The sequence below is a fragment of the Manis pentadactyla genome, chromosome 12 (genome assembly GCF_030020395.1).
Source record: "Manis pentadactyla isolate mManPen7 chromosome 12, mManPen7.hap1, whole genome shotgun sequence".
Taxonomy (NCBI): domain Eukaryota; kingdom Metazoa; phylum Chordata; class Mammalia; order Pholidota; family Manidae; genus Manis; species Manis pentadactyla.
In genome coordinates this window covers 11,851,944-11,993,203 of record NC_080030.1, presented here as the reverse complement: position 1 = coordinate 11,993,203, position 141,260 = coordinate 11,851,944, and the positions used below count along the sequence as shown (strand labels likewise).

At 47.5% G+C, this 141,260-nt stretch overlaps 6 protein-coding genes and 1 long non-coding RNA gene across 16 annotated transcripts; 3 read left to right on the top strand and 4 right to left on the bottom strand.

Annotated features, from left to right (window-relative positions):
- Positions 1 to 1,448: 1,448 nt before the first annotated feature.
- On the top strand, positions 1,449 to 10,765 carry ILVBL (ilvB acetolactate synthase like). Of its 5 annotated transcripts, none has more exons than XM_036895564.2 (16): positions 1,449 to 1,661; positions 2,211 to 2,350; positions 3,333 to 3,534; positions 3,658 to 3,785; positions 3,871 to 4,009; positions 4,113 to 4,224; positions 6,639 to 6,738; positions 6,852 to 6,949; positions 7,060 to 7,196; positions 8,107 to 8,241; positions 9,260 to 9,374; positions 9,461 to 9,630; positions 9,707 to 9,777; positions 9,858 to 9,929; positions 10,096 to 10,201; positions 10,326 to 10,765. In XM_036895564.2, the coding sequence occupies exons 2-16, from the start codon at positions 2,216 to 2,218 to the stop codon at positions 10,502 to 10,504; spliced, it is 1,899 nt and encodes a 632-aa protein (XP_036751459.2). In that variant the 5' UTR covers positions 1,449 to 1,661; positions 2,211 to 2,215; the 3' UTR covers positions 10,505 to 10,765. The 5 variants fall into 5 exon arrangements, 4 of the variants coding, with proteins under 4 accessions (XP_036751459.2, XP_036751462.2, XP_057346005.1 ...); XM_036895567.2 differs by lacking the exon at positions 1,449 to 1,661 and adding an exon at positions 1,679 to 1,837; XM_057490022.1 differs by lacking the exon at positions 1,449 to 1,661 and adding an exon at positions 1,679 to 1,916.
- An 8-nt stretch (positions 10,766 to 10,773) lies between these two features.
- Positions 10,774 to 17,884, bottom strand: SYDE1 (synapse defective Rho GTPase homolog 1). Its single transcript, XM_036895562.2, has 8 exons — positions 17,662 to 17,884; positions 15,889 to 16,230; positions 15,140 to 15,784; positions 14,770 to 14,984; positions 14,016 to 14,142; positions 13,647 to 13,807; positions 12,517 to 12,742; positions 10,774 to 12,138 (listed from the first exon to the last, which is right to left on the bottom strand). The coding sequence occupies exons 1-8, from the start codon at positions 17,747 to 17,749 to the stop codon at positions 11,732 to 11,734; spliced, it is 2,211 nt and encodes a 736-aa protein (XP_036751457.2). The 5' UTR covers positions 17,750 to 17,884; the 3' UTR covers positions 10,774 to 11,731.
- LOC130680048 (uncharacterized) lies at positions 17,832 to 18,867 on the top strand. The gene is made up of 2 exons (XR_008993065.1): positions 17,832 to 17,956; positions 18,745 to 18,867. It is a non-coding gene; the product is annotated as an uncharacterized LOC130680048 (long non-coding RNA).
- Positions 18,868 to 26,226: 7,359 nt separating this feature from the next.
- On the bottom strand, positions 26,227 to 27,176 carry LOC118917583 (olfactory receptor 1I1). The gene is given in 5 exon segments (XM_036895561.2): positions 26,227 to 26,322; positions 26,324 to 26,461; positions 26,463 to 26,876; positions 26,878 to 27,002; positions 27,005 to 27,176. Coding segments are annotated over 5 exon segments (945 nt in total).
- Positions 27,177 to 46,894: 19,718 nt separating this feature from the next.
- CASP14 (caspase 14) lies at positions 46,895 to 52,453 on the bottom strand. Of its 4 annotated transcripts, XM_036895633.2 has the most exons (8): positions 52,266 to 52,425; positions 51,990 to 52,164; positions 50,611 to 50,682; positions 50,092 to 50,241; positions 49,769 to 49,994; positions 49,514 to 49,627; positions 49,268 to 49,371; positions 46,895 to 48,746 (listed from the first exon to the last, which is right to left on the bottom strand). In XM_036895633.2, exons 3-8 carry the CDS (start codon positions 50,635 to 50,637, stop codon positions 48,642 to 48,644), a joined length of 726 nt encoding a protein of 241 aa, XP_036751528.1. In that variant the 5' UTR covers positions 50,638 to 50,682; positions 51,990 to 52,164; positions 52,266 to 52,425; the 3' UTR covers positions 46,895 to 48,641. The 4 variants fall into 4 exon arrangements, with proteins under 4 accessions (XP_036751528.1, XP_036751527.1, XP_036751526.1 ...); XM_036895632.2 differs by lacking the exon at positions 51,990 to 52,164 and having other exon boundaries at positions 52,266 to 52,453; XM_036895631.2 differs by having other exon boundaries at positions 51,990 to 52,427.
- A 10,513-nt stretch (positions 52,454 to 62,966) lies between these two features.
- On the top strand, positions 62,967 to 120,384 carry SLC1A6 (solute carrier family 1 member 6). 3 transcript variants are annotated; one of them, XM_057490027.1, is made up of 10 exons: positions 62,967 to 63,194; positions 105,901 to 106,112; positions 106,877 to 107,014; positions 108,685 to 108,889; positions 109,657 to 109,699; positions 110,236 to 110,579; positions 113,173 to 113,406; positions 114,553 to 114,747; positions 118,094 to 118,228; positions 118,983 to 120,384. In XM_057490027.1, the coding sequence occupies exons 2-10, from the start codon at positions 105,908 to 105,910 to the stop codon at positions 119,176 to 119,178; spliced, it is 1,695 nt and encodes a 564-aa protein (XP_057346010.1). In that variant the 5' UTR covers positions 62,967 to 63,194; positions 105,901 to 105,907; the 3' UTR covers positions 119,179 to 120,384. The 3 variants fall into 3 exon arrangements, with proteins under 3 accessions (XP_057346010.1, XP_036751507.2, XP_036751506.2); XM_036895612.2 differs by lacking the exon at positions 62,967 to 63,194 and adding an exon at positions 74,086 to 74,214; XM_036895611.2 differs by lacking the exon at positions 62,967 to 63,194 and adding an exon at positions 101,089 to 101,397.
- On the bottom strand, positions 73,908 to 80,543 carry TEKTL1 (tektin like 1). The gene is given in 10 exon segments (XM_057489563.1): positions 73,908 to 74,245; positions 74,248 to 74,284; positions 74,540 to 74,629; positions 74,853 to 74,952; positions 75,085 to 75,244; positions 75,607 to 75,805; positions 77,882 to 77,896; positions 78,721 to 78,810; positions 79,991 to 80,302; positions 80,304 to 80,543. Coding segments are annotated over 10 exon segments (1,422 nt in total). The 3' UTR covers positions 73,908 to 74,066.
- Positions 120,385 to 141,260: the final 20,876 nt, after the last annotated feature.

Sequence of the window (141,260 nt, the reverse complement as noted above, 5' to 3'; positions counted from 1 at the left end):
GGGAGCTCCATACCAGAACCATTCCCCCTTTGATGATCTTGAAGATCTTTTTTTTTTTTTTTTTTTTTTTTTTTTTAGATAATTATTTTTTATTGAAGGGTAGTTGACACACAGTATTACATTACATTAGTTTCAGGTGTACAACACAGTGATTCAACATTTATATACATGATAATTCTAAGTACCATCTATCACCATACCAAGTTGTTACAATATTTTGACTATATTCCTTATGCTATACATTACATCCCGGTTGCTTATTTATTTTACAATTGGAAGTGTGTACTTTTTCTTGGTTGTGGTTGTTAGGGCATCTCTCATATTTATTGATCAAATGGTTGTTAACAACAATAAAATTCTGTATAGGGGAGTCAATGCTCAATGCACAATCATTAATCCACCCCAAGCCTAATTTTCGTCAGTCTCCAATCTTCTGAAGCATAACAAACAAGTTCTTACATGGAGAACAAATTCTTACATAGTGAATAAGTTACATGGTGAACAGTACAAGGGCAGTCATCACAGAAACTTTTGGTTTTGCTCATGCATTATGAACTATAAACAGTCAGTTCAAATATGAATACACATTTGATTTTTATACTTGATTTATATGTGGATACCACATTTCTCTCTTTATTATTTTTAATAAGATGCTGAAGTGGTAGGTAGATACAACATAAAGGTAGAAAACATAGTTTAGTGTTGTAAGAGAGCAAATGTAGATGATCAGGTGTGTGCCTGTAGACTATGTGTTAATCCAAGCTAGACAAGGGCAATAAAACATCCACATATGCAGAAGATTTCTCTCAGAACAGGGGGGGTGAGGTTCTAAGCCTCACCTCTGTTGATCCCCAATTTCTCACCTGATGACCCCCCTGCGACTGTGCCTGTCTTAGGTTGTTCCTCCCTTGAGGAATCTTACCCGTCTCTGGCTAACCAGTCATCTTCCCTTGAAGATCTTGAAGAGATCATTTTCCAGAGTGGATACTTTCCAGAGCTGTAATGGGGCGAATTGCACCGACAGTGCACCGCAAAGGTATGGGAAGGGGCGGGGCCCCTGGGGGAGGGGTCAACAGGGAGGCGGGCCTACCAGAAAGAGGGCGGGGCCCCACGTCTTTGCAGGTACACGGTGGGATGGGAGGCGGGGCCTGGCGCTGGAGCGAGGGGCGGGGCTAGTCTGGGACGAGTTCCCAATAGGGGGAGGGCTCGTAACCGTCCACATATCTCCAACCTGAAGGAGCGAATGGCCTGGAAAGCTGGTTGGGCTGGGGCGGCCCTGAATTTATGGGCCTGCAATGTGGGGCCAAAGGAAGGCCGCAGGAGGCGGGCCCGGAAGGGTGTTGACCTATAGAAGACGCTGGGGGGTGCGGCCTCCTGTAAAGACAGGGGTGAGGGCGGCGGTGCGAGCCAATGAGAGGCGAGGGAAGGCGGGGCCTGTGCACGAGGGGGCTAGTAGAGACGGGGCTCTTACAGGAGGGGCCTGCGTCCCGGAGCGTGGATACGGCTCTGCTCACGCGCATCGGGACGGCTGCAGCGCACTGCTGATCCCGGCGGGCGCAAGCGAGGCCGTTTCAGGCTGCGGGCCCAGCCCCCGCAAGCCGCTCACCCGGGTCACGTGATACGAAGGGCGCTGAATTCCTCTGGAGTCGGCGCCATTTCCTGTAGGTGACTGCTGAAGAGCCCCGGGGGTCGGAGGAGCATCTTGACACGATATGACCTTGACCCGCGGCCTTGGGTCGGGGGTCAGGCTCAGGCTCGTGCGCTCGCCGAGGGGTGGAACCCGGCACGAGCAAAGGGCCCTGCACTCACACCTGGGGGCGTGGCCGCATCCCTCCTAGTAACGTAGCCGTGGGGTGTGCTCAAGGGACCCTGCTATGAAGGGAGGCGGGGCTTCCCACTGATGTACTGAGCAGCAGGTAAGTGGGAAAGTAACGATTTGAGGCGGTTGTGGCCGCACTGGCTTGTGGTGGCTTAGTTGGGTTAATGGTGGCAACATGACGGTCGGGTGAGTGTTTGCTGGCCCCACAGGGGCGTGGCCTGGTCCTGGGGTGTGTGGCCTAGTTCCCGAGGGGTGAGCCTAGGTGCGGAAGGGGCGTGGGCTCAAGGAACTTGGGCGGAGGGGCGTGGCCCCAGACTTGGTATAAAGGAGGCGTGCCTTCCGGATAAGAGAGCGGTGTGCCCAGGTCCTGGCACCGTCCTTTCTCTCTCAGGTGCCATGGAGACTCCCGCTGCTGCCGCCCCTGGCGGGAGCTTCTTCCCCTCCTTCCTGCTCCTGGCCTTAGGGACGCTCGCGGCCACCCTGTTGGGCGCCGCGCACCACCTGGGGCTCATCTATCAGCTGCGGCACAAGGTGCGGGGCCCAGACGGCAGGCGGGCTGGGGGAAGCCAAGGAAGAAACGAGCTGCCAGCGTTCCTTCTAGCTCGCCCATTTGGCAGGCGGGAAAACCGTGGCCCGACTAATCCAGAGGGCTTGGTCCGGAGATTTCTGGCCAGGGCCCTGGATCCATTGCCACGCTGACGCTGCATACAAGGGACCCTGGACTTTGCTACCCATTAGAGATCATAGGGAAGTTACTCCTCCCGGGCGGGCCCTCAACGGCCTGCCCACCTCCTCCAGGTTACCTGGGTCCTTCTCACAGAGCAGTGCTACCTAAACACGGTGGTGGTGGGGTCAGAGTGCACCGAAGGCAGGCACCAAGGGGCTGCCTGTTCTCCTAGTCTAGAGCAGTCTTGATCCTCCCCAGACCTTCTCCTAACCCGGATCAATGTCACTAGCCATGGGGACTTGAAGGCAAAGGCTTCAGCATGATCTGTGCCAGCAGGCTGCTTCTGTGCCAGGCACTTGATGGCTGACAGCGTGTCAGCTGGACCTGGCCCACCAGTGGGAGGGAGTCTGGATGGCTGGAGTCAGCAGTCATGCTACCCGGCCTGGAGGGCAGGCAGTTCTGAGTCCCAGCAGATGACCCCCGGCCAAACTCGGGGTTCTCTGGGTCTGCCTTCCCTTTCCTCTCTGCCTGGCTGCCCCACTATCCTCGAGGTGGACAGTGTATGGAATGGGCACTTCACAGTGTCGGTTCTGTGAGACTTTGAACTTTGCCTGAGCAAGTGCTGGTCCCCTTAGCTATAAAAGTATATAATGATGAGAGACCATTAAGGTCGTGTGTCCTGTTGTGGGTCTGGTGTATAATATGTGTGTCTAACTGACAAGTTTCCCTGACCTATGACCCTGCTCCTGCCCCCCTTCCGAGGGGAGTGGGATTGCCCTTTCCCCACCTGCTGGCCCTCTTGCCTTGGGCCTTGATGGCTTTGCTCTTCCCTACCCTTGTTCCCAGGTGGACAAGGCAAGCAACCAGCATGGTGGGGAGAACGTGGCAGCTGTGCTGAGGGCCCACGGTGTGCGGTTCCTCTTCACCCTGGTTGGTGGGCACATATCCCCATTGCTGGTGGCCTGCGAGAAGCTGGGCATCCATGTCGTGGACACACGCCATGAAGTCACAGCCGTCTTTGCCGCTGATGCAGTTGCCCGCCTGTCCGGTGAGGGCAGGGAGGAGAGGGCTGTGGGCTGGTGAGGCCCGTATGGGGGGGTCTTTAAGGGGCAGGGTTTTTCCAGAGGTGACCAGGAGAAAGGGCATGACTGTGACAGGGTCTGTGTTCCAGGGACGGTGGGTGTGGCGGCAGTGACGGCAGGCCCTGGCCTCACCAACACGGTGACTGCAGTGAAGAACGCCCAGATAGCTCAGTCCCCAGTCCTCCTTCTGGGTGGGGCCGCCAGCACCCTGCTGCAGGTGCCCTGCCTTTGGGGAGGGGTGGGGGCCCCAGGGAGGCTGGATGGACTCATGTGTTGACTCCCTGGACTTCTGTCCCCACCAGAACCGGGGTGCACTCCAAGCCATTGATCACATGTCCCTGTTCCGTCCACTCTGCAAGTTCTGTGCTTCAGTGCGGATGGTGCGAGACATCGTGCCCACCCTGAGGGCTGCGATGGCTGCTGCCCAGTCAGGCACTCCAGGTAGGTAGGTAGGTGGGGGTGGGTGGGTGCTGGGCAGTGTCAGACTCTAAAGGCTTGGGGCCTGTGGTGGTATGGCAGACTCAGCACTGCCCCTGTCCTGCAGGCCCAGTGTTTGTGGAGCTGCCCATTGATGTGCTGTACCCCTACTTCATGGTCCAGAAGGAGATGGTGCCGGCCAAGCCACCCAAGGGCCTTATGGGTCATGTGGTTGCCTGGTGAGTAGCTCCACATCCACTATGCCCTCCCCAGACCCCTGCCATCTTCTGCAACTTCCTGCCAGCACCCTTCCCTCTTCACTTGTTTGCTTTGCACATGAGTTGAGAGGGAACAGCCATAGGAAGAGCATTCCAGGTAGAGTGAATAGCACGTGCAAAAGCCTGAACGCAGGAATGAGCTTGATGGGTTGGGAAGGCGAGGTGGCCCCACCGGACAGCAGTAGGTGAGCAAAGGGGAGGGGGCAAGGCCTGAACGCTGAGTAGCCAGTAGGGGGCTCTCAGGAGGACCTGGGGGTTTGTTTTTGATTTGAGATCCATTGAGAAGCCTTGTAGGGCCTTAAGTAGAGGCTGGGATACTCTGATTCAGGTTTATATTATGGTCCCATCAGCTGCTGCTGGGGAAGGGACCGTGGGGTTGGTTGGAAGCTGGGAAGCCAGGGAGGAGGTATGGTCACCAGGATGAGAGGTGATAGTAGCCTGGATCTGGGTTTGGCTGTGGGATGCAGGCACGTGGATGGATCACGTATGCCTGCCTGTACCTCCATTATGTCAGGATCGGAGGTACTGGGTCCCTGCAGGCCCCTAACATGGGCACAGCCCTCTCTGGGGCCACTGTGGGACTTGGAGTGGTGAGTGACCAGATTCTTGGGAGAGAACAGAACAGTGGGTCTGGCCTGGGATAAGCGTGAAGGTTTTCCTGGAAGAGCTGTATGTTGGAGGAGTCTTCTTTCAGTTTTAGGTAAAGGCAGAACCCCAGCCGAGGGATGCAAAAAGGATCTGTTTTGGGTTATCACTGAGGCTGGGCCTGGCTGAATGGCACTGAGTGGCAGGGGGTGGGAGGAATTGATTCTCTTCCCCCTTTTCTTCCATCCCCTCTTCCCGCAAAGTTTTTAGTGATTGTCACTATGGGCCAGGACCCAGGATGGGCATGGACAAGACAGGTCCCTATGCCCTGGGCTTGTGAGAAGCACCTTGAGGGCCAGCTCAAGGAGCAGTGGCTTTGCTCCCATAGTAAAACCATGGGAGTAGCGCTTTTATAGCAACCCTTGGTGTTAAGGTGCTCAGGTATTAATATGCCTGTATTCTAGGTGAGGTTACTGACTTGCGTGAAGTCATCCACTAGGATTCATCCTGGAGGGACCTACATTGCTTTACCCACAGAGCGACCTGCCATCCATAATGAATGAAATAAAAGTCCAACGAGATGGGTCTAAATCTGAGGACCACTGCCAACTTGCTATGTTAATAACCTTAAGCAAACCATTAGACCTTTCTTTTTTTACCCCCCGTTTTATTGAGATGTAGCTGACATATGGGACTGTAGTAAACCTACTGATTTGACTTACATACATTATGATTGAACCTTTCTTGATTTCAGTTTCCTCATCTGCTAGATGGATGCAGAATGCTGAGTGTAAAGGAATTAACCATTATTATCTTAAATAACAGTAAGGCTGAGTCCAGTGTCATGTCAGGTGTAAGGCAAGGAGTCTCTGATCCTTTCTTCTACATGGTTAGGGAACCAGAAATACAGAAAAGGGGGATTCAGGGGTTTTGAACACATAGGAGGTGACTGGTGCCCATGTTAGGTGGACTGAGTTTTTGAGTGCTTTTGTTCTGTGGCTGTGATAGCCTCTTGTTCCGTGGCCTCCCAGGACCCCCTGTCCACATTCTCCTTGGACTCCGGTGGCTCCTCCTTGGCCTCCTGCAAGACTGGCTCTTCACTGGACTTTCCTTTCCATATTGGTCCTTCTGTGGCCTCTTCTCATTCTCTGCAATCTTGACTCTTTTAAAGAGAAACAGAAACTGCCGGCTCCAGCTGCTTCCTGCCAACACCCATGCGTCTGTTTTTGGCTGGACTGGGTGTTCTTTGAGGGAAGGGCTGAATGAAACTTGTCTTGTGTCTCCCGGGCCTTGCACAGGGCTGAGACCAGTAAGTAAGGAGACAGAAGGGAGATGTTGGAAGCTAGAGCAGGAGCCAGAGGACTGACGATGTTAAGCATTGATCGAGAATTTTGCAAAATACTCTGTATCCTTAATGGCTAGATCAATGAACCTTGGGAGGAAGGTGTCCTTTTACAGTTTCTAGAGAAGGATGCTCAGAAAGTTTAAGTTACTTGCCCAAAGTCACATAGCTAGGAAGCAGCAGAGCCGCATCTGTCTCACCCTGCAGCCATGGCCTTGTTCCTGCCACTGCACACCTGTACCACTTGTTTCCATGGGTCTTTGTCAGGTTGGGATGGTTACCAGAAGCTTCTGAGGGGAAACAAGTTGCCGGAGCCTCGGCCACTGGGGCTTGCCTGGCCTGTGACCGCTTCTGTGCCTGGTGCTTCCCTCTCGACTCCTCTCCTTCAGTTCCTGGAGCCCCAGAAATTATTCCTGGTAACCGCCCACCCTTTCTTTTTCCTTTGCAGGTACTTAGAGAATCACCTGGCCAACCTCTTTGCAGGAGCCTGGGAGCCTCAGCCCAAGGGCCCCCTGCCTCTGGACGTCCCCACGGCGTCCCCACAGCAGGTGGATCCCCTCTCTTCTTCAGCCAAGGACCCCCACCTGGCAGGACATCCCCTCCTTAAGTCGGTACTGGGGCCTTGATCTCGAGGGCTGATGGCAACCTGCGTCTCATTCAGGTGCAGCGCTGTGTGGAGATACTGAGCCGGGCCAAAAGGCCCCTTATTCTGCTGGGGAGCCAGGCCCTGCTGCCCCCAACACCCGCCGAAAAGCTTCGGTGAGAAGCCTTAGCCCGGCCTTACTGTCATGTTTTCCCTGCCCCTTGGTGCCTGTGGGGTGGAGGCAGGTCCCTGGCCGTGCTCACCTCTGTTCTGCCTGGACCCCCAGGGCTGCCATGGAGACCCTGGGCATCCCCTGCTTCCTTGGGGGGATGGCGCGGGGGCTGCTGGGCCGCGGCCACCCCCTCCACATCCGGCAGAACCGCGGTGTTGCCCTGAAGAAGGCCGACGTTGTGGTCCTGGCAGGTGGGCCTCAGCCTCCCCGCCCCTCCTTCCTCTCCCCCATTCAGGCCCCTCCTCACCTGGTGACCCAGCCCCTCCCAGTCAGGTACACGCTGGCCTCACCCTGGTGCCTTCAGAGGGTTTTGAACGACCCTGAACCTGAAATTCAGGCAGACTTGCCAGGTTGCCGCTGTGGGCTGTGGCCCAGCTTTGTGCTCTCCGCCCCTTGTGCACAGAGAGCAGCACGTGCAGTGCTTCACGTCCAGCGTTTGCATTTGTGTGCCTTATATGCAGCATTTGTGCAGCATATCCATACGCGGCATGCCTATCTTCACCTAAAGGGCTTTCAACCCTGCCAGACACATAGTAGGTGTGTCAGTTCCCTACTGCTGTGTACTAACCGTCCTTAAACTTAGGCTTAAAATGCCCTTATGATCTCTCAAGGCCCACCTACCGGTGAGGGGGTAGTTTTTCTGGTCTGGGCAGGGCTCTTTCACGAGGCTGTTGTTGGGGAGGCAGGAAGGCAGCTGTGCTGGCGGTTGGCTGGTTCTAGGCTGGGCCAGCACAGCCTTGGCTGGGGTAACTAGTTCTCTCCTTCCTCCCTTATCTCTGCCTCCACGGTCTCATCACCCAGCAGGCCAGCCTGGGCTTGTTCACTCAGTAGCGATGAGAAACATGCAGGGCCGGGGGAACAGGGTCATCTAAGAGAGGGTGGAAGCGTGGTGTCAGGAGTGCCCCCATCACTTCTGCCGGAGGCCAGCCCCAGTTTGTGGAGTGGGGGCCGCAGAGTCATCGCTGGTGACAGTGGTAGAGGGAGAGGTGAAGAGTGGGGACGTTTTTTTATTCAGTCTGCCACGGTGGGTTAAGTAAGGTAGAGGGCACCCTCCCAACGACACTGACCTTCCATCACCTGAGACCCTGTCCCCCACCCCAGGAACTGTGTGTGACTTCCGCCTGTCCTATGGCCGTGTCCTCAGCCACAGCAGCAAGATCATCATTGTCAACCGTAACCGGAAAGAGATGCTGGTCAATTCAGACATGTTCTGGAAGCCCCAGGAGGCTGTGCAGGGTGAGCCTCCGCTGTGCCCCCTACGCCCCGCCGACATGCTGCTTGTCCGGGTCCCCATCCTCCTGGCCTCTGCCGCAGCTGCTTGAGCTGGGTGCTTTGTGATCCAGACCCAGACCCTGCCCCAGGGGACCCCCAGTCAGCCAGAGACATATATTTGGCTCTCAGACTGATGGGTGCTTCTGGATGAACAACTGGTAGGGTGTGGAAAGGCAGGGCCTGGGGATGTGCCTCTGATCATGTCCTCTGGTGGCAAACCCTCCCACGGCGCCTGCAGCCTGTGGGACGGAGCTCACTCCTTGGCCCTGAGGACTGTCATCCGGTCACAGTCCTCCCACCCCTGTCAGTCCCCCTCCCACAGCCTTGCGGTGCTCTGCTCTGCCGGTCGTTCCAAGGACACTGAGTCTGTGTGGCATCGTAGGTGACAGGAGACTTTTCTGTCAAGCAGAGAAGTGGCACCATTGCATTCATGTTTGGGAAGGCCGCAGGTTCAGGGGTCTGGGCCGAGGCAGGGGGTCTGTTAGTCAGGGCCAGGGTGGAGTTGACAAGGCCTGGAGTAGGGAGAGCCAGGGCCGAGAAACTCAGCTTCCCAGAGCCCCCGTGTGATCATTTCTAAAATGAAGAGGATGAAAAGTACATTGTCACTGGCTCTTTGATTTGTCCACAGGCACTTCGTTTGCCTGGGTTTGGAGAAGTGCTTGGTAGATGGAGGTATTTTAGTGACATGTTTCAGAGGTAGAATGGACAGCCCTGTATGACCTGGGACGTGAGGGGCAGACAATGAGAAGGCCCGCTTGCATTAATAACCACTCTGTGCTCCCCGAGTCTTGTTACTTTGGCCCTGCCCTCCCTCTCGTCCTGCCTGGTTCCAGCAGGCTCTGGGTTTTGTCCTGAGCACGCCCCTGGCCTGTCTCTGTGCCTCCTCAGATGCTGCTGTTGGCTTCCTGCTGTCTTTGAGTCTCTGGCGCTGAAGGGCAGGAGGAGGCCACCTCACCACAGCTGTGCTCCCTTCCTTCCCCAGGAGACGTGGGCTCCTTCGTGGTGAAGCTGGTGGAGGGCCTTAAGGGCCAGACGTGGGCCTCAGACTGGCTAGAGGAGCTTCGGCAAGCTGACCGGCAGAAGGAGCAGGCCTTCCGGTGGGGACTGGGTGGAGGGAACACGGGACGTGGGTTCTCGGCAGGCTCTGCTGCTCGCCCTGCTGACGTGCAGTGCTCCGTCTCAGGGAGAAGGCGTTGATGCCTGTAGCCCAGCACTTGAACCCGGTGTGGGTATTGCAGCAGGTGGAGGAAACTCTGCCTGACAACTCAATTCTGGTGGTCGACGGTGGGGACTTTGTGGGCACTGCTGCCCACCTGGTGCAGCCCCGCGGCCCCCTGCGCTGGCTTGATCCTGGTAAGGAAGGGTCTGTGTCTGGGGCAGCATGCACTGTCTGGGCCCCTTCACAGCTACCTGCTCTTGGTTCTCCTAGGGGCCTTTGGGACTTTGGGGGTTGGTGCAGGATTTGCACTGGGGGCCAAACTGTGCCGGCCAGATGCTGAGGTGAGTCAGGGTGCTGGAGGCAGGAGGCTTGATGCTTTCCGGTCCGTGAGTCAAACCAATGAACGTCGGTACCCCCCCAGGTCTGGTGTCTTTTTGGGGATGGAGCCTTTGGCTACAGTCTCATCGAATTTGACACCTTCGTCAGACACAAGGTGACCATGCTGCCCCAGTCAGAACCTGGGGTTCTGGGAGATATCGCAGGGGGTGGGCCGGGGAGGGAGCTGCTTATGTCCTGTGTAAGTCCTGTCCCTGTGTGTCCTTTGGCTGGCCAAGCCTGGAAACTGAAGGCCGTGGCTTGGCCTCATCTTCCCTCTGCAGATCCCTGTGATAGCCTTGATAGGGAATGATGCTGGCTGGACCCAGATTTCTCGGGAGCAGGTGCCCTATCTGGGCAGCAATGTGGCCTGTGGCCTGGCTTTCACTGGTGAGGAGTCTGGCAGGGTGGGGGTGGGGAATCTCTTTCAGGCGAGGCTGGGCATGTGTTCTCGTGGGCTGGCTGCTCATGGGCTGGGTCCCTTACCACCATCTGACTTCACCTTCTCTTGTAGATTATCACAAGGCGGCCATGGGACTGGGGGCCCAGGGCTTGCTGCTCTCACGGGATAATAAAGATCAGGTGGTCAGGGTGCTGCGTGATGCCCAGCAACAGTGTCAAGATGGCCACCCGGTTGTGGTCAACATCCTCATTGGGAGGACTGACTTCCGGGATGGCTCCATTGCCGTGTAGGGCCGTGTGGGTGGGTCAGTACTGTCAGCTCCCGTCCTGATCCTGCACTGGGCCTAGCTGGCTTGGGTCTCATCCTGCTCTGCCTCGGGCCTATCCCATGAGGACAAGGGGGAGCTGGAGGAGACAGAGCTCAGAGAGGCTCCCTGGCCGCATGGGGGCGCCCTTGGGCCTCTCTCTCTCTGTGGACTCAGCTGTGCTTTCTTCCCACCTTCCCTGTGCACTGAATAAACCACCTCTGGTCCGCATGGGCCCAAGTACTTATCCCGGAATCTGTGCATATTGATTTATTGTCCCAAAGATGGAAGTGAATAAAAGGGGGAGACAGGAGGGGACCCTACTCTCCCACGGGAACTCTGGGGCCTATGGGGCACCAGTACTGGGGATTTCTGGGTTCCTGGGCACTGTGGACACTTTCCCCTCTGTGGTCCCTCAAAGAGCCGCACATGCCCACTCCAGACATGTCCATGCACACTAGTCCTCACACACGGACACTCATGCATGGAGGCAATAAATACGTTCCGTACCAAAGTGCCCCCAGCCTGACACTTCAGGTGGGGCCCCTCCTAAAGGGAGGTCATATAAGTGCTGTTTCTTCGTGGGTGGGGAGGAAGAATTGGGAAGGGCAAGGGTCAGACTCTGCAATCTCCATTTGCGGGCTTGGGCCGATCACGGGGTTTTCCCTGGAAAAGAGGGTGGGGGAAACTAGCAGTTTTTCTGTTAAGTCCCAGGCTGCTCCTATCCATTGATGCCCAGGATAGGGGCTTCCTCCCACCGCACCCCAAGCAGCATCCCTTAATAGGCCTCGGGAGAGAAGCAGAGTGCAGTGCTCAAAGCTAATACTGATTTGGTTGGCAGCAGCAAGAGGACTGACTCGGGGTGTCTCACCGTCCCAGGGTGATGCTCACAGTAACTGGCGGTTCCCTCGCTAAGGGGAGGCAAGAGAGGCCAGCCCAGCAAGCGGGAGAACTGGCCTTTGGCAGAAAGAGGAGACGCCCTTGGCACTCAAGAAAGATGGCCACGATAGCTGGCCGCAAAAATCGCTTCCTCTGCCTTTGCAACCAGTGCCCAAATACTGAGCGCTGGAAACAAGGACCCATTCGCAGCAACTGGTCGCTGGTTGCTAGGCAACCCTTAGCAACCAGGAGCGAGGTCTGAGCAACAGGTCAGCGCATTGCCTTAGCAACCATGAGCCCGGTCCTTAGTAACCGAGATCCTGCCCCGCCAGGCTCAGAGACACACGTTGATCTGCTTGGAGAGCTCTCTCTCCAGGTCCAGAATGAGGGCGTCAAAGTCTTTGAGGTTCAGATGCGGATTGAAGGGTGCCTCGAAGTCGTCTTCGAAATCTGCGGCGCCCGCGGACTCGACCGCCTCCTCGTCCTCGTCTTCGCTGTAGCTGCCTGTCACGTGGTCATAGTCCGGCCCGGAAAGGAAGTCCCGCCCACAGGGCAGGAAGTCCCGGCCACAAACGCTCCAGTCACCGGCATAGCGGTTGCTCGGGGGGCTCTCGGGACCGCCCCGGCCGCGGGGCCGAGTCACCACTTCGGGCCCCGCTAGCGGCAAGTGCAGCGGCGGCTGTCGTTTGGGCCGTAGGTACGGGGTGACTTCTGGAGTCTCCGGAGAAGACCTGCGGGGATCTGCAGAGGGAGAAGGAGGGCTTGTGGTGACGTCACGCACAGTCCCCGCAGCAAGATCTCTGATTGGCTGTTTGAGGTAAACAGGCCCCGATTGGCCTGTCGAAGGGCCAAGGCCTTCGAACGGATCAGGATTTTTCTGGCTGAGCTAAACTGGTTGTTTAGGCAATCGGCCCTCTGATTGGCATATTAAGAGGCACGGCCTCTGGCCAAAGCAAGTGTGGATTGGCTGAATCTGAACTGGTTTCCGAGGCAACCAGGTACGCTTATTCTGCTGGGGGCGTGACTTGCCTGAAGTCCGAGACTCTGATTGGCTTCCCAAGAAAGCATCGCGACGGCGGCCTGGCCCGTATTGGCTACGTGGGCTGGGGGCGGGCTCACCTGGCCAAGCCTGCAGTAGGTAGTGCAGCACCTCGATGTGGCGCTTAAAGTCCACAGCATGGGCGACTCCCGAGCCAGAGCTGCGGATGCGGGGCCTTGCGGACGCCTGGCGAGCCGGCAGCAGCACGGGACCGAAGCACACGGCCAGGTTCTGCGGGGTCATGCGGTTGTGGACGTGGAAGGAGGAGACAAGGCGCAGGTGGTCCAGGAGAAGCGTCAGCGTGGCCTGAGAGAAGGTGGGCAAAGCCGGTCCCCTTAACACTTGAGCGGAGACTCAGACGGCCCCACACTGGTGAAACTGAGGTTCAATATCTCACAGTTGGAAAATAGCATCAGACTCAGAGACTCCAAGAAGGAACTAGTGGTTACCAAAGGGGAGGGGAGTGGGAAGGAGGGTGGGGCCGGGGGAGAAGGCGATTGAGGGGTATATGTTTAGAACACATGGTGTGGAGGATCACGGGGAAAACAGCGTAGCACAGAGAAGGCAAATAGTGAATCTGTGGCATTTTACTGCACTGATGGACAGTGACTACATTGAGGTATGGGTGGGGACTTGATAATATGGGTAAATGTAGTAACCATATTGTTTTTTCATGTGAAACCTTCATAAGAGTGTATATCAATACCTTAATAAAAAATAAAAAAAGATCTCATAGTTGGGAGATGGCCTGGCCAAGATTTAATCATCAGGTACTAGTGTTATGATTCCATTTTCCTGGAGGGGAGACTGGGGACAAAGGTAGCAGCTTTGGAATGGGAGAGCTTGGGCTTGAACCCATCCTATGTGTGTTAGGGCTGGCATTAATCCCATTTTACAGATGAGGGATTGAGGCCCAGAGGAGGTCTGGACTTCTCCAGGATCTCACAGTCAGGAACCTCCCTTATGGTAGGTTGACGGACCTGTGTTCAGAGTCTGCATTTTTGATACATCCTGGCTGTGCAACCATGGACAACTCAACTCAACTGCTCTGGGCCTCAGTTTACATAGTTATGAAGTGGGGACACTAATGGCATCTACCTCCTGGAAGCATTGTGATACTACTACAAGCTCATGCCCATTATGAGCCCAGGTGTGGATGAAGTGCCCTACTGGTGTCAGCCCGCTCTGAGTCCTACCCATTCCAACTCACCCTCTCCACATCGGGCAGGCAGCTGAGGAGCCCACGGGTGCCCTCGGTGCTGTGGGGAGCCTTGCTTGAGGGCTCTTGGGCCATGGCCTCCAGCACCACCTGGTAGAGGGGCTGGGTGATGAGTGGGGTGGGCAGCTCCCGAAGGTAATCCTTGAGGATGCCTGCAGACACAGGGCACTCCAGTCAGGGCACCCCTGGCTTCTAGGGCTGGCAGGGTCAACTGGGGTTGGGAGGGGCGACAAGGAGGACAGGTGTGGGAAGGTGAGCAAAAGGCCAGACAGAAGGGGGGAGGTCCCAGAAGGACCACAGGGATTCCCTTGAGGTACCGGTTCAATGAGCAGTGGGAAGAGGGCAGAAGGGCATGCTGACCAGTGATGACATTGATATCGGGGTACAGTTCCTCGGAGAGGCAGACCGCGGCACTGTCCCGCTCAAAGGCATCCCGAAGTTCTTTTTTCACAGCTGCTGAGCCGCACAGACGGTACAGTCCCACTACCTGGGAATTTGGAGCAGAGGGGGCATGTGTTCCTGCTGGGGCCACAGACTGATCAGGGTGGGAGCTGGAGGTCTGGGCCAGGGTGACAGTGGGCTGAGACTGGGGGCTGGCTGGCTTCGCTGGCTAAGCGCTGTCCTGCTCCTCTGACACCTGTCACGGGGTCCCCACCTGGCTTCCTGGATGACCTGACCTTGGAAACTCTACTCGTCCTGGCCCCCACTTCCTTTGACTCAGGAAACTGACTCCTCCTCAGCTCACTGCCACCTCCTCCAGGAAGCCTTCCTCAAAGACTGCAGTCAGCTGGTCAGGTCCTGCCTTAAGCTCTCCCAGTTTCCTCACTCTTGTCCTAGCCACACTGTTACACTTGTGAGTTATTGGAGTCATGTCTTTTCCCCATCAGACTTGGCTCCAGAAGAGCTGGGACCCTGCGTTACTAAGTGGATGGATGACCCATGGGTTCTGAGATGGGTGCTGCAGTCCACGGAGTCTTCCCGTCCTTGTCTAGGCTGGGATTGGAGCTAGGAGGGCCCCAGGGGGGATGGGGTAGTGAGGGCAGGCATGTCCTCTGTAGGCTGGGTGTCCAGAAGGAAGTCTGAGGTCTGAGGGCCCGCTTGGCAAGGGCCTCACCCGCAGCCCTCGGCGCTCAATCTGCTCAACACACTTCTGGATGATGAGGGGCACCTGGCCCGGGGGCTGTTCCCGCTCCACCAGCAGTGGCAGGGGCAGCCCGAAGACGTGGGGTTCAGCTGTGCCCGGTGCTTCGTGCTGCTCTGACAGGGTCAGCTTGGCATACAGCAAGCCCTGGGGCTCCAGGCGCACGGCCAGCTGCTGGGCCTGGCATCCTGGAGATACAAGGGGGTCTGAGTGGGGTCTGGGCCCCTATTCCAAGCCACACCCCCACCCTGGGCTGAGGACCGTGGACACTATGGGGACAGAGGTCAGCCCTGATTTGAATCCTGTGCCCTCCTGCTCCTCCCCTTGCAGTCATGCATCCTACCTCGGAAGACTGTGGGCAGCAGAATGGTGCCCTGGGCACAGGGCCGGTGCCGCCGCACACCAGAGTCCCATGCCAGGACCAGGGCCCGCAGCAGCCGGGCAGCTTCAAGTTCCAGGTGGAAGGTGTGGTCCAGCTGCAGGAAGTCTGGACCTCCGCGCAGGGGCCCTGTTCGGGCCCGGGCCACCCCATCCACCTGCAGTAGGCAGCAGAGGTCTCTTGGGGTGGCCCCGGGCGCCGGCCGCAGTCCCCCAAGTCCGTATAGGTGCAGGCTGAGGCGGCCCCAAAGTGCGGCTGGGGGCGCCCGGCCTGACGGGCCCACCTCATAGGGCTGGAAGGCGGTGGGTGATGGGGGTCCCACTGGGCGCTCAGGTGAGTCACCGTCACTGAGGTAACCCGCCCGCAGGCCCCGGGCACCACCTGCCACTGCCGCCCGCCCGGGGGTCCCCACGCTGCTGTCTAAGTGGTAGCGGCTGATGACGGAGCCTGCAGGGGCCGCCCTTTCACGCTCTCGGCCGGCCCGGGGGCCCCGCAGGCTCAGGCGGCGCCGCAGCTCCGGTAGTTTCTTCATTTTCATGGAGAGGCGCCTGGCTGGGCCGGGGGACTTGGTGCGGGAGGCTTTGGGTGGGGGGCTGGCGGGGGCTGCACCTACAGGAACAGCAGACCCCAGGTTTCAGAAACCTGGGCTTGGGATGGGGGCAGGGCTTGTGGTCATCTTGAGGGGCCGGGGTGTGAGGCGGGTGCTAGCTCACCTTGTGCACTGGGGCCCTCGGGATCAGCTGAGCCTGGCTGTGGCTCCGGGGACTTAGGCCCCAGGGGCCTGGGGTCTTCCTCAGGGATGGGGTTGTACCAGATCTCGCCGGCAGGCTCCCCACCGCCAGGTGCTCCGGGCCCCAGAGTGACCTCCTCTGGGGGCTTAGCCCCTCCCAGCACCCATCGGCGGCTGCTGGGCTCCAGGCTCTGCAGGTAGGCCCCCCGAGCAGGGCTCCGAGATGCCTCAGGGCTGGGGGGCCCCTCCGTTGCAGTCTGGGATGCTTCTGAGGCCTGGGGCTCTAGCTCCAGAGGGCTGGGCTCCGGGCATTGGGCTGGGCGGCCTGGCAGAGAGCATGGGGAGTAAGAACCAAACCCTGCCAACCCCAGGACAGCCCCAGCCCAGGGCTCCTCCCCTGGCAGGGGCTGCGGCTGGAGGGCTCTCAGCACCAGAACTTGCTCCACACGTTTGTTTGAGGTGGGCTCCAGCCTGCTAGCCGTTTCATCAGTTGCCAGGCTAGAGCCCACCCTTCTCAGGCATTGGTGTCCCAAGGGACTCTGGCCTTGCACCCTCTAGCCTCACAGTGGCTTTAGACAAATTGCTTCCCATCTCTGAGCCTCAGCATCCTGTGAAATGGGGGGATTCAGTGTCCCCCTGCAGGGCATGGGGAGAGCTTCTTAGGCGCTGTGTCGTGGCCAAGCACGTAGCCCTCAGTGGATGCAGGCTTCCTCGCTGCTCTGCTCCGCAGACAGGAGCAGGAGCGACCTGCAGGTCGTGCTGTGGCACTGCCACCCCAACCCCGCCCTCCAGACAGCCCAGGCCAGACGTTCCTGCCAGTGCCTTGAGGTTCCCCCCTCGCTGTCCTCTCCAGTTTGACATCCGGGGCTGTTTCCTGTGTGTGTTTGTGTCCGGGCACCCCTGTCCCTTCTCTCTGGCCAGGGAATTTTGGGAATCTTTGTGAAGGGCTGGGGGTGGGGTGGGGGGCGGTCAGATCCACGGAGTCGACTGTCATCCCTCCTTTAACTCCTTCCCTCCCGGGACTCCTTGTCCCAGCAGCTCCCATTTCTTTAAGGTCTCGTCCTGCCTGCCCAAGACTCCCTACTCTGGTCAACGCTGATTTCCCCCCTCCCCTCCTTCCCAGCACCCTGCCTCTGGGGTCTCTCTGTGTAGCAGAGTCCAAAGAGCTGTTTAGGTTACTTCCCCAGCCTTGGGCAAATTACCCAACTACTCGGTGCCTCAGTTTCCCCATCTGTATTAAAGGGACAGTTTCCTGGGGCTGTCTAAGGCGGGTGCAGCGGAGGCACTGGTTATTGGGTGGGAGGGGGCTTGGGGTGGCTTCTAGGATTGATGCACCGCCACGTTGCCCCCTCTGCAGGAGAACGCCCCCCATCTCCCATCCCAGGGCTCAGGCTGTTCCCCGCCTGGCGCGATTGGGCCCTGTTTCCCGACCTCCCACCTCCTCCTCCCCTCCACCCTCCCGGCGCTCTGTCTCGGCCCCACTTCCTGTCAGGGTGAGGCCCCCTCCTGGGCCTCCCGAGGAGCCCGCAGCGCTAGCAGCCCGGGCCAGGCGCACATAACGGTCCGCGCCCCCTCTCTCCCCGCCCCTCCCTTCCAGGACCCCTGCCCGTCCGCAGCCGCCTTGCCGGACCTCCGGGGGCTCCGCGGGGCTCTTCTTGTCTTCCCCACCCCGGGCGCCCCTCCTTGGGGCCCCGGGACCCCCCTCCCAGGCCGCACGGGGCTCGGCGCCCCTTCCTCCGCCTCCGCCGGGGCTCACCGCGCTCCTTGGCGTCCGACTTTTTCCGGGGAAGTTTCTCCCGGCCCCGCAGGCGGGAAAAGGTTTTCCTAAGTAGCGGCTCGGCCATGCTGGGGCCCGAGCCGGGCCGAGTGCGCGCCCCGGGCTCCGGCCGCGCCGCCCCGCCCCGCCCCTCCCGGGCCTCCCGGGCCTCTCCGCCCGCGCCCCGCTCCCCGCTGCAGCAGGAAGCGCATTCCGGGAATGCTTGGCCCAAACTTTTTTTTTTCTCCCCTTCCCGCGGCCTGAGCGAGCGATGCTGGGAGATGTAGTCGCCCCGGTGGGTATTTGGGGGAATGGGGGCTCAGCTTTGCATGTCGTGGCGCAGCCCCGGGTCCCCCTTGGCGATGGTGATGCAGCAAGTTCTCTGGAATTTAACCCCAAAACGCATCCTGCGTGTGTCCCCATCTCCATCTACTGCCCCAGCCTGGCTCAAGCCCTGGCATCACCGGTTTTCATGGCACCCGTTCTTCCTTAGTCTCCGGGAGGCCGTCCCGTGCCTTCCTCTCCCTGATCCCCCAGTTGTCCAGCTCCAGTTACTGCTGCTGTGTAACCACTCCAAAACATAGTGGAGTAAAATGGTCATTTTATGATGCTCACAGATGCTGTGGCTCAGGAATTGGGCAGGGCAGACATTGATTGTCTCTACCATTCTGCTGGAGAGACTTTGGGGTTTAGGGGTGGCTCAGCTAATGGGGGGCCAGAATCATCTGGAGGCATGTTCACTCACAGGATTGGCAGCTGTAGGCTGGGACACCCACATGGGCTTCCTCATGTGGCCTGGGCTTCCTCCAGAGCAGGTCACTAGTGGGGTGGTTTGGCTTCCTGCACAGCCACCCGGGGATCCAAAAGCAAACAAGGCAGAATCTGTGTAACGAACATCCTCTGACCCAGCCTCAGGTGTCACACTGTGTCACTCTGGCACCATGTTCAAGGGGAAGGGACATAGACCTCATCTCTATCAGTGAGGGTGTGTCAAGGTGACCTTGAGCAAGGGGATGTGGGATGGGAAATATTGTGGCCATCCTGTAAAATTTAACCCACTTCATTCCTACTTTCCATTTTCAGAGTGGACTTACAGAGCTGAGATCAGATCATGGCGCACCCTTGCTGAACAGTCTTCCCATAACTGCTCACCCTGCCTAGAATAAAAGCCTGGTTCCCACGACTAAAATCCAGGCCCAAATAAGGCTTCTGGCCTCATTGTCTTTGTTGCCCCCATTGCTCACTGTAACCTTCTCTCTGGCCCTCTTTCGCGTCAAACTGTTTCTGTCCCAGACCCTTTGCACATGCCACTCCCTCCGCTTGGGAAGCCCTTGTTCTTCTGAAACTGCCTCTTTCTCATCCTGTAGTTCCAACAGCTCTTCCTTGGGAAGCCCTCCCTGAACGCACACCACTGTCCAGTCATTAATACATCATTGTGCCTCATTTCTTTGAGCATTTGCCATAGCTTGAACATAATAGCTCAGGTGGCTTTTTAAATTTTCTTTCTAGTTTATCTGCCTCCTTGTCTAGGCTGGGACTCCCCCAGATGCTTGTGTCACTTGCTGCTGAATGTTCAGGTAAGAGGTGAGATGCCAGGTGATGGGGGCCTGGAGAGGAGGGGGTGGCCAAGAGGCCTGGACAGAGGAGGTTGTGTGTTTGCATATTGTGTGGCTCCAACTATTCTTTCTGTTCCTTTCTCTTCTCTTCTTCTAGGACATCCATTATGAGTATGTTGGTATATTTAATAGTGTCCCACAAGTCTGTTAGGCTCTGTTCAGTTTGGGAGGAGTCAGGCTGGAGATGGCTGGGGTGCATCCTATCAGATCCCTGCCCAGATGTCTTCGAGGTAACTGTTGACAGTGGAGAGAGAGGTCAGGGCCAAGACAGTCCCTCATAACACGTCCAAGGCTGGGTGTGCAGGACTAGGGTCCCAGTGGTACTTCAGAGCCTCAGAGAAGCTGGAGGCTCCTGGGGTGAGAACAGCCCCTGGCCCCACCCCTATCATATCAAATGATTAAAAAACACTTGCCACGTCAATGTAATTTTTTTTGGCAAACCCTTTTGAGAGGGTTTTTGTACTTTTCCTGTTGCATTTATTTGACTACATGTAGCTTATTTAATTCACAGTTGGATATGCTTCTCAGAAATCAGCAATTCTTAACAAGTGAGAACAAATGATCTATAAACTACATAAGGAAATGGTTATGAATGCTAAGTTTTGTACTTTATGAAGTTTGTATGATTATTCATCTAGATTTTAGTAGTTGCTGTTTGGATTTTTGGATCCTGTCTTTGTGTGTGTGTATGTATTTTCTATCCTCATTGGCTGTAGGCCGGATTTGCTGGGCTTATGATGGGCAAATCAGCGTCCAGGTGGGGATCTGTTGAAAGAAGAAAGGCCAGCAGAGGGAGCTAGTCAGGTCTGAGCAGAGCTCTGCACCTCCGTGGCAGATGATGGGGGTTGGTGGGTAAGTACCCCAGCTCCCTCACTCTTTGTGTGGGATATCTGGGGGGGGGTGTTCTACACTGGTCCCCACAGGATTGATCCAAGCTGCCCACAGTGGTAAACTTGCATATCAAATCACTTCACTAACTTCCTTCCCTTCCCTGTGTCCTCTCTGCACTCCAGCATTTCCTGGATCCCTTCCCAAATAAACTACTTGTAATTGAGTCTTCAAGTGTTCATTTCTGGGGGACCCCAAACACTGACATTCTCTCTAGGGCTGAGTTTCCTTATCCATTCAAATGGAAGAATAACCACTTCCCCTGTAACCAAGGGGGTGGGGGTGGGGAGTGAGGGGGTAGGGCATGTGTCTGTGGGCTAAATCCCCTGTCTGCCACCTCCCTCAGGTCACTGGCCAGGCAGCCAGCGGACCAGCATGTCTTGTCCAGTCTCCCGGTGGTCCTTGGAAAAGCCCAGCCAGGCAGCTGTGGAGCTGAAGCTGAGGAGTAGCAGGGCCCTCAGTTGTCCTCAAAATGTCCTTTTATCAGCGGCAGGCCTGCTAGGCTCTCCTGCTGGCCAGGTCCCCGCACAGGCCCCAGGACACACTCAGCAGCTGGCCCCCTGCAGCCATGCCGAGAGCTGTCCTGGTGCACAGCGTATAGGACCTCGGGGTGCTCGTGTGTCCGCCAGGGCTTCATAGATGCTGGTTGTCCCAGGGTAACGGGAAGCAGCCTGGTGGGGGGGGGGGGGCTGGTCAGGTGGGGACAAGTGGCCTGGGGGAGCAGGGCCAGGCGGAGATGCTGTGCTGCTCCTTACCCCTTCCCTCCACACTCTCAGATCTCTGGGCTCTCCTGCGCATTCCAAAGTAAGATCTGGCGCTTGACTGGCTCCTGGGAGGGAGCCCCTGAGCCCTTGGGGTATCCTACCTGCAGAGAATCTTCTTTGTATACCTGGGGGCAGGCTAGCAAATGTGATTCCTAGTAGGGACCTTGGGCCATCCTGCGTCAGTTTGACCTTTGGTGTAACCAAAGCCACCCACGTGGACCTGCCACGTCTGTGCGACCATTATGGACTGACTTGTGTCCCGTCAGACTCATGAGTTGAAGTCCTAACCCCCAGAACCTCAGAATGTGACATATTTGGAACAGGGACATAACACGTGTGATTAAATCAAAATGAGGCCTTCAGGGTGGATCCTAACCCAGCGTAACTGGTGTCTTCATGAGAAGGGGAAATTTGGACACCGACATGTGTGCCCATAGGGAGGAGACTATGTGAAGACACAGAGAGGAAACAGCCATCTACACAGGAGGAAGCCAGCCCTGCTGACAGCCCTTCTCAGACTTGCAGCCTCCAGAACCGTGAGAAAATAAATTTCTGTTGTTCAAGCCACCCTGTCTGTGGCATTTGTTACGGCAGCCCGAGGATATGAATACAGTGGCCACCCTCCGGGAAGGCCCTGGACACCAAGACTGACATGAGCTCCCCCGGTTGGAGGTCCACCATGTGTGTTGTCACGCATCATGGCTGGGAGAATTCGGGGCTGTCCACACGACCCCACAGTTGGGGTGGGGGGCCGCCAGCAGCCTGTGCCTGCTCTCTCTTGGACCCCACCCCATGCACCTTTGACGTTTGGTGATTTTAATCTGTATTCTTTCCCTGTAATAAGTGAATATAACAAGTGTGCTGAGGTCTGTGAGTCCTTCTAGGGAATCACTGACCCTGAGGGTGGTTTGGGGGACCTCCCACTGCACAGGTTCACAGAGATAAGTCCCTGGTAAATGTACCCTTGGAATCAGGGGCTCCCCTTCTAAGACCTTTGGTTAAAGCCTTACTGAGTGCCCCCTGCGGCCTTGCCAGAACAGCTTTCTGGCCACACCCCCAGCTGACCCACCTTCTGCCGCCCAGAACCCCACCTCTGGCAGGTTAAACTGGTGGAAGCTGCAGTGTGACCTTGGGCAAGTCACCCACCTGGAAGTCCATCCAGCATCACAGTGGAGGGAGGGCCCAGGTTTGGGGCCCCCCTCGGCCCCAATCCAGCATGTTTACCTGGGGACAGTCATTTTCCCTCTCTGAGCCTCAGTGTCTGAGTCTTTAAGATTGCTTTGAATCACTCCATAAAATCCCATATAGAGAGAAAGAAGTATTTTGTACCTTAATACCGACCAGGGTTGTCCTGCTCTTTCAGATCTAGGTAAGTTGGCGCAAACCCCTTCCAATGCTCTCACTGGGATTTTGGAGAATTTCTAGATGATTATTTTCTCACAGTCTCCTGTTATTGCTGAATAAATAGTTCCACTGTGAGCTCACTCTTCCTGGTCTATAGGAGGAGGCTTTGGTTCCTTGTAGAAGTGGGGTTTGCACTGAAATCTCAAAGCGGTGGAGACATTAACTCTGGGAGGGAGTGGGGAGGAAAGAGCAACATATGCAAAGGTCCTGTGGCACCATCTTCATTACCCATTTGTATTCTGATGCTGGGGATGCAGCCCACTTCACCTCTCACCTGATGGTCCCTTTTGTTCCCCCTGATGCTTATCACTTCCATCCATCTATACTTGAGCTTTCACACTAGAACCTATGAGCCAGCTCTGGCTCTTGAGCTATGAGGAATGGTTTTTACATTTAAAAAACGTATGAAAACAAGCCAAAAGACTGCACTTAGTGAATCAAATTTCACACTACTTTTGATACTTTTGTTTGATTCAAAACTTTCAAACCTAGTGTCCACGAGGGAAGCCTAGTGGTAACCCCAGGATTACCATATCCAGCAATATGTAATTTTAGAACACCCACACTATATGTCAGATTTTAGACAGGATTTTCTGGTTCATAAATTATTGAGGATTTTTCTGCAGTCCTGGAGCCTAGCGAGTTTATGCAGAAGGTTGAACTTTCCTGCTGATTTCCTCTTTGCGGGTGATAGTTGAGATATTTGGGAACCCCCATTGCCAGGGAGCCACATTTGAGGAGGCAAGAATGTAGGAGGGTTTCTGGAGGGTGGAAAAAGTGTGAACAAATAGCAGTCCCTAAAACCCAAACAGCCAGATTTCATTTCTCCATTATAGTTTACTTTCTTTAGAAAAAGAAAACTATGTGCTATACCTTATCACTACAATTTAGAGAAGTGTGCACAGAAGGTAGATATTAGTTGAGAATCTTTCTGAATCATTTTGAGGATGCAAATGCTTTTTCTAATGCAACGGTAAAAAAGAGACTCTTTTGTGACAAGTAAAAAGAGATAAAATTCAAGTTTCAGTGTCTATAAATAAAGGTTCATGGGCGCTCAGCCCACCGCCATTCCTGGCTGTGTTGTCTATGGTGGCTTCTGCCCTGTAACAGCTGAGCTGAGTCATTGCATGGAGACTCTGTGACCCATAAAGCTGAGAATATTCACTATCTGGTCCTTTTGAGAAAAAGTTTTCTGATCCGAAATCCATGGCATGGCTCATCAGTGGATTCATCCTGATGAGACCCTCCTCATACCCTGCCACACCCTTATCAGGGTGCCCTCTGCCCTGTGGCTCCATCCCAGCGGTGGGCGCTGGCAGCCTCTGCCCTCCTCAGCTTCCTGCACGCCCCTCTCACTCTGGGCTGGGGACACATCAGTCCCTGCGGCTTCTCTGAACAACGCAGGCTCCGTCCCACCACAGGGACTTTGCACATGCTGTTACCTCCCAGGGGATGATTATACCTGAGATGGGTGGACCTGGGCCAGTTTGCAGCCCGAATAAAGGTTTCTGAAAAACAGAAGCTTTAAACCCAAATCCATTTTGTGAAGGGGCACTATGGCCACCTGGTGGCCATCCCCTCTCACTGTGGCTGCCATTCTTTCAAAGCGGCTGGGAGACTTGGGGCTGTCCTTTCAGGATGGAGCCCATGGCAGGGAAAAATGGAACAGATTTGGTTCTCCTGTATCTCTGAACTGAAGGCCTATCTGGGTCCCGAATCTCTACAGCCCTCCTCCCATCTCTCCCTGGGCTTCTCACAATTTAAGGCTCATATAAATCCCTTGGATTGTTAAAATGATGATTTAGTGATTTGGTCTCTGAGTCTTCATTTCTAGCAAACTCCCCATGCATGATGTTGATGCTTCTGATTCGTGGACCTACTTGAGTCTCATTCTCGACTGTTCCTATAGAAAAGAGGTTGGCAAACTCTTCCTGTAAAGGGCCAGATAGTAAATATTTTAGACTTTGCACATCGTAGAATCATCTTTGTCGAATGTCCTGTAGCTCGGAAGCAGTCATAGATGATACGTGAACCAACAAGAGTGGCTATGTTCCCCTAAGCATTTATTTATGGGTGCTTAAAATGAGACTTTTATGTAATTTTGACCTGGCGTGGAAAATTGTCTTCTTCTAATTTTTCCCAACAGCTTAAAAAATGTAAAAGCCATTCTTAGCTCCCAGGTAGTACAGAAACAGGCTGGATTTGGCCCAAGGGCCATAGTTTACAGATCCCTGCTCTAAGCACCAAATTCTAGACAATATTATGTGTTGTTAAGACTTAGGGCTCTGGGTTGGGTCCTGTGTTTGAACCTCAGGTACCATGTATTAGCAGTTTCTCTTTTCAAGCCTCCGTTCCCTCATCCTGTTCATTAAAATGTAGTAAGATTATGCATATAGAGGGCTTAGCACCCTGCTGGGCACATAATTAATCTCTGGTGTCGCTATCATTAGTGTCATCACCTTGAGACCCAGAAAACTAATCTATGCAGTAAAAGTACATCCATCTTTTTTCTCTAGTTGCAGCCTAGACTCTTTTAACCAGAACACAAGGTAAGTCCTGGACTTGGGAGGATGTGCCTGGGCGCAGTCTCTGGGTGATGCTGGCCATCCCTAAACTGACTGCATGAGTTTTCTAGGGACGCCATAACAACGCCCCATGAACAGGGCACCTTGCCCAACAGAAATCTATGATCTCACAGATCTGGTGGCCAGAAGTCTAAGATCATGGGGTCAGCGGGCTTGGTTCCTTCTAGGGGCAGTGGTGGGAGGGGGGACAACCTGTGCCATGTGGTTGCTGGCGACCTCTGGCCTCCCTTGGCTGGTAGGAGCATGACCCGATCATCTTCACCTTCACCTGGCCTGCTCCCTGTGTGCGTGTCTGTGTGCAAATTCTCCCTTTTTATAAAGACACCAGTCCTATTGAAGGACTCACCTGAAGGGCTTCATTTTAGTTCTGTGAAGACCCCATTTCAGGTAAGGTTATGTTCGGAGGTACTGGGGGTTAGGACTTTAACACATCTTTTTGGGGGGGACACAATTCTATGCCTAACGCTAACTCTCTGTGCATTCCCGGACCACCCCATCCATTTGTGGCTGATCGCCCCTGTAGCATTGCACCTGTACTGGGTTTGGAGTCGGGTGATGGACGTCGGGAGTAACCCAAGAACTCTGGAGCTAGTCCAGGGTTTGTGTCTTCAGACTGAGGTCCATGTGCTTCCCTGCATTGGGGCTGCCTGCAGAGCTTGTTAAAAGGGCAGATTCCAGGGTCCCCTGCCAGCCTGCTGAATTACAGTCCCCTCGAGCCATGTGTCATTGCCTCTCTGAGCCGATGTGCAGAGTTGGGGCAAGTGGGAGGCCTGTTGGTGACAAGGACCCCTGTGCAAAGTCCTGACCACAAGAGGTGGCCACGAGCCCTCCTGTGAGACCAAGGCTGATGGGTGCAAAGCAGGCAGGCTAATCTCAGCAGAAGCTTACAGAATTCTTCTGGGTCACTTAGGACACATGGTGGTGTAATTGGCCAGCGCACATTATCTTTATCAATAATGAAAGGAGTATAGCCAGTCTTTCGTTCAACTAGTATTTCCATGTAGCAATCCTCTAAGCCTGACACCCCAGAAAAGGTCAACCTGAGTACTTTGAAGTTCTCCCTGCCTCTCTGATGTTCAAAGGAAAGACAAATCATGGAAAAATGCACCCCTCTCCCTTTGGATTCCTGTAACCCTTCATTCATCTCTGTGATGCATTTACTGCATTGCACTGTAATGAGTTATTTACATGTCTCCACCCCCCACTAGACTCAGGACACCTCAAGGGCAGGGATGGGATGTGGCTCTTTGTCTCTGGCACCCTGCAGTGGTCATGGAGTGTGGGTAGGCACCCAACCACTGTTCTGCTCTAGGACTGAGGGGAGGCTGCTTTGCAGATGAGCTTCCTCAGGGCTGCCTTCATGTCCTTGTTCCTGAGACTGTAGATAAAGGGGTTCAGCATAGGGAATGACCACCCTACACATCAAGGCGGCCACCTTGTCCTTCTGGGAAGAGGTGGGAGATGCGGGCTGCAAGTACGTGGCGAAGATGATGCCATAGAACAGTGACACCACAGTGAGGTGTGAACCACAGGTGGAGGAAGGAGGCTTTCCACTTGCCTTGAGCAGAAGGGATCTTAAGGACCACCCAGAAAATGCAAATGTAGGAGAGGAGGATGCAGGAGAGGGGGCTGATGCTCATGATGATGCCGAAAACAAAGATGACGAGTCTGTTGGTGTGTGTGTCCCAGCAGGCCTGCTTCAGCAGGGGCATGAGGTCACAGAAGAAGTGGGCAATTTGGGGGCTGGCACAGAAGGTCAGTTGAGCGATGAGGCAGGTGTGCACCAGCGACTGGAGGTTGGTGATCAGCCACGGCACCCCCAGCAGCAGCCCTCAGGCACAGGAGCTCATGATGACAGAGTAGCGCAAAGGGTGAACGATGGCCACAAACTGGTCAACGGCCATGATGGCCAGGAGGAAGCTGTCCATGGTCCCGAACAGGTGGAAGGCATACATACATCTGGACAAGGCAGCCTGCAAAGGAGATGGTTCGGTTCTGGGTGTGGAGGTTCACCAGCATCTTGGGGATGGTGGTGGAAGACAAGAAGACATCAACAAGGGACAGGCTGGAGAGGAAGAAGTACAGGGCGTGTGCAGGCGGGGCTCTGAGCCGACGGCCAGGATGATGAGCAGGTTCCCAAACACGGTGACCAGGTACACAGAGAGGAAAACCCCAAAGAATAGGGGCTGACGCTCTGGCTTCCCTGAGAGTCCCAGGAGGAGGAATTTGGAGACTGCTGTTCTGTTTTCTAGTTCCATGGACAGCCTGTGTCTACCATGAAAGGAAAGAAAGGAGGGAGGGAAGCAACATAAAGCTGAGCGTCAGAGATGGAGTTTCAGTCCCAGCTTCCCGTGGAGATCTGCAGGGTCTGTGAGAATCCATGAATCCTTTCAGGAAATCTCTTTGTGTTATGCTACCTGCAGGGGTTTCTGTTTGCAATGAAGGCAACCATCCACGCCTGAGATAATCTGTGTCTCAAAGACCGAACTTACTTGTTTTGAGACAAGTTGGTTATTGCTCATAAATGCCTTTGTTTCTCTTCAGGGGAGCAAAGTTTCTTAGAAAACAAGACCGAGCAGAATCAAGTCTACGCTGAAACCAGGCACAGGAAAAGGCAGCCTGATCATTCTCTTCTCTTCTCTTCTCTTCTTTTCTCTTCCTTTCTGCTTCCTCCCTTACCTCTCCTCCCTCCTCTTCATCAACAAGACAGGATTTTAGCATCAATTTTGGGTTAACAGCTAGAGATATAAAAAAAGGATAATCCTCCTCTGTTTCTGATGAACCCCAAATTTATTAAGGGCACTTTATGACCTGCTATAGGCAATCCCTACAGCAGACACCTCTTTCATTTTTGTGATGGGGATCAGTGCTTGAAAAATCCTGCAAAAAGTTGGGATTGTATTATTTAAATGTGCACAAGCATGCTTTCACATTTTAACTTAAGTATGTAAATCGGTTCACTGGGCTTTGATGAGAAACAAGTCTTTTTGGTGAGCATGAATGTATTAGTGGTGGATTCGTATCAACTTTCTTGCCTAAGCCACACACACAGGCTTCTATCTCTGCTTCAGTTTGCTTTATTAATGTGGACCAAGAAATTAGGGATCCTTGCAAAACAATCTGGGTGCAGAATCCTTTCCGTGTTTGCAGTTTTACACCCCAATTGTTTTCCATGATGTTGCTTACATCTAATTTGATAGCAACTCTGTGTGTGTGTGTGTGTGTGTGTATTTTAGTGATTTCTTTTTATTGTCTTTCCAAAGCATTCAACTTGGATTGGATTTCTTGAACTTCTCTCACTTTCCTTCCCTCCCACCCACCTCCCCCGACCCCCACCCCCGTCCCTCCCTTTCCTTCCCTTCCCTCTCTTGTAGTTCTTTTATTTACACAGCATTTAACTAAATAATGCAATTTCAGCAGCAACTAAAATCAGAACCATCAGATTGGGATTACTTAAAATGACTCAATTCAATTTCATGAGAGCAGAAATGCTTCAGTGAGGTAGTAAACAGCCTTCTGGCCATGGGCATGTAGCATGCTGGCGCTCCGGATATTTTCAGGGGAAAATAGAGACCATGGATGAACCCAGAAAGCTGGTGAAGTAGAGGCTTTAAAGACCTTTCACAGTAAAAAAGAGTAGCTAGAACTTTAGTGCTGACGGCATTCTGAAAGTATATTTTGCCGTCAGTGATAGCTTTGCAATACAGGAAATTACATATGTTCTTAGGTTCTAGACAGAATGTCACACTACCACCTGAAACAATTTTGCACCCTTAGTAAAACACACGATGTTCTATCATTGCTAAACAGCTGTTAAAGTGTTTATTCAAAATAAAAACGTGCAGACACAGCCTGGATTGTTCAAAGCTGGACCATTTCATAAAAATGACAAAGGTGTGCTCAAATCCCTCCTTGATGGAAAGCAATGTGTGCTATGTGCTAATTCCCGTAGCTAATACGATGACAAGAAAAGTGAGCTTATAAAATAACATTCTGAAATGAACTGATATGAAAATAATGACCCAAGTGATACATATGTGAGTGCAAGATGCAAAGACATGCAAAGACGTAGGCATGTTCTGATCACATGCCCACTCACCCATTTTTAACTGTTAATGGGTGTGACCCCGGTTCTATTTCCCCTTTTGTTTAGAAAGGAATTTGTAGTTCATTTTCATGTGCAGAGTCAGAGGCAACTTTTGAACTCCTCTGTGCTTTGGCCTCAGCAGTCTGGGACTTAGGAAGCCCAAAGCCCAGAGACGGCAGATCCTTATTGCATCCTGTCCATACAAGACCACCGAAGCCTGGTTGCTTTTGCCTCTCCAAGTCTCAGCTTCCCAGCGAATGCATTGATTCCTCCTTTCACTGAATGAGCATCAACGAGCATTTATAGAGAATGGGTTTGGTGCCCAGGTGCTGTCCATGTCTCTTATGATACATTGATAATTCAACAGCAAAAAAACAGCATGCCATGAATCATCAAGTCTTGGTAAAACCTCAGTATCGTCTCTTTCCAATAAAGAGAGGATTTTCCTTTGCAAAAGTCATTTCTTACCTGGTTAGATTCCCCATGTCTTATAACCAACTGCCGACAAGAACACATCCGTATGACCTTACGGTGTTGAGGCTTCTTAGGAGCCAGGTACATTGAGTGTAGTTTCTCCACGAGCCACTGGAGGGAGACGGTGTTGACCCCCATCTGAGGGAGAAGGAGCTGGGGGGCCGAGAGGTGCCAGAGCATTCAGCTTGCAAGGGTTTGATCTTTCATTTGAGCCTAGGTTTGTTTTTATTCTCTGACACTCCACTGCCTCTCTGAGTGCGTTGGCAGCGGAGGCGTTTGAAAGCTCAGCTCAGCGCTGTTAGCACATGCTAGAGAAAACTGTTCAATTACAAGCATCTTCCATTGGCATCCCCCTGCCTGCCAGGGAACACTGATCTCTGGAAAGATTTAAGGTCTGATGAGGTGGGATCAGGATTCAGGTGGGAGAATTTGGTGGATAGATAGGTCCGCACAAGAAAGCTTACAGGTGACCCCAAGATGCTGCAAAAACAAGAGGGTCATGGACAGTTGACCCTTGAACCACACGGCTTTGAAAGGCATGGGTCCACTTATATGTGAATCTTTTTCAGTAAATATATTGGAAATTATTTTTTTTTGGAGATCTGCGACAATTCGGAAAACGATTTTTTTCCTCTAGCTTACTTTATTGTAAGAATACAGTATAGAGTACATGGAACATGCAAAATACGTGTTCCTTGACTGTTTATGTTATTCCGGCCAACAGTAGTCTATTAATAGTTACGTTTTTTGGAGGGAGTCAAAAGTTATATGTGCAGAGGAAGGTCAGCACCCCAAGCCCCCAGGTTTTTCAATTGTCAACTGTACTCACCGGCTCTGAGGGGCAGGACCCTTGGAGGTGGAAGACCAGTCAAAGGGGGTCTTTTGGGAAACTGAACAGCCGAATCTCCTTGTTAACTTCATGAGATCTCCAGCAAAGCCTTCTATTACTTTTCCCAGGTATTCTAGAGTTGGGCTTGAGGTTTTTGTAAGGTGATGGGTCAGGTTTCGCTGCGTTGCTTGTGCTGCTGTGAGTCCCTTCCTGGCCACACATTCGCAACAGTCTCTGTTGTTGACCTGAGGTCCTTGGTTGCGCTAGAGCAATGGTTCTGAACCTTGAGCATGCACCAGTGTTTCCTAGAGGACTGGTTAAAACAGATAGCATCTGGGTGGGGCTTGTCAAGAATCAGCACTTCCAGAAAATTCCCAAGGGATGTTGATGCTTCTGGCCTGGGCACCACATATTAGAGAACTGCCATATTGGAGAAAGCCGTTTTTCAATGTTTCTCCTATTTGGGCAAGTGTCCCCCAACCACAGCCCCTAGATGCTTTTTCTCCCCATGACCTGCTACAGAGGGTCTGTCCTCTGTGTCTTTTGTCCACTCAGGGGGTGTAGAATTGGCCTCAGTTACTTTTTTTCTCTCTCTGCACATCCAGGAGGAAAAGAGTCCTCTTTCTGGTTCCATCCAGCTCACGTCCCTTCTCCATCTCTCACTGACATACCAACATTGGTATAACCAGGAGGGTGGACTTGGCAAACCTCCTTCTCCACTGGCTTTCAGGGGACCCTGAGGCCAGCACTAAGCCCCCAGGAAAGGCATGGGGAGACCACTCAGCGTGATTGCTGGGGTGGGTCTGATGCCTGTGGCCGGGAAGAACTCCTATGTTTGCCCCGCTGTGGTAGGCGAGCAGGGGGCCAGGGAAAAAGAAGGATATTTATAGCTTGGGGCTCTTAGGGACTCCAGCCCCATGGCTCCTTATTAAAGAAGAAGATGCTAATTGTTTTGTTTCTATTACTGCCACTTGTGCTCTATTCTCTGGGGTACGTGCGCATCCAGAGCAATGTTTGTACATGTGCACAAAGAGGCAGAAACCAGGATACCGGTCATGGTATCAAAAGTGTGTGGACTCGTACGTTGAGATGACTTAGGTGGTTCAAACGTAAACATGTAGAGTTTAAATTGTATATACGTGTTTTTTATTGAGATAGAATTGACATATAACATTGTGTTGATTTGATACATTAATATATTGATCTAGTATTTCTACCATAGTGTTAGCTAACACCTCTATCACATCAAATTATTATTATTTCTCTTTTGTGGTGAAAACACTGACGATCTGGTCTCTTAGCAACTTTGAAGTAGAAAATAATTGTTGGCTGTAATAACTACACTGCACATTAGGTCTCCAGGATTTATTCATCTTCTACTTACAAATTTGTAGCCTTTGAAACAACTGCCCATTTCCTCCACCCGCAAGCTGTGGGAACCACAGTCTACTCTCTGTTTCTACAAGTTCAGCTCTGTAAGATGCCACATATAAGTGAGAGCTACTGTATTTGTCTTTCTCTGTCTGGCTTATCTCATTGAACATTATGTTCTCAAGGTCCATCCACGTTGTCCCGAATGGCAGGATTTCCTTCTTTCTCATGGCTAGATAATATTTTTGTGCTTATCTCCTATTTATGAAAACAGATACTGACTTACCATGAGAGCTAACCATTTCCTTTCTTAAATAACAAATTCCCTGATACATAATTCACATACCAGAAATGCATCCTTGGAAAGTACAGGATTAAATTAATGGTCTTTTTTTTTTTTTTAATTATTTTTTTATTGAAGGGTAGTTGACGCACAGTATTACATTACATTAGTTTCAAGTGTACAACACAGTGGTAGAACATTTATATACATAATTCGAGGTTCCAGCTATCACCCTACCAAGCTGTTACATTATCTTGACTATATTCCTTATGCTATACATTACATCCCGGTTACTTATTTATTTTACCATTGGAAGTCTGTCCTTTTTTTTTTTTTTTTTTTGTGAGGGCATCTCTCATATTTATTGATCAAATGATTGTTAACGACAATAAAATTCTGTATAGGGGAGTCAATGCTCAATGCACAATCATTAATCCACCCCAAGCCTAATTTTCGTCAGTCTCCAATCTTCTGAGGCATAACAAACAAGTTCTTACATGGAGAACAAATTCTTACATAATGAATAAGTTACATAGTGAACAGTACAAGGGCAGTCATCACAGAAACTTTCAGTTTTGCTCATGCATTATGAACTATAAACAGTCAGTTCAAATATGAATACTCATTTGGTTTTTATACTTGATTTATGTGTGGATACTACATTTCTCTCTTTATTATTATTATTTTTAATAAAATGCTGAAGTGGTAGGTAGATACAAGATAAAGGTAGAAAACATAGTTTAGTGTTGTAAGAGAGCAAATGTAGATGATCAGGTGTGTGCCTGTAGACTGTGTGTTAATCCAAGCTAGACAAGGGCAATAAAACATCCACGTATGCAGAAGATTTCTCTCAGAACAGGGGGGGTGAGGTTCTAAGCCTCACCTCTGTTGATCCCCAATTTCTCACCTGATGGCCCCCCTGCGACTGTGCCTGTCTTAGGTTGTTCCTCCCTTGAGGAATCTTACCCGTCTCTGGCTAACCAGTCATCTTCCGGGGCCATACAGGGAAATGTGAAGTTGGTAAGTGAGAGAGAAGCCTTATTGTTTGAAAAGGTTAGCTTTTTACATCTTTGCATATTTATGCCCTGTGGCTTCTATGCCCAGCATTTGTCTTGAGGTATCTTTACCACTTGGAAGAATTATGATACTCGATAAATTTGATACGAGGCACGAATTCTATTTAAGGGTTGTAATTAGGAAGGAAGAAGAAAAGCTGTAGAAGTAGCAGGCGGAAGAAAACATGGGAAGATTGATTATTTCTTTGGCATATCTTCTTGTAGAGTAACTTCAGCATGTATAGGTTTTAAGCTACTACTTAAATTGCGCACACACATTAACATAATAGGAGTATAGTTACATAACCAAAGCATACCTGTAATTACCAGCCATCTCCAGTGAAACCAAGAAAACCAGTTAGGCACCTTAGGCATTTGTGAAAACTTATCTATGACATGGTGGATATTGTCCAACTGAACTTGAACAGTCTGAGAGAAATCAGACAAATTAAAACAACCCATTCCTGGGGACTGTTCACATGCCATATGTTCTTTTAACAGTAAATAGTCTGTAGTTGTAAGACTTTGGAGCACTACAATTTGCACTTCTCCAAATTCTTGGTTGAGTTCCAACAGTATAGATCCAGTCAAATTTGTTGTTTTACTGTATGCACAGGCCAGCTTAGATATCTCCTTCCTCATTCCCATGGCAAGTCCAGGAACTGGTGGGATGAGTGCATCTACAGCTGTAGCAGTGCGTGGATCTTTGTTGGGGTTTTTTGATGATCATCTTCTGGCATGAGTCTTCCAGAGAGTGCTGACGTTGGAAGTTCTTTTTCATATCGTATCTTAGTTCATTTTTGGGGTAGCCCAATTAGGCTTTGATCCTCTGTATAAACACAAACAGACCCTTTGCCTACACTTTTATATGCCCTTTATACCCTTGTGTAGAACTCGTTGGAGGTTACCACATAGGAACTGCCCTTTTTTTTTTTTTTCTTTGTTTTTGGTATCACTAATCTACACTTACATGACGAATATTATGCTTACTAGGCTCTCCCCTATACCAGGTCTCCCCTATAAACCCCTTTACAGTCATTGTCCATCAGCATAGCAAAATGTTGTAGAATCACTACTTGCCTTCTCTGTGTTGTACAGCCCTCCCTTTTCTCCTACCCCCCCTTGCATGTTAATCTTAATACCCCCCTACTTCTCCCCCCCTTATCCCTCCCTACCCACCCATCCTCCCCAGTCCCTTTCCCTTTGGTACCTGTTAGTCCATTGTTGAGTTCTGTGATTCTGGTGCTGTTTTGTTCCTTCAGTTTTTCCTTTGTTCTTATATTCCACAGATAAGTGAAATCATTTGGTATTTCTCTTTCTCCACTTGGCTTGTTTCACTGAGCATAATACCCTCCAGCTCCATCCATGTTGCTGCAAATGATTGGATTTGCCCTTTTCTTATGGCTGAGTAGTATTCCATTGTGTATATGTACCAGATCTTCTTTATCCATTCATCTATTGATGGACATTTAGGTTGCTTCCAATTCTTGGCTATTGTAAATAGTGCTGCAATAAACATAGGGGGGCATCTGTCTTTCTCAAACTTGATTGCTGCGTTCTTAGGGTAAATTCCTAGGAGTGCAATTCCTGGGTCAAATGGTAGGTCTGTTTTGAGCATTTTGATGTACCTCCATACTGCTTTCCACAATGGTTGAACTAACTTACATTCCCACCAGCAGTGTAGGAGGGTTCCCCTTTCTCCACAGTCTCGCCAACATTTGTTGTTGTTTGTCTTTTGGATGGCAGCCATCCTTACTGGTGTGAGGTGATACCTCATTGTAGTTTTAATTTGCATTTCTCTGATAATTAGTGATGTGGAGCATCTTTTCATGTGTCTGTTGGCCATCTGTATTTCTTTTTTGGAGAACTGTGTGTTCAGTTCCTCTGCCCATTTTTTAATTGGGTTATTTGTTTTTTGTTTGTTGAGGCGTGTGAGCTCCTTATATATTCTGGACGTCAAGCCTTTATCGGATGTGTCATTTTCAAATATATTCTCCCATACTGTAGGGATCCTTTTTGTTCTATTGATGGTGTCTTTTGCTGTACAGAAGCTTTTCAGCTTAATATAGTCCCACTTACTCATTTTTGCTGTTGTTTTCCTTGCCCGGGGAGATATGTTCAAGAAGAGGTCACTCATGTTTATGTCTAAGAGGTTTTTCCCTATGTTTTCTTCCAAGAGTTTAATGGTTTCATGGCTTACATTCAGGTCTTTGATCCATTTTGAGTTTACTTTTGTATATGGGGTTAGACAATAGTCCAGTTTCATTCTCCTACACGTAGCTGTCCAGTTTTGCCAGCACCACCTGTTGAAGAGACTGTCATTTCGCCATTGTATGTCCATGGCTCCTTTATCAAATATTAATTGACCATATATGTCTGGGTTAATGTCTGGATTTTCTAGTCTGTTCCATTGGTCTGTGGCTCTCCTCTTGTGCCAGTACCAAATTGTCTTGATTACTATGGCTTTATAGTAGAGCTTGAAGTTGGGGAGTGAGATCCCCCCTACTTTATTCTTCTTTCTCAGGATTGCTTTGGCTATTCGGGGTCTTTTGTGTTTCCATATGAATTTTTGAATTATTTGTTCCAGTTCATTGAAGAATGTTGCTGGTAGTTTCATAGGGATTGCATCAAATCTGTATATTGCTTTGGGCAGGATGGCCATTTTGACGATATTAATTCTTCCTAGCCACGAGCATGGGATGAGTTTCCATCTGTTAGTGTCCCCTTTAATTTCTCTTAAGAGTGACTTGTAGTTTTCAGAGTATAAGTCTTTCACTTCTTTGGTTAGGTTTATTCCTAGGTATTTTATTTTTTTTGATGCAATTGTGAATGGAGTTGTTTTCCTGATTTCTCTTTCTGTTGGTTCATTGTTAGTATACAGGAAAGCCACAGATTTCTGTGTGTTGATTTTGTATCCTGCAACTTTGCTGTATTCCGATATCAGTTCTAGTAGTTTTGGGGTGGAGTCTTTAGGGTTTTTTATGTACAGTATCATGTCATCTGCAAATAGTGACAGTTTAACTTCTTCTTTACCAATCTGGATTCCTTGTATTTCTTTATTTTGTCTGATTGCCGTGGCTAGGACCTCCAGTACTATGTTAAATAACAGTGGAGAGAGTGGGCATCCCTGTCTAGTTCCTGATCTCAGAGGAAATGCTTTCAGCTTCTCGCTGTTCAATATAATGTTGGCTGTGGGTTTATCATAGATGGCCTTTATTATGTTGAGGTACTTGCCCTCTATTCCCATTTTGCTGAGAGTTTTTAACATGAATGGATGTTGAACTTTGTCAAATGCTTTTTCAGCATCTATGGAGATGATCATGTGGTTTTTGTCTTTCTTTTTGTTGATGTGGTGGATGATGTTGATGGACTTTCGAATGTTGTACCATCCTTGCATCCCTGGGATAAATCCCACTTGGTCATGGTGTATGATCCTTTTGATGTATTTTTGAATTCGGTTTGCTAATATTTTGTTGAGTATTTTTGCATCTACGTTCATCAGGGATATTGGTCTGTAGTTTTCTTTTTTGGTGGGGTCTTTGCCTGGTTTTGGTATTAGGGTGATGTTAGCTTCATAGAATGAGTTTGGGAGTATCCCCTCCTCCTCTATTTTTTGGAAAACTCTAAGGAGAATGGGTATTATGTCTTCCCTGTATGTCTGATAAAATTCCGAGGTAAATCCATCTGGCCCGGGAGTTTTGTTCTTTGGTAGTTTTTTGATTACCGCTTCAATTTCGTTGCTGGTAATTGGTCTGTTTATATTTTCTGTTTCTTCCTGCGTCAATCTTGGAAGGTTATATTTTTCTAGGAAGTTGTCCATTTCTCCTAGGTTTCCCAGCTTGTTAGCATATAGGTTTTCATAGTATTCTCCAATAATTCTTTGCATTTCTGTGGGGTCCGTCGTGATTTTTCCTTTCTCGTTTCTGATACTGTTGATTTGTGTTGACTCTCTTTTCTTCTTAATAAGTCTGGCTAGAGGCTTATCTATTTTGTTTATTTTCTCAAAGAACCAGCTCTTGGTTTCATTGATTTTTGCTATTGTTTTATTCTTCTCAATTTTATTTATTTCTTCTCTGATCTTTATTATGTCCCTCCTTCTGCTGACCTTAGGCCTCATCTGTTCTTCTTTTTCCAATTTCGATAATTGTGACATTAGACCATTCATTTGGGATTGCTCTTCCTTTTTTAAATATGCTTGGATTGCTATATACTTTCCTCTTAAGACTGCTTTTGCTGCGTCCCACAGAAGTTGGGGCTTAGTGTTGTTGTTCTCATTTGTTTCCATATATTGCTGGATCTCCATTTTGATTTGGTCATTGATCCATTGATTATTTAGGAGCGTGTTGTTAAGCCTCCATGTGTTTGTGAGCCTCTTTGCTTTCTTTGTACAGTTTATTTCTAGTTTTATGCCTTTGTGGTCTGAAAAGTTGGTTGGTAGGATTTCAATCTTTTGGAATTTTCTGAGGCTCTTTTTGTGGCCTAGTATGTGGTCTATTCTGGAGAATGTTCCATGTGCACTTGAGAAGAATGTATATCCCGCTACTTTTGGATGTAGAGTTCTATAGATGTCTATTAGGTCCATCTGTTCTAGTGTGTTGTTCAGTGCTTCCGTGTCCTTACTTATTTTCTGCCCGGTGGATCTATCCTTTGGGGTGAGTGGTGTGTTGAAGTCTCCTAGAATGAATGCATTGCAGTCTATATCCCCCTTTAGTTCTGTTAGTATTTGTTTCACATATGCTGGTGCTCCTGTGTTGGGTGCATATATATTTAGAATGGTTATATCCTCTTGTTTGACTGAGCCCTTTATCATTATGTAGTGTCCTTCTTTATCTCTTGTTACTTTCTTTGTTTTGAAGTCTATTTTGTCTGATATTAGTACTGCAACCCCTGCTTTCTTCTCACTGTTGTTTGCTTGAAATATGTTTTTCCATCCCTTGACTTTTAGTCTGTACATGTCTTTGGGTTTGAGGTGAGTTTCTTGTAAGCAGCATATAGCTGGATCTTGCTTTTTTATCCATTCTGTTACTCTGTGTCTTTTGATTGGTGCATTCAACCCATTAACATTTAGGGTGACTATTGAAAGATATGTACTTATTGCCATTGCAGGCTTTAAATTCGTGGTTACCAAAGGTTCAAGGTTAGCCTCTTTAGTATCTTACTGTCTAACTTAGCTCGCTTATTGAGCTGTTATATACACTGTCTGGAGATTCTTTTCTTCTCTCCCTTCTTGTTCCTCCTCCTCGATTCTTCATATGTTGGGTGTTTTGTGCTGTGCTCTTTCTAGGAGTGCTCCCATCTAGAGCAGTCCCTGTAAGATGTTCTGTAGTGGTGGTTTGTGGAAAGCAAATTCCCTCAGCTTTTGTTTGTCTGGGAATTGTTTAATCCCACCGTCATATTTGAATGATAGTCGTGCTGGATACAGTATCCTTGGTTCAAGGCCCTTCTGTTTCATTGTATTAAATATATCATGCCATTCTCTTCTGGCATGTAAAGTTTCTGTTGAGAAATCTGACGTTAGCCTGATGGGTTTCCCTTTATAGGTGACCTTTTTCTCTCTAGCTGCCTTTAACACTCTTTCCTTGTCCTTGATCTTTGCCATTTTAATTATTATGTGTCTTGGTGTTGTCCTTCTTGGATCCTTTCTGTTGGGGGTTCTGTGTATTTCCGTGGTCTGTTCGATTACTTCCTCCCCCAGTGTGGGGAAGTTTTCAGCAATTATTTCTTCTAAGATACTTTCCATCTCTTTTCCTCTCTCTTCTTCTTCTGGGACCCCTATAATACGGATATTGTTCCTTTTGGATTGGTCACACAGTTCTCTTAACATTGTTTCATTCCTGGAGATCCTTTTGTCTCTCTCTGTGTCAGCTTCTATGCGTTCCTGTTCTCTGATTTCAATTCCATCAATGGCCTCTTGCATTCTATCCATTCTGCTTATAAACCCTTCCAGAGTTTGTTTCATTTCTGCGATCTCCTTTCTGGCATCTGTGATCTCCTTCCGGACTTCATCCCATTTCTCTTGCGTATTTCTCTGCATCTCTGTCAGCATGTTTATGATTCTTATTTTGAATTCTTTTTCAGTGAGACTGGTTAGGTCTGTCTCCTTCTCTGGTGTTGTCTCTGTGATCTTTGTCTGCCTGTAGCTTTGCCTTTTCATGGTGATAGGAATAGTCTGCAGAACTGGGACGAGTGACGGCTGGAAGGACTTCCTTTCTTGTTGGTTTGTGGCCCTCCTCTCCTGGGAGAACAGCGGCCTCTAGTGGCTTGTGCTGCGCAGCTGCACGCAGACAGGGTTTCTGCTTCCTGCCCGGCTGCTATGGAGTTAATCTCCGCTGTTGCTGTGGGCGTGGCCTGGCTCGGGCAGCTGCTCCAAAATGGTGGAGTCGCGTTGGAGCAGGAGCTGCTGGGAGGCTATTTATCTCCGTAAGGGGCCTGCCTGCTCCCTGCAGCCCAGGGGTTAGGGTGCCCAGAGATCCCGGATTCCCTACCTCTGGATTAAGTGACCTGCCCTGCCCCTTTAAGACTTCCAAAAAGCACCCGCCAAAACAAAACAACGACCACAAAAAAAAAAAATAAGAAAAAAAAATTTTTTTAATTAAAAAAAAAAAAAAAGTTTTTAATTAAAAAAAAAAAAAATAAGGGGGTGGTCGTTCGTTTTTCTTTATTCTCCGGTGCCAGCCTCAGGCCTCTGCTCACCGGTCTTTCTGCCCTGTTTCCCTAGTATTGGGGTCCCTATCCCTTTAAGACTTCCAAAAAGCGCTCGCCTAAACAAAACAGCAAAAAAGCAAAAAAAAAATGGTCGCGCGCTTTTCTTATGTCCTCTGTCGCCCAGCCTCCAGTGCCTGCTCACTGTTCTTGCTGCCCTGTTTTCCTAGTATCGAGCGCCCTGCACTCTGGCCCGGATGGCTGGGGCTGGGTGTTCGGCAGCCCTGGGCTCCGTCTCCCTCCCGCTCTGCCTGCTCTTCTCCCGCCGGGAGCTGGGGGGAGGGGCGCTCGGCTCCCGCGGGGCCGGGGCTTGTATCTTACCCCCTTCGCGAGGCGCTGGGTTCTCTCAGGTGCGGATGTGGTCTGGATATTGTCCTGTGTCCTCTGGTCTTTATTCTAGGAAGGGTTGTCTTTGTTATATTTTCATAGATATATGTTATTTTGGGAGGAAATTTCCGCTGCTCTACTCACGCCGCCATCTTCCGCCCCTCATCAAATTAATGGTCTTTGGTGTAGCCAAAAAGTTGTGCAGCCTTCACTGTTATTCAATTCCAGAACTTGTCCATCACTCCAAAACATAATGCCATCCCCCGTTTCTCCCTCCCGGTAACCCTGGTCACCACTCCTTTGCTTTCTGTATCTATGTTTTGTCTTTTCTGAACATGTCACACATATGGAATCGTACACTATGGGGCTTTTTCCATTTAGCATAATACTTCCAAGGTTCATCCATGCTGTAGCCTGCATTAGCCCTTTCTTCCTTTCTAATGGCAAAATTATTGCATTGTGTGGATAACCATTGGATTTTAAATAAAAAATAGAGTTGTCCTAAAGAAAAATATCAATAAAGTAGTAATACAGGGATATGTAGATTCAGGAGGATAGCACGCAAAAAAAATCAAGGTTTGGGAAACTGTAATAGAGAAACCCCATTTGGATATGTGCACAATGAGCATAAACAACCAGGGGTGCATTGTGGGATTAATATATTATTCAGTATTTTAAAATCATGTGTACAATCTCATATAATAAAGTTCTTTTCCTGGCAGCTTATTCAGAACCTCCAGACCTCCAATGCGTGGAAAAACAGAACAGTCAGACCTCCCTTACGTTTTTCTATTGTAGACAAATATCCTTTAGGGATGGTCCAGCCCAGGGGACTGGAGGCTGCCTGGGAACTGAACTCACATTTGGAAAGTGACTGTGTGCTAAGCCCCCACTCGAACCCCTGCATAGATGTTAAAATTTACTTGTTCAATAAGTATGAGGAGTGCTTTTTCAGCATTACTCTTGTGCTGTGATGCCTTGAATCCCCTGGCTGGCCTTTCAGATCCTCAGCATTCCATCGCATTCCCTCCAAATCTGCGGGTCAAAGGCAGGGGGGAGTCCACAGTGGGTCTTCTCAGTGTGCAAGCACTCTTTAATCCTGTGGTTTGGATGGGAGGATCATTCATTCAGTCTTCCCACCACTGGTTTTATCCTATTCTACAGAATGATCAGTGGGAAAATGTGGGAAGTGGCCAGGAAATTCTTAATATCTGTTCTCTAGTCTCTCCCAACCCTCCCCTCAACAACAAGCCATTCCAAAGGAATAGATAGGTTGCCTTAAAGAGTTAAACCCGCCTGGGATGGTGTATAGTGGTTGAATGGTAATTCATCTTGACACAACAGCAGTCTAACCCCAAGAACCAGGGGGCAACATCTAAATTCTTCACTGGTTGAGTATAATGTCAAAATTTAACATGATGTCCCTTACATGTGGAATCCAAAAGCAAAAAACAAAACGACCCCCACCCCACCCCCCAAAAAAACACCAAAATGCGAAAGTCATAGAAAAAGCAATTGGACTGGTGATTTCCAGAGGTTACATAAGGGCAGGAAGAATTGGAGGAGGTTTTCCAAAGGTATAAATTTCCAGTTATAACATAAATAAGTACTAGGGATGTAATGTACATGATGACTCTAGTTAACATTGCTGTATGTATACTTGACAGTTGTTAACTGTCATTTTTTTTCTTTTTCTTTTGGCATCTATGTGAGATGATGGATTTTAACTAAAGTTATTGCAGTACTTTCACAATGTAAGTCAAATCATTATGCTGTACACCTTAAACTTATCCAGTGCTGTACATTAATTATATCCCCAATAAAATTGGAAAGAATGTTAAAATGAAAAAAATTGTTTGTACAAATACTGAGGAAAAAATGTGTCACGTGCCCATCTTGCAGCATGCCTCAGAAATTATGTTCATTTAAATAGCAACAGAGTAAAATAGAGGAATGCATTTACATAGAATACTGCCCACTTCTCCTACTTTATAATCAGTGAGGCTTACACCCTGTACAATCAGGGTTGACTCAGGGAAACAACTACCGAAGTTATTCTGATTTGTTCTGAATAAAGGATTTTGGAATATTTTAAGATTTTACAGAAAACAGGCAAAAATAATACAGAGAGTTCCTGTTCTATTTCTTTAATGTTAACATCTCATGTAACCAGGATATACTTGTGAAAACTAACAGTGACACAGGAATACTAACTAAACTTCATTTGAAGTTCATCAATTTACCCACAAATGTCCTTTTTCCATTCCAGAATCCAGTGCAGGATATCACATTGCATTTAGTAATCTTGTTACCTTGTCTCTGATTAATGATAATTTCTCTGTCTTGTCTTATTCTTCATAACCTTGACAGTTTTGAAGAGAAGTGGTGAGGTATTTTGTAGAATGTCCTATAACTTAGGTTTGTCTGATGTTTTCTCATTGTTAGAAATGGGATTATGGAATTTTGGGAAGAAAACAGCCCATTGATTTACTTTTCAAAGATGAAATTCTAGATCTCATTTAAATTTCTACCAGTTTGTACAATATTGATTTCCTTCTGTCCCAAGCTCCAATCCAGGGTTCCACATTGCATTTAACTGTCACATGTTTAGTAACCTTTAATTTGTGAGTTTCTCGGGTTTTGCTTTTTTTTCATGACCATGACAGTCTCGAGGAGGACTGGCCATGCAGCCTTTAGAATGTCAACCCATCCAGGCCTGTCTGATAGTCTTCTCATGATTACATGGGGTTGCGGTTAGGGCTTTTGGAAAGAATAGCCCAGAGGTGAAGTGCTCCTTTTATCATGTCACGTCTGAGGGTACGTGAACCACAGAACATCCCTAGTGATGTCCATCTCCTCCACCTAGTTAAGGTAGTTGACTTCAGTGCAAAGCCCCCAGGGTATTTTTGAAAACAGCTTTATGCAAGTCACATGCCATGCAACTCACTCAAGTCAGACAGATAAAGACTGATACCATATGCTTTTGCTTGTATGTGGAATCTAAAACACAAAAGAAATGAGCAAGCAAAATAGAAATAGAATCTTAAATACAGAGACGGGGTTGGTGGTTACTATAGGGGAGGGAGTAGGTGAAGGGGATAAAGAGGTGCAAACTTCAAATCAGAACACTTATTAGTCATGGGGATGAAAGAGCAGCATAGGGAAGATAGCCAACAATATTTTCATTTCATTGTATGTGAGCACTTCACCATGTACATAATTGTCAAAATATACACCTGAAACCAATATATACTGTATATCAACTATATTTCAATTAAAAAAAACTTTAAAAGTGTACAACTCATTGTGTTTTTTTGATATAGTACATTACTAATTTTAAAAAATTGTAAAATATACGTAAATAAAATTTGCCATTTTGACCATTTTTAAGCTTATGATCCAGTGGAATGATGATATTGCACAACCAAACCAACATTGCTATTTCTCCCCAGACAGAAACTCTGTGATCATGACTGTGGAGAAGGCAGAAACAAGAAACCTGTGATATTTTGAGTTTAATCCTTAGAGGACTTGCAGTCCTGGAGAGGAGCCAGAAAACATCCTGCTCAGACCCTGAGAGCATCTGCAGGGCTCAGGTCCACTAACCAAGAGACGGAAACGCTTGTACCTGCCCATGTCCTTGGGAGCATCGGCTTGGCTAAAGACTGATTGCTATAAAACCCTAAAATTTTTTCCTTTCAGTGCTGTAGTCTCTCTGACTCAGCCCTTCACTCCCTCTGTAGTGAAGTCTTCTATGAAATCTTTCTGTCACCAGTCTTGACTCCTGCATTCCCTTGGATTTCTTGACCTAACAGTGATTACAGATTATTACGGATGTCCTCATCCTCCCTGCCTCCAGCCCCCATTAACCTCTGATCTACTTTCTGTGTCTATGAATTTGCTTATTCTGGATACCTCCTATTTGTCCTTTGATGTCTGGCTCATTTCACTGAGCATAATGCTTGCAAGGTTCATCCATGGTGTAGAAGCACTCAAGGTACCGTATCAGAGAGAACTGAATATGGGAATTGATTAAACAGGTCGTGGAGAATGAAAAGCAAGATGGCAATACTCAAGGCAAAACAGAGGTAGTTCCTGTGGGAATCAGCTAGCCAAACTAAGTCTTGGGAACAAAATGAATATTCGAGGTTATCAGATTCCAGAAGCTTCCAGGAGGGTACCACATGGGTCTGGTGCCCATACCTTTGAGGAAAGGCTGCTGATGTATTTGAGGGGGCAGGGTGAGGGTGGTTATACATGGGTGGAAACTGGGGTGATCATGTATAGCTGGCCCCCAAAAGGAGGAAGATTCAAGTTACACACCCCCTTCTCCTCCTGTCTCTCTCTTGTGTCTCATACTGTCAGAACCCAACAGGAAACCTGGGCTTAAGGAGCCAGACTTGAGGCCATGGGTGTGGACCATGGACAAGGAGAGACAGCAGGAGGGTGATTGTTTAATTAATTGGCTGAGATGAGGGTGACCTCATTTTCCATAACTGATCATCTGTAAGAACAACTTCATAAACAACTGACATATTTTATCCCCAAATAACCCAAGTGATCAGAATGAAGATGAACCAGTTTGTGTTCCAAGTTCTTACAGTTAGATGTCTCATCACTTTTCTTGTGTCTTACGCTGAACTGGGGGCCTTTGAAATGGCCGAAGTCATCAATTCCTTATGTCTCCCTTATAAGTGGATTCACTGTTTGGAATTTTAAAAATATTAAAAATTTTTCCACCTTTATTGAGGCATAATTGACATATTACCTTGGATTAGTTTAAGGTATATAATGTGATGATTTGAAACACATATGTATTGTGAAATGACTGGATAAACTTTTCACATAGTTCAACGTAAGCTACTCATAGTTACGGAAAGTGGATTTGTTTTTATCTTCTGGATTCTGTCAGTTGCCTATTTGGCTGCTGGGAACCTCAGAACATCTTTTGTTATCATGTGTGCTTTTAACCCGGCTCCCCTACATAGGCCTTCAACCCTGTGTATCAGTCAGCACAGGTTGTGTTATGCAGCAGTAACAAATTATCCCCAAACTCACTGGCTTATGACAACAGTGGTCTAGTATTGGAGGAGGGAAGCTAGATTTTAAGTGAATAATAGCATAACCGAAGACATAATTTTAAAGTGTGACTTGTGGTTTGAAGAAAAAGTCTACACAGAATTGTAAATGTTGATCTTCTCAGGGGTTATGGCAAAGAGACATCCATGAAGAAATGATACTTGAGATTAATATGAAGGATTAAGAGGTGGCTGGGAGTAGTGATGTAGGTAGAGGGTCCTAAGATGAAAAAAAAGCTTATTTTGGGGAAAAAAGGGGCAGAGACTGGGGGAGAAAGAGACAAGGGGATAGGGACAGAGAAGAGAACTTGGGACCTAGAAGTCAAATTAGATTTTCCTTACCCACAGAGCATGATCACCGAAAGATATTGAAAAGATGCGTAGCAGGTCAGATTTTCATTTTAGAACAACCATTCTAGCTGCTGCTGGAGAATGGCTGGTGAGTAGATGGTGGACAGACGTGGGTTTGCTGTGGAGCTGACACAGCATAAGCTGGAGGGACCTCCGTTTTGTGGGGCCCTCCATGGCCTGGGAATGCGTGCATGTGGTTATGCTGATTCTGTGTGGGTGTTTTGAATTTCTCCTCAGAGGCCCTCCTCCTGAATCAATCATATGGGCCCTGCATAATCTGGATCTGCCCCTGATACTTATTCATACATTTTCAGGATAAACTTTGAAATCCTTACTAAATACTTGGGGGGGAAGTCCTTCTCAAGGGTCTCAAAAGACAAAGCTGCAGATTCCACCTGTTGATCAAGTATGGTTCTTGCCAATTAGCAGCTCTGGCTGATGTCAGCAGAATGGGGACGTGTCAGAAGGACATGAGGGTGCAGGTCGGCACACTCCTCTAAAAGCCCAGATAAAAAGTATTTTCAGCTCTGCAGGCCATATGCTGTCTGTTGCAACCACTCAAGTCTTCCACTGCAAGTAAAAGGAGCCATTGACAATGTGTAAATGGGTAAGTATGACTGTGTCTGAATAAAGCTTTATTTATAAAAACAGGCTGCATGCTGAGTTTGGTGAGCAGGCCATAGCTTACTGACTTTCAGAGACAGTGAAATCCTTGGGGGTTTGGACCACAGGTTTGCGCATGGGTGGGTATATAGGACTCAGTATATGCATCACCCAGATCTGCTGGGCCCGGTGTGCTCGTCCCTGCCTCCAACACTTGTTCTCCATTCCCATGGATAAAGCCCTGACTCCTACAATGGCTATGGCTGCCCCATAGAATGAGGAACCCTGGGTTTACTACTTAGGAACTTGGTGACCTTGGACAAGTCACTCTTCAATGAAGGTGTTCAACTGGATCAGGAAGGACATGCCCATGCTTCCTGAGGTGCTGAGTAAAGTAAGACTTTGAGGTGACACCCGAGTTCAGTAAGAAAGAAGGTGTGATTGATTAGTCACAACTGCCAAGGGCATCTGGCTAGAGCGAGGTAGCATGCTTGCTCAGTATTTGTGATCCTGTAACTAGCTGATCTCCAATGTCCCAAATGGTTCTGAAAAGCTGCAGTTCTGTGTCTGGATACTTCCTTAGAAACATTCTGGAGATGGAAGATCATGTAAATATAGCCACTTGGCATAGTACTGTGGCTTGTAATATTACAAATTACCAACACACCTGCTTTTATGAAAAAGATGGGAGGAGGCTCCTGATTCTATGTTAGACGCACCTGGGAGGCAGCTGGCCATTGGGAAAGAGAAACCAAGCCCGTAACACCTTTCACATCGGCCTCACAGCTTTAAGCACAGAGTGAAGATTGCAGCACATTCTTTTAAGGTTTGACAACTGTTTATTGAACACCCATTAGCTAATCAAAGACTTGTTCCCTGTCTTCAAGAAACTGTGATCCTCGGTGTCTCATCCTGGGTGAGATAGAGCAGCATCAACTGGAAAGAACTGGGTAAATGGGGAGAGCAACGGCTCAGGAAGCGTGGCTGCGTAACAGGACATTGGCTTTGCTGGAAGGGTGAGTTAATGGCTGGAGAGATGGGAGATGAGTTCACTGATTGCTGGTAGGAAGTGGAACGGTAAGGGTGTGAGAGGTTGGCTTTGGTCTTTAAATAATGGGGCACCGTTTTGTCTTCCTGAGGTTTCCAAGACCAAGAACTGTAGGTGGTACAGAGGGTGGACAAAAGGTGAGGTGGGCAGGCCGAGAGCCAAGGAAGCAAGCGGGTGCCAAGAGGCAGACATGAAGGGTTGAACCTCAAGTACGACAGGTAAGGGGAGAAAAGACAGGTACGAGAGCCTTTTTCAGACTCAGGTGGAGCTGGACATGGTGGCGCATGAAGGATGCATGTAGAGGGGAGTCAGAATTCCACACCTGGGCTCTGAGGCTGAGGGTGTGGGGAACACTGGGAGCTGGGACTGGGGAGAAAACACTCATCTTTAGCCATGAATTTTCAATGATGGTGGGTATGCCCATGGGTTATTTCAGCGGGAACGGTCAGGGCTGGAGATGGGGAGACATGCATCACCCACCTGGAAGGCAGTGCCTCTGCTTCCGGTTCTAGCCAAGCGCCAGAATCCCATGGAGGTAACCTTGACTACTGGTTATCGAGGATTTTTAGAAGTCTTCCCAGGACCTCCTACCTCCAGGCAGGGAGAACATTTTTTTATGCATTTCGTCTGACTAGAAAAGTTTTCTGATGGTTCAAGGCCTAACAGGCAGGCAGTGGCAAGCGGGGTAGGCTGGAAGCCAGACCTTGGCCCTCACACTGATTTACTGTGTGGCATTTGACGAGCCACTTAACCTCTCTGGGCTTCTATCATGCTGTCTGAAAAATAACAGAGTGACCCCAGGGGATTTGTCATAGCTCCAACACAGTCTGATTCAGAGCAGTTGAAATTTGAAGCCATGAAATGGATGAATAGATGGATTTTCTTGGAAAGGTCAGAGTTCAGGGCTTGTGGTGGTGGTGGGGGCATTAGTTAGGAGGGACAGATAGCAGAAAAGGAGGACGTAGCTTTATTAGCCAGAGTGAGCCCATGAGTTAGGAAGAAAGTGGTGTCAAGGCACAAGCTTGCTAAGCCAAGGAAGAGGAGGGAGATGAGAGGAAATCTCTAGGAGATGGGAATGGGTGAGGTTCTCAGGAGGAGGTTTTTGACTCCATGTGAGATTCGGAGCCAGGAAAGGTGTGATTAGGACGGGGCAGTGGTGGGTTGGCATCGGCTGATCAGTGGGAATCTCGAGCTTTGTCCAGGTGCATTTGTGTGGGTGTGATTCGTGGGACAAAGAAGCCCTTCGGTTTCAGCCGAGAACAGGAGCAGAAGCCCGCGTAAGGGAATGTGTCCATAGGTCGCATTCACAGAGGCAGAGATGCCAGCCTGTTCTTAATGGTACTGCTGTGACCCGCGCTCAGTGTCAGCTGTCTTGCTCTAAGGACACAGGTGGATTGAAGGAGGACCAGCAGAAGGGGTATGATAAAGGAGGGGCTGGGTGCCATTTGACCTTGGGAAGAGAAGATTTTGGGGAGCGGGGAGAGCTGCCTCTACATATCTGTAAGGCATCTCCTTCTACTGCAGATAGAGCTGTTTCCGCAGGGTGCTTTCGATTTCGGGGTTCACCTTCCTTGCCTTTCCTTCCTGAATCACCTCAGCCTCCGCCATCAACCGGGTCACCTGCAGCAAGAGGTGCGGTCAGCCTGGGCCTAGGCCCCTGGGGGAGCCAGCCGGATGGGTTTATGGGGGGAGGATTAGGGAAGGGGGCAGGTGGTTCTTCGGGTCCTAAAACGGAGGCCATTATTGTCTTACCCGACACCGTAATTTCTGTGGAACCACTGGTTGGACATTCTTGTTATTTTATTTTATTTTCTAATCCACCATAAAAGCACATCACCATTAGAAAAAGTGCCTACATTGGTTAAAACCTGATGGTTTTGTTTGCAGAAACGTATCTGTATTTCTTCTAAATTATCTCACCTATTGCGGGCTTTGAAATTCTCTGTGTCCTGGAAAGTCATTGCTTGGGGGACGAGCATTCTAGTGTCTGTGTTCAGACCCAGGCTGGATTTGGGGCTGGCAGGCGGGGCAGGGAGGCGAGAAATGGGGGAAAAGCAGAAAGGTTTGGGAGAGGCTCAGCCTACTCCGCTTGCTTCCTGCTCGGGCTGGGTGGGGCGTCCGGGTAACCCGTCCCAGCTCACCTCAGTCAGAAGCTCCAGGATGGATCCCTTCTTCTCTGTGAGCACTTTAACCAGGGTCTGGATGAAGCAGGAGCCCTTCTCCTCATTCCTGTAGGCGAGGTACCCTGGGGATCCCAAGGGCGTGAGCTCAGGGGTGCTCCAGCGGGGGTGGGGCTCTGGGGGCGCAAGGTCCCGGGGGAGGACGGGCCCCGAGCAGCGTCCCCGGCCGGGCATCGTGGACACGACAGAGGAGCAGGGAGCTCGTACCTTCGACGGTGGAGTAGACGTGGAGGGTGTCCGTGTACGTAGGGATGGTTTGGGTTTTGTCTTTAATCATCGCAATACTGTCTCCACCTACGACCTCACCGGAGTCCTTTCTTTCTGAAACACCGAGAAGAGGAAAAGAGAGTCAGAGAGGAGGTTGGGGAAAGGAGGAGGTCCTGCACGGCGAGGCCCGGCTGGAGCCCTGCGCCGGAGGTGGGCCCGGTGAGGCGCACAGGCTCCTCTTAGCTCTGTCCCCACCTCCTCGACAGGCCTGCACGATGTACACCTTAGGCTTTGCCCTCAGGGCCCGGCAGTTCTTGTTGTTCAGAACATTGAAGAGGTTCTCCAGCTTCACCATCTTCCCATCTTCCCCCTTGAGGAGCCCTTCTTGGCCGTGTGCCATGAGCACCACGAAGGCACAGCTGATGAAGTCCTCCCGGGCATCCATGTCCCGCTGGAATTTATCCAGTTCTTCCTGGAATTGCTGCAGCAAGGGGAACGGCCAGTCTCAGGAGGGGTCCTAGCGCCCAGGTGGTGGCCCAGCCCCCTCCCACGCTAACCTGCGGCCGGCAGCACCGTACCTCGGCGGTGGGATCTTTCTTGACCGTGCTTTCAAATTTCAGCTGATGGAACATCCGTTTCAGGGCTGCCAGGTCTTCCTCTGAACCTTCCCGGGCTTTGGTAACACACAGTGTCAGGGCCAGACGGGCGCCTGACATGTCATACCTTTCCTGGGCCAAGACATGACAAAAAATCATCAGAGGTCAAGGAGAAGCAGGAGATACAGTGAGGGTTGCCAGGTCAAATGCAGGATGCTCAGTTACAGTCAAATTTCAGATGGAAAAAAATACATATTTTTAGTATAAGTGTGTGCCAGATGTTGCATGGGGTGTACTTACACTAAAGAGGTTGTTGTTGACGTGAATTCAGATTTGACTGGGCATCCTTTATTTTTTGTTTGCTGAAGTTGGCTACGCAGCCTGGGGTCTGGCTCTGTTGGCCCTTTATTCCCCCTCCACTGTCTCTGAAACACGGAAGCCCTCCCTCCCCCTGGCCCCAGACGCCCCCAGCACTCCCGCCCCGACCTGCACTCAGCCCACCTCCTTCAAAGGCTGAGGATTGCTCATGTTTCTTCTGATCCTGAGTTCAGCTCTCAGCACTCTCAGCCGATCCTGGGGAGGTCAAGAGAAGGTAAGTTGAAGCTCTCCGAAGGAAGGCAGAGGGGCTCGGGGGACAGGCTAGTTCGAATGTCTGAATTTTTTAGACTGAATAGGGACCCAGTAGTGGGGACTAGGTTCATGCTCAGACCTGAGCAAGATAAGACAGTCCATGAAGGGTGTCCCCTGTCATGCGACTCCTGTGGTGTTCTCCATGCCAGGGTGTCCCCAGAACTCCTGCTAGGCCCACCCTACAATGCCATCCATCTAGAACCTTCCTTATCCCTCCCTGAGGACACTCATCAACCAGCCTGTGACAGACTGGACTTCCCCTTGGTGGCTCTGGATTGATGAGGGAGCACGTGGGCCCATGTACTCCTTTCTGCTCCCCAGGAGCTGACCGGCTGGGGAGGCACCATCAAGGATGTGCTTGGGGTTGGGTTTAAAATGAGAAAGTCATCAAGGTAAGGAATGCTGCTTTGGAACTATCCCAGTGGGTCTCTAACCAGGGCAGATCCAAGCACCTGCCTCCCTCTGCCTTGAGCCTGAACATCTGTCCATGTTCTTCCTTCTTATCTGTATCCTGATCTGCTCTCCAGCTGAACACAATGACTCTCTGCCACACCCTTGGAGTTGTTCCATCTCCTCACTATTTCCTACATTTCCTCTGCAGCTTGGAATGCTTCTTTCCCCACTCATCCACTTTATCCATCCATCCATCCATCATCCATCCATCCGTCCATCCATCCACTTATCCATCCAACCACCAGTGGGTAGGTAGATAAATCTATCCAGAAAACATTTTCAGGGTGCTTATTGTGTACTGGGCACTGGGAATACACTATATAAGGCAGACATTCTCTGTTCATGAGGATGTAGCTCTAGTCTATGACAGAAATGAACACCAAATCTCTCTGTATCTCTGTTACACACACACGCGCGCGCGCGCACGCGAGCGTGCACATGCACGCACACACGCACTGGAGCCTCTGCTGTGAACCAAGAAGAAACAATCACTGTGAGAGAAAGTGGAGGAAGCATGAGCCCTGGAGCCAGATAAGCCAGAATCAAGTCCTGCCTCTGCCCCTTCCCGACAGTGTGACCCCGAGCACCTCACTCCTCTCTGAGGCTCAGTATTCCCATCTAATAAGGACCTTGCAAGAGCTCTGGATGCTTTAAGCAATGGTACACTTTATGATGACCCCTGTAACCCACTGGAAGCCGCTGCTACCTTCTCCAGACTCCCAACAGCTCTGCCTGTTACTACCTGTGTCACAGCAGTTTTTTCTATTCTTATTCTAGCGGCTGAATTGGCAACTCACTTTTTAGGGCTGGAAGCCTGGTTTCTTGGTCTCTGTCTCCAGCAGGGTCACCAGTATGGGAATGGGCACAGAGGTGGCGCCAGGGAGAATTTGTTGAGTCAACAAAAGATAAACAAATGAACATATGAAAGGCAGGATGGATGGGTGGATGGAAGTTTCTTCGGTTCTTCCCAAACTGGCCAGAACATTTATTCACGCAGCGGAAGGGAGAGAATGAGAATGACAGGGTGAGTGAGAGAGAGAGAGGAGAGGCCTAACATCTCCCAAATCACTTACTGCCTCCAGATGCTGCTGCTCCTTAAAGCGGGGCCAGGGCTTGCCACCCTTCGAGCTGCCGGCAGGGCTGGGCACCGGGGAGGACTCAGGCCCAGCTGCTGCCCTGGGAGACGGGCCGACAGCGCGGGACCTTCCCGAGTCCCTCCCGAGAGGCCTGTCAGTGAACTGGGCGGCACAGGCCCTTTATTGCCAGCGAGTTTGCTGTCACTCAGGAAACCTCGTGACAGAAGGGACACACCCTTGGCACGGCCTTGGTGAGAAAATGGAGCCGAGCGCCGGTGGGATGAATCATGGCACAGCTCAGCCAACACCCACCGGCTGAGGAGGCTGCGGCAGAGCCCTCAGCTCTGCCGGGGCTGTCAGGCCAGCCCAGCCACCAAGCGCCAGGTCCAGCTTACCTGGCTCTCACCTGTCCGTTCTTATGCCCACTTCCACCCCTTCTGCCTCCAGCTGTGCAGATACTACCAGCCTCACTTGTTTACTATCTCATCGCGTGGTCGGCGGCCCCACAAGATCGGCATCATTACTTCCACTTTGCGGATGAGGAAACGAGAGCCTCCTAGAGGCGGCTGACCAGGTCATCGTGACCAGTCACTGGCATTCGTCCGGCCCGGCTGCTTCAACTGTTGCTTCATAACTGACTCAGCTTCTGTCTTCTCTTCCTCACGGCCTTTCTCCTCTATTCTTTTTTCAGCCTTTGTTTCATTCTGCTTTGCTTCCCTTTACGTTATATTATTTTATACGAACAGCTTTAAAGAGCTATCATTCACATACCATACAATTTCCCCATGTAAAGTGCACAAGTCAGTGGTTTGTATTATATTCACAGAGCTGTGCAGTCATCACCACGGTCAGTTTTAGAATGTTTTCATCATCTCAAAAAGAAACCCCGTGCCCTTTAGTCATTACCCCGACCCCCACTCCCTCATACCTGGTGGCCTTAGGTAACCACTAATCTACTCTCTGCGTCTATAGATTGCCCTGCTCTGGACAGTTCACACGGATGGAATAATGTCATATGTGGTCTTTTGTGTTTGACTTCTTTCACTTAGCATATTTTTAAGGTTTACCCAATCTGTCGTGTATTGATCCATCATCTATCTAATCTATCAATGACCTGTCTAAGGATCTATCCATATCTACCTAATCATCTATTATCTATATACCATCTATCATCTATCTATCTATCTATCTATCTATCTATCTATCTATCTATCTATCTATCATCATCATCTATCATCTATCATTTATCTATATCTATCTATCTCTATTTATTTATATCTTTATATTATATTGTATCCATATATTTCCTACTCCCCCAAAACCAATTTTTGCCCTTTTGGAGGTAAAATACTGCTCTTACTGAGGATACATGCTTTATGGTAATTCTGTCATTGATGGGCATCTGGGGAGTTCCTAGTTTTTTTGGAGGTTAGGAGCTGTGGAGCACATCTAGTCCATGCTTTTCAATGAGTAAGTGCACACATTTTTATCGGGTATACATTTAGAAGTGGAAGTTGCTGGACGATCAGGAATGTATAAGATGGCTTTAGCAACCATTGCGGAACCGTTTTCCAAAGGGTTGTACTACTTGGACCTTCCCACAAGCAGAGCACAAGGGCTCCAGACCCATGCTCTCCATCTTCTTCATTTTAGTCATTCAGAAAAAGCCACATCATTGGTTTTATAAACTGCACAATATCCCGTAGAATGGATACACACAGTAGCTTGTTTGGTGATGCCCCTGCTGATGGACATTTCAAGCATTTCCTTTTTTTTTTTGCCATGACAAATAATTCTGCCATGAGCAGCCATTTACATTTCTCTGTAGGCACAAGAATGTGCCTTTTCCAGAGGAGAGGTTCAAGGGGCACAGGCGTCAAATTTTTAAATGAATTCTCACTGCCACTTGCTTTCTCCCAAAACTTTCACACTTCGCTTTCCATGTCAAACAATAGATGAAAGTGTGCCCGTTTCTCAGATCACCAGCAACACAGGATATTCCCCCTAAATCTCAGTTTCCTCATGTGATGGAGACCTACCTTCTAGGGCTGCTGGGGAAGATCAGAGATGTCTTGTATGTGAAGCACCCAGCACTGCTAGTTCCTGGCATATAGGAGAATGCTATTTTTTTCTTTTCCATCTCTCCCTCTTCCTTGTCCAACTTCTCCTTCCCCTCCATTTAATTCGCCCAACACACATTTATCGGGCATTGTGTCTGATGCTGGGTCAGCACTGGTAAATCAAACTGAGGTAGCCTCCATCTCTGTGAAGATAATGATCTCATCTTCTTATCACCAGCAGCATTCACAGATCTTGCAAAGTGTCTCATTATTCCTAGCATTGTAACAAGTATTAAGTACAGAACATGTCCCAACTGTGAGTTTTCTGTGCAGATGTAGAGCTTGGTGGCTGTTGGGCTATGTATGCAAAACATGCAGGTGTCTTCACAATGACCCAGGAAATGTGTGACTGCTCCCCAAGGGGGTAGAGCAGACAACACATCAGGAATGAACGGGATCATCTACAGAGACTGGGAGGCGTGCCATCACCTCGTTCTGCTATGGTGTGAAAAGCACACCGCGTTTGTTGCAAGAGAAAAAAAAACAAGAGAAAGACCTAATCAGATCGGACCCAGCATTCTATGCAGAACATTTTACCCAACTATGCTTCTGCCGCCTTCTTCATTCTTGAAATCTCATTCTTTCAGAGTCTGGTCCGTTAAGAAGACTGGATCTTAGGGGAAGGAATTAAGAATGTGGGTGTTTGCAATGGTGTGCTGGAAAATGTCTGACAACTGGCTTGCTCTCAACAAACCCGTAACAAAAAGCAAAAAAAAAAAAAAGGCCTGATCTGTAGTGTTTGCTCATTTCCATGGTGTAAATACTTCCATGATGACTGATTTCAGTTGCCAGCATTCAGTGCTGCACTGAATTTGGAGTTGGGAAGACCTGGCTGCAGCACACCACTGAGTGTCTCAGAGGCAGTCCTTCAGAGGGTCCAGCCCCAAACTCCCTGGACTGAAAGGGTATTTCCTTCTGCAGGGAAGCAGGTGGCTCCAGACATCCCAATTCCTGGGGGCAGGGCCATGTCTCAACATTTCACTCAGAGCTATAGTAGGTGCACAAGAAAGAAGAGCTGGGTAGGTGAATGCCCCCGGATGCCCAATTTTCTCCTGAAATGATGAGTGGCAGAGATGATTCCTCATCAATTCCTCCTCAGCCCATCAATGATGAGACTTCAGAAAGTCCTGGTTCCTCTAATGAGACGTGTATTTCCACAATGTCAGTGTGTAAGAGAAGGATGTTTCACTGTGGGCTGCATTAACTACTAATTCATTAACCAGTTAAATTGATCAATTATAGTATTTAGAGTTACTTGACAATTAGCCAGAGAAAGACAACCTGGTATAAAGACTCCATGGAGGGGTGCATGCCCAGGGGTCATAGGGTGGCAGGTTGGAGTCCCAGCAGACCTGGCATTTCATCCAAGACCCGAGGAATGAGTAGGGGCTTTCTAGGTGGGCATAAGGGAGAAGCAGCCCAGGCAGAGGTATCCTGGCATGGGTAAGAGAAGAGGTGAATGGGGAGCTTGGTGGATTCAAGGTACCATGCCTGATTCCCTGTGACTGGAGAACCAAGTAGAAGGGTCGGCAGTGGTAAGACGTGAGTCCAGGTGGTAAGAGGTGAGTCCATGATGGGGTTTGAAGCCGCTCTAGGCCATCTGGATTTGTTGGGGTTGTAGGGAGACTATGCATCCTAGTTTTTCCAGGGCTTATGGGTTTTCTGGGATGTGGGGATTTCAGTGTTAAAAACCCAGAAAAGTCCCATAGGCAAAGCAAAATGAGTTGGCGCCCTATCCAGTAGGCACCGGGAAAGACTGAAGAATTGCGAACTGAGAGTAATATAACTCCTTTTTTAATTAATTAATTAATTAATTAATTTGTTTTTATTGAAGTATAATTGATATACAATTTATTAATTTTTATTGAAGTATAGTTGATATACAATGTTATATGAGTTTCAAGGATATGAGAAGAACTCTGGGTTGTTAAAAGATCAATCAGAGCTCAGGTAAAATGAAGCTTCTGCGGGCAGCTGTGTCTGAACCCTCCTGCACCAGGTCAGACCCCAACGCCCGGGGCGCCGTCCACTTCTCTGGGTAGTCACGTTGCTCTTACAATGTTGGTTTGATGTCTGCCTTCCCCAAAGGGCAGCTGGCTGTGTGGTGTTTACTCAGAACCCAGCATGACTCATGAAAACCGGTCAATAAATATCTGTGAATTGGGAGCAAATGCCTAGCATTGTCAGAATGGACACTTATGTTCCTTAACCCTACGGGTATAAACTAGGAATAATACCACCTCCCTCATCAAGACTGTAGTATGAAAACATCTAACACAAGCGTTGGAGGGTGGGCTCAAGAACAGATGCTCAAGAAATCGGAGGGGAGTGTGCATCAGAAAGGCGAAGCAGGACAGGGTAAGTCACCACGGCTGGAACAACTGTTAATTAATCAGCCGATTAAATTGGTGAACTGTATTTATTTTTACTAATTTAATAGTTGCCCAATTTTATTATTCAATGACGTTTTATTGTTTTATTTTATCATCTTCATGGGGTGCTCATGGCCTGGAGACAGAGTTTAGGGTCATCACCCCTGAGCTGGTGGAGCCGCAGGCTGTGGGAGCTCTGAGGAGACCCCCTATATGGTCCAAGCACAGAAAGGGGTCTGGGCTGCCCTGGAACTCCATCCCCATTCGGACTTGGCTGCAGGCAAATCACAAGCCTTCTGAGCCAAATCGCCCCACCTGTTAATTCCTACTTGAAGAACTGTACTGAGGATAACATGAAATAATTTTTGTACAGTGGCCTGGCATCACCACCTGACCATCTGGCAGGCTCTGGGTCAGACCCTGTTCTTGGCGCTGTGGACAAAGGTCTTCACAGGCTTAGGTACTAGGATGGTGCTTCTCCTCTGTGGCTGTATGTTGCAATTACTTGGGGAGCTCTTAAAAATACAGATGCCTGGGTACTCCAGAAGATTCTGATTTAAGTGATCAAGGTGGGGCCCTGACATTGGCATTTTAAGAAAAGGGACCTGGGTGAATTGAATGTGTTTATTTAGCTGCATGTTGGAACCATAAAAACCAGGGAGTTTTATAAAATACTGATCCCACCCCCAGAGATCTGATTTGGTGGTGACCCAACCAACTTAGTGGGGCCCATGCTATATACAGAATGTAAAATTTACCACCATAACCATTTTCATGGGTACAATTCAGCAGCATTGAGTGCATTCACAAAGTCGTGCAACTGTCATCTCTATCTAGTCCCAGTACATTTTTATCACCCCACATGGAAACCTCATACCTGGTAAGCAGCCCAGTGTCCCAGCCCTTGTAATCATTAACTCTGGTTTAATTCTGTCTCTATCAATTTGCTTGTTTTTATTCACAATAGCCAAAAGAGGGAAGCACCCCAAACGTCTATCAGCAGATGAATGCATAAACAAAGTATGGTATATCCATACAACGGGATAGTATCCAGACACGAAAAAGAATGAAGCTCTGCTCTAGAATACAGCATGGATGGTCTTTGAATGCATCATGCTCACGTGAAAGGTGTCAGGTGCAAAAGACCACATGGTATTTGGTGCCACGGGATTTTTAAAAACTCCAGAAGACCGCAAACCATTGCCTTGTGCTATGCTGGGTTTTAATCGTGAAAAGACTGGGGTCTAGGCCTGGGTTTGACGTTGTTCACAATGGAAGCAATGGCGTACTAGACCTGAAAAGGACTTATTTCTCAGGCAGAAGTGGGGGAGGATGCCCAGACCCCAGGCTGCTCTGTCTCTTGGACTGTTTCGCAGGCAAGTGAGGGTATATGTTTCCTTGAACATGCACGCCCATCCTGGGCACCATTTTTCTGTGAGTTCATAGGCATGGTGGCTATGTCCTGCCCTCACTCACAGCCAGAGGATGATCATGAACCCAAATCACTCGTATTTATTCCCTGGGGCTTATGTATGAACAAATCTTTGCAGCAGTAGAGCCCTATCTGCTTGGTGCCTTTATTTCTGTCTGTGTCACTAGCCTGTGGTTCTATTTGAACTTCGGGTCATGACCTCTTGGGCCATTTGCACCTGTGCTGTGAGCTGCAGCTGCAAGATCACATCATCGTGATGACATGAGGCGGTGTTGCTCAAAGACATGGCAACTTCTCATCATCCCAGTTCTCCTTGAGGGGTAAACAACCCCCAGGCACTGGAGAGGACGAGACAGTATCTTGTCAAGCAGGATTTTGTCAGCCACAGCTGAGGAAGACGCCCATGTGCCCTACACGCTCCTTTCTTTCCTGAACCTATCAGTTTTGCAAGTCACTGAGCTTGCAATACAGTGAGGATTACGCAGGTGAGCTGCTGTCCTTTTTTAGGCATCCACTCTGAGCATTTGAAGAATGAGAGCTCCAATCTTGACCAGGATTGTGAAATTGTATGGAGGGTTGGAAAATTTAAGTAAATTGGGCTAAGAAGGCAGCTCTCTCAGACTCCTGAGTCCTCTTCTTTCCCTTCCTTTGTGACCCAAGTGTAAGGTCAAATGCAAGAGAAATCAAAGGAGGGCTTGACTATCCCCCCAGGCCCAGCCTGAGAAGGTCATGCGAGCTCAGCAGAATAAATGAGCTCACCCAAACTGTGCAGGATCACCTGAACCAGGTCTGGCAACAAAAACAGTTCTTTCTCTGACCTTGGCTGAGGGCGTCCACTCTGCATGGCTGAGTTCTCTGGCTTGGTCTACCCCTTGGGTATCTACGTGTCTCAGTTGCTTCCATCCATAGCAATTTGCTGTAGATGTGGGTGTATTGCGTGCATGAGTATATGTGCATGTGCATGTGTGTGTGTGAGGGGTGCAGGCGGAAGGGATGCAAATAAGTGAGTAGTGTTTACTCTCTAGCAAGCAGACAATTGAGCAGAAGTTCCAATAGCCTAATGGTAAAAGATATAGGCTTCTGAATCAGACTGTCTGGGTTGGAAGGAAGCATGAGTTCAGGGACTTGAATAATGTAACCTCTTGGTGACTCAGTTTCCTTGTTTGTGAAGAAGAGATGGTAATGGCCACCTTACTTGAGTGTTGTAAGGAGCTAGTATACCCACAGCACTTAGGAAAGTTTCGCTATTTAGAAAGTACTCAAGTTTACTTCCTAAATAACTCATGAATTAATCTTTTTCTCTTCAACATAACTTCCTAGTGGAGATGGCCAACATCCGTGACTTGTATGGCAGCTGCTGCCTCTGAATTGATCTCCAGTAGCTGGCTGTGTGACTGGGACAAGGCCCTGCCACGTCCCAGGACACCTGCTTTTTTACTGTGCACAAGGAGATCACCTGTGGTGAGCTGGTTGGTGTTTTGGAAGCTGCATGGCACGTGTGCCGTGCGTCTTTTTCAGGATGAGGGTGGAGGAAAGGAGAAGGGAGGGAGGTGGCCATAAACTGATAGTATCAGTGGGCTGAGCCCCATCTCCCGGGGAGGGACCTGCACACCACAGTGGGATGCAATGACTTATTGGCAATTAATAAGGCACAGGATGAAGACAAAGTATAATTATAGTGTGTTAGTGCCATGAACGAAGCAGAAATGGCCATTGTGGCCATTCTGGCAATGAAGGGTCACAAACATGTTTTTTGTGTCCAAAAATGGGTGAGGAAAGAGACAGGAGGAATGAGTTAAAGAAAATCCCAGCGAGGATGTGAAAACGCACTCTGGCAGAAAATGACTTCTGGAAAAGAGATTAGGATAGAATTGGCTTCACAGAGGGTCCTGATGCTCTGGGCTACATACCAACAGACAAGACGTCTTGAATCTCCACGAGGTCTCCTGGAGCTGTCAAGGCCTTCTGGGTCCTTTCCACCTCAAGTGGAGAATGTCCATGAAAAATCCAATCTTCCCAAGGCTCATCTCATAAAGGTCTCTTGATTGTGGACAAGAGACAGAGCCATTTCTGCCGGGGAATATGCTTACACAAAAAGTGGTTGTTTTTTTCTCCACATGGGGGGAACATTTTTAGGTAGAATTTTAGGTAACTTTTTTTTTTTTGTATTAGCTGTGGTCTGTCATATGTGGACTTTTTAGGTAACATTTTAAGTAAAATTTCTTTTCCCTTCCTTCCTCTCTCCCTTCCTTCTCTCCTTCCTGCTGCATTTATTAACTGTCTCCTGTATCTCAGGCATGGCGAATATAATGGAGACAAATTAGTTATGGTCCATGCTGTCACAGACCTTACTTTTACTGGGTGGAGACAGAAATTAGTAAAATGAACACACTAATGAAAATATTAGTAAAACGAACACACTAGTGAATATATAATCAAAAGCTAAGATAAGTATGCTGAAGGAGTGAAGTACGATTCTAACAGAACCCAAAGAAACCAACCAGGCCCACTAAGGGATCTGGGAAGACTTCCCTGAGGAAGAGGCATGCTTGAGTGAGCATCTCCTAGATGGAGGTGGAGGTGTGGGAGGGGATGGAATGAGAAGGACTGGCTCAGGTAGAGATTTGATGGGGAGGACAAAAGGGCCTGGGCTGGTGAAGAAGCCAAGGAGGGTGATGAAGGAGTGGCCCAAGGCGCAGATTGGGAGGGAGGCAGAGCCGACCCTGTAGACTTCTGTCCTGAAGAGGCTGTTTCCTCCCAGTGGAACAGAACCAGACCTCCCCACCTTGACCTCCAGTTGCTGCAGGGGGCAGTGTCAAGACTCAGAGATAGATGTAGCTCCAAGATCCCTCAAACCGAACTCAGAGCAAGAGGGTGCTGCTATTTCCAGGTCGTCTTGACACTCAGAGCTTATCCCAGAAAATAGGGATCATTAAGTTCCATGCTAATTCTCAGCAAATAAGGATATGATGATTTGCAGGACCTGGAAGAGCTGAATCAGCAGGTGACTCAAGTCATGAGCTGGAGAAGGTGAGGGCAGACAGCTGCTTAGTAGCGCACGTCTCTGGAGGAAAGAGACAAAGAGGGTTCTGGGTTTTTGCTAACACAAGGTGGGAACTAAAAGGAAGCCCATTAAAAAAATATGATTTAGAAAATTAGTTTGGCTGCTGTAACTGGCTTAAGAAATAGAAGGTCATTTTTTCTTTCATGTATAAATAGAGATATATGGTTCAAAGCTGGAATGGAAGCTCACCCATCACCAGGGAGCCAAACTCCTTTTTTTGTTGATGTTGCTCTGCTTCCCTCAATATGCAGCTTTCATCTTATGGCCCCAAAATGGCTGCTCCAGCTCCCATCATCACATCTTATATTTCAATTGGCAGGAAAAAGGAAAGGGAGAGAGGAGAGCATGCCTCTCTCCTTGAAGGCAATGACGGGTGACACATTTCACTTCTATTCACATCTCCCTGCCCAGCACATAGCTTCATAGCTACACTTAGCCTTGCTGGCTTCTCCATGCCCTCCTGACCCATATTCAGCTCACGTCTTCATTCTCAAGGATCTAATGATATCTTGCTTCCTCCATGTCAAAGCCACAGCCTCATGATTTACTTCCTTAAACTGAAGCTATGGAGAATGAAAGGGGGGAAGTCAGGGACCTCAATTCCAGCCCTAACCAGAGACAAGCACAAAGTGAGACCTAAATCTGTTTGTTTCTCTTTTCTGGGTCCTAGCATTTCCATTTGTAAGATGAGGTCATTGTACCTTTTTCAATGTATTAGCTCACCTAGGTTCTAGAAACTTCCTCACCATCTTCTGCAGAATTCCATGGACTAACATCTTTGTTAGGGCTGAGATGCTTGCCCCAACACCACCCATGGTTATTCTGAGCCCCAGATCACCCAATTGTCCATTTCATCTTTCAAGCATTCCCTCAATGGCCGCAGCCTCAAAGTCAACCTTTGTTGGTGGATGGAGAAGATCACAAAAGCTTCGTCTCTCTCCAAACCCAAACTCCATCTAATTGTAGAGTAATATAAACCTGAACTGGGCATGTGGCCACTGAGCTAAAGGTCTTCCAGGGTCTTTTGCAGCTAAGCGTGTCCACATGAGTAAGTACTGGCCAACAGGAACAAGCAGAACTTGTATGTACAACTGTCAGGTCATATGCTTAAATGAGAGGGACATGTCTTTCCTTCTTACTTCCTCCTTCCTGCTGGTCACAGGTATGAGGAAGGGTACGAGGTGGAATGCAAGGTGAAAGCCTTACATAGCAAGGTGATCATGGAACCCCCAACCCTCACTCCAAACCGGGACTGCCTATCTGGGATTTTACCTGGCAACTCTGTTGTACTGGGTCTCTGCATATGAAAACACAAATCTATATCCTAATTAATACAGACTTTGGTATTAGGAGAAGGATGTTACCCCCATAGAATCCCAAATATATGACATTGGCTTAGTACAGTGATTCTCAATCAGGGAAAATTCTGCAGTTCACCCCACTACCACTCCCCAGGATATTTGGCAAAGTCTGGAAACATTTTAGGTTGTCTTGAGTTGCAGAAATCTGTTACTGGCATCTCCTGAGCCAAGGATGCTTTTAAATGTCTTCTATTACACAGGACAGCCCCCCATCCCCCAGGGCAAAGAATGATCTGACCCCAAATGTCAGCAATGCTACAGCTGAGAAACCCTGGCTTAGTGGGAAGTGGTAAGGATACATGCATGCATTTGGGGAAGCTGGTTGCTCATGTTCTGCTATGATAAAACATTAGGTAAAGCTGCTCATTACCATGTGGGCAGAGCTGGTTGGTAGCTCTAGAGGAAATGGTTTTAAAAATTTAGAATGTCAGAGTGTTGTTGACTCCTTCTTGCTGCTGTCAGCAAAGTCCCATAAAAGCAAAAGGTTGGACACAGAGCACAGCCAGACAGCATGCAAGCAGAAACAGAAGGAGCAGACTTGCTGAGTGAAAGAAGCCAGGTGCAGAAGGCCACACAGGTATCATTCTTTTTATATGAAATAGCCATAGAGACAGAAAGCAGATTAGTGGTTGCCATGGTCTGGGGCAAGGGGGGCCAATAGGAATGACTACTTCCTGGGTATGGGGTTTTATTTTAGGGTGATGATGTTTTGGGATTACATAGTGATGGTTGGTTGTATGTAGGACATAAAGCTCCAGTGAAGAGGAGTTTGATGAGGGAGAGAGAGAGAGAAGCAGGGGCCATCCAGAATTTTTAGGCATATTGAGTATATTTATTTGTTTAGGAAGAATCACTAATATATATTGGCATGGAAATGGCTAAATAATGACATAAAACAAAGTTAAGGTATTATAGGCATATTGGGTCTGTTTAGTTGAACTTGTCAGCTCATCATTCCTCACAGATAGAATGACCAGAAATCAATTGGCTGGAAGTCTATTAAATTTTTTGAGAGAATTTTATTATTGAAGAAACCGGAAGCATGGTTTGTGCCAAAAAGCCTGTGATTGTTCAAACCCCAAAACATCACAGGCTTTATGTTGATACTAGCAGGAAGAGAGCTTTGAAATTTGCACACTCCCTCCCCAAGGTCCTACCTCTCACGCCCACTTATGATGTATTTTTGGAGAAAGAGAGACAAGCAAGTCCCTTACAAGGGCCAAGCAAGAAGTTATGGAGGACAGTGGGCAAAGAAGTTACTCTAGAAGAGAAGAATGAAGTGGGAAAGTGAAGCTTTCCTGTTACTATTAGTTTATTCAGATTCCCATTATGGCTGAACACATCATATCACAGTCAGGAGGAGCACCTTGCATCCTGTGCAATGGTCTGTCACTTCTGAGATTGTGTTTACAGAAAGACTCACTTCTGTTTTGTTCTCTCTCTCTGGCTCATCTTCCTTGCCTTGGTTTTCACACTTCAATGATGTGAGCTGCCACGTTGGAGTGGCCCATGGGGTCAATAGCCTGTAAGGAACTGAATCCTACCATAGCCTTGTGAATAAGCCTGGAAGCAGATCCTCCCCACACAGAGCTTTCAGATGAGACCACAGCCCCAGCTGACATCTTGACTTCAGCTTTGTAAGAGACCCTGAGACAAAAAACTGAGACATAGTAAATGTTGTTTCAAGCTGCTGAGAATTTTGGTAATTTGTTACATAGCAATAGATAATAACCATATGTTGCTGACTCCTTAACAGAAAACCATGTACTGTTGATTTCTTGCAATGCTGACCCCTACATATAACCACAAGGAAGAACTACTGTTTTTCTCACCAATTAAAATACTGAACAAAATAACCAAATTTTTGTGGTTTTTAAAAACCATCTGTCAAACCTTTTTTTTTTTTTGGTATCATTAATCTACAATTACATGAGGAACATTATGTTTACTAGACACCTCCCATCACCAAGTCCCCCCCACATGCCCCATTACAGTCTCTGTCCATGAGTGTAGTAAGATGCTATAGAGTCACTACTTGTCTTCTCTGTGTTGTACAGCCCTCCCCGTGCCCCCCCTACATTATACCTGCTAATTGTAATGCCCCCTTTCTCCCCACCCCTTATCCCTTCCCTTCCCACCCACCCTCCCCAGTCCCTTTCCCTTTGGTAACTGTTAGTCCATTCTTGGGTTCTGTGAGTCTGCTGCTGTTTTGCTCCTTCAGTTTTTTCTTTGTTCTTAAATTCAACATATGAGTGAAATCATTTGGTACTTGTCTTTCTCTGTGTGGCTTATTTCACTGAGCATAATACCCTCTAGCTCCATCCATGTTGTTGCAAATGGTAGGATTTGTTTTCTTCTTATGGCTAAATAATATTCCATTGTGTATATGTACCACATCTTTATCCATTCAGCTATTGATGGACACTTAGGTTGCTTCCAATTCTTGGCTATTGTAAATAGTGCTGCGATAAACATAGGGGTGCATATGTCTTTTTCAAACTGGAGTGCTGCATTCTTAGGGTAAATTCCTAGAAGTGGAATTCCTGGGTCAAATGGTATTTCTATTTTGAGCTTTTTGAGGAACCTCCATACTGCTTTCCACAATGGTTGAACTAATTTACATTCCCACCAGCATGGTAGGAGGGTTCCCCTTTCTCCACAACCTCACCAACATTTGTTGTTGTTTGTGTCAAATCTTTATAAGAAGATATATCAAATCTTAATTCTGAGAGCCAGTTCTCTGAAGGTGAGACTCCCTTGCAAGTTAAAACAAAATGTTCTCAGTTCTCAAGTTTACTCCTGCATTTTCATTTTACCATTTTTTCAAAGTTGGGAAACACATATAACATTGCGTAAGTTAAGGGGCACAGCATACTGATTTGATTTATTTATGTTGCAATATGTTTGCTACTTTAGTGTTAGCTAACCCCTCTGTTTCATCACATAATTATCATTTCTTCTAGGGGTGGAAACAAATAAGATCTATAGATCTATCCTCTTAGCAAGTTTAGTATTTGTAACACCGTTTTGTTGTCTCTAGTTACCGTGCTGTGTATCAGATCTCCAAGACTTATTTACTAGTTACAAATATGATGCCCTCACACATTCCAAATTTTTCTTGAACAAAAGGATCTTACTCTATTCCCGGAGAAGGACGTCTTTAATCATTTGCATAGAAGGATTTGCCATTTGCTAGCAACCAGGTACTGCTCAGTGTTAACTCTGCTCCCTTTCACAGTGGGGGTTTTAAATCACCACTCTTGTTTGAATCCCAGGACTGTTTATTTGATGTATGGAGCAGATAACTTACTTTCTGGTTTACTGATCACAAGACCAGGAGTCACTGCATTTGAATTTGGTGGAGAGGAAACTTCTCATCTCCCAGGGGTCCTACAGTTTGATGCAGAAGTATTTATGATGGGACTTTAGGGTGTCACCCTAAATGGAAGTGGAGGAGATGTTGGTCAAAGGATACAAGCTTTCAGTTATAAGATGAGCAAGTTCTGGAGATCCAAGGCACAGCATGGTGATTATAAGTTAACAATACTCTGTTGGATACTTGAAATTTGCTAAAAAGGTAGATCTTAAGTGTTCTGACTGCACACACACACACACACACACACACACACACACACACACACAAAAGGAAGTGGTGACAATGTGAGGTGACAGATATGTCAATTAGATTGTGGCGATCATTTTATAATGTACACATATATCAAACACTAAGTTGTACTTATTAAACATATACAGTTTTTATTGTTGATTATACCTCAATAAAGCTGTTACAAATTTCTTATTTTTACTTTGAATATGACTGTGAGAACCATTTAGTTTAGTCTGGAGTTCCTCTGCCTTAACACAATTGACTATTTTTGACCATGGTGGGGGTCTGCCCTGTGCACTGTGGGACATTTAGTGGCATCCCTGGTCTCTACCCACTGAACGCCAGTAACACCCCTCGTTGTGACAACCCAAACTACCTCCAGACATTGCCAAATAACCCCTGGGGCACGGGGGCAGAATTGTTCCTGATTGAGAACCTCTGTTTCATCCAACTTGTGTTGGGATTAAACTACTGTTTCCATCCTGTGCAAGTCTTCCCAGGACAGCATCCCTCGCCAAGTTCTAGCCTGAGGTTGATCACTTCTGCGTCAGGGAGCTCACTCACAGTATCCCCCCACCCTTCCCACGGTAGACATCTCTGAGAAGCAGCAAGATCTTTCTTAGGCGAGAATGGGAATGACTGCAGAGGGATATGGGGGCCTCCTCTTGAGGTGATGAACATGTTTTGGAGGTAGAGACAGGTGGTGTTCGCACAACATTGAGAATTTCCTAATTCCAATTAAATTGTTCACTTTAGAACAGCTAACTTTCTGTTATGTGAATGTCAGCTCAAAAAAAAGAGCATGAGTTCTATCATTTCTGGAGATCTCCCTAAATACCAACATTGGGGTAAAATGTCACATAGTACTGTCTCAATGAATCCTCACAGAAACCTGATGAGAAAAGTACTTCTATTATTTCCAGGTTTACAGGGGAGATAATGGAAGCTCAGAGAGGTTAAGCAAGTTGCCTGAGGTGACGCAGGAAGGGCCAAGCCCAGGTCTACCTCTCTCCCCAAATGATGTTGTACTGCTCCCCCTGCCAGTCTTTTATTTTTCCAGGAAAACTGGAAAGATAAAAAGGAAGCTATCCCACTCGTGGTGAGCTGGTTGACTGCCAACGACCCTTTCCACTTCTGAAACTGAAAATTAAATGACCCCAGGCCCCTGCAAACACTCTGTGAACTTCAAGTTAGTCCGTTTATTTGTAACAAATATTTGTTATCCTGTAATAAATATTTACCCCGTGTTTGCCATGTGCCAGGTACTGGGGATGTCAGGGGGAACAACACAGATACGACCCCCCCCACTGCAGCAGACCCTGTTGGTGTCCCCCAGCTAAGTGCCCTTGGCACCGTTCCCGTGCATATTACACGGGCCTTCTCAATGGCTAGCCCCTGCACCTCCCTGCCCGAGCGCCCTCTGGCCCTTGAAAAGCTTGGCTCGTGCAAAGGGCGGGCCGGAAGTGGTAGGGAGTTACCTCCCGTGTCCCCAGCAGCCCTTAATCGATGATTGACTAGACTCATGAAGCACCCCAGCTCCCTGGCGCCTTGCGTGGCATAGCTCTGAGATGTCCGCTCTCTCTGAGCTCTGAGAGGTCTCCAGCAGGACTGAACCTCTCAGTTGCCCGTGGACGTAACTTGTTTAACACCCTTTACTGGCTGCCTTCTCTTCCCTGCAGCCCTGCCCTGCTCCTATCCCGGGGCTTCCTGGGGGGCCTGATACATTTCTCACACTTGAATTCCTGTTTTGGGGTCTGCTTCTAAAGCACTCCAACTAAGGCATTTCCCTCAGGGACTTTACAGTCACTAGGCTGTTGCACACAGAGGGAGTGGGAATCACAAAGGACGGTGTTGGGCACTATGGGTATGTATGACTGGGGGTTTGCCCTAGTGTATAGGGTCAGGAAACTTGATGGTGCTGGACAGGAAGAGGGATAGGGAGAGAATTTTCTGTTTTTTTTTCCTTAGGGCAGCTTGCAAGTAGTGTCTTAGAAACATCTTTATGCAGGTGTGAGTAAATAATTCACTACGTGCCTTGCGGAATGCAAATAACTTCCATTCACTGATATAACACTCTGGGAGAGAATTTTCTAAGCAGAGAGAGTCATGTGTGTAAGCACACAGAAGACAAAAGAAATTTTGAAATGTGTAAGACACCGTAGCAGGCTGAAGGCTTCCCTCTCACCCCCCAAAGAGGTCCATGCCCAGATCCCTAAAACCTGTGAATATGTTACTTTCCAGGGCAAAAGGGACAGTGCAGATGTCATTAAGCATCTTGGGATGGGGAGATAATCCTGGATTATCCAGGTGAGTCCAATATAATCACAAGGTTCCTTAAAAGAGTCAAGGAAGAGGGTCAGAGTCAGAAAAAGGCAGTGCGATGATGTAAGGAGGAGTCAGCGAGAGGTTTGAAGATGCTCCTCCTCGCTTCGTGGATGGAAGAAGAGGCCATGAGCCAAGGAATGCAGGCAGCATCCAGAAGCTGGGAAAGGGGGGAAAATGCGTTCTCCCCAGAGCCCCTGGAGGAACCCTGGCCATGCACACGTCTTGGTTTTGGCCCGGTGAAATCCGGCTTGGACTTCTGACTTCCAGAACTGTAAGATCTGGATGTGCAGTGTTTTAAGCCACTAAATTTGTAGTGGCTTGATACAGCAGCACTAGGAAGTACATCCAGAAAGTGCTCACAGTGTTGGAAGTGGGGGGAAGTTTGCCTGAGGTGGTGGGAGAGCAGGAGAGGGGAGCAGGCAGTGAGGTCAGATGGATGGGCTCTGAATGTTTGTGCTCCCTCAGATTAATACGATGAAATCCTAACCCCCAGGATGACGGGAGAAGGAGTTGGGGGTCTTTGGGAGGTGATGAGGTCATGAGGGTGGAACCTTCATGAATGGGATTAGTGCCCTGATAAAAGGGACCCCACAAAGCTCCCTGGCCCCTCCTACCATGTGAGAACACAGTGAGAAGACACCATCTATAATCCAGAAAGAGGTTCTTAACCAGAATGTGACCATGCTGGCACCCTGATCTTATGCTTCCCAGCCTCCAGAACTGTGAGAAATAAGTGTTTGTTATTTGTAAGCCACCCAGCCCATGATATTTTGTTACAGCAGCTCGAATGGACTAAGACAGTAGGGCTGTGGGGGTAGCGGGGGCGGTGGTGCAGAGATCCATTCTGGACAAGAGCGCCCCCGCTGGCTGTGTTTGCGCATTACAGGGAAAGACAGCCACAGGGGGACCCCTTTAAGAGGTGGCTAGGACCAACTGAAAGGTGGGGGTGGGAAGGGGGGTGCAGGGTTGGAGGAAAACAGATTTTAAATTATTAGGAGTAAAATCAATAGGGTGTTTGACTGCAAACAAAGTCTTCTAGTGCTCAGAGCGGCTGGCTTCTCTGATGCTCTGATGTTGATTCAGGGGTTAAATCAATGAGAAGGATATGTTCTATAACCCAAGGGAGAGAAGTTGCAGGCTAAAGTATGGCTTTCCTGGGCCTGAGGCCCTTTCACTTTTGTGACCCCTTCATCCTTAAAATCATTGTTTTAAAACTGATTGGTATACCTGACATGGGGTCCCTAGTGTAGTCAAAATCATAGCGAATAGAAAACAGCATGGTGGTTGCCAGGGGCTGGGAGAGGAGAGAACAGGGCGTTATTGTTGCCCGGGGACAGAATTTCAGTTGCACTAGGGAAAATGAGTTTTAGGAATGGACGGTGGGGATGGTTGCATGACTTTGTGAATGTACTTAATGCCATTGAACTGAGCCCTTAAAGATGGTTAAGATTTTAAATTTAACATTCAGTGTATTTTGCCACAATAAAAAGAAGTGGAAAAAAACTGCATTGGCGTAGAGATGAATTAATCTAGGTTGGATTATGAAATTTTAGTTTAAATCTTTGCAGTCGTATATAATTATTTCATATGACATATGATAAAAATATTGTACATAGTATAAAAGCTGTATGTTACATATTTATAGATTTCTTCTGATGTTAAAGGAAATTAAAATGAGAACATTTTTGTGGGCCCCTCTATTTTTTTTTTTAACCTGGCCTCCTTGCTGTTCTCTGAACATGCTAACACACACCTGCTTCTGGGGCTTTGCAGTAACCGTTCCCTCAGCCTAGAATATTCTTCTGCAGATATTTTTATGGCCAGATGTCTCACTCCAAGTTTCTGTTCAAATGTCACATCATCTGAGAAACCTTTTTCAGACTCAATATCTAAACTAGCACCCTCCCCCTCCCCTCCCCCCCACACTAATTCTATTTTCTTACTTCTCCTTTCCTTGATTTATAACTCTTATCACTCTTGAAATATATATCGTTTATTGCTTGTCTCTTCCCCACTAACATGTAAGCTCTTTGATGGCAGGGGTTTTGTTACTATATTTGTAGTAATTAGAATAGCGTTCACATGTATAAGGTGCTCAAAGTTTATTGAACAAATGAATGAGAAGTGCACGTTTTAAAGTAACGCGGACATTACCTTCGAAGGCTAACTCAATGAGCTCTCCTTTCAGAAGATATCATCAATCTCTCACCTTTCACCACCTCCGCGACGGTTTATTGTCATATACATCTTTCTGACACTTCTGCAGGTGACTCCTAATTGCTTCCCCCGTTTCGGCAGCGAGCAGCCTGCATCTTTTAGGCAGGTAATCAGATCTCTCATACTGCTGTTTAAAACTTGATTGTTTCGTGTCATTTTTAAAGTAGAATTCACACTCTTTACTATGGTCTGCAGCACTACAAGATGTATCTATCTGCTACCTAATTTGCTAACTTCTTTCTTTGTTTTTTTTTTAACACTTTCTTGCTCAAACTGCTTTAATATCTCCCAGACGTGCGCAGTGCCTCTCCACCGTAGGGCCTGTGTGTAGTTACTCCTCTGCCCTCACCAGTCTTCTTCAGCACCCTCACGTGTCTGTCTCTTTTATACGCAGGTCTCATCTTAAATTTCCTTTCTCAGAAAGGTCGTCACTGTCCACCAATCCAAAATAGCCTCTCCATTCACTCTTAATTTTGGTTTATGATAAGTTATAAAGAAAATGATCTTGATTATTAATTTTCTTTTCTTTCCTCTTGATTTTTTTTAATTTAAGTATCATTGATATACAATCTTATGATGGTTTCAAATATACAACACAGGGGGTTCAACAGTTACCCATATTGTTAAATCCTCACCCCCTCTAGTGCGGTTACTATCTCTTAATGTAGTACCATGTTACAGAAACATTGATGATATTCTCCATGCTGTGTGTATTACCATCCCCATGACCAACTTATATTGTGATTGCAAATTATTGTGTGGGCCCCTCTATTAGTGTCAGCCATGATCAGTGCAGACATTGGTCCCGGGAAATTGGGAGCAGGGAGGGAATGCATTTCAAATAATGGTGTGCATCAGACTTCCCTGGGAAGCTTATTAGAATGCATATCTCTAAGCCATGCCCTCTGAGGTTCAGACTCTGCAGATTTAGAGTGTGGTCCAGGAATATGCATTACTGACGGGCCCTGTATATGTTCTCATGCACTGGGCCCTGCACCATTCTTTGGGGCAGTGGAGTACCTTACGTAGGGGCACCTCCACACTTTTTAAAGTCCAGACTTAATCCCTTGTTTGCTGGGTTGCATTTCAAGTCTTGCTGGTGCTCAGAGCCTATTTCTTCATCTCTCCACGGGGATGATGACACCCATGGGATCATTGAGAGGCTCATTGGGTGCTCACAAAGCAACCCGGGGCAGCAGCTGAAATCTCAGCTCGGAGACAATTGAGGGGATGTGCAATCTCTGTTGGGAACACTGGGTGTGCTGAGGTGACATCTGGGGCAGTGTCAGCAGGGATAAATCGGCAGGCTGCACCCCAAAGGTTAAGGCATTGACTCAAGGGGAGCATCTGCAACCCATCGCAAGGTGTTTGGACGTGATGCGTGAGCAAAGACGCCAGCAAAGGGACAATCCCCAGCCCAGGAAGGACCTGCAAGAGGCTCAAAAGTCAGAAGGTGGTGGCAGCTCTGTGCTCCCAGAAGATGCATGGGCCAAGCCAATGGGATCCCTTTCTCTTTCATTTTGACCAAGAGGGACACTGGCCAATGGAGAGAGAGGGGTAGGGCCATTTATTCCCCCAGCATCTGGGTGGCAGCTCTGCAAGCAGTACCTCAGATAGGGGCACCTGTCCCTACAGATCTACCTCATCCCTTCAGACTTACACATGGCAAAGACAACTCCCCACAATTCCTAGCAGCACCTTGATTCTGTGCTATCCCATGCAGTTTCCCTACGTCCTGCCTACATCTTTTCAAATACAGGTAATTCTCATTATTCATGGCAGTTATGTTCTATAAAGTCTCCCAAATACTGAACCATTGCTCCCAGAGGAAATACAGAAATGAGTTCTTGGGAGCCTCTGGTCATATTTTTGTCAATGGATGAATACATAACCTTGTTTTATGTGTGTTTCTATTTAAATATATATTGTCCAATAAAATATATATTAATGTGAGTCATTAATGTTGAACTTGGCCAATAGCATTGCAATGCATGCCCAAACTTGTGTAAAACACACATTATCTGGGTAAGGCATATTGTAGTCTTCCAGAGGTTAGGAGTGTCAGCACTTCAGCACTATGCTGAGGGGCCATTTTAAACAGCAAAAACTAACCAAAGGCACAAAAATATGAAAAATGTGGCACTAGGTAGACCCTGAAAAGGACACTTGTTTAAATAGGAGAGCTGAAACAAGAAGGCAGGATGTCTCTGTTCAGCCTCAGCTGGGAATGGTAGGCCCCTAAATTCTTTCACAGCTCTGTGCCTATCTGCAAATGACAGTAAGAGCACCACAATATTAATCTCGGTGGTGGAGGTGGGGGTTATGAACACATTTCAGTGAGTTAGGCAATTTCACAAATACAAAAATCTCTGAATCATGAGGATCGACTGTCATCTCTTTGTAAAACTTTTTTTCAATTTCATGTGCTCTGTGTCCAGTTGGTATCCTGATTGGTACAGGGAGGAAAAGAACATTCCCAGGGAAGTCTGAGCCCCAGGGAGCCCCTGGTGACCCCCCAGGCTGCAAAGTCCCTTTTGAGATAAGGGAGCTGACTGTGATGCCCAGTGGTTCTGGGTCAGATATGGCTGATTTGAATCCCACCAGCTCTGCTCCTTCTCATTTCTGTGCTCCTGGGCAGGAGGCTCCCTTTTTTTGTGTGTAATTCTTGTATAATTTCCCTGTCAAATGGGCATACTTTATCCCATCTCTACTTGGTTTTTATGGGGACCTATGGAGATCATGCTGCACTTCCATACCTGTGAGTAATTTATGATTGGAAGTTTGCACTTCAGTTTTCCCCTTCACCAATATCGCCCACCCCCCAACTGCCTCCCCTGCGATAACCAGGCCATGGTGTGTGTTTAGGAGTCCGTTTCTGTTTTGCCTGTTTGTTTTTTAGATTCTGTATATAAGGGAAAGCATAAGGTATTTGTCTTTCTCTGCGCAGCTTATTCACTGAGCATGATACCCTTTAGGTTCATCCGCGTTGTCCCAGATGGCAAGATTTCATTCTTTTTTTATGGAAGCCTGGATTTGAACCTCAGAAACCCAGCGCCCAAATCCATCCTGTGAATTTCCAAGCTGCACCGCCCATAACGCGTTGTAAGGTTAGTGCTTGAGATACAAACAGTAGGCGCCTAATAAATGGTAATTATTATAATTTTTTAAAATGATAATTCTGCTGGAGGGAGCTCAGAGGGAGGTGGGTGAGGGGAGGGCGGAGCCATGGGCAGAGTCTGGTTCCGCGCGGGGCCAGCCGGCAGGGCAGGGGTGCGCCTGTCACCGCGCGGCGGCGCTGGACTAGGCAGGGGGCGGCGGACGCGGGTCCCAGCCGCTGACTAGGCGCCACGCGGGCTCGTAGCACACGCGCAGGTGGCGCTGGCGGAGACGCAGGCGCAACACGTTGCTGTCCACGTCCTGCCCGATCTTCTTGCAGTTGACGCTGCAGGTGAGATTCTTGTGCATGGCGGGCAGCTCCGTTCCATGTGAGAGATGTGACTCTCAAGCTCGTCGGCGCTCTGGGGAGGGGGAGGGACCGTGCTGGGGGTCAGGTGGTTTGGAGCGCTGGCCCAGCGCCAGTGGTGGGGGCTTAGGGGGCGGGGGGGGCGACACACCTGGACCAGGTGTTAAAGGAACACCCCTGGAGAGAGGGCGGGCCTCCGAAAGGGAGCCACACACCTAGGTCAGGTGGGCTTGCGAAAGGCGCACCCCTGGAGAGAGGCCGGGCCTCGGAAGGGGGAGCTACACACCTGGGCTTAGGTGCGTGAGGGAGCGCCCCGCCCGGGAGAGAGCAGAGCTGAGAGGCAGGCCTCACGCAGGGGCTGGGGGCGACGCACCTGGGCCAGATGCTCTTGAAAATGAACCTGCGACAGGGCAGGCTTGAGGGAAAGGATGCAACTGGGGAGCGAGGGGCGGGAGGACCTAGGATGTGGGAAAGCATCTGCTCAAGGTGCGCTCGGAAGCAGCCTCTTCAAACGTGGGCTGAGAGAAGGAGCTGGATGGCGACGGGGTGTGGGGGGAGGCGGGCAGAGGTTGAGGGACTTCTCTGAGACCCCCACCCCCGCAGGCCCTTCCCCCAGGCCACACCTTCATGAGGCCGCGGGTGATGTGCATCTCCTGGCTGTATTTCGTGCACTGGCGGATGGTTTCCCTCAACAGTCCTGCGGTCATATTCATTCTTTCCCGGGGGTGGGGGTGGGGAGGTAGAAAGCTCAGGGGGCTCCCGCGGGCCTCCGGACCCCTTCCTCCCGCGCGCCCCTCTCCAGTCTCCGCCCTCGTCCCCAGCCACCTGGCAGCAGCGCCCACTCCGCGCACCTGCAGCTCCGAGGTCTCGCGCATCTTCTGTGCCAGGGAAGCGCACACGCGATCGCTTCTCTGCTGCTGCTGTTTGCAGATGTTCTCGTTCTTGGCCATTTCTAGCAAGGTGTTCTTGGACTCCATCAGAAGTCGCTTGGCTTCGTACAGCGCCGTGGCGCACCCTGCGGGCGGGCGCGTGGGGCGTGGGGCGCCAAGGCCTCCCATTCCCATCCCTGGCTTTCTGAGCTCCCCACTCTCAATTCTAAGGCGGTGGTGGGGCCCTGGGCAAGGGGATTTATTGAGGGACTGGGAGGAAGTCCCGGGCAGAGGCGAGGCTGCTAGTGGAGTTACAGGCAGTGGTCTCTGGAAACGAGTGTGCGAGTATGGGAAGGGGTTGAAGCCGAAGAGCCGATCGAGCCCGTGGCTCCCCTGGAGGCTGGCTCTCAGGCCTCGCCCCTGCTCCAGGGGGTCAGTTCTCCAGGGAAAGCATCAGCGGAGAAGTACGGGAGAGGAGGGCACGGAGGCCCTTTCTGTGGGGGCCTACCTGGGGTGGAGGTGCGCACAGGGTCTGGAGGTGGCGTTTTCTGGCCCTAAGCGCTCAGGGTGGGGACGCGCTGGAGGTTCACCCAGGAGTGCCGGCCGGCCTGCTTCAGAACCTTGTCTAGCGGCTGGTTCATTAGGTCCGCAGCTTGGAGCCTCTCGTTAAAGCAGAAGCCCAGAGCGTCCCGGCAGGAGGCCAGGGCCTGGAGGAGGCGGGTGGAAGGAGAAAAACGCAGAGGAGAAGGGGGAGTGTGAGCTGAGAGGTTAGGGTAGGTGGGTGAAGTGATTTCTCTGCTGCGGACTGCAAAGCATTTCTGTCTCCAAACAACCTCTCCAGCTCTCGTTGCAACCAGAAAGGGGCGATTTCCAAGCCCAGGCTCCGATGCCCCGCTCCCTATCCTCTGTCTGGAAGCCTTTAATGACCCCCTGGGTCGGGAGAGGGGGAGCAGTAGGGGATGGTGGCTGCGTCCCGCCCCGGTCCTGGGTGTCAGTTTCTTAGGTTCTGTGCCTGGCTTTGCTCTGGCACGCCCAAGAAAGCTTCCCCCACCCCCCCATCAATTTCCCCATCTGCAAAGTGGAGGGGTAGCCTGGTTCTACCTACATCTCCCTCTCAGTCTTCCTGTATCATCTCTTGGCAGCACAACTGCATTCAGGGCTTATCCCACCCCTTCCGCTAGCTTTGGGGTCTCCTGTCCTCTGCTCTAGTATCAGGAGCTCCCTGCTGTCATCAGAGCCTCCTACACCCCTAGGATCTATCTCGTCTGGACCCCTATCTCCATCTACACCCTGCTTCTACCATGATAAAAGGAAGCATAATGAATTCCTTTAATACTTGAGTTATTTGAAAGTTATATTGTAACAGAAGTCTTTTCAAGTAATGACTCTATAGCATCTTACTATGCTGATGGACAGGGACTGCAATGGGGTGTAGGGGGGACTTGATAATATGGGCGAATGTTGAAACCACAATGTTGTTGATGTGAAACCTTCATAAGATTGTATATCAATGATACCCTAATTTAAAAAAAAAACAAAAAACATTAGTCTTTTCACATATGTATATACCCATATAACACACATCTCATCAAAATAAGGAATATTTCCATCACCCCAGGAATTTCTCTGGTGCCCCTTTCCCCTCCCCACTAAGCTGCTTTTTAGATGGGTTTTGCCTGTTCTTTAAGGGGTCTGTAAACTACAGCCTATGGACAGGTTGCCTCTCTGTAACTAAAACTTTATTGGAACCCGGCCCCACTCATTCATGGACCAATTGTCTCTGGCTGTTTTTGTGCTATATGAGCCCTAACTGAATAGTTTTGACAGAGACTGTTCCACACACAAAGCCTAAAATATTTATTATCTTTTGCTTTAAGAAAAAACTTTTGAAATCTAGAACTTCATATATACAGAGTCATACAGGGTGTGTGCTTTATGGCTAGCTTCTTTTGCTGAATATCCTATCTTTGTGATTCATCCATATGGGTAAAAAAGAATGGATTTAAAAAGTCTCCCATTCACTAATTCAAATATTCAGCAAGCCCTTCCTGCATACCAGGCAGTGTGCTGGGGAGGAGGGATGCAGTGGGGAAAACTGAACCAGGTCCCGCCTGAAAAAGTCACAGAGTCAGCATGTGCGGAGTAGATCGGCTAGTGAATGGATCACAGACATGGGGATCATCTGGGCAGGGTGCATGGGATCGAGAGAGGTGTTTTGCTTTTTTTTTAAACATGGTATACATATTCAGTTGACCCTTGATCAACATGGATTTGAAGTACATCTACTTACATGTGGATTTTTTTCAATAAATATACTTGAAAGTGTTTTGGAGATTTGCAGCAGTTTGAAAAAGCATTATTTTTTCTCTAGCTTAACTTCATTTTAAGAATAGGTATATAATACCCATAACATACAAAATATGTGTTAATTGACTGTTTATGTTATTGGCAAGGCTTCCTGTCAACAGTAGGCTATTAATAGTTAAGTTTTTTGGGAGTCAAGAGTCATACATGGATTTTTGACTGTGCAGGGGTCAGTGCCCCAGCCTCTGCATTGTTCATAGGTCTACTATAATATACATAATATATTAACATTATAAATTATTACTAATACATTAATGTACTAATAATATATAGTAATAAAAATATATTAATATTTTATACAGATATCTTGATATATTGATATATAATAAGTAATATAAAATATGAGACAACACATAGTGGAATATTACTTGGCCTTGAAAAAGAAGGAGTTATTGCCATTTGTGACAACACAGATGAACCTGGAGGATGTCATGCTAAATGAAATAAGCCAGATGCAGGAAGATCTCACTCATGTGGAATCTAAAATAGTCAAATTCATTGAAGCAGAAAGTAGAATGATGGCTGCCAGGGGCTTTGGGGAGGGAGAAGTGGGGAGATGTTCATCAAGGGGTACAAAGTTTCAGTTATGCTAGATAAGATTAAGTTCTGGAGACCTCATGTACCACAGTGTGACTCTATTTAATAACACTGTATTTTATCATTGAAATTGGCTAAGAGGGTGGATCTTAAGTGTCCTCACCACACACAGAAAGGTAACCACGGGATGTGATGGATATGTTAATTACCTTGATTATGGTGATTATTTCACATTGTATATGTACAGCAAATCATCAGGTTGTACACCTTAAATATATGCAATTTAAAAATGTCAATTATACCTCAATAAAGATGGGAATAGAAGATACCTGAGCTGAAACCACAGCCCCACCACTGCCTAGCACAGTGCCTTGGGTGAGGTTGTGTTTCTCTGAGCCTCAATTTCCCCATCTCTAATGAAGGGACCATCATCTCTCTTTTACAGGAGTGTTTTAAAGGAGTTAATGACTGCAAAGGGAACAACACAGAGGGTGTATTCATTGTTATTTTGACGGCCAACTCCATCTCAGAGCGCCAGTTTTCCTATTTCACAAATGGAAATACGGAGTGTCAGGTCTGGGTGGGGGTGGGCATGTGGGTGGCGGGGTTTTCTGTGGCTACAGTTCCCAAGGGCGGAGCAGTTTGCCTACCAGGCAGCCATGGATTCCCCTGTCACCCCCTTAACTGGGCCCCAGGTATTTCCAAAGTTGAGCAGGGCCGCAGATTTTTCCATATCTTTCTCCATCTTCCTCTTTATGCTCTTTAACTCATGCTTCTCCTGGGTAAGCTTGCTGTCAACTCTGTCAGGGATCTGCAAGACAAGGAGAGAAGCTCTCACACCCTTGGGAGAGGGCTGGAGGGAGAATACTTCTTCCAGGCTCATGGAGGGGTTTCCAATTTCATAAACTCTGGGTTTGGAGAATACAGTTGGGGGCACTCTCACCTTTTGGGGATCCCACTCCCTGAGAAGGCTTTATCCTTTCAGGGGGCTCTCACTAGGGGTGTCTTACCCTCTAGAGAATGGGCTGGGAGCCTCTTTCTGTTACAGGAAGGGGTCCAGTGAGCTGGGAGGAAGGTGACTTAACTTCCTTAGGGGAAGGTTGTTCTCACTCTCTGGGGCTGGAGGGTGCCCCTTCCTTGGGGATGGTATTACCCGCCTTCCTGGCTTGATGTAGAGGCATCTCAACATAGGGGTGGTCAGGATTTGCCTTTTGGGGTCTTACTATCTGGATTTGGGGACTGGGAGTAGGAAACCCATCCTGTGGGTGGGGTCTCCCCTCTCCAGGGAGGGTGGGATGTCTGTCCTTTTTGGTGTGTGGAGGTCTGAGGATTTCACCAGGTCTGGGACTAGGGGTCTCACCCTTTCCCCCTGGTTGGGGGTTTAACTGTCATGTACAGGGGCTGGGCGTCTGAAGGTCCCAACCTGTAGGTAAGAACCTCTTCCTTTCTCCTCAGATGAGGCCTGGGGAGGAGTTCTCACTTCCTGAATCTGGTGAGGTGGGAGTTGAGGTTTAAAAAAATTGGGGGGAGAGTTTCATGGGTTGGGACCAGCACATCAACTGGGAGCTTCGAGTGTGTAGTCACTGGGACTGGAGCATTGAGGGTCTCATGCCCAGGGGAGCGTCTCACCATCTGAGCCTGGGGGCTGGGTGGGTGATTTCATTCCCAGGCTGCAGGGTGTGGATTTTGAGCACTTTGGGAAGAATTTCATCTGACTCGGAAATCCCACCTTCTCTCCCTGGCTCGGGAATTGGGCTCGATTTCCCTTCTAAAGGCATGGCGGCTGAGGACCTCATCCTCTTGGGAGAGCCTCACCCCCTAGCTCAGAATAGGGGCCTCTCATCTTGCGGGCGTTCTCATCTCGTGCCCTTCCTGGAGCTGGGGTCTGGGCGGGGGGCATTCTCTCTGCAGGGAGGGTTTTTCCCGGCTGAGCTTCCAGGGACTGATGACTCAGTCTTTGCGAGTGGGCGCGGGGAGAGGCGTGGTCTCACCTCCTCCGCCCTGGGCGGGTAGTCCTGCAGCTTGACGCTCTGCTGGTTGATCAGCAGGCCTTTGCTCACTTCGCCGAGCCTGCGGTCGGTAGCTTGAGCCTGCGGTCGGTAGCCTGACGCTAGCGCTGCAGGAGCCGCAGCTGCCCATCAATCCAGACACGCGGCGGTGAGGCGCGCCTCACGCGCGTGCGCAAGCATCACCCTGGCCGGCTGCTGGGCCAGCGCGTCGCGGTGCTTGGGTGGCTTCAGGCGGGCGTGCTGGGCACGCCGCTTTGTTTTGCTGTTCCACGGTGGCTTCTCCACCGTGCTGCCCGCCTTTGAGCATCTCCACGGGGAAGCGACAGGGCGGGATGTAGGCGTCGCGGCAGGGCTGGCGCGCCACGTGCGGGTCCCTTACGCTGCCCTCAGGTTGCCGCATGATAACTGCCTCCTGCTCGCAGCGCTCGGCCAGCTGCTGCGCCTTCAGCGTCGTGGCCTTGGCCGCCTCGCGCCGTGCCGCAGCCCCCACGCGTGTGGCCTGGCTGCGCCCAGCCGGGGGAGTCAGCACGGGCATCGTCCTTGCTCCGTGTCCCGGCCTGGCCTAGGGTTCTCCACCCCAGCCAACCACCCGCAACTCCTTCCTGGCCTGAAGAGCGAGTGGCACAGAATGCCCGTCACCATAACCACTGTGACAGCAGAGCAGACAGATTCCAGAGGCGGGGGAGGGGAAAGGCTACCGGGAGGCGCTGGTTGGAGTCTTAGCTTTGGAGCGCCACAGAGGGGGCTTGGAATCCTGGCCCCTTGAGAAAGTAACTTCATTTAAACTCCTCTCTCCCTCTTGCTTCTACCTTTCCAGCCACAAGGGCTTTCTCCCACTTCTTAGGACATGCTAAGCTCTTTCCCACTTCAAAGCTTTGGATTTGTTGTTCATTCTGCATGGCATCCTCCCTCCCATGCCCTTTGCACGGCTGGCACCTTTTCCATCTTCAGAACCCAAGCTTAAAATATCACCATCTTAACTGGATTTTTCCTTAGCACTATATCCAAGCCCTACTCTCTCTCATCACTCAGGATTTTTAGTGCCAGCCCCAGGAATGGAAAAGTTCAGAGCCAAGAAACAGTAAGAACTGTAGTGGCTCTTGAGGACACCCTGGCTACTATTGCAGAGCTCTCAACTCCATCTTCTGTCTCCAGAAGTGGCACCGCCACCAGGGCCACCAACCCTGTCAGTTGTCTATGGTACCTGCATCCCTGCCTCTTTAGTTCCCAGGGTCCAATCTGGCTGAAGGTCATTGGTTTAGCCTGTGTCACATGGCCAGGCCCTAGCTGCAAGGGAAATTGGGAAAGTGAGTCATGTGTGAACTTCTTGTTTCTATGGGGGGGAGGAAGGACTTTGCATGCGGAATTCCTCCAACAGGAAGCAGATCAGAACCTGGGGAAGAAAAAAGAGACAACTGCCCTCCATCCCTTCCTCATAATCCTCCATCCTGTCACTTTGCTTGTTTTCTTATAGTGATGGAATTTTTACTTGGACAATTGGTAGGCACCTCAAACTCAATAGATCCCAAACGAAACTTCAGATTATACCCCCAACGTTTTTCTTCTAGTGCCCCTTTGACTTGATAGTTGGCCCCCCCTCTCCATTGCTGTGTTAAAAACATAAGAAGCTTCCTTAAAATTTTCACATCCACGTCCAACCCATCTGTAAGTTCTCCCTTCCCTACCCCCAATAGGATCATTTTTTCTCCTCCACTGCTGCCACCAGCATTCTTATTCTCTCACTCGCCCTTTTCTCCTTAAATTTATTCTCCACACTGAAGCCAGCACTATGTTTTCACCTAAGCACATCCCTTTCTTACTTAAGCCCCTTCGGGGAATCTTGTACTTAGAATCAAACCAAACTCCTTACTTGCAAAGCTGTGTATGATGTGGCTTTTCTTTCTTCCCTGAACTAACTCACCTTCTACCTCCCCTCTGCAGGCCCATTCACTGTGTTCCCATCTTTGTGTTTCTTTAACACATCATGCTAGTTCCTACCCCAGGGCCTTTGCACCAGCTTTTATGCTTTCAGTTGGATCCATTTCCCTCAAGAGTTTTACCTGGCTGGGCTCTTAGTGTCCTTCAGGGAGGTCTTACCTCTTAGCTCTTCTTAGATTATTCAAAATATTCTCTTAGTCTTACAGTTTCTTCATGTAGTGTCTTACAGCACTTTCCACTCTCTGAAAGTCTCTTATTCATTTGTTTGTTTGCTTTAAAATTTTCAATCTCCCCCTACCCCTGCAATCTGCCCAGGAAGAATCTAAGAGCTTTGAGAGCAGGACCCTTGCTCTCAAGTGCCTAGCTCAGCTCATGGCACATGGTAGGTCCTCAGCACATATGCAATGAAGGAATGGGTGGCATCAGTCACATGCTGTGACCCCTTATTTGGTTTTTTTTTTGAGACAAAATTCTCATAAATAAAAACTAACCATTTTAAAGTGCACAATTTGGAGGCATTTAGTGCATTCACAGTGTTGTGCACCCACCAACTCTGTCTCATTCTAAAACATTTTCATCATCGCAAAGTAAAACTCCAAGCGCCATGGTCTCGCTCCAGTCCCTTCTTCCCCTAGGTCTTGACAACCACTAGTTGACCTTCTGTCTGTATGGATGTACCTGTTCTGTGTGCTTCGTGTAAACTAATAATACACAGTGTGACCTTTGTGTCTGGCCTCTTTCACTTAGTGTAATGTTTTCTAGATTCATGCATATCATAGCATTCATCAGTACTTCATTCCCTTTTATGGCCACATCTTGTTGTGTTCATATACCATGACTTTGTTTATCCATCGATCCATTGATGGACATTATATTTGCTTTTTACTTGTCTCCTTTGTCCATCTTCCCCATCAGACTATGAGCCTCAGGAGGCTCTCTTCTATGTCGCTGTATCCCAGCACTCAGCATGGATTGTGGCTCATAGTTAGTAATCAATGAACATTTATTAAACAAATACATGAGTGAGGGAATGAATAAGCATTTTCTTGTCAGGGATTGGGAGGTGCAAGGATGAAGAGGGGATGAATGGCCCTGGCTTTGCAAGACCAAAGTAGCACTCAGTAACAGGGAAAAATAAGATGGACAACCGAAGGCTCCCAGGCCAGCCGTGCTGGAGAGCCACCAGGGTCACCAGGAACAGATGGGGGCAGGAACTCTGGGTGGTGGAGGCTTGTTTCAGGGATACACAGGAATGTGGGGTTAGCACAGTCACCAGTGTCTAGACGCAGTGGTATCTGACTCAACAGATCTTCACCAGAGTCAGGAGAGAGTCAGATGCTGGAGCCAGACAAACTTGAGTTCAACATATGATTCTGACACCTGCTGTCTGTGCAATCTTGAGCAAGTTGCTTGACTTCTCTGTGCCTCTGTTTCCTCCTCTGTCTTCTAGGGTAATGGGATCGTGGCATGGATTAAATGAGTTGATATGCAGAATGTGCTTAGCATGGCGGCTGACACAGAGTAATCCTTATGTAGGTGTTTACTTTGCATTCTTATTGAATGCATGAAGACTTGACGAATAAGCAATTCTAATGCCAGGAGGTGGAGAGAGGGTTTTGCGGGGAACCAGGGAGGCAGCTCGCTTGGAGCAACACCCTGTGCCCAACCACCCACTCTTGCTTGGTTCCTTTGCTGCTTGTTTTCCCAGCCAGAGCATTGCACTGGGCTGGCTGGCTGCCTGGTATGTGGAGCACCTCTGTGGTGCTCAAACTACCGGAGGGGCACCCGAGGAGGCCTTCTCGTGTGTCAGATCTGCATATGAAGGATTTTGGCTCCAGCAGGAGCCTCTGGTGAAGGTCATTAGGGCTGCGGGTCGGGGTGTAGCCATGTCCCATTCTGGATTTCTCAGTGGTTCAATCTATTCATGCCAACACACTCCTAGTATATATCTCTATTCTCCAAGCACTGAAATTGGCACATCGTGCTCATCCACCAACTATTCATTTTTATCTTCCAACCCAAGTTTGACTATGTCAGCTTCTAGAACTCCCCTTGAGTTCCTGGCCCTGATATCTTTGTCTAGTCTAGACACCTTTCTCTAGCACAGGGAAACCATCTTCTGCTCTGCTGGTTGCATGCTGTGCAGGCAGGAACTATAGACTAAATGTCTGTGCCTTCTCCAAATTCATTTGTTCATTCCTAATGCCCAGTGTGATGGTATTTGGAAGCCCTTATCAATAGGATTGGTGACCTTATAAAATGGGACCCCGCGGAGCTCCCTGGCCCCTGCCACCATGGGAGGACAGTGAGAAGACACCAATCCGTGAACCAGGGAATTCTCACCAGACACGGAATCCTTCCGCACCTTGATCTTGGACTCCCCAGCCTCCAGAAATGTAATAAATAAATATGTTGTTTATAAGTCACCTGATCTATAGTATTTTGTGACAGCAGCCTGAACACAGTAAGACAGCAAGTGCCTACAGGGAACCCTAGCAGCTGGGGGTAGCTCTCAGTCTCCCAGAGATTCAGCTCCATGTGGCTGAACAGAAACGATGCAGCTCAAAAATTGCTGCGGGTATATTTCTATACATATGCAGAGGGCTGGGAAAAAATTTTCACAACTCTTCAAATCCAAGTACTTTCTTAAACTAACCAATAAGCCTGTTTTTATGTCATTAAAGTAATGGATACACATTGTGAAAAGCACAGAATAATATAATGAGAATAAGAATCATCTGTCATTTTACCATCCAGAGATATCTATTCTGAAAATGTTTTGATTTTCGCTGTAGCCATTTCTCTACCCCTGCCCCTATATATAGTTATAGTTATACACATCTCCCTCCTCCCAACGTACTGAAGTCCACATATTTCTAACTTAGCCCAATGGGGAATAGTGTTTGTGAAACTAGCTCTCTGATTTTTATAATGAAGAATGCTTTACAGAAATTCCTTTTTGCAGCCGTCTTTGCAGGGACCACCTGTTCCATATAATGAGTACTACAAAGTGGGGAACAGAATCTGTCTTTGGATTCAACAGAGTGAAACTGCAGGATGTATGAGGATGGAGAACCTTCTGAAACTTCTAGCTTTTCTTTCCTTTTTTTTGTTTGGTAGTGCATGGAGATGCCCTTCACTCTGAAGTCTTGGCAGGTAATTATCAGAGGCCCCTTTTTAGGTTCCCCAATGTCTTCCCTTCTGGGGCACCAGGTTCTACTTTTAGCAGGTGCCCCCCTTTCTCTTGGAGATAATCACATCAGTTGGTCTCTCGTTCCAGGGGGATATGACCTAGAATCAGTTTTGTCTTTGAGAAATGAGGTCAATTTCCTGGGGGAGGCGTCAGGAGACCATGGGAAGCCCCAGGCTGGGAAAAGAGGTTCTTCCCAGTCACCTGTAAAGGTGGCCACTGTGCTGGTCGGGGAGGGATAAGGGCTGTTCCCTGTGACCCTGGTGCCTCTCAGTCCCTTGAAATGGCTCAGGCAAAGGTCATTGGTGTCCTCCTGCAATTGACAAATTCCATTCAACTTGACCTCCAGGTGGCATTTGAGATTGTCCATCACCTGAAGCTTGAATCTCCTTCCCTCTCTGGAATGTTCTTCTCCTGAATTTTCACATGGCTCACTCTCAGTCATCCTTCAGGTCTCTGCTCAAATGTCTCCTGAAGAGCCCTCACTTGGCCATGTTATCTGAAGTTTCATACCCCCCCCCATGAGTTATATTCTTCCTTCTCCTCATGGTACTTTCCATTTGTGATTCTCAGGCCTCCCTCTCTTAAATATCAACTCACCGAATCTTCGATGCCTAGCCCCATTCCTGGCACAGAGCAAGCCCTTAATACTTATTTGTTGAATGACTGAGTGATGGTGACCCTGCCATGCTTGGACATAACCCGTGTGTGCACCAAGCAAAAGGACTTTCTGCTGTTTCTCCCATGGCCATTCCTTGTCTGGCTGCTCAACCTCCAAGCATCCTTCTTATTTACTGGGGAACCCACATTAGGTGCGAGGCAGGATTGACAAAGGACCTCAGCTACTGCTGTGGGTGGGATGGTGGCTCCCCAGAAGACAAGTTGAAGTCCTGACCCCTGGCACCTGTGAAGGTGACCTTGTTTGGGAAACAGTCTTTGCAGATGGAATTAGTTAAATGAGGTTACCCTGGGGCAGGGTGGGCACTTCATCCAGTGACTGGTGTCCTTACATGAAGGCTGTTTGGAGATACAGACACACCCAGAGAAGGTGGCCATGTGAAGAAAGAGGCAGAGACTGGAGGGATGCATCTACAAGCTGAGGACAGCCCGGGACTGGAGGCAACCAGCAGAAGCTCCTTTAGGATCCTCCACTAGTGTCCTCAGAGGGAGCCCAGCCCTGCCCACACCTTGATTTCAGACTTCTGGGTTCCAGGAGTGACAGAAAACAAATTCCCATTATCTTAGGCCACCCATTTTGTGGACTTTGTTAAGGCATCCTAGGAAACTAACGTAATAATGCCTCTGTTCTTTTAGTCTGGGGTGCTCTGCCTACTCTTGGCCCGTCTTTATGTGGCCTTCTCTACCACCTGTGCACACTGGCAGCACCTCTTCAATGCTCGAAGAGCAGTACCAGAGAAAAGCAGCCATAACTTCTGCTGCTTGGTTGAGTTCATCTTCTAATTTCCAGGCTTGCCATCTGAATCCTCCCCTATTCTGCTGGAGCCTCCTTTGAACCAAAGCCGCCAGATTCCCGAGGTCGGGAGCCTGTTGATAGGGTCCACGAAGATCTGCCTCCTGCGGTGCAGAGCAGGCTGTTGATGGATGGACAGTGGAACTGGAGGGCCACCAGAAAATCTCTTTCCTAAAAGGTTGATTGATCGATCAAGTTAACAGATATTTACTGCGCTCCTGCTCTGCGTTGGCGCCGGACTGAGAACCAGGAGACGCCCTCCAGTGGGGGAGGCGGAAAGTGAAAACTAAAATAAGCCACTAAGATCATGCCAGATGGAAGAAACTGCGTGAGGTGCTGTGACAAATCATTTCAGTTCTATTTTCATTTCAGTTATAGGCACGTCATAAGCAGGATAACAAACTGCCAAAATGACAGGATTCTATTTTTTTTTATTGCAAAACAGGCATAGCATAAAATTTACCATCTTGACTGTTTTTAGGTGTACAGTTTAGTAGCATTGAACACACTCCTATTGTTGGACAACCATCCCCACCATCCATCTCCAGGACTTTCTCATTTTACACAGCTAGTGCTCTGTCCCCACGAAGCACTAACACCCCCTCCCTGCCCCCCAGCCCCTGACACCCACCCTTGTATTGATGTCTGGGTGAATTTGCTGCCTCTAAGGACTGCATACATGTGGAGTCAAATATTTGTCTTTTTATGACTGGCTTATTTCTCTGAGCATCATGTCGTCAAGGTTCATCCATGGTGTAGCCTGTAGGCATGATTCTAATTTTGAACTAGGAATAATATCCCCACCTGGAAAATAATCCACCAACATTTTCATGGTGATTATGAATAGGATTTGGGAGACTTTTTTGCTTCCTTATACACTTTCTGCGTTTTCAAGATTTTTTGCAATGAACACGCAGCATCTTGATCATGGAAAAGGCCTTTACAATGTTTCCCCGCCCCGTTCCTTCCCTCTTCCCTGCCAGTGATGCTTCCCAGGGCCTCCTTCTAGCGTTCCCAGCCCCTGGATCTCCCGCTGAGGACACTTCTGCTGTTGCAGTCTACTGGGGCTCATTGCCTTCTGGTTTACTATTTTTTTGAAGATTAGATGGATAATTACATTTCTTTATTTTTCCGATTCATTTGGATTGAGATATAACCGAAATGTGCAATAAAACCTCCCCCACCCTCCCGCCCAAGACGCATGGTTTTACTCTCTGTGGTCTCAGTTGCTGGCGGTCAGCCTCCGTCCAGAAGCTGATCCTCCAGAAGGTGGGCAGCAGCCTTGTGCTGGGTCCCAGTGCCTGTGCCCGCCGCCTCACTCCGTCCCATCACACAGGCATCTCAGCATCTCACATCATCGCCGGAGGAAGGGTGAGTGCAGGACAGTAAGATATTTAGGCAACAGGAGAGGCCACATTCACATAATTTTTATTATAGTATCTTGTTAGAATTGTTCTATTTAATTGTTATTAATCTCTTACTGTGCGTGATTTATAAATTTATCAATTAAACCTATAGGCATGTAGGTATAGGAGAAAAACCTAATATATATAGTGTTGGTTATTACCTGCCATCATTTCAGAAGGGACCATCGTAACATTGTGTATGTTTAAAATGTGCAACCTGTTGATTTGATACGTATATATATATATATATATATTGCAAAATGGTTGCTACCCTAGCCATCATAAATCCTTTAAAGTTACAGTTCAGTGGCATTTAGTACATTCATGATGTTGTGCAATGATCACTACTACCTGGCTCCAGAAATTTTCACACCCAAAAACCATCAGAGGTCACCCCATCACCCCCTCCCTCCAGCCGCTGGCAACCATGTATCTGCTTTCTGTTTCTGGATTTATCTGTTCTGAACATCTTATGTAAATATAAGCAGACTGAATTTCGGGGAGGGGGCGAAACTCAGCCCCTCATCTTTCTCTGCATCACCTGCTCAGACTTTCCTTTTCTTTTCTCCCCTGAAATCCTATTGGGGGGTTTCAGACACTTCATTTGCATATCAGGCCACTCTGGTAATGCGGGATAGATGGTGGTTTCGGAGAAGGAGGACCTGGCCTGCCCACCTCCTCCCACAGCTCCTGTGCTCCCTCTGGAGCCCTGGGGATGATAGGGAAGCTGCCAGCTGATGATGAGACCCCCCTCTCCCTTAATGACTCTGGGGGCTGCGGGGATGCTTCAGGCCAGTTCTGCCCTAATTAATTAATAGGGAGCGCTTCCCACAGAGGAATTAGCCTCAATTCTTCCACCTCAGGCTCCTCTTGGCTCGGTCCCTGCTCAGGCCCCATCCCACAGTCATATGGGACAGTCGGGGATGCTCCTTCTGGGCTGGCCTGCTGTCCTAATGCTAGAGCCAGAGCGGGAGCCGCCAGTCAGAGTGGACCTCTGATGGGCTCAAACCCTGGCACCACCACTTGGTAGCTATGTAGGCCTAGACTCAACCTCTTTGAGCCCTTTGTACATCTATAAAAGGGAGGCAGTAGCCTTTCCCTTCCTGGCAGTATGAGCGAGAGAGACTTGCAGAGCCTGGGGTTGGGGTGTGACATGTAAGCGATTGCCAAAGTGCTCTGTAATTAAGATTAATAATAGTGGGATATCATTGGACTATTCACGTTGAGAGGTGATGGATATGTTTATGGCCTGTTGGTTTCACAGGTGGACACTTATCTCCAAACTCACTGAGTAGTGTGTGAAACACAACTGAGCTTTTTTACATGTCAATTATACCTCAATAAAATGGATTTAAAAATAAAGGAAAAGGGCAATGAAATACAGTGTCTCTGCATTTATCTGTAATTTAGAAACAGTGAAATATGTCCATTTTTTTCCTTATGAGTTATTCTTTGGAGATATCTTCTCCCAGTCAAAGGCAATAAAGATATTCTCTTATCAAAGATAAATAATATTTCAATATTATTCATGAAAATAACTAAAAAATAATTATAAAATTATTTAAAACATCTACAGCCAGCAAAATATCAAAAGAGAATCAGTAAAAGCATTGACCTTGGCCATCCTTTCTTTGGGTTGCTGATAGTTTGTTCATCATAGATTTTTATATTCACTTTGTTTTTTTTAAATGTTGCATGGAAATATTGTTTACCTTAAATACTGAGTTTTTGGTGCTCCTTTCCTTTTTTTATTGAGGTGAAAGCTATACAATATAAAGTTCACCATTTTAAAGAGTACACTTCAGGGACATTTAGGGCATTCACAATATTGTGCAACCATCACCTCTGTCTAGTTCCAGAACATTCCATAAGCCCTAAAGGAGGCCCTGTGTGCATTAGCAGTCACTTCCTAATCCCCTTCCCCACCCCTGGCAACCACTGACCTGCTTTCTGTCTCTATGGACGTGCCTGTTCTGGACGTTTCATATACATGGGATCACACAACACGTGGCCTTTGTGTCTGGCTTCTCTCACTAAGCGTGATGGTTTCAGGGTTCAGCCACATTGTAACATGCATCCCGTACATTTTACACCTATGGTCAGTTTATCCTTTGCCTCAACCTCATCCAAGCCCTGGAGAATCATAGCAGCTAACTTTCATTGTGCCCTTCATGTATGCTTCATTTTAAAAAGATATAATTGACATATAACACTAAGAATAAGGTGTACAACACATTGATTTTTAAATATTGCAATATGATCACTACCAAAGCATTAGCTGACACTTCAATCACATTGCCTAATTATTCTTTTTTGTGCTGAGAATGTTTAAGATCTAGTCTCTTAGCAGCCATGCAGTAGTGTTGTCTAGCATCACTATGCTGTGCATGAGACCCCCCAGGACTCACTCATCTTCTGGTTCACTTACTCCTCACTACAACTCTGCGGTGGTAGTCCTGGCAAATGCAAAGACTCCAAGCATTCCCATTTTATAGCTGGGGAAACTGAAGCTTGGAGGAGTTAAGCAACCTGCCCCGAATTTACAGAGCTAGCACATGGAAGAAATGGAATGCATACCAGGGAGCCCAACTGCAGGGTCTGTGCCTTGATATTGTATCTGCCCAGCACCTGGTGGTGCCTGGCATAGAGGGGGTTCTCACCACATGCAGAATAGCTCAGGCCACACGGATCCAAAAAGTCAGGCTCTGGGGCTGGACCAGGCTCCCTGAGTTGCTTCCCAAAGGCTTCCTAGTTGGGTCAGGTTCAGTTTGAATTGCCTGTGGGAACATAGCGGGTGCTATGCCACTGCCTGCCTTGCTGTGCTTCAAAAGCCCCAGGCGCTCCTGTTTATTGTCATAGAATTTGCAACAGCCAAGACATGGAAGCAACCGAAGTGTCCATCAAAGATAAATGGGTAAAGAGGTGGTACATACATGCAATTGAATATTATTCAGCCATAAAAAAGAAAGAAATCTTGTCATTTGTGACAACACGGATGGACTTAAAGGGTATTAGGCTCAGTGAAATAAGCCAGGCAGAGAAAGGCAAATACCATAGGATTTCACTTATATGTGGAATCTAACAAAACAAAGCAAAATAAACAAGCAAACAGCAATAGACCCCTAGCCCCTGAGAAGTGACTGGTGCTTATCATAGAGGAGGGGTTGAGGTGGGTGGATGAAATAGGTGAAGGGGATAAAGAGGCACAAAACCTCAATCATAGTTTTGTAACATCTTTCTATGTTGACAGTAACTATGGGGTGAGCATTTAATAATGTAGATAACTATCAAATCACTGTGTTGTATTCTTGATACCAATATAATATTGTATATCGACTATCCTTCAATAAAAAAAACAACACCCAGGCATGGCCTGCTCAGAGCCTTTGCATTTGCTGTTCCCTCTGCCTGGATCTCTTTTCTTCCAGATGACCTCCTGGCCCACTCCCTCATCACACTGGGTCTTTGCTCAAATATCACCTTCACACTCAGATCGTTCCTGACTGCCCAGTAAAAAATTTTATTCCCTCCTCCATATCTTTTTGTCCTGATGATTTTTTTCATAGGGCTTACCCTCATGTAACAGCGGTTTGCAAAGTGAGGTCTGCAGATGCCTGGAGTTTGGTGTCCTTAAGGCCCTTTCTAAAAGGTCCTCAAGGTCAAAACTATTTTTACACTCATACGAAGACATTATTTACCTTTTTCCCTGTATTATTCTATGCATGAATGATACAAAAGCAATGGTGAATAACAACTGCCAGCATCTTAGCATGAATCAAGGCAGCAACACCAAACTATGCCAGGAGTTGTTATATTTACCAGAGCCACACATGCATGGTTAAAAGAAAAGCCAGTTTCATGTTATCCTGTCCTTGATGAAGTAAGAGATATTCACTTGATTGAATCTCAACTCTTGAGTGCATGTCTTTATTTCTGGTTTTCACTGGAGTGGGTTGTTTTTTAGAGACTTTGTTTTATTTTATTTTTTTGTAGGAGAGCCAGGGGGAAGCTTTTATTGAGAGATACAGTGAGAAGACAGAGCTCCTGGCTCACGCCAGGAAGGGACAAGAGAGCCCAGGGAGGTGCGTTGTCTAGGGAATTTCTAGGCAGTTGAGGATGTTTGGGAACTGGGGGCTTAGGGTGTGGACCTGTACCACCTGCCCTGTCCCCAGGGGTGGGCTGGGTTGTTGTCTGTTTGCCAGGGCTGTTTACAGTGAAGTCACGGGTTATGCTGAGATACCCTTGCAGAACACTCAAACATTCCAGGCCGAGTTGCTCCTGGCCTTTTGAGCTTTAACTGATCTCACTGAAGAATGTCTATATTCCTACTCTGGTATCTTTACCCTAGAGAATTAGTATGACCTTGACTTTGCTTAATGCTGAACACAGTTTCGATAAGGACTTCTTTGCACATTGTTACGTTTTTCTGTGTGTAATTATCTAGCTTTGCTTTTTCCAGAGGCTCTCACCCTACTCTGACTACACTCACCATCCCTGTCTCATTCCCCCCTCTACAGATAGACACCCCAGCTGCTGCTAGGGAAGGGGGGCAACAACCGCTCTGGCTGCTTCATGCTGAGAGGGGGCGCAGTAAGGGGTGCAGTTAGGTCTCCATCAGTGGTCAGTGAGAGGGCCTTGAAAGATGGGCACTTCTGTCTTGTTTTCCATTTCTATTACTATTTTCAGTTTTATGGCTTCTAGGCAAGACAGAACAAATCGTGTTAATAGGTTAAATACCAACATCTGGGGTTGGATTTTTCCATTCTGGAAGAACAAATTTGATGGGATTAAGAATGCATGGTTGAATATGAGAACTAGAAATAGTAAAACTTTAATTGAAATGATAAGAGAAAACTAAATCATTTGGAGAATCATAGTCAGATATTTTGGGGAAACTAGAAATCTGGATTTAGTCTATGTCCCAATGACTAGTATTAAAAGCTTAAAGGCAAATACAGAAGGTTACACAGTACTTAGACAACTCACTGGGCCTTTAAGTATGAGAAACTGCTTTGATAAAACAATTAGAAAACCTTTTGCAACCTTTTAATATTAACAGCAGACTGATACACCTTTGTCCTAAACAAATTCTAGTTTTGCTGTGTACTTGATATTAAGACTCTTTTGCTTTAATTTCACATAGCATGACTATATCAATAATTCGTCCGTAAACTTTCTACAACTTTCTTCTTACATTCAGAGTTTTTTATCTTCAAATAAACAGCTGTACTTTAGAACAGTTACCTTCTTTTACCCTCTATAAAATGAATTTCCATTCCTTACACCTTCTGTTACTTTAAGTAGTTTTAATTAGAACTTGAAACCATTAGGTACCTTAATTTTTAGTGAACACTGAGAAGTAGGCTATTGTAAACTGTTACACTAGCATTCTTTAGATTGATAAATTTATGAACACATTTTATAATTTCTGGAACTATGTGCTTTATAGCACAGCATCTCACTAAACATAAGACATGTCTACCTAACTTAGCAAAACTTTAAGGTTTTAGGTTACCACAAAGATTCTCAGGCTGCCTGTAAGTATACACACTGTAACACACTACTATTATTAAGATGTTCACTTGCTACACTTAGTTTACTCGTTCCCAACAACCATGCTAGATTACTCACAAAACTTATGCCAAACATTAGACAAAGTCAAGCCTCTCTTTTAAAGCACTTTTTCTTGAAAGATTTAACAGATAACATCAACTTCAATGGCTTTAGGTAAACTTAGGCAGCTGATAACCATAAGGACATGTCCGTTTCAGTTCAACTTGAATTAACATTAATGCTTAATATCTTTTATCAGAATTTTCTGGAGGTTTTAGAATGCCCAATTCTTACAAGTGCTTGTCTTTAAATCAATTTTTATTAATACCATCCAGAGGTAGAAAAATCTTTCATTTGCACACTTAGACACACAAACATACAGATTGGGACATAATGACTACAGTTAGCAATACTTTTCAAAGAAGAACATTTACACAAACAGATAAACTGATACAAATATTTGAGTTACTAATATCCAATTGCCTTCTTTCTTTTTAGTTTATTTGATTAAAAGTATCTCAGTTTTCAAGAATACACTCTAAGGGTGAGCAGTTTACATAACTGGGTTAAGGTCTAGGTGGCCCCAGACTAACAGGGCCGATGAAGGCTCTGTACTGATAGGGACTGGGTGTGTCCAGGGGACTGGAAATGAAATGCAAGTATAATTCTAGCACCAGTCATTTAAAGCCAGGCTGTACTGCAGAAGGTAAGTTTCTGCCGTTACAGGGAGTCTAGTTAAAAACCTTCCAATTTTTGAAGATAATGATGAACTCAATAAGTAGAAGAGATTTTCACCAAAAACATTTAGAAAACTAGTTCCATATTGTAGTAGTCCACGGGACTTTTGACTATTTTCTTTCCTTGCATTAAAATAAATTTAATTGCATAACCTTATTATATTGTATACTTCTCTCAGGGGCCAAGCCTCTCCAATCAGAGAGTTTTTATTGAGGCCAGGCTTGTGCAGAATATAAGGCACTTCTTTTTCAGTGGGTCTGGGGATCAAATTGCTCCCAGTTCTTTAGAATGCAAGCCAGAGGCGTGTCTGGCTTTAACCTTGAAGAGGAAGCTCCCATCTGGAAGAGACAAAGACAGGTGTGCAACACCAGGTCGGCCTTTCTCTGTGAGGGCGTCCCCTTGCCTTGGAGCCTGGGTGACAGTGGTCAATCACCTCCTCTGCAGGGCCTACTGGGTTTCACCACTGCTTACTACCGTGGCCTGCATCTTGCCTTGATTTCCCTCTTGCCTTCCCACTAAGCAAGAGTCGCCCCAGAGCCTGGGATCTTGTGGGAACCTCACCAGTGTGCTCTTACTTTATGCCTTCTGGGAGTCCTGATTCAAACCCGAGTTTTCTCTGCACAAGCTTTGGCATAGTACACTCGGGATCTATCCTTGAGAGCCCCCTGCCTGTCCGATAGGTGTGGGGACTGGGTGACCTCTCGCTGCCAGAGCCTTGGTCAGACTCACAAGCCTGTTTCGCTTCCCTGAGGCTACAGGTAGGGAAATGCCATAGCCCCAGGATGGCTGCCTCTAAGGAAGGGAGGGCAATAGCATAGAACCATTTACATGTTGGACTCAGGTTTCAGCCTGACTACTGCACAGACTTCATTTACATTATACAGGAGAAAGTGGCTCAGCCCTAAGAGGACGGCTTTGAATGAGGAGCAGGGGAACTTTTCCCAAAGGCAGAGATAAAATTCAGAGGCTGCCACAGACATTTATGGTGGGGGGGTCTATACACTTAAACACCAGTTTCTGCCACTGCCTGGGAATCATCCTGCTAGTCACCTACCGTAAGAAATCTGATCTGTGAGACAAGACGTCAGGGGTTATCTGCGACTCTCCCATAGGCAGCAGCCTAGGCAGAGGATCACTCAGCGCCATCAGATCCATTGGCCGGAGCGGAGATCCAAGGACCACTGTCTGCTAGTCCGGTCTGCCGTCCCAGCTCGCAGCGTATGAGAGGAAAGCAGGAGCTCCACGGAGCCACTGCCCGACATTCCCGTCTGTCTGGAGGCGGGGGATCAAGGAGTAACAGACACCAGGAAACTTTCCACCAGAGACTTCAGACTGGCAGCTGATGCTAAGTGTCTTCTAAGTGGCTAACGGGAGCCCAGACACGTTTTATGAGATAAGAAAGTGCAGCATTTAGTCAGGAATAAGAGTGAAGCATGGATCTCCTACCTTGAGGTGCTGAGCATTGGGGTCTGTGGCACTGATGAAGTTAGAGGCACACATAGAGCGAGTAAAAGAAGTAAAGAGCACCCTTGCCTCACCCAGAGGCTGGGGCGGCCTGGAGAAGCAGGCTGGAAGTCAGGCAGACAGAAAGAGAGACACTCCTCATGGATACCCAGTCGGGCTGTCGGGGTCTGATTCCAGACACGCGGGCCTTTGAGAAGCCGCTGAAGCACATCCTCAGCCTAGACTCTCGCAGGTGCCCACGGCCTTCCTCAGTCCCTGGCGTCCAGGGAGATGCCTCTGAAGGGGAATCCTGGCCTCCACTCAGGTGACTTTCCCGGCTCCCAAGGGGGACGGGGGATCCACTGAGGGAGACGCAGGGGAACCTTGCGCTCGAGACTTTGAGATCAGCAGCCGGGCTAGTCCCATTTAAGTGGCTGATGAGCGCCCAATGTTGTGTGCCATAGACGGCGGCTTCCTTCTATAAGGACAGTGAAAGAAAAGGCAGGCTCGGATGCCTATACTCACCTCCGAAGTTATCCCGGACGAGCCCCCAAAGATGATGCCGGGGATCTTGTTTGCAGAGTCGAAGAATGAACTTAGCAAACACCCAAGGTAGGGGAGCCAGAAAGAGGCTTTTAGTGACAGATACAGTGAGAGGACAGAGCTCTTGGCTCGCGCCAGGATGGGACAAGAGAGCCCCGAGACTTAATTTTTATAGAGCAATTTGAGGTTTGCAGTGAAACTGACTGGAAGGTACAGAGATTTTCCTTATGCCCTTGCCCCACCCCCCGTATGTATGGCCTTCCCCCAAACCACCATCCCCCGCCAGAGGGGTGCATTTGTTACAATCAATGAATCTTTCGACACATCATTATCATCCGAAGTCCACAGTTCAAGTTCGAGTTCACTCTTGGCATTGTATTCTCTTTGTGTTTGGACAAATGCATAAGGGCATGTATCCATCATTAGTGTCATACACGGCAATCTCATTGCCCTAAAAGTCCTCTGTGCTCCACCTTGTCATCCCCCCCCCCGTATAACCTCTAGCAACCACTCATCTATTTACTGACTACATAGTTTTGCCTTTCCAGAATATCATATCGCTGGAATCATATGGTATGTAGCCTTTTCAGATTGGCTACACAGTCTTCCACAGTGGCTTCCAAAATCATGTCTTTTTAATATTCTGTATGTTGGAACATAAGCGAAAAACATTTTTGCTGCATGCTGAAGCACTATGGTAGCTATTTCCAGGAAAAAAACCACTTGTGTCATTGCTTAAGTTGCAAGCTAAACTAGCCACTTTTTATATCCATTTTTAGATACACAAACCTTGATTGTGCTGACATGGATATCTGGTAGACATTTTCACAAAAATGAAAGAAATGGGCCTGTCTCTTCAAGGAAAACAACTGACAGTATTTGCTGTCAAGATGATAATAATTGAACTTTTTTTAAAGTGTATTTTTTATTGAAGTATAGTTGATATACATTATATTGGTTTCAAATATACAACACCATGATTCAACAGCTACACACATGGTTAAATCCTCACGCAAATTATTGCAGTTACTATCTGTCAGCATAGAAATATTTGAACTTTAAGGTGAAAGTTAGAATTTTTAAAACCTGCATTCACCCCTATGACCTTGACAGCTTCACATCATTTAGAGACGTTCTGAATGAACTCGGTGGTCATACTAACAAATGTGACTCTTGGATGTTGAATAATGAAGTATGTTAGTATTTGGAAGATCTGTGTAATTCAGTGAACTAATATTTTTCTAATGATTAGTGCATAATGTTTCAAAGTCATGGTAAAAGACTCATGCACCCAGTGGATTTTCACATTAATAGAGAACAAAAAGTTCACTGATAATTTCAGAGCCCACACAGCAAATATCCTTTAAAAAAACTTGAACATGTTGAGTTTTGGGATAGCCTCAAAGAACAGCCACAATTACCTGAAAAGCTGATTAAAATACTCTTCCTTTTTCCAAGTACATGTCCGTGTGAGGTTGACTTCTCATCATATACTTCAACCAAAATTGAACACATCATGACAAATTCTATCCAGAAAATTTGATACACTCAATTCTCATTCTTCATAGTGTCTGGCCCTTAAAGTTGCTGCAAACACTGAATTAACAAATGCTAAGCCATGGCTCCTGAGGACATATACTGGTTTAAGTTCCTGTGAGCCTTTGTTCACAACTTTTTGTTAACCAATGACCAACCAATCAATACCTAACTCTGGTTTTATGTGTGTTTCTGCTTAAAGACACCTTATTTAATATATATCATTGATTCATTAACATTGAATTCACAGCCAAAAGCACTGTAAGTCATACCTGAATGATGCTTACCTAACACACAACTTTCCTCCCTGAGGCACATTACAGCTTTCTTTTCTTTTCTTTTTTTTTTTTTACATTACAGCTTTCTTAGTGCTAAAAGACACTAAGAATTAAGACAGCACTTCAGCGCTATGCCTGGGGCCAGTTTAAACAGCAAAACCAACAAAAAGCATGAAAATGTGAAAAACAGGGCACTAAATAGATTGTGAAAAGGACATTATTTTACATGCATTATTTTACAGCAGAACAGCTGAAACAAGAAGTTTCAAGAAATTTCAAGGAATGAGATGTGAAGCAAACATTGCCTTGCTTGACCTTAGCTGGGAACCCAAATGTTGGCAGTTCAAATTTTTCTCCATGCTGCGCATGTCCACTAAGGACTGCAAAAGCCCCATGAGTATTGATTTGGGGGTTACAAATAAATTTTAGTGAGTAGCGGATTTTGTAAATATGGAATCTGCACTTAATGAGGATTAGCTGTTAGGAGAATCCCACTTTCTTTTTGCTAAGACAGACATTAAAGCAATTTGCAAAAGTGTTAAACATCACCAATCTCCTAATTTTTTTTTTACTTTGGAAAATCTAGTTGTTTTTTGTAAAAATATGCTATTTACAAAGGATAAGATGAATATAAATAAAAATGCTGTTTATGTTAATGTGGCTTATTGGTATGTTAAAATGGATAAATATTTAGAAATTTTGTTTTGATTTCTAATACTTATTTTTTACAGTTAACCTTAGATTAAATTAAATTCTTAGATTAAGAAGCCCCTGCAGGAACCTAGTGAATTACAGTTATTTTTTACAGTTAAATTTCTAATACCAGTCTTTAAGACTGAAGATCAATACGTATAACTTACATGGATGAAAACTTTTCAGAATCCTCCATGATCTTCTTAATCAACAGATACAAAGTCTTAGGGCAGTTTTAGATTGCCAGAAAAATTGAAAAGCTAGTACACAGTGTTTCCATATCCCTCCTTCCAATAATTTCCCCTATTATTAAGATCTTCCATTAATGTGATACATTGGTTTCAATTAATGAGCTAATATCGATACATTTTGTCATATAATTATTGTATTACTATGTACTATATAATCATATTATATATCACCATATATATCATATGTAATATATTACTATATATTCTAATACAACAATTATATTATTGTAAGAAATATATTAATACTCACATAATTATTATACTATCAAAATCCACACTACATTCAGATTTCCTCAGTTTTCTCCTATTACCCTTTTTCTTCCAGAAGGCCCTGCAGGACCCCACGTTACATTGGTCTCCTCTGTGCCAAGCCAGCTCCTCAGATTTGCCTTTTTTTTTTTGATGACTGGCCAGTTTTGACGAATACTGGTCCTATATATTGTAGGATGCCTCCCTTTTGGAATTTGTCTGATTTTTTTTTTATCGTGATTAGACTGGGGTTGTGGCTTTGGGGAGAAATCCTGTCAAATTTTTAAAAGTGTAAAGAGGTTCTGAGGCCAAATAGTTCGAGAACTATTTTTTAACTTATTATTTTGTGCAAAAGAGCAAGAGGTGCTCTGTCTTTTTTTCCTGCTGAGTCTCCAGTCTCTGGCATAGCCTGGTGCACCCACAATAATATCTGTGGAGTGAATGCCTGCAAAAGGTCAGGAGCTTACGGCCACTCTAGGCTCGGGGAAGGAGGCAGAACCATCCTCTGAGGGAGGAGTGGCAGGTGCAGCCCAGGAACACCCGACCGCTGGGGCAGGGGTTCAACTTTAGCCACACATTGAAATCACTTGGGGAGCATTAAAATGCGCCCAGGGATGCTGATGGGATTGGTTGTGGTGCCATCTGGGTACCAGAGTTTAAAGGTCCCCTGTTGATTCTAAGGGACAGCTACATTTGAGAACAACTGTCTGTCAGGAGTGTCTGTCAGAGAGGAGAATCCTGGCTCTGTGTACAAAGAATTAGAATGGAGGTGGCTGCTGCCTGGCTGTGTGACCTTGGGCGAGTTACTGAACCCCTCTGAGCACTTGTCCCATCATCTGCACATGGGGTCAGTGATATTTACTTTACAGGGCTATTTATTTAGGTTAAATATAAGTAAAAAAGCCTGCCGAGGCTAGGAAGTTGCCATCAACAATTGCTGGGTAACTGCAACAATAGTGAACATGTAAACTGGTGTTTCGTTAGGCGCTGTGCTCCGGGCTCAGCTCTTTAAAAATGACAGCTCACTTAGAATAGTTCTTAGACAATTATGCATAAGGGTTAAAGGAAAAAAGCATTAAAAGAAAACTGTAGTCACTACAACTTGGTAATAAACTCACAGCATGAAGAAGGGGGTAGTTTATGCTAACAAAAGTATAAAAGGGGAAGAGGAAAATGTTGGAACCTGTGAAACGGTAATTAGCTTTCAGGAGAGGGGGGAGATGTTGGAAACGACGAAATCGGTGTTATCTGAGAAGAAACGCAAGGTACAACGTCGCCCGGGGTACCTGAAAGACAGCAAAGAATAACAGGAATTACAATTCCACAGCCATTATGCAGCTCCCATTTGCACTGCGCGTCACGCTGCTGGAAGCATTTCTACGCTCACGAGCTTTAATTTTCTGTGGGGTGTGGGCAGAGATGCGTGAGCCCCGCTGTCTAAAATGAGGAGCCCAGGCTGCTCAGAGAGGGGGCAGGGCTGGCCCAAGCTCACACAGCGGCCAAGTGGCCAAGGCCGGAATGTGCTTCCCAAGGGAACAGCGGGGCAGCGGGGCCCACGCGGTGGCCGCTGTCACCCAGACGCTCCCTCCCCTCGACTTTCCTGGTGGAGCCAGGGCCTGGCCCCCGAGCTCTCCAGGGATGATCAGGCCTCGGGAGGGCTCGGGAGGCGGCGGAGGGCGGCCTGGGGCTCGGGGGCGCGGCTCCGAACCGGGGGCGGAGGCTGGACGCGGGAGAGGCCACCCCTCCGCCCCGCCCCAGGGTCCCCCTCCTTCGCCGAGCACGCGGTGCCCTTCCCAGGCGCGGTGCAGAGCCGGGGCGGTGCGGGCGAGGCTGGGGGCATCCCGGAGGGGATCCCGCCCCCTCCCCCGCCGCGCGCCCCCCACACCCACGTGAGCCCGGGGCCGGCCCGCATCCCACCCTCTGCACAGCGCGTCCCGGGTCCGCGCCGGTTCCTCCGCCGTCCGGTCCGCGCGCCAGCGCAGCGCCGTCCCCGGCGGGTCCCCGCTGCTCCGGCCGGCTCGTCGCCGGCCTCGTGCCCCTGATCCGGGCGCAGCGTGCAGGCAGAGGCGCGGGCAGGCCGCCCCGCCGCTCCGGGCGCGGGTGAGTGGGGGCCGCTCGGGGCTGCTGGGGCTGCAGCAGGAGGGATCCGAGGCCGGCTGGGCTGGCCTGCCCTGGGGTCGGGCGGGAGGGGCGCCCCCTGCGCCCACACTCCCATTTCTCGGGCCGCGCCTTGTCTCAGCCCCTCCCTGCCCCTGAGAGCGGTGGCCTCTGCCCGTCTCCCGGCGCCGTGGTGACTTGCCTACCGCCTTAGCTGCCCCGGGGTATCCCTGCGCATCTGTCTCCCCCCATCCCTGTCCTGACTCCGCGGTCTGGACTCGAGGCAGGCTTCCTTCTCGGTGCCTGATGCCTCATACCTTTCCAGGGCTGGGTTCCCTTCCCTATCAGGGTGTTTATTCTCCAACTCCGGATGGACCTGCCCGGGACCGAGACTCCGGCCGCCGCCGCAGAGGCCTGGGTGTGAAGCTGTGTGGGGTGGGTGGCGGTGGTGTGTGCCTGGGTGAGTCTGAATTTATGAGTGGGCTTGCCTTGGCAAAGAGGTGTGTGGGGCTAAATGCTTAAACGTGGGAGGGAATCTGAATGTGTGGAGTTTGTGCCTTGTGTTCCCACGTTGTGTGGGTTTGTGTAGGAATTGTCGCTGGCGGTGTGGAGTTTATTTAGAAAGGGGAGTTGTGTAGGGCCCCCGAAGGTGTGTGTGGGGTTGTATGTCCGAACAGTTACGTGTTGACTGTGTTGTCTGTGTGCAGTTGTGTGTGTGTCCAGAGCACGTAAGACACCTGTGAGGTTCTGTGTTGCGGTGTGTGTGATGTGTGATGTGTTTGACTTCTTTTCCCTACCCTCGCTCACGCCTCGCAGTGACTTCTTGAGATAAAACGAATGGGAAGCATTCTGGGTTTGCCCGTTGATGCTCCCTGCAGCTTTGTAATGTAAAAGGCTGGTCCTTTTTCCCTTTGGCTCCGAGGGAGGGGTGGCTGGCACATCTCTTCACACCTGAATCTGGAGGCTGGGAGACCTATCCTTGAACGCCTGCAGAGACTGGGGACACTAAAAATGCCATTTTCCAAGCAGGAATCCCAAGAAGCGGGGCCAGCAAAATACCTAGCACCAGGAGAGACTGGAAGAGAGAGAACCCCAGGTCTGGCACTTTTTTCCTATCCTTAAGCATATCTGTTGGGTTTTTGCTCTCTACAAACTGTCTGTTTTCTGCTCATAAAATGCTGTTCTAAGCATCATGTGAATTGGGCCATTTAAGCCACACAGAAAAGGACCAGTTCCTGCCAGATGGAGAGGGTTTGCAAATAAAAAGTTCAGGTATGCTCTGCCTCTAGGCTGGGGTCAGCAGATCTGTTCAGTTAAGGGTGAGAGAGACTGTATGGTGGCCCACATTCTCTCTGTCCTAACAACTCAACTCAGCCCTTGTAGCACAATAGTAGCCATAGACAATATGTAAGGAATGAGTGTGTCTGTTTGCTAATAAAACCTTATTTACAAACACAAGCAGTGGGCCAAATTTGGCCCTGAACTATTGTTTGTACTTCTTGTAAGGAAGAGGAAGGAAAGAGACAAACTAGCTCTGGACTTTTTTGTGACTAGTTCGGATTTCTGCTGAGCTCCCTTGGGACCCACAGCCAACTTCGCACTCCTGTTTGGTGACTGGGGAGGCACAGCCTGGAGAAGAGCAAGGAATTATGCATTTCCTGGGTAGTCTGGGGTCCTTTCTGGGATTTTTCACAGCAAGGTGAGAAGCCGCATAGTGGTTTCAAAGTGGTGGTTCTCACTTGGAGCAGGACCCCAACTGGGGTTTGGCATTGGGAATGGGGGTTAGACCCGGAGGAAGCAGGGCCTGGAAAGCTGAGGCAGATGTCCCATCCCTTGGGTATGGGGCAATAAAGGAGGGTGAAGAAGACTGTGACCCCAGAAATGTAGCTACTCAGCCAGCAGAAGCAAAACAGAACAAAGTCCAGAGACCTACTACCTACTAGTGCAGATGAGGCCTCTGACACACTCCCCACCACGATCTGGATAGATTCCGGCGCTGGGATGGGCTGGGGGGGCAAGGACAGGTTTCTGAAGCTGTGATCCCTCAGAGAGGTGCTGGGCAAGTTCCACTTACAGGTGCAGCAACTCAGGCAAACCAAACACACACAGAGTTCAACACAGTCTTTTACTGTCTTCCTTTGCTAGGAGAGTGTTTTTCTAAGAGTCAGAAGGATCTAGTATATCTGTCAGGAAACAGCACACTGAAAAGGGGGGATTGGAAAGAGTTTATGTTAAGCACTGTTTACAAAGATATGAGCAGAGTTAAGGGAAAGCAGTCAGGTGGGTGTAGCACTTAGGGACCCTCAGAGTGGGGAGCCTCAGGGAGGGAGTGGGAGAGGGACCATGGCTGTAGCTGAGGATTGTCTTTTTAAAAAACTGAACTATATTTGATGTGTAACACTGTACATTAAAGGTGTACACCATATTGTTTTGATATATATTGTAATGTGATTGCTGTTGTAGTGGTAGTACCTCTATTACATCAAGGGAGTCAAGAACACCCAATGGGGAAAGGATAGTCTCCTTAACAAATGGTGTTAGGAAAACCGGGTAAACGCACGCAGAAAAATGAAATTAGACCCCCATCTCACACTACTTCTAAGACCTGCTATGATAAAACTCTTAGAAGAAAACGTAGGGAAGAAGCACCTTGACATTGGTCTTGGCAATTATTTTTTGGATGTGACACCAAAAGCACAAACAACAAAAGCAAAAATCAACAAGTGGGACCACATCAAACTAACAAGCTTCTGCACAGCAAAGGAAATGATTAACAGAATGAAAAGGCAACCAGCAGAATGGGAGAAAAATTGTGTAAACCACATGTCAGATAAGGGGTTAGTATCCAACATATAAAAAGAACTCATACAACTCAATAACACACACAAAAACCAAGCAATCCCCTTAAAAACATGGACAGAGGAGCTACACAGACATTTTGCCAAAGAAGATTCCCAAATGGCCAACAGATAGAGAGGATTGTCTGCTGGGAAGTGTGGCCTTAGGTTAGAGGAACACAGCCACTGCCAAACAGCGCCTGGTAGGGAGAGCTGGGAGAATAAAATACTCCATCTTCATCTCCTTCTACCTTCCATTCTACCTCATTCCCTTGGCCAGACCAAAAGTGGAGCCAATGGCAAGAAGCTTAGGCAATACCACCTTTAGGAGTCAGCCTTTTGCCTGGGAGTAAATCTATAGGGATTTCAGAATTCCCAGTATGCCTGTAGTAGGCACACTGCCATTTTTTTGCTGTGAGATCAGGAAGGCTGCTTATCCTTCAGGCATAGGAGGCCCACTTTCCAGGGCCCATCATTCTTTTAAACACCCACAGAAATGTTCCCACTTATTTTAAAATCAGAAGAAATAATTACATTTTTAAGTTAAAAAAACTGTTTTAATATATAGTATTGGGTGAAATTCACTTCACAGAAAACCATTTTAAGGTGGCATTTAGTGACATTTAGTGATGATTATGCAACAATCACCTCTGTCTAGATCCAAAATAGTATGTTCATTTTTATACCAATGCAGTTGTAAAATATAATTTAAATATATTTTTTAATGGAGGAAGGAGACCACAAAAGGCAAAAGTCCCTCAGGCCCATGAAAGTCATATTTCCAAGCTGCTGTATACATGTAAACACACACATACACACAAAAGTGTTTAGCTGGTAAAAGCATAGGCAGGTTTTAAATTTTCTTTGCATTTTCTTTAATGTGTATTAAAATATAATTTGCATTTCAGGTAATGATCTGAAATTTCCATTTCAGATGGAAATAAGGTTACATGGATATGGCCGAAGGTAAAGGGGTGAAAGTCTGAAGTTTGGGAAATAGTGCCTGGCTCCCTAGAGTGACTCTGAACATCACATTTCCCTTCAAAGATGGACCCTAAAGAGCCACCCAGGTCAAGGATGGTCACCATTTCCTTGCCAAGGGACACCTTCCTTTCCTGTTGCTCACCTGTGCACTCACACAGAGCAGCTGCATTTATTGGGCACCCACTGCCAGGCACCTGTTGATTGTCGGCACTCCCAGGCCAGACACCAAACCTGTGTTTATTTGGGGGCTAGCCCCAGGGTGCCTTATCTAGAGCTCTGTAGGCAGTTGACACTCAGCAAAGGCTTGTTCGTTTGTTTTGGGAGCTGGGGCAGCCCCCAATTATCTGTGATGATCTCAAGAAATAAGGAAGGTCCTGGAGTCAGGGAATGGCAAAAGCGTCCATTATATTGTGGGGCCCTTCCCAGCTTCTCCCCAGCCGCTGCCCAGGGGGATTCTGGAGACTTTGACCCTTTTCTTCCAGAATGTAACCTGGGAACCCCAGGCAGTGTTCTCAGGTGTCCCAGCGCGGGCACATCCCAACTGATGGATATCACCCCTCCCTCACTGGCTGGATTTTCTCTTGAGTTCCTCACCAGCTTCCTCTACTCTCCGTGCTTCCCCTTCTGTCCCTATTTGCCCTCTGTGTCTCCCCTCACGGGGCCCGGGCCTCTCTGTCCCCTGCAGATAGAAGATGAGCAGCCACGGAAACAGCCTGTTTCTGCGGGAGAGCGGCCAGGGGCTGGGCCGGGTAGGATGGCTGCAGCGGCTGCAGGAGAGTCTGCAGCAGAGAGCGCTGCGCACGCGCCTGCGCCTGCAGACCATGACGCGGGAGCATGTGCTGCGCTTCCTGCGTCGGAACGCCTTCATCCTGCTGACCGTCAGCGCAGTGATCATCGGTGAGCGGGCTGGGAGGATCTGGCTCCGCCCTCTGGAGGGCGGGGCCTTCAGGAAAATTCCAGGCACTCCCATCTTTTCTTTCTCATCTGTACGCGCACACACGTCCCGCCATCCACCCGTTTCTCCCTCATAAGGATGCACTCACCCAAATGGGTGCCCACTCGCAAACTCGGCTGCGTGTGCAGGCAGTGGCACATCTATATCCATGGGTATGCGTATTATACGCTGTGCAAACACACGTCCTGCATATGAACACACATGCAAACATGAACACGTTCTTATGCACGCACAAAACTTACAGGTGTAAACACATGCATATACTTGCACACATATACTAGAACTTACACATTTACAAATGCACATGCCCTCCTCTGCATACACATGGGCTCAAATACTCATATATATACTCCCATGTTTGAAAACATCGAAAACTAACGTCTACACGCAGATAACACCTATGTACACATATAGGGAAAACATGCATCTCATGTGGGATCAGACATACAGGCACAGTACATGTGCACAAATGAGCAAACACTGTCATGTGCATACATATACACAAAGGTGTGCAGACATCTGCACATATTTACACATATCAACACAATAACCATAAATTCATGCATTTCTACAATGTTCACAAAAACACAGTCATAGAATGTTTCTTTCCCTCACTGTCATCCACATGCACCTTCTTGGCACAGATGGCTCCTGCTTGGGGTGGGGTGACCCAAACCACTCCACTGGCCCCTCTTTTTGGTCTTAGGGGTCAGCCTGGCTTTTGCATTGCGCCCATACCAGCTCAGCTACCGCCAGATCAAGTACTTCTCTTTCCCTGGAGAGCTTCTCATGAGGATGCTGCAGATGCTGGTACTGCCACTTATTGTCTCCAGCCTGGTCACAGGTGAGAGCCCAGGCCAGTGCTGGCCTCCAAGACTGTCCTAGAGCTCGAGCTCAAACCTGGAGCCAAAGCTTTCCCAAGCATGGGACCCCCTTCCCAACTCAGGACCTCAAACATGGAGCATGCACCTAGCCCCGAGTCCTTGGCCAAAACCTTGAACATGATCAGACCCAGGTCCCAGACCCCATATCACCTGCACTACCTGTCTCAGTAACTTTGCCGCACTTTTACTTGGAGGTAAATGGCAGCCTTCCAGGGGTTTAGTATCATCTAGAGGTGAGAGGAAGTCTTTGGTGGGGCTGCCAGGGAGGGCAGCCAGGATGTAGCATAGATGATCTGGCGTGGGATGTAGCTGAAGGTGTTTGAGTTGGAGGTGGTGTGATAGTGGGTGGGGTGAAGTATGGGTGGATTATGCAGGTGTCAGCAGGCTTTGTCTGTGAAGACCAGACAGTAACCGTTTTCCAGTTTCAGGGACCATATGATCTCTATCACAACTATTCGAGTCTGCTGTTGCAGTGCAAAAACAGCTTCAGATTAATATGTAAACAAATATGGTTGTGTTCCAATAAAACTTTATTTACAGAAACAGGCAGTGGGTCTGATTTGGCCCCAGGATGGTCAATTGCCAACATCCAACCATCCAGGGACAGGGATGAATATAAAGACTTGAAAGAATGGTTTCTTGGGTTGGGTTTCCTTGAAGCAGAGCCCAATAGGGGGTTGTTTGCAAAAGCTATTTATCAAGGGATTGATCTCGAGAGAAACTCACGAAGAAGGGGTGGGGTGAGGAAAGAAGTTAAGCAGAGATGTGGGTGCGGAAGACAGGCTCATTCCCTCCAACTCTGCTCCCACCTGAGTCCAAGGAGCTGGCCTTTTGAATCCCTGTGTCAGTCTCTGGTTGTGCAAATACCAATGAGTATTTGTACTAATTTTCTGCTTTGGACCTTTGCACAAATCCTTGGAGATTTCTGGTTTCTTTGTGTGTACAATGGGCACATGAATAGCACTCACTTCTAGAGTTACTGTAGTGTTTAGATCATATTGTGAAGGTACTTAGCTCGGACCTGGCCACGAGTAAGCATTCATATGTTGACAGCCGTTAGTATTGTTGCTGTTATTATTACTATTGTCATACTAGACTCCTTTCCAAAGTCTATTTTAGGTATTTCTGGGCAAGGCAGCTCCTGTTTTGCTGAGGGCAATTCTCAGAAGGGGTCAGCATAAGCTGTTAGCAGCCAACACCCTCAGGAGCTGAAGGATAGGTGTATTAGCCTGGTAAAGTGCATTTGGATGGGGCACCAGAAATATCTACTGCAGATAGTGTACAGCGACGTGGGTGGGTAGTGGGATGAAGAGTGGAATTAAAGTGAAATTCGGGTGCAAAATAGGGGGAAAAATGGGGTAGGGCCTGAAAGTTGGCTTGGAGTACAAGGAAGATGAGTAGAGTGGGCTTCGTATAAAGGATGGGGTGGAAGGTGTATGTGGAAAATAGACTGGGTGTTGAAAAATGGTGATAGGGGTCAAAGGATGGTGGTGTGGGTGCTCGGGTGGGGTGCAGGAGAGCATGCTTGGTGGAAAGGTTGTGGAAGTGTGGGGAGGGTAGAGCTGACGGATGGGGGGTGGGATGGTATGAGTGGGTGGGGCTGCTCGGGGCTGCACCACCTGTCCTCCAGGCATGGCGTCCCTGGATAATAAGGCGACAGGGCGGATGGGGATGCGGGCAGCTGTCTACTATATGGTGACCACCGTCATCGCGGTCTTCATCGGCATCCTCATGGTGACCATCATCCATCCCGGGAAGGGCTCCAAGGAGGGGCTGCACCGCGAGGGCCGTATCGAGACCATCCCCACAGCCGATGCCTTCATGGACCTGGTCAGGTGACGCCCTTTCTGATTTTGCTGGGAATTCTGGCCCTACGTTACGTTCAGCAACCACACTCAAGGAGAGACAAACGGGTCAGGCTGACCGAGCCCGGACAAGACACCACCCTGACTGAACCTAGATTATTGATACTCATGCTCTGTTTTGGAGCCTTGTACCAATCCTGGAGAGCAGCTGACTCCTAGGGTATCGCCTGTTGACCCTGCAGCTGCGGAGGCTATACCTCCTGAGATGGGCTTAAAACAGTTTGGGCGTTTGTCCGGGGTGTTTCCAGGCTCTACTGGAGGGTGAATGATTCTCTTGAATGATTTTGCCAGCCAGACTCAAGGCTAGCCACAGTTCTACCCTAGTCACTGATTTGGGAGGAACCTGTATTTGAAGGAGTTTGAGAGCTGCCTGTTTTTTCGTTGAGGCGTTATTCGCATAGTGTGCATGAAAGTCCTTGAAGTGACATAGGGTCCCACTAAAGGGCTCAGACAGACCTGGAGTTGAGGGCCGTCTGCACCCTTCAGCAGCTGTGTGGTTTTGGATAACTTACCTAAATTCTCTGTGCTCTGGTTTCTTCGTGGGTAAAATGGGGTCATCAGTAGCACTCAACTCCAGAGTTACTGTAGTGTTTGGATCATGTAGGTAAGGTGCTTTGCTCAGTGCCTGGCCTGGAGTACCCACTCAAATATTGGTAGCCATTACTATTATTATTATTATCACACTGGACTCCTTTCCAAGGTCTAATCACTTCCCTTCATCTGATATTTTTCTGCAGAAATATGTTTCCACCCAACCTTGTGGAGGCCTGCTTCAAACAGGTCAGGGGGCGGTGCACAGTTTGATCAAGGAGGCTTGGAGGGTTGGGGGAGCTTGCTACTGAATGAATGGGCCAGGGGCGAGGATGGGAAGAAGGGCCTGACAGAGCAAGGGGAAGGGACTTTTGGGAGAGTTGGGAGAAAGAATGTACTTCCCATTGGTGGGATGACCAATGGAGGCTTACAGAGAAGGACTTAGACCAAGAGCAGCCTGGGGATGGTACTGGAGGAGGAACTAAGTCTTCTGACCATAGTGGTTGAGGACAAAGATCCCAAAATCTGAGCATTGTCCAGCAGCTTGTGAAAAATGCAGACCCTGTCCTCATTCTCCCCTGCATTGGTGGTTGGTTCCCTCCCTCATCTTATTCATTCATTCATTCTTCTATGCATTGGTCATATCATTCATTCACTCATTCAGATCTACTCAATAAGACTCGCCAGGGTGTGGGGACCAGGAGTTGATGTCTGAAAGAAATTTCTCCAGAAGGGTCTGATGCACCCACTGAATCGAGTGTGGCCCCAATCTCTCCATATTTCAGTTCAAGACACAGTACAGCACGAGGTTGGTAACCAGGACCGTTGTGAGGACAGAGAACGGATCTGAGCCGGGCACCTCCATGCCTTCTCCATCCTCAATGGAGAATGGAACCAGCCTCCTGGAAAATGTCACGTGGGCCTTTGGCACCTTGCAGGAGGTGCTGAGCTTTGAGGAGACTGTGCCAGTACCTGGATCAGCCAATGGAATCAATGCACTGGGCCTTGTGGTCTTCTCTGTGGCCTTTGGGTTGGTCATCGGTGGCATGAAACACAAGGGCCGCGTCCTGCGGGACTTCTTCGACAGCCTCAATGAAGCTATTATGAGGCTGGTGGGCATCATTATCTGGTGAGTGCTGGGCTGTGACAGGCTGGGTGGTGATGGCACACTTGGATGGAGCTGGGGAGTCAGGCGGTGGGGCAGCTGTTGAAGAGTCATTGGGACCATTTGGCCAAACCATTCATATATATATTGGCTCATTCCACTCATTCATTCACACCTTTCTGCAATTTACCTTATTACCTTATCACTCATTTGTGCCCTTGATCATCTATTTACTCACTTGTGAATTCATTTATACTCATTCTTCATGCATTGGCCCACTCATTTCCTCATTAATTTATTCACTTTCTATGCACTGGCTAATTCACATATTCATGTATTCACTTGCTCATAAATACATTCATGAACTCATCCAAGCATTAGTTGAACTGTTGACTGATTCATTATTTATTTACTTACTAAGTCCCTTATTCATTGGAACGCATTCTTTGATCCACTTATTCATCTCTGCATTTGTTATTCTCTCACTCACTTGCCCAAAGAGTCCCTGCATTCATTCATTCATTCATCCACCCACTCATTCATGTGCCATTTGCTCATTTTCATACTCACTTATCCACTTTCTAAGTATTCCTTACTTGACACGTGCATTCATTCATTCTTTAAATTTCTTCATTCTTCATTGATTCCTTCACTCATTCAGCAGACATTTCCCTAGGTTGACTTTGTCTTGAACTCTGGATACAAAGATACAATGGATTCAGTCCTCATCCCCAAGGAGCTCACAAAGTCTTGGAAAAGACAGACACGTACTAGATAAATGTAATACAAGGTGGAGATTTCTGTAGGAAAGGGGTATTAAGAAAACGTTGGGAATGTGGAGAGATGAGCTGCCAGTGGAAGGGTGTGCAATGAACTCTGCCTGGGAGGGTGAAGAGGGAGTGGTGGAGAAGGTCACTTCTTAGCCGGACCTTGACAGGTGAGTAGGAATCCCGCAGGACAGGAAGAGGGGAGAGGCACTTCAAGCAGAGGGAAGAGCACGTGCAGGTTGCAAGAACCTAAGCCGCTTGGAGAATGGTGGGGAGTTCAAGAGGGTGGGAGCATAGGGTATGTTAGGGGTGGTGGTGGGAGGCATTAACGAGACTGTCTGCTATCAAACTGGGGAAGGCTTTGTCCATAATCCCAAATAATTAGGAAGTTGTGTAGGAGGTCAAGCTTAGAGCTTGGAAAAGCAGCTGAGAGGAATGGGAGGGGGAGCTTATCAATAATAAGCAAGACTGACAGGGAGGGTTGAAGGCTCCCCTGCCTTGGGAACCATGCATTTACATCAATGTCATTGGCGGGGTTGGGTAGGATGTCCAGATGTGCCAGGTGGATAAAGGGAAGAAGTCACGTGCGATGGATCAGGAGCTGAGGAATTTTGTCGAGGTACACAGGAAGGATAAAGATTAGGGTTTTGGGAACAGGGAGCACAGGACTAGACGTAGAGACACTCAGCAACGACTCCCCTGGCCTAAGCTGGGCCCAGCCTGGGGAATACAGATGTGGCTGGAGAAGTCCTCTGCACCCTCATTACCACAGCCTCAGCTCGGGCCTCACCATTTCTGACTCAAGCTATTGCACCAACTTCCCAAGAGGTCCCCATCCCTCCCATCCATCCATAATGAGAATGACCAAGTGTGACCACGCGTAGACTTCAGTTTCTGAAGAGGGGAAGAGGCAGTTGATGCTCGGTGACAGCCGCATGATGGCGCCGCTGGCCAAGACCTGACAGGCTTAGCTGTGGGCTGGTTCCTCTCTGCGCCTTCAACACTCCCGGCTCGTGTTCCTCTCAGGGCCTGTGCCCTACACCTGCAATGCTTCCCCCTCAGATATACATGATTCCTTCTTATCATCAGGCCGCAGCTTGAATGTCGCCTCTTCAGAAAAGCCTTCCCTGACCACTCATGCTTAAGCAGCCCTACTCAGTGACCCTCTTGGGCAGTTATCACCACCTGACGTTTTTAACTACACATTTCTATGGGTACCGCCCATTTCCCCCTTAGAAGGTAAGGGCCGTGAGGGCAGGGATCATGTATCTGGAACCTAGTGGGTGCTTAGTAGTTAGCTGTTCAGTGGCTGAATAAATAGATGATTTGATAAGACAGGGTGAGGTATTCAATGGAAATCCAGGTGAACAAGCTCAGGGCTCGTGAATGAGTGAGAATATACATTTACAGGAAAGAGAATGGGCATAAATGTTCCTAAAGCAAAAACGTCCTCAGCGAAAGAGTTGGGGGCGGTAAACACCGGAGGTCAGAAAGCCAGAGGTAGGGAGTGTCTGGGCAATGTCTAGGGAAGGGGTCTTGAAGGTGGTGATTATTTGGAGGGCCTTGAATGGGGAAGTAGGTGAAGGGGAGACGTAGGAAGGTGAAGGTCGTCTGTCCTGGAGTTGTAGGAACTTCTTTGCTGTCTGGGAGTGAGCTGTAGGCGAGCCGGAAGAGGAGGGGGGCACGTTTGTGTGCGGCCCAGCCCTGGTTGTTAATGGGTGGGGAAGGTCCGGGTGGAGTACATGGTGAGCACTGCCTGACTCCAGAGCAGGGCCTTGGGCTGACGGCTCTGGGCTTGCAGGGGAGGGGAGGTCATGTAGGAGCCCTGACAGGTGTCTGGCTTGATGCAGGTACGCGCCTGTGGGCATCCTGTTCCTGATTGCCGGGAAGATCCTCGAGATGGAAGACATGGCTGTCCTGGGGGGCCAGCTGGGCATGTACACTCTGACTGTCATTGTGGGCTTGTTCCTCCACGCCGGGGGCGTCCTGCCTCTCATCTACTTCCTCATCACCCACCGGAATCCCTTCCCCTTCATCGGGGGCCTGCTGCAGGCCCTCATCACTGCGATGGGCACGTCTTCCAGGTAAGGCCTTGTCCACACCACTGGCACCCTTTCTAGGTTCACTGTTTGTCTTTCCCGCGCCCTCCTTGGAGACCTGCCTGCCTCCCGCTGCAGAACTTGGTCTGAGTTGGGCAATAACGTCAGAGGCTCCTGACTGTCTCCAGGTGACTCAACACCTGGGGCTGCCTTTGTTCTGGGTTGCCTCTCCCGACCCTTTTTACCCCTTCTCTCGGTTCTCTGTTTTATATGGAGAAGAACCAGCTGCCAATTTTGAGGTTAGGACAAAGATTCCAACATGCCCACTGTTCTCTGTCATCTTCCAGCCCAGAGGGTTTCATTTCTTCTTGAGATAGTCTCTAGGAGCTCCCTTTTCTTGTGGTTTAGGGGGTCAATAAAGATCTCCCCATTATCCAAATTTCAAACAATTTGAGATGAGTAGCAGGAGCCGCCCAGGAGGAAGACAAATACCATTGTCATCCCTCGGAATGCCGACTGCAGAACATGCCTTTTGATCCGTGGCCAAGTAGTGTTGGTGCCGCTGTGCCCCAGAATCGAACTCACCTGGTCGCCACAGGGCCGGACACCCAAAGGCCCTGTCTGTGTGCCCAGGCATCTTGCTGCATGGCGTTGAGCTGATCAGAGGGAGCACGTGTTTTGCGGACAGGCTGGCCCTGGCTGAGATATGCACTCCTTGGACTAAGCTCCCCGACCTATTACATCACTCTTTCTCCCCTGGGAGTTGGTGGGTTTGAGGCCAAGAGCGTTAGTGTAGCTAAGATCACTCTCTGAGTGGGGCAGTGGGGACTAGGGTCCTCTATAACACCCCGCTCTTAGTCCTAAGGGGTGGGAGGGCAGCAGACCCTTTGGATTGAGTGAACCAGAGGCATGAACAAGCATTTAATAATTAGCCTTAAGCTATTGGCTTTAAGTGGATCAAGAGACCTTCAGCCTGGAGGTCCCCCATGGCTGTGTGATTCTTGCATTGCCTCCTTCCCATGCACAGTTACCAGCCTCTGAAATGTCATACACCTGCCATGCACCCCTTGCCCCAGCCCCTGCCTGGCCTCCCAGTGTTCTCAGGGGAGCCCTCCTTTGCTCCTTTGACCTGCTGCTGCTCCAGCCCCACCCTGCCAACCTGTTCTCAGCCTCCGGGGCTCTCTCCCTCAGCTCTGCCACACTGCCCATCACCTTTCGCTGCCTGGAGGAGGGCCTGGGTGTGGACCGCCGCATCACCAGGTTTGTGCTGCCCGTGGGTGCCACCGTCAACATGGATGGTACCGCCCTCTATGAGGCCCTGGCTGCCATATTCATTGCCCAAGTCAACAACTATGAGCTCAACTTGGGCCAGATCACAACCATCAGGTGAGCTGGTCTTGGGTGTTATCTGCCACTAGCTTGGCTAGGGGTGGAGGCAGCCTTCGCTTGAGGTCAAGGGAGGCCTGGAATGGGGAGGATGAGGGAAGAGCCCAGTCAGTCATGCCCCATGAGGCGAAAGGTGCGACATTGCATGCAACCTTAGGCCGGCAGGGGCTGGTGAAATGTCCTGGTTCAGTCTTCTCTCTCATGGTGTGGTGATAGATCTCTGGGGCCAGCATTTACCAAAGCATGGCTGGTGCATCCTAATGACCTGAGATTCTTATCATAAATATGGGTTCCTAGACCTCATCACCCAGAGGTTCCAATTTAGTCATAGAAATAACAGCAAACACCACCTCTCAGGTCTTTGCTCCAGTGTCACCTTTCAGGGAAGTATTCCCTAAATATTCTATTTAAAATAGCACATCTGGATGGAACGATTTCCCTGTAGCACCGTCTGTCTTATATGTTTTACTTACTCACCTTGCTTATTCCCTGCCTTCCCACTAGAATGTTGGCCCCGTTTGGGCAGGGATTCTCTTCTAGGGAATTTCTACTAGGTGTCTAACACGTAGCAGATATCTGATAATTGTGAGTTGAAAGACCAAAGTTACTCAAGACTGTAAAAAGATCTTGTGCAAATTCACTCAGTCCTCATGACATGATCGGGTAACGTTATCGTTATTGTTTTAGAAAGGAGGAAATGGAAATTGAGGCAGGTTTCATTACTTGTCTAAGATCACATAGTGGGAAGGCGTGGAGATGGGAGGCATAGCTCCCGAGCCCAGGTTGGTAGCTGCAGACCACAGGACGGAAGGAGGGAGGGTGAAGTGAAGGGTGTGGGGAGGAGGATGCATTTGATGAAGCTGGCCATTGTGCACATGAACTCATGTGGTTTGAGAGTCTCTTGCCAGGTGAAGGGTCCACAGACCCTACCTTTCACTGCCCCACACCCAGCAGCCCCATATGCTGCCTTTGTGTGAGCATAAAGCACCCAGAGCTCGTGCGCAGGGCTTCTTTACCCCCATGGCCCCTGAAACAGATCTCAGAAGTATTGGGGGATGGCCTCTTGCTCAATCAGTCCACAAATACTTACTGTGGCAGTAGTGACTTGATCCCAGGAGCTGAGGACATTCGTGGTTCTGCACTGGGTCCCTTAGGAAATCAGTTGGCGCAGCAGACGCAGTGTCCTGGGAAGATGATGTTGGGGGTTTTCCCCATGGCTTAGGGCTGCCTGTAGTGAGGACTGTGCACAGCTTCTCAGCCAAGGCTGGCTGCAAGGCGCTGCACTCAACTCTTCAAGGCTCTCCTCTTAGGCAGGGATTTTTTTTTTCCTCTTGGAGGAAGACTCAATATGTCTCCTCTGCCGATAGAAGCCTAGGGTCCTGTTTTTTGATTTACGTCTCTCTTTCCTTGGACAAGCAAACGTGGAAAGATGTGCAGTAACTTTGTGGGTGTGGGTCTGCCTTTATTCAAACCTTCCTCATGCAAACCTTAATTTGGCACCTACCTGCCAGGCACTGTGTTTGGTACTCAGAGGACCTTAAGATGCGACAGGCGTGCACCCTGCTCAGGAGTCCGCAGGCTATTAGGAGAGACCGTGCGTGAACTAAACATTCTCCCACAGTCTGCTAAGTGCTGTGTTGGGAAAGCAAAGTGCCGTGGGTGGGAACTCCTGGTCCAGCCTGGGAGGAAAGCCAGTGAGTAAAGCCTTCATGGGCAGGTAATACCTGGACTGAATGTGGAAGGAGAACTAGGAGCTGGCCAGGCGAAAGGGAAGGAGGTGGGTAAAAGGGGTTACGGCACCTGAAAGCCGTGCTTCTCAAGTGGGAACTTGCTAGAAGATGTAATTGCTCAGGTCCCCACCCCACAAGCCCACTGAGTCAAAAACTTTAGAGTAATGCTCGGTTATCTGTGCTTCAACCAAACCTCTAAGAAATTCGGACACCCATCCAAGTTGGAGGACCACTGCCTTAATGGGACTAAGAAGGGCTCGGCAGGCTGGGGCTTAGGGGGCTCGTTGGGGAGTAGGACATGGGGCCAGAAGGGTGGGGAGGGGCAAGCTCAGGACAGCCCCTCTGCCGAGAGTTCCAGCTTAGTAAGTGTTCCAAAAATGTGTTGAGCGCTTTCTATATTGCAGGCTCTGTGTAGAGACCCAGGGACGCAGGAAAAAATAAGACTTGTTTCTTGACCTCAGAGAAAATCCAGTCTAATGAGGGGAAAAGATGACGTTGTCTCAGGGGGATAAAGACAAATGATGGTGATGATGTGGATGGTGGTGGAATTAACTCATCCCATTGAGAACGTGCTGCCTGCCTCCCAAGGGCACCCCCAGGTCACTATGTATCCAGAGCCAGCATTTGGAGGAGATAGGGCCTCTCACTTAGGATGATAGTAATAAGGACCTCCTTGAGGCCCCATTTTTGAAGAACTGTGTTCTTTTACTGTTCATAGTAACCCCAAAAGGCAGGTATGTGTTTCCCAGTCTACAGATGAGGAGACGTAGGCTCTGAGTATGTAATGAGTGGAGTCCGCCGGATCTCAAAGTCCATTCTCTGTCTATCAACCTAAGCATCTACTCAGTTATTGTCCTGACAGGGCCGTCATCTGGGCTAAATATCCCAAGTGGTGATCATGATTACAGAATTTAGGGAAGGGCTGCAGAGGCCCCCAGAAAGAGGGACGCCAACCTCAGGACACTGATGCCTTTCCTGGTATGCTCAGTGGTTTTACAGTTCTTAGCACAGCACGGCATGTGGTCTGAGCTGATGCAGGAGCTAAAATCTAGTCTGCTTTTGATCCAGTCTGACCCTGTACATGATGGTGGACCAGCATTTCTCGTTTTAGTTTTCCAAAACTACATATATATGGATATATAATTTCCCCCCCAGTTTACTCAGCACCATGGATGGTTTCTTCTTTTGGCTCTAAACTTGGCACGCATTCCAGAGTTCCATTTCCAGCCCTTAGAGCTGGCCGAACTGACCTACCCACGTGTAGCATACGTGCACACAGGAAACTCAGCCTCCCGCTTCAAAGCTGCTGCTCGGGTGGATCCTTCCACCCTCTTCCAGCCCCACCGAGGGAGCTGGTTCAACACCTACTCTTGTATCTATAATGCACTTTGTCTAAACGTACAAAAGGCCATCACTGGATGGACTTCCAACAGGATCCCACCGAAGGACCAGCGGGCCTAACTGCATTGGCACTCGGTGCATTTGCTATTTATTTTTGGGAATTTAAGGTGCCCCGGGGGGACTGACCCCTTTGCCTCTGTTGTGTGCTGTCTTACTCTCTGCCTCACCTCTCCCTTCCCTATCCTTGCCTCCCTGTGTCCTCTCCGCACGTGCAGCATCACGGCGACGGCCGCCAGTGTGGGGGCCGCCGGCATCCCCCAGGCGGGCCTCGTTACTATGGTCATTGTGCTCACGTCTGTCGGCCTGCCCACCGAAGACATCACGCTGATCATAGCCGTTGACTGGTTCCTGTGAGTGCTCTTCACACCCTGCTCTCTTTCCAGGGCCCTCTGATCTCCCTGCAGGACCTCCAACCCACGAGCCCTCCTTCCAGCAAGGAACAGAGAGCTCCAGAATTTTACAGTGAAAAGGGGGCCTTGGAAAATGCTTCAGGCTAGGGCCTGTGGGTCCCAAATCCCATGGAGTTAACCTTGGGAAGCAGAGCTGGATGGGGAAACATGATAGGGGCCTTACCCATCAGCCCGAAAAGCCTCCTTGGGCCTGTGTCATGGAGAAGCCCCAGGAAGGAGGTCCCTGGGACCGAGATGGATTGCAAATTTTAAAGAAAATCTCTCAACCTTTAAACACAGGAGGTTTACATGACAAAATCTGGACTCTCATTCCCACCTGGAACCTGTCCTCTGGACTTGAGACCCATTTGGATGGTCTCCAGCCTGGCCTGACTTTATCATGGTGGTCAACTTCATCACCAGATATGCGGTTCAGCTCACAACCGCTCTTTTCCTGTATCAGATATTTATATCCTTTACCAGAAAAAAAGAATGACATTGCTAGGATCAAATGTGAGCATATCAGAGCTGGTCCACCCTGTGTGTGTTAGGAGGGAAAAGTGGGAATGGAGAGAGGGAAAGGTCAGGTGGGTTTGACTGGAAGGTCAGCCCCAGCTCCCAGGCACAAGGAGCCTCCTCCCCATGGCACCCTCTCCTCTGGGATCTCTTCGAACCTCAGCTAACGGGGGGCTTCTCTCTCCCCTCCCCTGCCCAGGGACCGGCTTCGCACCATGACCAATGTGCTGGGGGACTCCATTGGGGCAGCTGTCATCGAGCACTTATCCCAGCGGGAGCTGGAGCTGCAGGAAGCCGAGCTCACCCTCCCCAGTCTGGGGAAACCCTACAAGTCGCTCATGGCACAAGAGAAGGGAGTGTCCAGGGGCCGGGGAGGCAACGAGAGTGCCATGTGAAGGCTGCCCAGTTCTGCTGCCCAGAGAAGTGGGAAGGGGCCGGGAATCCTGGAGAAGTCCCGCTGTCTGATGACCGTGTGCTGAACACACATGTTCTGCCCAGCTGGTTTGGGGGAAACTGGGAGAAAGGAGCAGGAAGGAAAAGATGTTCGAGGTCTCCATTCCTGGGCATATGCTGTGAACTCTTGGGAAGGCAGTGAGCAAGACAGGAGGAAATTTTTCCCTGGGAATGGGGTAAGGGAAGCGTCAGGTTCAACAGGTGAGGGTCAGCTTATGTTCTTTGTTTTTGCAAGGAGTGCTGGAATTGAATGAGGTAAAAGAAAACCACTATTTCTCATAATAAAACAACAGCCATGGCCTCTGTGCTGGGGTTCCCAAGACCACCTTCAGGTTTGATGATTTGTCAGAGGACTCACAGAACTTGGAAAATCTGTGATGCTCGTGTGTGTGGTTTATTGCAGTAAAGGACACAGACTAAAAGCAGCAAAGGCACAAAAGAAAGGTATGTAAGGCAGTTCCAGAGGACACCAGATGTGAGCTTCCAATTGTCCCCTCTTAGTGGAATCGCATGGACAGCGCTCGGTTCTCCCGGCAACAATGCTTAAGTATTGCCAGCAAGGGAAGCTCACTAAAGCCTTGGTGTCCAGGGTTGTTACTGGGGGCCTATCGGGTAGGCATGGAGTTCCCATTGACCTTCGCTACTCATACTTCCATCCCCCACAGAGGTCAAACTAATACAACATTGCCCAGGGTCCCAGGTGAACAAAGAAGGGCATTCACCATAAGCTGTACTGTCAACATAAATTGTCTGGCATGGCTCAAGGCTCCAGGTTTGCAAAGACACTTTTATCAGGCTCAGAGGTTATCTGCCAGGCCAGTCAAGGACCAGTCCTTTCTTTGGGATGTGCAGGCTCCGAGCACCCCTATGAGTTGACCCTTTACTTCAGACACTCCATGGTCGGGAACAAGAGGAAGCAGCTTCCCATCAGGATGAGTAGCTGGGTCCTGTAGTTCCAACTCCCAACTCCTGAAACCAAATGGCCCGGACACCCCTGTGCTGGCCTTGGGCCTCGATGCCTCCTTACTTCCCAAAGATAGACTTTGGCCTGCTAGTGTTATTTCCGTGTAGCATAATGAACGAGATGTGACATTAAATGGAACTTTAATAGAGGCTTGGGGAAAACACAAGTAAACAGAGTAACACGATTCTAGCTCTCATGCATTTGACGCTTTTGTCTAGGTAGCAACATTCATTTTTTTCTAAATCAAATTAAGCTTCACATAAGCACCTACCTCTCCCAGAGGGGGAAAGGAAATCCAAGCACAGGTATGTTTTAGGGTGCCCCTCTTCCATTCTTTAGAACCCTTGAACATAGGCAATCGAGAGAAGCAACTTGGGAGAAGGGATCCCAAATTCTTTAATCTATTTGTAGTTGTCATGGAGACATTTATGATCAGAGATCGGAAACAATCCCCACCAAGGAAGAGGTTCCTCCATTTATAAAACATCCTCCTCCACATTTGACCATGGGGATCCCAGTCTCAAAGCAGAATTGTTGCCTCCAGCCCCACCCCACTCCTTGATCGGTGGTCTGTGTCCGCAGAGGGCTCCCTGTGGAGCAGGACATATTAGTCAGCTGGGGCTGCTATGACAAAGGAGCGCAGACTGGGTGGCTTCCACAACAGAAACTTACTTTCTCATAGTTTTGGAGGCTAGAAATCTGAGATCCAGGTATTAGCAGGGTTAGTTTCTTCTGAGGTCTCCTGGGCAGATAGATGGCCATCTGCTCCCTGTGTCCTCACATGGCCTTCACTCTGTGTGTGTCTGTGTCCTATTCTCCTCTCCTTAAAGGGACACCTGTCAGATTGGCGTTGGGACCACTTGAATGACCTCATTTTAATTTAATTACTCTATCTCCAAATACATTCTGAGGTCTTGGGGGTTTTGAGGACACACCATCCAGCCCGTCATACAGGGCATGACATATACTGTCGAAAGATGCATGACTCCATCTCCTTCCAACCCTTGAAAACTCCTCCAGCTCTACTTTCCTTATAAGTTTCGGTTTTAAGAATAAAGGTTTTTACCCCCTGGGGCAAGGGAAATGGAGAAATCTTTTTTTTGCTGGGGGTCGGGGGAATTGTGGGTTGGATTAGATAATCTTTTTGTTCTTTCAAGTACCTCATGGCAGCCAAAACAAGACAAATTCATCTGTCTCTGTCTACAGGAGTGATTGGTTGTAAAATAGGTGACCTGCTTTCTGGGTGCATCCTGGAAAGAGAAGATGGGTGGAAAGTGGGGTACTCTGGGGTAGGCTGGAAGCCACAAGCAAGAGGTGGAAGCTCACAGGGATGGAATGAAGCCTGTGTCTACTTGTGTCGCCTCTCACCTCGGTGATGAAGGTATCTTGCAAAGACTTCTGTCATGGAGATAAACATACACACCTGGCCCAGGAGGCAGAGACACTGAAGGAAGGTCTAGGGGAATGAAAAACAGTTGTAGGACTAGCTGCTGCTTCAGGACAATAAAGGAAATCAACAAATCACCGATAGAGTGTGTGTGTGTGTGTGTGTGTGTGTGTGTGCCACACAATGGCAGCTGTTTTCTGTAACACTCCAAATATTCTAAGGATCTCCCGTATGGCATGCATGAGTTTCCTGTGGCTGCTGTAACACATACCCTGGGTGACGTACAACAGAAAGTTATTTCCTCACAGTTCTGGAGAACAAAAGGTCCAAAACCAAATGTAAATCCAGGGAGAGGAATTCCCGGGGCAAAATCCCTCCAAAAACCGAAATCCATCAAAGGGAGAAATAAAGTTTAAAACCTGTTTATTGCTTACAAACTGCAGTCCGTGGTTGTCTCTCCTTCCTGCTCCAGCCAAAGAAAAACCAGCTCCTCCCCTTAACCTCTCAGGTTCAGATAAGCCCTTGGTTGCCCAGGTAATTCCCCACTGATATGGAGATGAACTTTCCTCCACCCCTGAGGTACGTCTTATTCATATGCAGAAGCCCTAAAGCCATACTTCTCTCCACCCCTGAGGAAGCACTAAAGCCAAGTGAGATACTCTGGAAATACTACAATTTTACCCACACCAAGGTAGCACTAGAGCCTCATTCCCTCTGAAGGTTCTAGGGAAGGTTCCTTTTGTTAGGCTGGAGAAAGGAGAAACAAGGACATATAAACAGAACAGAGAGATGCCATAGGGGGAGAACAGACCAGACCCGAAGGTCCATGCCTTATATGGAAAGGGGACAGTCTTCCTGAATTCCATCCTTCTGATACACCAACTAAGACCCGGATGTCAGCCTCCTCCCTCTTGGAAGGAAAAAAAGTTTCTAGTTGTCTATTATATCACCTTTAGCCAATCATACCTCTCCATGCCCCCTAGGATAGCTGCCCACTCCTCCCCTCCTAATCCCTTATAAGCCCCCACCTCCCCAACCGGGTGTGACTTCCCCAGCCTGTAATACCCAGACCTCGGAACATCACCCGGGAATGGCACTCAAGTAAACTACCTCGCCTTTGTTGCCTCTCTTTGCCTGCTTATTTTGACTAAAATTTATCTTACACTTAGCAAACACACAAGGTAGGAGAGCCAGGGAGAGGCTTTTATTTAGAGATACAGTGAGAAGACAGAGCTCCTGGCTCACGCCAGGAGGGGACAAGAGAGTCTGTGGTGGTGCGTTGTCTAGGGGGTTTACAGTCAGTTGAGGATTTTCAGGAATGTGGCTAAGGGCTGGGGGTGCAGACTTGTACCAACCGCCCTGCCCCCAAGGTGGGCTGGGTTGTTGTCTGTTTGCTACGGCTGTTTGTAGTTGAGATACAGTGAAGTCACGGGTTATGATGAGATACCCTTTTTTATTTGTGGAACACTGTGGATAAAATTATAACATTTCCAGAATATCTCGCCTGACTTTAGTACATCTGCATATCAATAAGCATTCAGAGGTGGCAAGAAGTATGGCTTTAGTGCATTTGCATCACTCCTCAGGGGTGGAGAGAGAATCTCCATATGAATGGGTAATTACCTGGGCAGCAGGGCTTATCTGTACCTGAGAGGTGAGGGTGGGGAGCCGGTTTTGCTGCTGCTGGAGCAGGAGAGAGAGATGAGCCAGACTGCAGTTTTGTAAGCAATAAATGAGTTTTTAAACTTTATCTCTCCCTTTGCTGATTTCGGTTTTTAGAGGTATTTTGCCCCTGGATTTCCTTTCCCGTACTTCCAAACACTCAAACATGCCAGGCCAAGTTGCTCCTGGCCTTTTGAGCTTTAACTGATCTCACTGAAGATGTCTATATTCCTAGTCTGGTACCTTTACCCTAGAGAATTAGTGTGACGCTGACTTTGCATAATGCTTAACAGAGTTTCCATAGGCACTTCTTTGCACATTGTTACATTGTTCTCTTTGTAATTATCTTGCTTTGCTTTTTCCAGAGGCCCTCACCCTACTCTGACTACACCCATGTCCCTGTTTCATTCCCCCATCTACAGAAGGAGACCCTAACTGCTTCTAGGGGAAGGGGGGCAACAACCACTCTGGCTACTTCACACTGAGAGGGGGCGCAGTAAGGGGTGCAGTTAAGTTTCCATCAGTGGTCAGTGAGAGGGCATCAGAAGGTGGGTGCTTCTATCTTGGTTTCCATTTCTATTACTATTTGCAGTTTTATGGCTTCTAGGCAAGACAGAACAAATCGTGTTAATAGGTTAAGTAGTGTTAGGCAGAAAAATAGATGGGTGGAAAGAGAAAAAGGCCAGGAAAGTCCATTAAAAAGACCCCAAATTAATCAATTAAAACTCAAAAAGCCAGGAGCAACTTGGCCTGGAATGTTTGAATATTCCCCTGATAAAGCAGGGTCCCTCAGTACAGCCCATGTCTTCATTGTGTTCATCATACAGGCCCAGCTTATTTTTTTACCTTTACCTGTATGTGCTGGTTTTTTTCTCCTTCTGGCCCTAATTAAGTAGTTTGTAACCTAGGCAACTAATTTAGCATGCAGGCCCAGCCTTACACAACATAGTGAAAGGCAGGAAGGATTCCATCTTAAAGATTGTATTTTAATGCCCAGGAAGTTAAAAAGTCTGCATCCCCAGCTCTTACTCACATTCCTAAACAATCCTTAAAAGGGGGAACCCCCAGCCTTTCAGGCCGCTCCTCTCTCTGAGGTGGCCCACACTTTCTAAGTGTGTAACCTTTATTATTTTTTTTGGTATCATTAATCTACAATTACATGAGGAACATTATGCCAGGCGAGATATTCTGGAAATGTTACAATTTTACCCACATTTCTCATACCCCTTGAAAGATCACAGAGGCAACACTGGGGTTCCATGGACCTTACTTTGAGAACACCAGCTGTCTGCACTGATTTCTGCCTTCTTAAGCCTCCTCTTCCCTTGCTGGCTTGCATGGGGCTCCCCTTGGAGGACACCAGGAGATAAGAATTCAAGGGCAAGTGGTTTATTTGTGAGGTGACCCCAAGAAGTACTGGGAAGGGATGGGGACAGTGATAAGAGGAAGAATGGAAACCAATGCATGGTGAGTCTGTGAGCGCATTACCCCTGCAGACAACTGGGGCTCCGGCCTGCTGGAAACTGTTAGGAGATGCAGTAGTGCAAGCCTCGGAGTGTTTCCACCTGGGCAGTGAGGAAGCTGGGTATTTCTCCTCCACCCTGAGTCACCACTGCCTAATGGCTGCTTGCAGGGGCCTCCCCTTTCTTGTCTCCTCTCCAGCAGTTCCTGAATGCTCTGCATTGCACAGCATGACTCTGCCACAGAAGCCCTCAGATGGACAGTCACCAAAGCCTGCGGTAGGAAGCCACAGCACTCTCTGGAAAGGTGAATGCCCTGGGGGTGTGCAGCCACAGACAGTACCTGTTTCCTGCCCTGTTCCCCCACCGCATCAGCCTTCATGTGCCCTGACAGAGGGTCTTTCCACATGCTGCCCTACCTGGAACCTTCAGATGCTCAACTCTTTGCCTGCCCAACACCCATGTATTGTTCAAGTCTCCACATAAATCTACTAGAGATGGCTTCCCTGAGTCCCACTGCTCTAAAATAGGTTCCCCTGCCACAGTCACTCAATGCACACTGAGATTTTCTCCTCAGAGAGCTGACCCATTCCAGGTCTGTTATCACATATTTGTGTTGTTCTTTATTTACTGTCTTTGCATCAGCATCTCTATATCATGAGGCTGGGTCTATGATTTCTTTTTCCCACTACTCTATCTCCAGCTCCCAGAACATGCCTAGCACATGGTAGATAATAAATACTTAGTGAATGGATGGGTGATTATAAACAAGAAGGTACACGAAAGGTACATAGCTAAATTTTCCAGTGACAATTTAAAGCAAGTAATTAAATAAATCTTTCTAGAAAAATCAGCAATTTTACCGAGTATACCCCCTTAATAGCTGAAGACTGGGGTTAAAGTGACCAACTTGTCCTGTGTGGGATCACAGATAGGTGGCAAAGGGTCATGGCTCAGTTGTACCTCCCTCCTGCCTCCCTCTGCCTTGTGCCCCCAGCACACTACTATTTCCCGTACTAGGATGCTGATCCACAGACACATGAGCACAAGGCCACATGACTCTAGAATGAGAAGAAAAGGAAATACCAGAGAAAGATGCTCAGTCTGTCCTTCCAAACTCTCACAAAAGCCATCATGGGCCATGAATTCTGCACCTAACATGGGAAGCTACAATAAACCCCAAATGAAGAATGAATGAATGAGTAATGCATAGGAAAGACTGTAAGGATGGTAGAAAGGGGGCTTTCCTTTCTAGATTTAACACAAATTGGATTTTGCCTTTCAAAAGCAAAATGTCCTGTCTCAGATGTTTTTTTGCAACTGCTTATTTGTAGTGCCACATAGCGTAAACCAGAAGGAAAACTTAACAGAAATCTTAACAAACCATTTCATAACACATCATTAGTGTTTTTGTCTATTAAAATTTTCAAACACCTTGTAGGTGAAATAGAAATCTCCATGATACAATCTATTTCCCTTGTATGGTACTTTTTTTAAACAATTGAGCTCTGTTATGGACAGCAGATAGGGTTCACAAACCCTTTTTCAGGGTTATTAAATCTGCTGCTGGAAAATTGTTAATTCCCTGAAGGCTTTTTTCAAGCTCAGATCCATTGGAGATTCAATCCCAAATTTAAATGCCCAGGTATGTGATTTCATATGTACTTTGAATAATGGCATCTGCTCTCAGAAAACCAGACAGAATTAGGAAAAGCAATTGTCTCCAGGGTTTTTGAGATCAGTCATAGGCCACACCACTTTGACAATTCAGCCTTGTAGAATTAGAAACCTTTCCACAAATCCACCATAGAATTCAAAGGGTTCATTTTCTTCCTATATCACAGGAGGTGAAGGAAATTGGTGTTCTAAAACACAAGCAGCATCAAGATAAATGTGTTAGCCATTTACTCAGCCAAAATGCATGTATCCTTTTTCCTACAGAAGAAAGACAATATTTGATTTCAATTACATCTGTAATATTGGAGATGTTGAGTCTAAATCAAGAAAGCCGAGTAACTAAAACAAAAACACTGAAGCATAACAGGTCAAAGAGAAACACAAAAATATAAACGTCGAAATGAAACTACAATAGATGGCCAAACATAACCTGTGCCCCTCACTCACTCACTCACTGCAGAACTGCCTATGCTTCAAAGCCTGCTTTCGGGTGTCTTCAGATATATGGGGCTCCAATATCCCAGGAGTTGCCTTAGGCTGACCATAGATTGCAAAGCACCCCAGGAAGTACACAGGAGAAACCAGAATGGCTTGGCCAGTGGCCAGAAGGCAGCCCCTGACCATACTATGTGCCATAATCCGTTTCAAGGTCCTTACGTTGAAGTCTGCACCTGGGTGCCCAGGACCTGCTGGTAGATGGTTGGGTGAGCCCACATTTGGAAAGCAGAGGGAAAGATGTCATGTGACTCTCTGAAGAGAGACCACAGAATGTTAGTGGGTGGAGAAGCCCATCAAAGGAGCTTTTACAGCATCCGTGAGACTCACTCTCCTCACAGAGGAACCCTGGCATCTGCCTAATGTACACATAAGCCCGGTAAGTCTTTGACAACTTACGGCTCCCGCTAACATCATCGGCAGCATCGGTCCCCTTCTGCTAAAAGCCTGCCATTTGGCCCCTTGGTTTTCCCTCCCTCTCATGTCCTCCCAATGGCTTTCCTCCTGGGCCCCCTGACCCAGATACCCCTGGGCCTGGTGCCCCTCACTTCTGGGACCTCTCAGAAGCCGGCTTGCCCACCAGTGAGGCCACAGCTGGATCCCCATGAAGCCCAGGGACTCAGGGACCCAAGGGGGAGGGAACTCCACCCCATGAACCTACATCCTCAGCCCTGAAGTATGCCAAGCCCCAGATGGCTAATTTCGCCCTGCCCGATCTCAACAATCAGCAGAGCTTTCAGCTGATTTTAGTATGAGAAGAACCGAAATGGGTTCCAAAAAGCAGAGTGTCCTGGGAAAGCGGTGGCGTGTGTGTTTGTACACAAATGGCATGTAGGCCCACAGAACACCTTGTAGTCTCACCAAATAGCCCACAGGTGGTGGTGCTGGCCACGTGCCAAGCTCAATGGTGAGTTTTAATATGTGTTTACTCATTAAAGCCTCACAACGATGTCTCATGGCGGTTGATGAACTTTACAATGCCCATTTTAAAGACAAGGGCAGAGGCAGAGAGAGGTTAAGAAACTTGTCCTAATGGCACAGTCAGCAGGTGGCAGAGCTGGGAGGCGGAGCAGACAGGCAGTCTCTAGAGCCTGTGAGAGGAGCTGACCCAAATTCACGGCTAAGGAGGAGAGAATAGAGTTCGTATTTCTGGTGCACAGTCAACTATTATTTCTTTGTAAGAAAAGCCCTGATTGCTATTTAGCCATGCATCTAAATGATTAAGCAGGTATTAAGCACTCATACTTTGGGGATTAAAGACTTCATGCAGTTATTCAAACAGATACAAATAAATATGCTCTTATTCTAGAACGATAAATGAGACCTTTAATTCAGAGACGTGATATTTGTGAACCTCTGAGGAACCTTCCCACTCTCCAAAGATGTGATGACTAGTGGATGGTGGCTTAGATTTGAACAGCAGGGAACTCTGTCACCGTCACTCCCTCTTGCGTGTGTGATGAGCGTCTTGTGAAAACAAACTCCAGTGCCTGAGCACTATGTTTAAGGCAGCGTAATTTCATTGTGAGTGATGAGGATCTATGTTGGACCTAAGTGTTGTCAAAATGTTGGTCTAAGTGTTGCCTATTTAAAAAGAAATTTGGTAGGGGGAGTGCAGGAGGAGCCCTGCAGATAAATTCACTGGAAAATTGGATCTTGGGGCTAAAGGAGACAATTAAATTTCAGGTCAACCAATACTTATTGAGCACTTTCATCATGCACTGACTGCAGGGGCTGTGTAAAGACCAGCCAGAGGCATTCCCCAATCTCAAGATGCTACATGAACATTTGGAAAGCAGAGCGATGAGACAAATAATAACATAAATTAGATAAGTCATACTAAGACAATCGCAGATGAAGTACCATAAATAAAAGTGTGCCTGGACTTGGTGAAGGGGGGAGCCTAGTAAACATAATGTCCTTCATGTAAATGTAGATTAATGATACCAAAATAAAAACAAAAAAAAAAATAAAACGTGTGCCTGGGATTCCCCAGAAGGGAGGCGTCTCAGACACCTAAAAGACAGTATTGGGGGGACTTTGATGGGCATGGCAATGGGTGTGGGCACGTGTACATCCTCTCTCAACTTGTTCCTCTTGCCCCCGACTGAGGACGCAAGTTCAAGTACCTACCCCACCCTCACCGGAGGCTGGTGGAATGGTGCTGGTGGGTCACTCCTCAGCTGGGCTGGAGCTGGAATTCTCTTCTTCTGCTTCTGGCGCCATCCAAACACTTCTGCTGTCTGAGTAGCTCTGGAGTTATGAGGAAAAGGTGTGGATTCTACCGGAAGTGTGCTGCTCCTTGCAAAAGCCTGAGGAAAGCCAGTCCCTTGTTAGAGAAGCCGGCCTCCTCAGGGACGTGAGGGGAAGAGAGGGGCTGTGCTTGACAGTTACGGGAATGGAAACAAAATGGTAGACTGAAAGGGAGCACAGAAAGAAGAGGTAGAAAAAAATCAATTCATAAATGCCTTAACTGAAGTGATTGCATGATGAGAAGGCTATTTGGTTACTAGGAAGGTTTAAAGAATAGGCCAGCCTATTGGGTTCCTAAGAAATGCTGTGGCGTGAATTGCTTTGGCTAATAAGTTCACTGAAATTTCCATGATACATTCAGACAGGTGAATCTTTCTCCTATAACAGTCAAGGCAATAACCAAACTCTTCACTGTATTTTATTGTGATTAAAAAAAAAAAAAAAAGGAGCCAAGATGGCGGCGTGAGTAGAGCAGTGGAAATCTCCTCCCAAAACCACATATATGTATGAAAATATAACAAAGACAACTCTTCCTAGAATAAAGACCAGAGGACACAGGACAACATCCAGATGACATCCACACCTGCGAGAACCGAGTGTCTCGTAAAGGGGGCAAGATACAAGCCCCGGCCCCGCGGGAGCCAAGCGCCCCTGCAACCAGCTCCCGGCGGGAGAAGAATAGGTAGAGCAGGAGGGAGACAGAGCCCAGGACTGCTGAACACCCAGCCCCAGCCATCCGGACCAGAGCACAGACACAGTGCGTGCATGGGGTCCTGGATACTAGGGAAACAGGGCAGCAAGAACGGTGAGAGGGTACCGGAGGCCTGGCGCTGGAGGACATAAGAAAAGCGAGCGGCCATTATTATTATTATTTTTTTTGCTGTTTTGTTTTGGCGAGGGCTTTTTGGAAGTCTTAAAGGGATAGGGACCCCAAAACAGGGAAACAGGGCAGCAAGACTGGTGAGCAGATGCCTGAGGCTGGCGCCAGAGAATAAAGAAAAACGAGCGGCAATTTTTTACTTTTTTTTTTTTCATTAAAAAAATTTTCTTTTTTTTTTTTGTGGTCGTTGTTTTGTTTTGGTGGGTGCTTTTTGGAAGTCTTAAAGGGGCAGGGCGGGACACTTAATCCAGAGGTAGGGAATCCGGGGATCTCTGGGCACCCTAACCCCTGGGCTGCAGGGAGCAGGAGGCCCCTTACGGAGATAAATAGCCTCCCGGCCGCTCCCCCTCCAACGCGACTCCACCACTTTGGAGCAGCGGCCCGAGCCAGGCCACGCCCACAGCAACAGCGGAGATCAACTCCATAGCAGCCGGGCAGGAAGCAGAAGCCATGTCTGCGCGCAGCTGCGCAGCACAAGCCACTAGAGGTCGCTGTTCTCCCAGGAGAGGAGGGCCACAAACCAACAAGAAGGGAAGTTCTTCCAGCCGTCACTCGTCCCAGTTCTGCAAACTATTCCTATCACCATGAAAAGGCAAAGCTACAGGCAGACAAAGATCACAGAGACAACACCAGAGAAGGAGACAGACCTAACCAGTCTTCCTGACAAAGAATTCAAAATAAAAATCATAAACATGCTGACAGAGATGCAGAGAAATACGCAAGAGAAATGGGATGAAGTCCGGAAGGAGATCAAAGATGCCAGAAAGGAGATCGCAGAAATGAAACAAACTCTGGAAGGGTTTATAAGCAGAATGGATAGGATGCAAGAGGCCATTGATGGAATTGAAATCAGAGAACAGGAATGCATAGAAGCTGACATAGAGAGAGACAAAAGGATCTACAGGAATGAAACAATATTAAGAGAACTGTGTGACCAATCCAAAAGAAACAATATCCGTGTTATAGGGGTCCCAGAAGAAGAAGAGAGAGGAAAAGAGATGGAAAGTATCTTGGAAGAAATAATTGCTGAAAACTTCCCCAAACTGGGGGAGGAAATAATCGAACAGACCACGGAAATACACAGAATCCCCAACAGAAAGGATCCAAGGAGGACAACAACAAGACATATAATAATTAAAATGGCAAAGATCAAGGACAAGGAAAGAGTTTTAAAGGCAGCTAGAGAGAAAAAGGTCACCTATAAAGGAAAACCCATCAGACTAACATCAGACTTCTCAACAGAAACCCTACAGGCCAGAAGAGAATGGCATGATATATTTAATGCAATGAAACAGAAGGGCCTTGAACCAAGGATACTGTATCCAGTACGACTATCATTCAAATATGATGGTGGGATTAAACAATTCCCAGACAAACAAAAGCTGAGGGAATTTGCTTCCCACAAATCACCTCTACAGGACATCTTACAGGGACTGCTCTAGATGGGAGCACTCCTAGAAAGAGCACAGAACAAAACACCCAACATATGAAGAATGGAGGAGGAGGAATAAGAAGGGAGAGAAGAAAAGGATCTCCAGACAGTGTATATAACAGCTCAATAAGCGAGCTAAGTTAGGCAGTAAGATACTAAAGAGGCTAACCTTGAACCTTTGGTAACCACGAATTTAGAGCCTGCAATGGCATTAAGTACATATCTTTCAATAGCCACCCTAAATGTTAATGGACTGAATGCACCAATCAAAAGACACAGAGTAATAGAATGGATAAAAAAGCAAGACCCATCTTATATGCTGCTTACAAGAAACTCACCTCAAACCCAAAGACATGTACAGACTAAAAGTCAAGGGATGGAAAAACATATTTCAGGCAAACAACAGCGAGAAGAAAGCAGGGGTTGCAGTACTAATATCAGACAAAATAGACTTCAAAACAAAGAAAGTAACAAGAGATAAAGAAGGACACTACATAATGATAAAGGGCTCAGTCCAACAAGAGGATATAACCATTCTAAATATATATGCACCCACCACAGGAGCACCAGCATATGTGAAACAAATACTAACAGAACTAAAGGGGGAAATAGACTGCAATGCATTCATTCTAGGAGACTTCAACACACCACTCACCCCAAAGGATAGATCCACCAGACAGAAAATAAGTAAGCACACGGAAGCACTGAACAACACAGTAGAGCAGATGGACCTAATAGACATCTACAGAACTCTACATCCAAAAGCAACAGGATACACATTCTTCTCAAGTGCACATGGAACATTCTCCAGAATAGACCACATACTAGGCCACAAAAAGAGCCTCAGTAAATTCCAAAAGATTGAAATCCTACCAACCAACTTTTCAGACCACAAAGGCATAAAACTAGAAATAAACTGTACAAAGAAAGCAAAGAGGCTCACAAACACATGGAGGCTTAACAACACGCTCCTAAATAATCAATGGATCAATGACCAAATCAAAATGGAGATCCAGCAATATATGGAAACAAACAACAACAACAACACTAAGCCCCAACTTCTGTGGGACACAGCAAAAGCAGTCTTAAGAGGAAAGTATATAGCAATCCAAGCATATTTAAAAAAGGAAGAACAATCCCAAATGAATGGTCTAATGTAACAATTATCGAAATTGGAAAAAGAAGAACAAATGAGGCCTAAGGTCAGCAGAAGGGGAGACATAATAAAGATCAGAGAAGAAATAAATAAAATTCAGAAGAATAAAACAATAGCAAAAATCAATGAAACCAAGAGCTGGTTCTTCGAGAAAATAAACAAAATAGATAAGCCTCTAGCCAAACTTATTAAGAGAAAAAGAGAATCAACACACATCAACGGAATCAGAAACGGGACAGGAAAAATCACGACAGACCCCACAGAAATACAAAGAATTATTAGAGAATACTATGAAAACATATATGCTAAAAAGCTGGGAAACCTAGGAGAAATGGACAACTTTCTAGAAAAATACAACCTTCCAAGACTGACCCAGAAAGAAACAGAAAATCTAAACAGACCAATTACCAGCAATAAAATTGAAGCGGTAATCAAAAAACTACCAAAGAACAAAACCCCTGGGCAGGATGAATTTACCTCGGAATTTTCTCAGACATACAGGGAAGACATAATACCATTTCTCCTTAAAGTTTTCCAAAAAATAGAGGAGGAGGGGATACTCCCAAACTCATTCTATGAACCTAACATCACCCTAATACCAAAACCAGGCAAAGACCCCACCAAAAAAAGAAAACTACAGACTAATATCCCTGATGAACGTAGATGCAAAAATACTCAACAAAATACAAGCAAACCGAATTCAAAAATACACCAAAGGATACACCATGACCAAGTGGGATTCATCCCAGGGATGCAAGGATGGTACAACATTCAAAAGTCCATCAACATCATCCACCACATCAACAAAATGAAAGACAAAAACCACATGATCATCTCCATAGATGATGAAAAAGCATTTGACAAAGTTCAACATCTATTCATGATAAAAACTCTCAGCAAAATGGGAATAGAGGACAAGTACCTCAACATAACAAAGGCCATCTATGATAAACCCACAGCCAACATTATATTGAACAGCGAGAAGCTGAAAGCATTTCCTATGAGATAGGGAACTAGACAGGGATGCCCACTCTCCCCACTGTTATTTAACATAGTACTGCAGGTACTAGCCACGGCAATCAGACAAAACAAAAAAATACAAGGAATCCAGATTGGTAAAGAAGAAGTTAAACTGTCTCTATTTGCAGATGACATGATACTGTACATAAAAAACCCTAAAGACTCCACCCCAAAACTACTAGAACTGATATCGGAATACAGCAAAGTTGCAGGATACAAAATCAACACACAGAAATCTGCGGCTTTCCTATACACTAACAATGAACCCACAGAAAGAGAAATCAGGAAAAAAACTCCATTCACAATTGCATCAAAAAAAAAATACCTAGGAATAAACCTAACCAAAGAAGTGAAAGACTTATACTCTGAAAACTACAAGTCACTCTTAAGAGAAATTAAAGGGGACACTAACAGATGGAAACTCATCCCATGCTCGTGGCTAGGAAGAATAAATATCGTCAAAATGCCCATCCTGCCCAAAGCAATATACAGATTTGATGCAATCCCTATGAAACTACCAGCAACATTCTTCAATGAACTTGAACAAATAATTCCAAAATTCATATGGAACCACCAAAGACCCCGAATAGCCAAAGCAATCCTGAGAAAGAAGAATAAAGTAGGGGGGATCTCACTCCCAAACTTCAAGCTCTACTATAAAGCCATAGTAACCAAGACAATTTGGTACTGGCACCAGAACAGAGCCACAGACCAATGGAACAGACTAGAGAATCCAGACATTAACCCAGACATACACAGTCAATTAATATTTGATAAAGGAGCCATGGACATACAATGGCGAAATGACAGTCTCTTCAACAGATGGTGCTGGCAAAACTGGACAGCTACCTGTAGGAGAATGAAACTGGACCATTGTCTAACCCCATATACAAAAGTAAACTCAAAATGGATCAAAGACCTGAATGTAAGTCATGAAACCATTAAACTCTTGGAAGAAAACATAGGCAAAAACCTCTTAGACATAAACATGAGTGACCTCTTCTTGAATATATCACCCCGGGCAAGGAAAACAACAGCAAAAATGAACAAGTGGGACTATATTCACCTGAAAAGCTTCTGTACAGCAAAAGACACCATCAATAGAACAAAAAGGAACCCTACAGTATGGGAGAATATATTTGAAAATGACAGATCTGATAAAGGCTTGACGTCCAGAATATATAAAGTGCTCACACGCCTCAACAAACAAAAAACAAATAACCCAAATAAAAATAGACAGAGGAACTGAACAGACAGTTCTCCAGAAAAGAAATACAGATGGCTAACAGACACATGAAAAGATGCTCCACATCACTAATTATCAGAGAAATGCAAATTAAAACTACAATGAGGTATCACCTCACACCACTAAGGATGGCTGCCATCCAAAAGACAAACAACAACAAATGTTGGTGAGGCTGTGGAGAAACGGGAACCCTCCTACACTGCTGGTGGGAATGTAAATTAGTTCAGCCATTGTGGAAAGCAGTATGGAGGTACATCAAAATGCTCAAAACAGACTTACCATTTGACCCAGGAATTGCACTCCTAGGAATTTACCCTAAGAACGCAGCAATCAAGTTTGAGAAAGACAGATGCACCCCTATGTTTATTGCAGCACTATTTACAATAGCCAAGAATTGGAAGCAACCTAAATGTCCATCGATAGATGAATGGATAAAGAAGATGTGGTACATATACACAATGGAATACTACTCAGCCATAAGAAAAGGGCAAATTCAACCATTTGCAGCAACATGGATGGAGCTGGAGGGTATTATGCTCAGTGAAACAAGCCAAGCGGAGAAAGAGAAATACCAAATGATTTCACTTATTTGTGGAATATAAGAACACAGGAAAAACTGAAGGAACAAAACAGCAGCAGAATCACAGAACTCAAGAATGGACCAACAGGTACCAAAGGGAAAGGGACTGGGGAGGATGGGTGGGTAGGGAGGGATCGGGGGGGAGAAGTTGGGGGTATTAAGATTAGCATGCATGGGGGGGTAGGAGAAAAGGGAGGGCTGTACAACACAGAGAAGGCAAGTAGTGATTCTACAACATTTTGCTATGCTGATGGACAGTGACTGTAAAGGGGTTTATAGGGGGGACCTGGTATAGGGGAGAGCCAAGTAAACATAATATTCGTCATGTAAGTGTAGATTAGTGATACCAAAAAAAAAAAAAAAAGGGCAGTTCCTGTGTGGTAACCTCCAATGAGTTCTACACAAGGGTATAAAGGGCATATAAAAGTGTAGGCAAAGGGTCTGTTTGTGTTTATACAGAGGATCAAAGCCTAATTGGGCTACCCCGAAAATGAACTAAGATACGATATGAAAAAGAACTTCCAACATCAGCACTCTCTGGAAGACTCATGCCAGAAGATGATCATCAAAAAACACCAACAAAGATCCACGCACTGCTACAGCTGGAGATGCACTCATCCCACCAGTTCCTGGACTTGCCATGGGAATGAGGAAGGAGATATCTAAGCTGGCCTGTGCATACAGTAAAACAACAAATTTGACTGGATCTATACTGTTGGAACTCAACTAAGAATTAGGAGAAGTGCAAATTGTAGTGCTCCAAAATCTTACAACTACAGACTATTTACTGTTAAAAGAACATATGGGATGTGAACAGTCCCCAGGAATGGGTTGTTTTAATTTGTCTGATTTCTCTCAGACTGTTCAAGTTCAGTTGGACAATATCCACCATATCATAGATAAGTTTTCACAAATGCCTAAGGTGCCTAACTGGTTTTCTTGGTTTCACTGGAGATGGCTGGTAATTACAGGTATGCTTTGGTTATGTAACTATACTCCTATTATGTTAATGTGTGTGCGCAATTTAAGTAGTAGCTTAAAACCTGTACGTGCTGAAGTTACTCTACAAGAAGATATGTCAAAGAAATAATCAATCTTCCCATGTTTTCTGCTGCCTGCTACTTCTATAGCTTTTCTTCTTCCTTCCTAATTACAACCCTTACGTAGAATTCGTGCCTCATATCAAATTTACCGAGTATCATAATTCTTCCAAGCGGTAAAGATACCTCAAGACAAATGCTGGGCATAGAAGCTACAGGGCATAAATATGCAAAGAAATAAAAAGCTAACCTTTTCAAACAATAAGGCTTCTCTCTCACTTACCAACTTTACATTTCCCTGTATGGCCCTGGAAGATGACTGGTTAGCCGGAGACGGGTAAGATTCCTCAAGGGAGGAACAACCTAAGACAGGCACAGTCGCAGGGGGGTCATCAGGTGAGAAATTGGGGATCAACAGAGGTGAGGCTTAGAACCTCACCCCCCCTGTTCTGAGAGAAATCTTCTGCATATGTGGATGTTTTATTGCCCTGGTCTAGCTTGGATTAACACATAGTCTACAGGCACACACCTGATCATCTACATTTGCTCTCTTACAACGCTAAACTATGTTTTCTACCTTTATCTTGTATCTACCTACCACTTCAGCATTTTATTAAAAATAATAATAATAAAGAGAGAAATGTGGTATCCACATATAAATCAAGTATAAAAATCAAATGAGTATTCATATTTGAACTGACTGTTTATAGTTCATAATGCATGAGCAAAACCGAAGGTTTCTGTGATGGCTGCCCTTGTACTGTTCACCATGTAAGAACTTATTCGCTATGTAAGAATTTGTTCTCCATGTAAGAACTTGTTTGTTATGCCTCAGAAGACTGGAGACTGACGAAAACTGGACTTGGGGTGGATTAATGATTGTGCATTGAGCACTGACTCCCCTATACAGAATTTTATTGTTAACAACCGTTTGATCAATAAATATGAGATGCCCTCACAAACAAACAAACAAATAAAAAAAGTACACACTTACAATGGTAAAATAATAAGTAACCGGGATGTAATGAATATAGTCAAGATATTGTAACAGCTTGGTATGGTGATAGCTGGTACCTAGAACTGTCATGTATATAAATGTTGAATCACTATGTTGTACACCTGAAACTAATGTAATGTGATACTGTGTGTCAACTACCTTTCAATAAAAAATAATTATCTACAAAAAAAAAATGCAGCCTTATCTTCAAGATGAAATCATTCCTGTTTTTACTACGTTGTTTGGGGCTGCTTGTTAAATTTCCCAGGTTGCAAACCACTTGATTAGGGTATCCTGCTGTTCTTTTGCTTAAAAATTGTTTAATACTGTTTGGTTCCGGCTCTACAAATAAGTCCCTTGTGAAATGATAAAGGTGGTCTATACTTCCTGGGTTAGAATACCACGGGCTGTCTTAAGAATGTAGATGCCTACAGAGTCCTGCCTATACAGCCAGCCAACCCACCTCTCACTGTACTTCTCTTATGGGGTGCCTGGAACTTCCTCTAGGTTTGCATCTTTCACAGTAAGACCAGAAATGAAAGGAAGGGAGCGACACACAGCAGCAATTCACTGGAGAATTCTGCTTTATTGGGGAAAGGTGCTGGGTTATATAGGAAGGGGCATGGGGTGATTGTGGTGTTACTTCTACGGGGCTGGTGGCTATTGGCTAGGTGCTGGGAGTGGGAGTGGGGAGAGAGGTGATAGGTCTTTAGGTGGCGCCGTCAGGAACTGAGGACCCGGAAGAGAAGCCGGAAGTTCGCCATCTTACTGGTGGGGGCCCTTCAAGAAATTGTGGTAAAGTCGTTGGAATGGTTTTGTTGGGAGTTGGGTGTGATCCATGTCACAACTCTGTGTCAAGGTGTTTAGGATTCACATAGTCTTGAAAAATGTGCCTGCTCATGCCTTTGATAGATAAAGAAATTCCATCTCATATGTTGAGTAAATTCTCAGGGGAGAGGACAATGGTGGTCAGGCCAATGGAAAAAGACCATGGGGATCCCAGGAGAGGGGATACATGCATCTAGTATCCAGTATGCTCCCAAGGGTACAAAACTAGCAGGAAAGAAGTTCTTTTCTGTTTTGACTGCCTCTCATGGGAACTAAATTGCTCAGAGACTAGAGTAACAATGGGACAATTAATTTAATGAATGCTTGTGAGAATGCAACCTCGGAGGACCTAACAGTTAATGTGCTCTTCACTTCTCTCATCTAGAGCTCAACTATGCCCAGAAAGAGGGAGTTCAACTGTGCCCTTCTGGAGAACAGACACCTGATGCCACCTCTCTGCTCTTCCTTGGAGCTGAGTTGAATAACCATCGTCTTGGAAGTAAAGGATCCAGAAAGCTCGAAGTTCAGCAATGAATGTTATCAGAGCATCTGCCATGGAAAAAAATGTATGGAGGTGGGCAAAGCTCTCGGAGGATGGATTTTTGTGTTCGGTGGTACAGATGAAGAAAACACAATGGAGAGGGTCCATTTACTTAAAAAATTATATACACAATTCAATTCCTGTGTTCCTCTCATTGCTCTTCCTGTCAGCTTCCTTCCTCTCTTCCAGAACCCAATTCTGAGGATCTCTCAGCTTCCTAATGGAAACTCTTAGCCCCCAATATCTCTCCAGAATTTCTTACCCAGCTGTCTTAGCCATTTTTTCAGGAGCCATTAGTAGAGCCTCTATTGTCTTCTATCAAAGATGTTCCAAAGATCTTCTATTGATAAAATTGTATTTACTTATTGATTCAAACAAGAAACATCCTGTTGGGGTGCCAAATATATAACACATACAAGTTCATTCATATGTCTTCAGACGTTAACTTAATGTTTCTGTGTCTCGGTTTCCACATTTGTAAAATGGGGATAATAGTAGTATCCACTTCCATTAGGTTAATATGAGGATTAAAGTATGGGAAGTTATTTAATTGTCTGTTATTCAGTGAGCACCTGTACATGTTAATTATTATCATTGCATCAGTGTAAACACATATTCATTTGTGAAATCAAAAAAATAGTGGTGATAAAATGAGCTAAGGCATATAAAGCATAGCACAAGCATTGACATATGATGTTCCTCAAGAAATTTTACCTAATTTAGTAAACTTAACAATCTCATTTATTGTATGTTTGAGGAACTCTAACACAGAGGAATTTTTATTAAGAATTAAAATAAAATACTATTTTTATCCCAGTCCAGAAAAACAGATCAATTATCCTCTCATAGCAGCATATAACATGTTTCCAATCTCTCTCCAGGAGACTGATATTTTTGTTAATATGTGATTGTGATCTATTCTCTAAGATATTTAGCGGTACATATGAACACTGCTGGGGGGTTTTCTCTTGCTCCCTCTTTTTTGTTGTGAATTTTTATTTTTGAGTAATTTTAGGTTTATAGAAAAGTTACAAAGATAGTACAGAGAGTTCTCACAATGATAAAAAATGTTTTGGAACTAGATACAAGCAACGGTTGCAAAATGTTCCAAGTGTACCAAATGCCACCTAAATGTCACCTCAAAATGGCTCCGGTTTTTGCATATATGTTTTGTATTAACTGCCTTGCTAAAATCACATTCCATTAAAAGAGGTTTTCAGCTGCCAGTTCATTATCTGAAGCCTATCATCTTCAAACAATGAACAGTTGCCTTTTCAATATTTACATCTCTTAAACATTTTTTCCCCTTATACTTCACTGACTGGAACTTCTCAGGTGTTGATAGAAAAACATTAATGATTAGCGTTTAGACTTTCTTTTCTTCTTTAATACTTAAAGTGGAATTCTTCTATTGCTCCTGTGCAGGGCATTTTTTGAAGGCAAGCTTTGTTGTTTATTTAATTCCTTCCTTAATTATTGATCTATTATCTTCCATCCCGAACCAACTTTGGATAGTTATATTTTCCCAGAAAAAAATTCATTTCATAGAGACCTTCCAATATTTAATAAGGAGTTATAATTAATATTATTTTTCAGAGTTGAGCATTTCCTTACATCTGTGCTCATTTACCTCATTCCTAATTTTAGGCATTTCTGTTCTTTTTATCCCTTTCATTAGCACTTCGAATGCTGTCTATACATTTGCTTTTCCCAAAGAATAACCTCAGGAATTCATATCTCAGCTGTAGAATATTTCTTCTTTTTAATTCATTAACTCTGCTTTTATCTTAATTTTCTGATTTACCTAGGTTTATTTTATGGAACTTTTACTAAGAATCAAAATGAAATGCTTTTTTCTTCCAATCCAGATCAATTGTCCCTCCGTAGCAATATCTGAAGTGTTACTGCTCTAAGTGATGGGATTTCTTCGAATCCTTTTTTTTAAAGAATTTCTTAATTCCTCCATTGAAAAGTGTGTTTTATTTTAATTTCACCTCGTAGATAAATACTTAAAAGAAAATACTCTCATTTATTATCCTTTTTCTTCTTTGACAGGGCATCTCTCATATTTATTGATCAAATGATTGTTAACAACAATAAAATTCTGTATAGGGGACTCAATGCACAAACATTAATCAACCCCAAGCCTAATTATCAACAATCTCCAATCTTCTGAAGCATAACGAACAAGTTCTTACATGGTGAACAAGTTCTTACATAGTGAGTAAGTTCTTATATGGTGAACAGTGCAAGGGCAGTCATATCACAGAAACTTTCGGTTTTGAACACGCATCATGAACTATAAACAATCAAGTCAAATATGATAATTTGTTTGATTTTTATACTTGATTTATATGTGAATCCATTTCTCCATTATTATTATTATTTTTAATAAAATGCTGAAGT

Bases quoted from the DNA above. Each gene is read 5' to 3' on its own strand.
- ILVBL (XM_036895564.2), top strand. From the start codon at position 2,216: ATGGAGACTCCCGCTGCTGCCGCCCCTGGCGGGAGCTTCTTCCCCTCC. The intron at 3,535-3,657 runs GTGAGGGCAGGG...TCTGTGTTCCAG, and splicing joins TGCAGTTGCCCGCCTGTCCG to GGACGGTGGGTGTGGCGGCA. The intron at 9,930-10,095 runs GTGACCATGCTG...TTCCCTCTGCAG, and splicing joins ACACCTTCGTCAGACACAAG to ATCCCTGTGATAGCCTTGAT.
- SYDE1 (XM_036895562.2), bottom strand. From the start codon at position 17,749: ATGGCCGAGCCGCTACTTAGGAAAACCTTTTCCCGCCTGCGGGGCCGG. The intron at 13,808-14,015 runs GTCAGCATGCCC...CTGTGTCTGCAG, and splicing joins CGATATCAATGTCATCACTG to GCATCCTCAAGGATTACCTT. The intron at 12,743-13,646 runs GTGAGTTGGAAT...ACCTTCTCTCAG, and splicing joins GCCTGCCCGATGTGGAGAGG to GCCACGCTGACGCTTCTCCT.
- CASP14 (XM_036895632.2), bottom strand. From the start codon at position 50,637: ATGAGCAATCCTCAGCCTTTGAAGGAG. The intron at 49,628-49,768 runs GTGGGGACAGAG...TCGGTGTTTCAG, and splicing joins CGTGCAGGCCTGTCGAGGAG to AAAGAAAGGACTCCGGTGAG. The intron at 49,372-49,513 runs GTACGAGCTCCC...TGGGATCCCCAG, and splicing joins CGTCTACTCCACCGTCGAAG to GGTACCTCGCCTACAGGAAT.
- SLC1A6 (XM_057490027.1), top strand. From the start codon at position 105,908: ATGAGCAGCCACGGAAACAGCCTGTTTCTGCGGGAGAGCGGCCAGGGG. The intron at 109,700-110,235 runs GTCAGGGGGCGG...TCCATATTTCAG, and splicing joins TGGAGGCCTGCTTCAAACAG to TTCAAGACACAGTACAGCAC. The intron at 114,748-118,093 runs GTGAGCTGGTCT...CCGCACGTGCAG, and splicing joins GGCCAGATCACAACCATCAG to CATCACGGCGACGGCCGCCA.